Source organism: Desmodus rotundus, chromosome 2, assembly GCF_022682495.2.
Source record: "Desmodus rotundus isolate HL8 chromosome 2, HLdesRot8A.1, whole genome shotgun sequence".
Lineage (NCBI taxonomy): Eukaryota > Metazoa > Chordata > Mammalia > Chiroptera > Phyllostomidae > Desmodus > Desmodus rotundus.
Window position 1 is genome coordinate 168,045,223 of NC_071388.1, and position 144,179 is coordinate 168,189,401.

The 144,179-nt window shown below is 37.8% G+C and overlaps 2 protein-coding genes across 3 annotated transcripts; both read left to right on the top strand.

The window, feature by feature from the left end:
* Positions 1-1,080: 1,080 nt before the first annotated feature.
* DUSP19 (dual specificity phosphatase 19) lies at positions 1,081-21,732 on the top strand. The gene is made up of 4 exons (XM_024561536.4): positions 1,081-1,491; positions 7,441-7,487; positions 14,710-14,862; positions 18,274-21,732. Exons 1-4 carry the CDS (start codon positions 1,266-1,268, stop codon positions 18,511-18,513), a joined length of 666 nt encoding a protein of 221 aa, XP_024417304.1. The 5' UTR covers positions 1,081-1,265; the 3' UTR covers positions 18,514-21,732.
* A 6,735-nt stretch (positions 21,733-28,467) lies between these two features.
* On the top strand, positions 28,468-71,191 carry NUP35 (nucleoporin 35). Of its 2 annotated transcripts, XR_006655572.2 has the most exons (10): positions 28,468-28,598; positions 31,551-31,721; positions 34,290-34,417; positions 38,064-38,124; positions 54,818-54,959; positions 59,717-59,786; positions 60,589-60,717; positions 61,701-61,865; positions 62,813-62,973; positions 66,985-71,191. XR_006655572.2 is itself a non-coding variant. In XM_024561502.3 (9 exons), the coding sequence occupies exons 1-9, from the start codon at positions 28,559-28,561 to the stop codon at positions 62,888-62,890; spliced, it is 984 nt and encodes a 327-aa protein (XP_024417270.2). In that variant the 5' UTR covers positions 28,468-28,558; the 3' UTR covers positions 62,891-64,429. The 2 variants fall into 2 exon arrangements, 1 of the variants encoding a protein (XP_024417270.2); XM_024561502.3 differs by lacking the exon at positions 66,985-71,191 and having other exon boundaries at positions 62,813-64,429.
* The last annotated feature ends 72,988 nt before the right edge of the window (positions 71,192-144,179 follow it).

The following is a 144,179-nucleotide window of genomic DNA, read 5'->3' on the forward strand; positions in this document are numbered from 1 at the left end:
CTGACAACTGAAAAATTCTTATAAGCACAGTACCTAGCATTTAAGTGCTCAATAATTGGTAGTTGTTTTTTTTCATTTATGATAAATATATGGAATGATTTGTGGTTAAAGTTGTTTTTGATGAACGTGTGATTGTTTAAATGATGCAAATAAATATTTTAATTAATTATTTTAGAGTGCCCTGTAGATAGCCTGGGTTGATATATCACTCTTTTCAATAGGGAGAAATCTGGTTTAATTTTAATTTTATACCAGTTTCAACCCAACAAAAAATTTAATATGTGGTGTTGGAGAATGTTTTCATTAAACGCTACGTGGGGAAAGAAAAATTCGAAAAGAATCTTGTGATTTCTTTTGCAGGAAAAAAAATCACCCTTTTGTAATCAGAATCATCATTCTACAATTAGTGTTTTGTAAATTTGGGTGTATGCATGCTTGATTTTCAGAACCCCTGTGGAAGGACTTGCTGCAACGCTTCTTATAGCGTTGTATTTACTGTAGAGCAGGCTTCTTCAGCAGTTTTACTGATAGTGAAAATGTAGGAAGTCAGGAAAATATGTTTTAGCTCTTGTCAATCTGCATACAGAAACAATTAAAAAACTTAAAAATATCTTTGCAGATTTTATGTAAATTGTTATTTCACAAATGTACAAAACATTCCTGTGGGCAATAACAGCAGAAAGGGAAGGTGTGAAGGGCAGAAAGTGAGAAATAACTTTGTCTGCTGTAGACCCCCGTGGATTAGCCTAAAAGCAGGCAGGCAGGACGGCTCCGGGAAGTAGGAAGGTTTGCACTGTGACTCAGTCGTCTTGCTAAATAAAACAGGCTCAATACCCAGGTCTGCCCATATCACCTCGTTCACTACCACAAGTCAAACATAGAAAATCGCTGCTTTTAAAAAGCTCGGAAATACCAGCCCTCTCTCCAGTTAAGTCTCATAAATCTAGATTTAAACAGCATCAGTAAGAAAACAATCCGATCGATTCCTTGAATCGACAGGTGAAAAAGGCAGGTTTCCCTTTGACCAAAGGGCATCCAATCGGCGCCTGTTTCTCAAGGGCCAATCAGAATTTGTCTTACATTGCGACGCTGGGAAAAAGCGAGCCGGAAGCCTGTCTCTCGGGTGTTGCTGTTTGCTATTGTTACTGGACGGCGGTGCATCCCTGAGCCTGCATTTGTTACCTGAGCATTAAAGGACTGGCAGTTCACCCCTTTTCTGTGCTGGCTGGATTTGCTTGTGTTTGTTCCTAGTCATTGCTCATGTAATGCACTCCCTTAACCAGGAAATTAAAGCATTCTCCCGGAATAATCTCAGGAAGCAATGCACCAGGGTGACAACGCTAACTGGAAAGAAAATAATAGAAACATGGAAAGATGCCAGAATTCATGTTGTGGAAGAAGTAGAGCCGAGCAGTGGGGGTGCTTGTGGTTATGTGCAGGATCTTAGCTTGGACCTGCAAGTTGGCATTATTAAGCCATGGTTGCTCCTGGGTGAGTATATGGATTTGTCATTGAGGCCTTTGATCCTATTACTTTATCATTATTCCCCTTAATATGTAATAGTTTGTACTATCAGCTGTGCTGCTGAAAAGTTCAAATGTTTCCTTTTTTGGACATGGGATTTCCATTAGCTAGCTAGAGAGGTCTCTGCCCCCACAATACATCCACAGGAAGCGTAAATTCCAGTAGCACATAGCACCTGGTATTTGAATTTTTATAAAAGCTTTGTTCTTGTTTTTCTAACTTCTCTGGAGCATAAGACATTAATGTAGTGTTTTCTTTAATTATAAAAGGATATAATTTAAAAAATCAAATTTAAAAGAATGCTCTTATTAAGCAAAACTTCAAGTTTCAACTTAAAGTTACTGAAAAGTTAGTAGCTGAAATAGTCAAGTGCTTGTTTGCTTGTTCTGCTGTTACAAACCATAGGGAATGCATGCCTCCTGAGACCACATCTGCCCATGGTGGCTGTTTACAGACTGTTAAGGAAAAGGTGGACTTTTATAGCTATGAGCCTGGTGGTTTTATGGTTTTTTCTATTATGGAAATTACTGATTTTCTATACACAGATTAATCCACAAATAGCAAATGAAACACAGTTATAAATGTATAAACTTGTTAGCTTGGCAATTCTATGGCACAGTATTCTTTAAAAAAGTAGTCAACAACGTTTTCAAGTTGTTTTGAATAGTTTTTCTTTTATGAATAGAGAAATTAAGGCTTGGAAAGAATTTGTCAATATTTATGAAGCCAAGCCTGTACTAGGAGTCAGAAATAGCCAGGGTGAAGTGCACACAGCATCTGACTTCTTTTAAAAGAAGTGAAGTAGGGATTAAACAACTCCATTTTACAGATGGGAACTGGGTTTAAGATTTGTGAAGTAACTTGCTCAAGGTTAACACACCTCTAGTAAAGAACAGCTAGACATCAAGCTCAAATCTGATCGACTCCTGTTCTCCATGGAAACATGGACTATCTCAGGGAGTCCAGGTTTTCAGCCCTGCTAGATGAGCTAGTGCAAGTCTTTTATCCTTTCTGGGCCGCCTAAAAAGCCATCTGTAAAGCCAAAGTAACAGTATCTGCTTATCTTATAGGGTTGTCCTGAGGTTGTTGTAAAAGTTTTATTTTATTTTGTGAAAGGTTTTTGAAACAAATCAATTGCAGTATACATATGAGTTGTTATTGTGTTGTGTATTATATGAATTGTTTACATGAGCTATCTTTAAATTCACCAAATAAATATCTCCAACTAGTTTCTGCAGCCCAGTGAAAAATTAAGTGGGCCATCTAGCTAGTCTGCAAGGTTCACCCAGGACTTGCACATAATTTCTAGGAAGGAAATATATCCAGGCACATTTTTCAGTTATTTGGCTGTCATTGTAGCAATAATGGTTTAGAATTATTGTAGAATTTAAAAATTTGCTTATTAGTATTTTTTTTACCTAGACCAGTGATCTTCAACTGGTATGTCACAGCAGACACACTGGTGGCCACAAGAATTTTTAAAACATGCAGTACCTGACTAGTCAGGGGCACTGACCTCTTTTCCCTTAGATTGTCAAATAAAAAAATGACAGCTAATACAATAGTCATCCGGGGTGAATGAATAAAAATTATACCTATTTTTTTGTCAAATTGGCACAAAATATATTTTTTGGTGTGCTGCAGAATTTTAATAATTTATGTGTGCCATGAGATGAAAAAGGTTGAAAATCGCTGATCCAGGCTTATCCAAAGTGAGTGGATCAAGTCAGTATTCTCAGATTGGCATTGGAAGCCTTCCCAGGATCCTGGGAGAGTACTGGGAGGGGCCTGTGAAACTAGTCCATATTTGGTTCCCTCTCTACACCCGGAAATGGGATATTTTCATCAGGCACGACCTCCTTTCTTCTGAGAAGTGGATGGACCTTTTTCTGCCCAGTTACAAGTGCCTTATTCTTTAGGGACCCCTGGATGATTACATCTAAAGTTCTTCCACATGAATGATGCAGGGGTTGTTTCTGAGCAGACTAGGTTTCTTTCTGGAGATGGGGGTTGTTTCTAGGATGCTTCCAAGAGCTTCCTTCACCTCTTCAAAGAAGCACAACTCCAACTCAGCACTACATGCCAATTAACTTACATTTTTGGTGGATGATAAAATAGAGCTAAATGTAATAAATGTACTTATATAAATTATGATCTAACTTTTAAAAATATAATTTCAATGTATTCTGTTTTAAAAATATGATCTGTCCTTTTTAAGGTAGTTCATAAATTCAAACAAGCTTCTGCCTTTCAAGAATCTTACGTAGGCCCTTAAACAATCGATCAGGTTGCTAAAAGATCTTAGTGAGCATTTTTGTCCTAGGTTTTGCAAATTACATTTTTACAACAAAAGTCACTATGACTTTTCTTCAGTCAAACTTGATTTGTAAAAGTAGAAAATTCTGTTTTTCTTGGGTAGTTAAATGCTGTACTTATTATTTGTTATATTCACTCTGTTAAGAAGTTCCAGCTGGTGACATTTTGAGATCTCTTAAATTCTAGGTGAAAAGCTTGGGATCTTTTATGAGATTATAGAGGATGTCTAAGATCTAGGAAGCCCAATATTTTGGGGGCACAGATAATACATTAAATTTGTAAAGCTCTTTATTTTGTAAAATTCTTTCACAAATATTGTTACCTTATCGTATTAATTTATACTCCTATTTCCATCCATTTATGAATGTTCATTCCCACCAATTTTGTTAAATAAAATATTTCTCATTGGAATATCACTTAGTTTTCTTTTTAGTGATGTAATAAAGTGTTTTTGGTTTGTTTTTATAATGGTAGAAAGTGATTTGTAAATTAAGATGTATCAGAATTTATACAGTATTTGCTATTTTTATTAAAAAATCTCAAGAAATAGAAGCAGGATTCTGGAGATCTTATGTAGCTTGTTTTTTATAATACATATATTATGATTGCAAACCATGGACCTTGTTTGAGGTTTCAACTCCAATAGCATGTAATATATGCACGGATGGGCAAAAGGAGGTTTACAGTTGTGAATACACAAAACAAAGTTTATTTTGTATTACTATTTATTATTTATTTGTATTATAACTGCAAACCTACTGTTGTCCACCCCTGTATTATTTCTAAATCATTTATCGAATCTGTAATAGTTTCATGATAAGACTGGGCCAAGATAATGAATATTAGTAATTTTTGTCAATGTACAATATAACTATAAATTATTATTATTATTAGACCTCTTTGTTTAGTTCTAACCCTATTCAACTTCTTTTTTATTATTTAAAAAATTGTCATACAGTTAAATTGACTTAGTATTCAGTTCTATGAATTTTAACACAAGTACAGATTCATGTCACCACCATTAAAATAATCAAATTCTTAAAATTGATTTTATTCTTTTTAATTTTTATTTATTGATTTGAGAGAAAGAGACATAAATTTGTTGTTTCACTTATTTATGCATTTATTGGTTTATACTTATATGTGTCCTGACTGGGCATCGAACCTACAGCCTTGGTATATCAGGACGATGCTCCAACTCACTGAGATACCTGACAAGGGCAAATTTGATATTTGTTTTTAAATCTTGAGTGAGATAGTTTATAAAAGGATAGTATACTACTTTAATAAAACAAAGGTTTTAATAACATGTCATTACATATAATTTAGTATTTATTTCTTGTAATAATAACTGTTTTACCAATAAAAGTTCAATATAATACTGCAACACAAAGTGGCCATTTAAAATAGGAATAAAATTGATGTTTATATCTAGAATTTAGAGAGAATGAACTTGAACTGAATACTACTAAGTATTAGATGAAACACACAAACTGATTACCTGAAGTCCATTTGTGTTGACTAAAAATTTTGTTCCTCTGTACTATTAACACTCTATAATTTTCTTATTGTTTAAAAAGACAGAGCATACCAGTTGCATTTTTTGGTCTCAAGAATATTAAATTTTTATCAACATACTCATACTCTGGAAGTCACTTTCAAAATATGGCAGCTAACTCTGAAATATAACAGACCTGTTCCTTTGGCATGTGTGTATGTATGTGCCTAATGGAAATGATCAGAACATAGTAACGGCTACAGGGCTGTCCAAACTGTTGGCGTCTCTGGGCCACACTGGAAGAAGAAGAGTTGTCTTGGGCTACACATTAAATACATAGCAACACGTAAACACAAGAAAAATCTCATAATGTTTTACATAAATATACTTCTTTGTGTTGGGCCGCATTCATAGCCATCCTGGGACGCGTGTGGCCTGTGGGCTGCAGGTTGGACACCCCTGGTAGGGTAAAGGAAAGGATTTCATTAATAGAGTTTTCTTTTTATTTTAAGGACTAGTAAGAGTAGAATTATTATTTAAAAGATGAGTGCATATTACATCACCAAATGTCAATTAAGTCTTTTGATCCACTTCCCCGCCTGCCCCAGGTGTTTAGGACCTTTGATAGAAAGTTGAGAAATTTCTTAAAATTGTGGAGTATTGCCCAGACTGGTGTGGCTCAGTTGGTTGGGCATAGCCCCCCACAAAGTGAAAGGTCGCTGGTTCAATTCTTAGGGCACATGCCTGGGTTGTGGGTTTGATCCCCTATCGGGGTGCATAGGAGAGGCGACCAATCAATGTTTCTCTCTCACGTTGATGTTTCTCTCCATCTCTTTCTCCTTCTCTTCCCTTTCTCTAAAAATAAACATTTAAAATAAAATAAAATTATGGAGTATTTCAAATGCATACAAAATTCCAGACAATACTATAACAGACAATATGTGTCCACCATTCAACTTTAACAAACGGTAACATTTTGATAGGCTAACTTTTGGGCAGAATAAAGTTGAATGTAAGCTCAGTGAGGAGTCTGTGAGCTTTGTATTACCAAGAGAATGTTGACCAACCAGCACACTTACTGGCTTTTCAGCTACCTAAAATCATGTCATAGAAGTTGGCAGATTTTCCAGAGAGGTACAGCAAGAACATTATTTGTGGAAATAGAACCTAATTCAGGAAAGGAAAATACTTGAACAACAAATATCCTATTTTTCCAATTGGGTAATTCACTTTATTTTAACTAGTTATTCACTTGTAAGAACTTGCTTATTTTTAGAGTCATCTTCCAAGTGGGAGAAATCTGGAAAGCCAACTTTGACAGGAGCTGTAAAGGGACACAGCCCGAGTGGTGCACAGAATGTGGGTGGATTCTATAGACCAACAGTGTTTGCTTAAATCTACGGGGTGTTCCCAAACCAGCTGGCACTAAGTGCGTTCCCAAACCAGCTGGTACTGTCTTTTAAAAAATACCCTTTTTTAAGTTTCAAAACAAATATTTATTGTAAAAATTACAAATGAGTGCGAAGAAAAAAAATCACCTGTAATCACGCTAACATTTTGTTCTATGTATTTCCTGTCCATTTTAAGCATACACATTTTTTTGTTATTACAAAAATGGATGATGGTATTTTGTAACCTGCTTTTATCACCTAATAGATTTCCATACCCTAAATATTCTTCTACATTGATCACTTCTAATATCTACATATTTCACTATACAATTGGACCATCATTTATTTAACCCAACGCATATTATTGGGCTTTGTTTTTAAATAAGATTCAAAACAGCCTATTATTAGGTGGTTGTTTTATTTTTCTGGTATTACAAACAATACTGTAATAAACACCCTGATAGCTGATCTTTATAACATCCAGAACTTTTAAGACAAATTCCTAAAAGTGGGATATCACAGTCTAGGAGTATATACAGTATGAATATTTTTATAATTATTACCACATTGTCTTTCAGAAAGTTAGAATGAGGTCCTCCCAAGTTGTATTTCCTAAAACAAATGAAAAACTAACAGGATTGTTGCAAAAATTGGATAAAAAGTCAGGATGATTATTTTTATGTTCAAGGTGATATGATTTATGTCTTATAGGCTCACAAGATGCTGCTCATGATCTGGATACACTGAAAAAGCACAAGGTAAAAAAAATGTTTCAGGTCTAGCACCATGTAGAGAAAGTTACATTTATTAAATGTTACATTTATTTAGGAAAAACTGTTTTGGTCCATTTAAGAGTTTAATTGGTAACATTTTTGCCTGTCATTTTCATAAAGTTGCAAAAATTATCACTCCTAATTCAAATAATTCAAATATGTGGATTTGTAGTCCATCTTTCCAGTTTTATATTCTCTCAATCTTCCTTCACATATCCTCTGAACCTGGCTTTGGAAGCACATCTTCTTGCCTCTGCTTTTGTAGTTCCTCAGTGTGGTATAGATTTTTCCCCTCTTCTTAACTAAGACCTACCCAGACCTTGAGTCCTAACTCGTACTCATATACCACTTCTTCCCCAATGCCATTTCCTCCCACCCTCCCCCATACAACTGATGCAATTTATTATTATTATTTTTAAGAAATATTTTATTTATTTATTTTAAAGGTTTTATCTATTGATTTATTTTTAGAGACAAGGGAGGGAGAAAGAGGGAAACATCAAAGTGTGGTTGCCTCTCATGCGTCTCCCACTGAGGACCTGTTCCACAACCCAGGGATGTGCCCTGACTAGGAATCAAACTGGTGACCCCTTGGTTCGAAGACCAGCACTCAATCCACTGAGCCACACCAGCCAGGGCTATTTATTTATTTTTAGAAGGAGGGGAAGGGAGGGAGAAAGAGGGGGAGAGAAACAGCAATGTGTGGTTGCCTCTGGAGTGCCTCCTACTGGGGGACCTGGCCTGCAACTCGGGAGTGTGCCCTGAATGGTAATCAAACTGGTGACCCTTTGGTTCACAGGCTGGCACTCAGTCAGTCCACTGAGCCACACCAGCCAGGGCTGATGTGATTTGTTACTTATTTCAGTACTTAAAATTTTTTTCTAGCTGTCTACTATTTTGATAAATGCTATTTCAGAATTATGGAATTGCTATGGTTTGAGGAATGGAAGAGGTTCTTGTTCACATGACACTGATGATTTGAGGGGCAGGGCAGGGAGAAAGACAAACAGTGCACTGTGCGCTTTGATGAGGAAGTGCAGATTGCCACTGGAGTGCATAGGAGATAATGCCCTTAACCAATATTTGCTTTGGGTTGGGTCAGGTTGGGCTGGGGATAGGAAGGACGGAATTCTTCCCGGAGGAAGTGACATTGAAGTTTTGCTCTGAAAGGGGATGGAGAGGAAGCAGACAGAAAAGTGGGTGGGGAGGGAGCATAGGAGTCTAGAGGAAATGGTTTGTGTAAGGACCCATAGGCAAGAGAAAGGTTGAAGTTTTCAGGGATAGAAAAGAATTTCAGTAACCTTGATATAGACAATGTGAGAAAGAAGGGCACCAAGAGACAAGGCCAGAGGTAAGCATGAGCCAGATCACAAAAGACTATGTAAGCCAGAGTAAAGTGTTTGGATTTGGTCCAAAAGACAGTGGAAAGCCACTGAAAGGTTTTACCCAGGGGTCAGTTTTGCATTTTAGAAATACTGTTCACTAGAGGCAGTATGCAGAATAGATTGGAGGGTCCTTCAAGCTAGAGATGGGAGACTAGTTAAGAGATTGTTGCAGTACTCTAAAACACAAAAACAAAACCAGGTGATAGTGGCTTAGATTAGGATTCAGCAGGGGTAGAGAGAAATCGATGAGGTTTTGTTTAAGAGGGTGGAATCCTCACAATTTAACCATTACCTACAGATCAGGGTGAGGGGAGAGCGAGTTTGAGGGAGGAATCGTCAAAGCTGATAGCCAGCTTTCTTGGGTAACTAAATAAGGTTGGTACCATTCCATGAGATAGAGAGGGGCAGGTTTTGGATGAAAAAGAATGAGCTCAGTTTTGAACATTTTTAGTTTCAGATGCTATGGATAATCTAGATTAGGTTATTCAGTAGACAGTGTTGATGTATGGGGTCTGAAGTTCAGGTGAGGTAAAAATATAAATTTAGGAACCTTCAGCATATAAGCAGTGATTAAAATCTTTAGAATAGATAAGATCACCTGGGGAAAGGTGTAAAGTAAACAGAGAAGAATGCCTACAACAGAACCCTGGGTAATACCAAACTATAAGGAGTGGTCAGAGGAAGGAGACTTTGCAGCCAGAAAGGTGTAGTTAAGAGGTCATAGGAAAGTCAAAAAAGTGTGGTTGGTGTCATGGGAGCCAAAGAAGGCCAGTTTTTGTTGTTGTTGTTGTTGTTGTTTTTAAAAAATTTTTATTGTTATTCAATTACAGTTGTATGCCTTTTCTCCCCATCCCTCCATCCCACCCCAGCTGAAAGAAGGCCAGTGTTTTAAGGATGAGAAAGTCAGTAGAGTCAGATGCTGCCAGAAGTATAAGTACAATTAGCACTAAATTACATCCATTTGATTTTGCAACAAAGAAGTTATTAGTGATTTGGGTGGGAAGTTTCATTTGAATTGGACACTAAAACCAGCAATCAGATGATTGAGAAATGGAAGAAATGATGGCAGGGGGAAAAAAAAATGGAAAGGAGAATGGGAACAGCCAAGGGAGAGAGATAGGATATTTTAGTTTTGAGCCTGCTTTAGGACTGGTGGTAGAGGAAGGAATTAAAAACAGAGCAAGAATTATGGCCAGAGGGATGTGCCACAAAAGTAGTAGTCTGGTTGACTCCAAACACAGGTGCCAGAATGAGCCTTATAAAGGATGTGACTACATCATCCACTGTAGTAAGACGATAGGAGGAAAATGTGGGTGCAGGTAATAGTTAAGGTTGTTAAATTTGATGGTAAATGTGAAGGTTCCTATGTGATGGCTTCTGTTTATACTAAAGTAGTAAGTGAGGTGATCTGCTGGAATAAGGAAGAGATAGTAGTGTTGAATGTAATTAGGAGAGTGGGGAAGTTTTAGAAAAGCCGATAGTGAGAATAAAGGAGAGAGCCTACTAGGGAAATACAGTTGCTAAGCATTTATGAGATTGGCTGTCATAAATTTATGATGTGCAATATTGTGCAACTTTTCTCCAGCAATGCTTAGCAGTCTGGGTATACAGTCAACTTTTACCAGACAGGTGCAGGGGAGGTGGGCCATGGACTGTTAGCTAAATAAAAAAGGAAGTAAAGGCAAGAGGGCGCCAATGGATAAAAAGAAATAGAAGGATCACGGAGTTGCTGTTTCTTGTGAGGTTTGATGGGAGTAACTGAATAAAAGAGATGGAAAAATAAGAGTGGGATGTTTGACTTTATTATATCAGACCTGGAACACTTTTGGGCGTTGGCCTTGAAGGAGTGTGATTGAAGTGGAGTGATGAGGAAAATCACTGGAAACTGTTAAACCCAAGTGGAATTGCTATCGCCCAGGGTAGTGGTAGGACTTAAGATGGGATTCAGCCAACTGACAGTCAGGTGCCCCCCCAAATACAGGCAGTTTGGATCAACTTCAAAAAGCAAGCATTGTTACTGAGGGTGGAACAGCAGTGATTTGGAAGAGGTGGAAGTGATTTGGAAGTGATTTGCAGGGAGGCAGGGAGTAGCCAAAAGAATGCCACCCTGCCTCTCATCCATGAGGTTAATGAGTGCGAGACATCTTTCTAGGTTCAGGAGATACAGGAATGAAGAAGGAGTAAGGTCCTTGCTCTTAGAATATGATCTTTGAGATGAGAATACATTCTCTGAAAGAATTCAAACGAGGCAGTTGGAGGAGTTGGAGGCGGCGACACGAGTCAGGGGAGGCCTTTCTGAGGGTATTCCATTTCGGCTGAGACCTGATGACAGAGTCAGCCGCGCTTGCTTAGGTCAGGGCAAGCGGACTTCAGACTGAGAGACCCGCAAATGTGAAGGTTTACACCAGGGAGCGAGTCAAGTAGTCTGTTCCTCCCTTCTGCCCATAACACTTTGTTCTCCTACAGCTTTTCACACCTCTCTGCTTTGTATTACAGTATTATCCTCAGTAAACATGTTTTTCCCTCCTCTATTATTCAGCAAAACGTCTAGAAGATAGAGACCTTGCCCTACTTATTTTTGTTGCCCCCAGCTCTGAGGAAAAAAAAATTAATTGAACTAAGGCTAAAAATATTGTGATAAACACTTGCAATTAATTTCCCCGAGGAAATAACTACTAACCAATTCATTAAGTAATTCGATATGTTTAGTTGTCAACTTAACTTGTGCTTAAACTGGACTCATCATGTTATAATAATTCCTTCATCAGAATAAGCAATAAATTTCTCAGGGTAAAAATGAAAAATAGAAAAACTGGTAAGTTTGTTCATTGGCAAGTATTGTTATTATTTATTCCCTCTTATGATACACTAGTTCAAATTTGATTTCACTCTGGTGATATGAATCAAGTAGCTATTTAGAAGATCTTTGTGTCTGTGCACTTGACCTGTTAATGGCTGGAAGAAGTGGAGGTAAACTGAGCAACTGAATGGAGGGTTTCTACAAAAATTTAAGGATGCTGCAAAACAAACTTATTGATTTAAATACATAGCACATTTCAAAGGGATATCCTAACATTTAGGTAAAATGCTATAACCAGGAGGAATTCTCTGGTGGAGGATCACTTCAGAAATTTCTATAGGAATTTTATTTTAATGTTTAGATTTGGTAATAACGGTTGCTTTATTAATAAGGTACTTCTTGAGTTGCCTCATATTTGCTGGATAAAAGCCCTATGGAGGATAGAAAACTGGTACATAAAATGTTCCAAGCTACATATTGCAGAATTATTTATAATGGCACATTATTGAAAGCAAACCATGTGTCCATCAATAGGGAATTGGTTACATGAACAATAGTGCACCCGCATCATAGAATACCAAATATCTACAAAAGGAATACAAACAAGGGATGTCTAAAGACTGATATGAAAAGATCCCTAGGACGTATCTAAATGGGACAAGGTGTTGCCTTTGTGTAAGAAGGGAGTGAGTATTTACAAAAAGATACTTCAAAGAATGTACAAGAAACCAACAGAGGAAGTTGTGGTTGTCACTAGTGTGGGAGGTAATGGAGTGGGTAGAGGCAGGGTGAGAGCAGGAATTCTTAATGCTTCTTTTTATAAAGTTTTATTTTTGAACCAGTTCAAAAATTAAATTTTATTGACAACGGAAATAATAAATATGAGGATTAAGTGAGATAAATTGTATGCCTAGCATATCATAAGTACTCAGTAAAGGGGCTATTCTCCTTATTCGTATTATAAAGGGCATCCCAAAGGCAACCACTGTTAGGACCTCTGTAAGAACATTGTGGAAGTGTGCTTGATGACTAGAAGGGTTTTAGGCTGGGTCCCTTTCAGCACCACCCCCTGTGACTCAGTACCATTCTCTTCAGTCAAGCCCATTCAATCAATATACATAAAATTCGCATCTCCAAACAGCTAAACTACCTAGGCATTGGTTTAATAATCCACAATATTTGTAATGCACTTTTACCTTTCAACAGGTTTTCCCAAGATTCTCATTTGTTCTCCTCCATAATCCTGTGATGTATAGGCAAGATATATAGGTAATGATATATATAATATAAATGTAATATACAATATATGTACATATATATTTTGTATACATATATTTTTTGGAGGTGGTCAGACCTCATTCCTGGTCTATTGGGAATATAGAATATAGTTGTAAAGAGAAAGCAAACACATCAATAATATAAGACATTGAAGATATTATGTAATTAAGGGCAGAATCATGAAATCCTGTTCAGAAGGACACTGGGAGTGAGAGAGTGAAGCAGAAGGACATTTCAGACTTTATCTTCTAAAAATGTCCTTCCTCCTTTCTAATTTCTCTCATCACCTCTCTATTTGAGAGTTTCTCTGGATTAAATGTTTGAGGTCTTCCATGAGGCAGTTGGATTAGTAAATGGCCTATGGTTCTCTATATGAAGCCTCGCTCCCCGAGTGTCTTAATATTCTTTTGGTTGTGAACCACAGACACCTAAGAAAGGAAGAGAATGTATGTGATGATTTAGGGGGATCTCTGGAATGCAAGGGCAGAGCATGGCCGCGCCAGAAAATAGAAGGCCATTCTAGATGGCTCCTCTCTCCACTGGCGTCATGGCCCCCTCTGTGTATCTACTCTGCTCCTCTCTTTTAGAAGCAGGAATTTTCAGCTTTCCTGAGCACTTAAGAGAAAATGGCTATCTTATATCTCTCAAATTTGTGGATCTTTCTAACAATCTGATCAGCCTAACTTAAGTCTTGTGTCCAGCACAATCCAGCCAGCTGTGCTGGAGGGGAGGCATGGGGTGCTTCCAGAGCCATACCTGCGAGGGTAGTCAGGGCAAAAGAGGCAGGGCTGGACAAATCCTCTATAATATGTGGGGAATGAATGAAAATACCAAGATCATGCAAAAACCTAAGATGGAAAAAACCCCACCAAAAAACAACAAAGGTGCATTCTAAGAAAGAATAAATACAGTGAGAAGCATGTTATGACAAGAAACAGTGATTCATTTTTCTTGTCTATTTAGCTTTTGGATTCTCTCAGTGGACTTTCCATGGCTCCTTCCATACGCTTGGTGGGCTCCGGGAAAGGGGCTCAAATGCATACATGGAGTAGGAGGTTGCTTATGTGTACCATTTAAAAGCAAGTCTTTCATGACCATCTCATCTTTCATGCACACTAATTCATTATAACCTCTGGTTTGAGGCTCAGTGGCGCTGATATTTTTTAAAAGCTCACCAGGTGATTCAAATGTGTAGCCACTCTGGAGAACCATGTGCTTATGAAAAAGAAATAAGTATTGAAAGGGAAGTTTGTGCTGCTGATGCACTTCCCTTAGTTAAGTTTTTTATATGGGCATTCATTGATTTATTAAACAAATATTTTAAGTACTTTCTGTGCCAACATCACTGCTCATTCACAATGCTTATAATAGTGAGTAAGCTAAACACAGTCCCTACCCTCATGGAGTTTCTGATATAGTGAAGGACACAATCTCTACAACGTAAGGTGATGTGTTGACCCTGCTGAGTACAACTTCGCAGTGAACTGACAGTGACATAGCTGGGTGCACCTTCTCTATCACCCAAAATACCTCTACGTGGTAAGGGCTGTAATAGGACAAGTATGTGGGAATATATAGCACTTCAGTGAGAGATGACGCAGTCAGATATGGCTTTCTTGAGGAGGTGTTATCGAGTACATCATGTTTAAATTGTTTATTCTTGTTACAGATCTCAACATCCCAGCCTCTTTTTAATTAACCTAATTCAAGAGAATTTTAAAAAAATCATCTTTTTCTCTTTAAGGTGACTCATATTCTCAATGTTGCATATGGAGTTGAAAATGCCTTCCTCAGTGACTTCATATATAAAAACATTTCTATCCTGGATCTGCCTGAAACCAATATCCTGTCTTATTTTCCAGAATGTTTTGAATTTATTGAACAGGCAAAAATGAAGGTAAGTTTTGTTTTGATCCATAGTTCTTCAAAAGCAGCAATTTAAAGATGAGTCTGTTACCCAATCGTTATTCTTTTTGCAATGAATATGTAGAGCACTATTAATCAATTTCCCCTCCAACAATATTTTATTAATTCCTACAACTATTTAGTTCTTTAATTGCTCTTTTCTCAATGAGGTATTTATTTTTAAAATTAATTTTTCCTTTTCCTGTGCCTATGTACTTAGATTCCCTTTGATAGTTTATAACCACTTGTCCACTGACCAGTTTGTGAGATAATCAAGTCAACTATAAGGTAGAGGTTGCTGTAGTCCTATTAATGTGTTCATGAAGATTAATATGCATTTATTTTTATGGATGAGGAGGTAGGTATTGTGAATCTGTGCATTTTAAAAATTATTTTATTTATTTATTTTTAGACAGGGGGGAAGGGAGGGAGAAAGAGAGTGAGAGAAACACCAGTGTGTGGTTGACTTTTGCTTGCCCCCCCACTGGGGACCTGACCCGCAACGCAGGCATGTGCCCTGACTGGGAGTTGAACCGGCGACCCTTTGGTTCGCAGGCTGGCACTCAATTCACTGAGCCACACCAGCCAGGGCTGAATCTGTGCATTTTTAACAAGAGAATTTTAGGGTGCTCTAAGGACTAAATGGGTATTGCTTTACTGAGATTGTATGAAAATGCTGATGAGAAACTGCACTGGGTTTTCTGACTTCAGAAAACCAATGGACAGTGTAACACTTGGATCTTGGCACTGGATTCACGTCAACACACTGACACTCTGGGCTTCTAGTTTGGCTGTTACCCGTGATTATACCTTGAAATGACATCATTTTAAGTCAGCATGTATTTCCTCCCAAACTTATGGGAGGAATAGATGAGAATGTAGAAGCACTTAAAGAGAAAAGTCAACTCTCCAGGAACACCTAACAATTATTGACAGTTAACGCTAGAATCCAGTGTAATTGAATTCTGTCATTGATCTCCCTTCTGCATTTTCTCCTCCCCCTTCTTCCTTCCTCTCTCTTCCTTCTATTTAGTGATATTTATTGAGTGCTGTATGTGCCCAGTGCTGCTCGAGGTGCCTTTTCTTGATTACACTGAATATAAAACTATTTAACCTTACCATTCAACTTTATTCAATAGCAGATATTTGGAGGAGAGAAAAGGTTTTCTAATTCAAAATCTAGTATTTGCCAGTTTTTTCTTCTGTGAAAAATGTAATAGGCTCTAGGTTGTAACATTCCAGGGTGCCAGTAATTAATGTTAAAAATAAAAATGGTAATGTCCCTGTATTAGCTGTTTCTCTACAGAGAGGTAGAATATGGCTTAAGATGGTAAAGTATAGACAGCGTTCATTCATATTTAACATTAGAAGATATGTACATGTTGTAGGTCAAAAGTGGAAAGAGTAATAGTTAATTAAAATGGTCCTTTGCTGGGATTTCCTGAAAAACAACCTGAGACAAAGATTAAGAGCTGAATCTTCTTTGAGAAGTGCAATTGCTAGGCAGTGAGAGTGAGAAGGGAAGGAAGTGGTTCAGGGAAGGATGAGAAGCAACGTAAGGTGATGTGTTGACCCTGCTGAGTACAACTTCGCAGTGAACTGACAGTGACATAGCTGGGTGCACCTTCTCTATCACCCAAAATACCTCTGGGCAGGGGGTACAAGGAAACCTCAATACAGAATTTGGGAGGGAGGGAAGAGAGAATTTATCTGCCTGGCTGTGTGTCAGCTCCTGTTCCCCATTGGTCATAGTTTACTCATGGGGAAATAACTGTTTCCTACAACACTTTGTGGAATTGTGAATTCCACAAGAATTGTGGAATTGAGTCCCACAATTCCAGGGTACAACACTTGACTGCTTCAGAAGCCACCTTGAAGCCAAACCCAATGCCCTGTGGTGTGACTTTCCATCCAAGTTCAGAAGCAGCAAGAGAATCCAGAACTCAGGGTATACCTGTCTATGCAGAGACCTCCACTGGGAAAGAGCCAGGACTTTGTAGGGAAGCAAAACTCAATAGGCCTAAAAGGAGCAGTTGGCCAGAGGTGATGGCTGAGGTGGAGCCAGTTTAGGGTGCATGAGATGATGGTAGCAATAGAAACGGAGGAGACACATAAAACATTTCTGCTGCAAGTTGTATTAGAATTCCACAGTATGTCCTAATTTGTCAAGACTTACGTTTTATATTGGGATCCTAATCTCTATCTATCTATCTATCTATCTATCTATCTATCTATCTAGCATCTCTCTCTCTCTCTATATATATATATATGAAAACAATTGAAATTATCTTTTTGATAAGAGGATAATTTTATTGTGGGTCATTTGTCATTTTTGAAATGAGATGTACTTGAAAATTTGTTACAACAGATCTGGGAAAGGAATTTTGCAACAGATTTATGAACCTGAGAAAACTGCCTTGCGAAAGTAAAATAATCCAATGAACTATAAACATAGCGTTGCCAGTAAGTTCTTTGGGTAGAGAGTCTTTAGTTCTAAGTTTCGTTGTTTTCCCCTTCCCCTGTTTCCGTCTTTCTTTTGTGTTGTACCAAAAGAAGAATCAGGAAATGAAGTAACTGAAATGTCTAGTTCTGTAGTGTGTGCTCACAGTTCACTCCATTTCATTCAGATCATTAACTTTTTAAAAGCCCGAAATAAGCCAACCTGTATCGATGGTGTCCCATCAGATCTATCACATTCATTATTAATGCAATATTACCCATCAGCATTGCTCTTACAGTGTGTCCCTTTTCACTTGTGAAGTATCATTTTCAAGTTACCTGAAACATTATTCATTTATTGACCTCATGCTAGTGTCTAGTTACCTTTTCCACTTCACATTTTTGTAAGCTCTTTGTATCATCATTTATTACCTGATAAGTTTAAGTATTTTTTTAAGTTCCTTCCCTCCAGAATATATCTAAGGGAAAGGAATTTTGTCATTCCTGATCATTTGACACCCAGATTCCCATGCTAATAACACTAGCTTTTGTAGGAACACTGTGTGTACATAGAATGTCTCAGACTTTCTGTTTAATTTATGATTGTGGTTTTCTTCATGTTTCCACATATATTTCCTGTAATTTCTCTCTTATTTATAGACATGTGGTTAAGTTATTATGCCATTATGTGTACTTTACTGGATTACTTCATTTAACAAAAAATACTGTTTCAGAATTACAAATACACCATCAAAGCACTTCAATCTTGGCAGGTGGAAAGAGGAGGTATTGGTTCCTTGATTGATTGGTTTTTCCATTTTTCCTTACAGTGAGCTGTATTTGAGAAGTGAATAAATTGATTGAATATTTTTATTTTATAATTTTTATGAGTATAAGAATGTACAATCGAGTTAATAACCTTTCTTAAAAGAGTAATGAAGAGTTTTGTTTGATTTTATTGCAGGATGGAGTGGTTCTTGTTCATTGTAATGCAGGGGTTTCCAGGGCAGCTGCAATTGTAATAGGCTTCCTGATGAGTTCTGAAGAAATCTCATTTACCAGTGCTTTTTCTTTGGTGAAAAGTGCAAGGCCTTCCATATGTCCAAATGCTGGCTTCATGGAGCAGCTTCGTGCATATCAAGAGGGCAAAGAAAGCAATAAGTGTGACAAAATACAGGAATTAGAAGGGGACAACAGTTCATGAGTTACACGAACTCACCACCCATGAGTGGGTGGTGGACAGATAATGTCTGAGTTGGCATCTATAACCACCTTTCCCATTTCGTATACAGGATAGTAACAAAACTTCCTTTTTTCTTTGTTTTTTTTCAAGTGAAAATGGGGTCAGTTGATTATCCTGAGCTACTCTATAAATGATTTTTAAAATTATATTATTTTCTTTGTTATTATAATGTGCGATTAAATGCTGCTTTGATTTGCTAAGGGAGAAAAAACAATGTATTACCAAAAGTGATTTATGTAGAAGAAAACAGGTTTGTATTTAAGATCTGTGTTACAGCATGGAAAGATTAAATTAGTTGGTTAAGACTTTTGGTACTTTTCTATTCCAGCAACTGTATCCATGAAGGAAAAAACTTGAAATGATAATTGACTTACCATTTCAGAGGGAGATAAATTTCTTTGTAAATAATTCAAGATTAAAAACTAATACCTTAAACCTTCCAAAAGAGGTAACCAAAATGCGAAGGTTTATACAGTATTTATGTAGTGGTTACAATATTCACAAAATTTTTATGTCCTTTTATGAAAATGTACTCCACTTTTCATTTTGATTTTTTAAATTTAATTATACTCCCTGGATTTATATTTTAAGTTTTTGTGTAGATTTTTCTCCCTGACATTATTAGGAGCTTATGGTGCTTTAATTAGGTGAAGCTAGTCTCTATCACGGTATGCTTTTTATCTTGGGTTCCTAGCACTCTGTTTTGGGTCCTGTGGTGTAATTTTACGATCTTCTTGGATCTGTGGAAAAATATTTTATACTGAATGATTGTTTTTTAGACGAGATCGGGCGCGTTCAGGGTGGTATGGCCGTAGTGAATGATTATTTTTTAGATGTGATTTGTTTAATGACCTGTTTTCAAGTTCAACATTCTACTAGAGAACATATTTTTAAGGAAAGAAGGGTTATGGTTTTGTAATGAGTTTTAAGTATATTGTTAGAAAGCCTAAAATTATTTACAATTTTATCTCTGGCCAGAGGCCTTGAATAGTTTCTTTTTAAAATAGTAAGTCTCCAGAGGGACGGTCTGGGCAGAAGAGGGCAAAGGGGGAAAAATTGGGACAACTGTAACAGCATAAATAATAATAAAAAAATAAAATAAATTAAAAAAATGAAATATTAAGTCTCCATATTGGCAAGGCTGAATTCTATAAATTTCCTTAAAGGTATTTTCTTACTTCTTCAAAATAAGGTGCACTTAAAAATTAATGTAATAATTATGATAGGATTTATTTAATAGCTTTCAAGTAATCTTTTATGACTTAGAAAATATTGTTGCCATTTGGATATTATTAAGAAGGTCAGCTCTTCTTAAATGCATAAATCTAGTATATTCCCACAGGTAAGTTAGGAAGTGCACCTTGAGTGCATCTGTGAGTTTGAGGAAGCAGGCTTTCTTTTGCTGTCAGGGGCAAGAAAGTAGAGTGATCAGTGCAAATTATGTCTCGAGATCACTTATAGCTTGACAAGATGCCATCACATGCAAAACTATGAACTTTGCTTCTGTTGAGCAGTATAAATGTAATGAACCTACAGTGACTTTTCTGAATCCGACAAAGGCAAACAGAATCATCTTAAATATGAGGTTGATGTATAATGTCTCCATAGTCAGTATTGCTGAGCGTTTTCAGGGTGAACCTTTTCCATTCATGTGAAAACATTTATTTAAATACATTTTCTTTTGCTAGGTGCTGTTTAGTTATCAGCCATTAAATCTGAAGCCTTGAATAGAACTTATTCATAATGGATAGTACGTTACTTATGTCTGTATGTTTGTACGCTTAGGTGTTGCCTGTAGTTATCTGGTTATGGTGCAAGCTCATATACTCTGTATCATCTACAGAAATGCTTTGAGCATCCATTTCATTTTGTCTGAAATGATAGTAGTTTGCTATATCTAAAATAGATCAGCAAATGTAATTCAGTCTTTTAAATTAGGGATACTGTATAAGGCAATGATGGGTCATACCTATGAATATATAGTATATTTATTGTGTTTCCCATGGATATAAGTCACTCTGTCATACCTGGTTATTTATAAAAAGGAATTTTATCATTGTGATTCTTTATCTCACGTTATAAATAAAAATGTGTACCAAATATAGGTCTGTTTTGAGGGAGAGGGAGAATATTTCAAGGAGTTTTTACCTCTATTTTAAAATAGATTTTTCTACAATTTTTCAAAAGAAGGAGGAAATGAAAATATCTTTTGTTTTCAAACATTAAAAAGAAATAAAATATAAAGCCTTCCTAGCAACCTGAGAAAGATAATCAGAAAAAAGACTGGAAAATATGATAAAATTCTATTTATTTGAAGTTAATATTTTTAAAACATTTTGCTAACTTTGTGCTTTAATAGAGGCTTGTGATGACATATAGTTTGTATTGAAAACCAAGAAATATTTACATTTTTGAAAACTGAAGAAATCTTTTTCTTAGATTCTTTTGGATAAAATTTAGACCCTTATATTAACTCAAAGATTTCAGGGAAAATGGAGTGTAGTATTTAAAATTGTCATTGCAATTTTGCTTGTGCATAACTTCTTCCCTATGGAACCTTGACTGAAATGTATGAATATACCACATTCATACAGTATGAATGTGTTCTGTGTAACCTAGAGTACATATTTCCATTCTGATTGATAATTTCACTGGTGATGGGGAAACCTTCTGAACTTGTCACCTGATTATTAGTAATATAAATGGTTCAACTGTATATAGCAAGTCCCCCTCAAAGGTAATTTCTCCAAAGATTCTTGAAAGTAACAGGTTAAAAAACGAGTATTGTCGTATAATCTTACTCAGTGAGTTAACTCAATGAATCGATACCTTTACAAGCAAAGCCACAATATATTTTAAAATAACAGAAATGTAGCACAATGAATTATTTAGTTTTGTCAGGTAACTGTAAATAGTTGATTTTTCTGCCCAAAGGATTCTGAACATATTTAGTCACCGTTTAGTTATTTAAGAATTTAAACCAGATTTAAAGTTTTATATCCTTGTAGTATATACAGTGGCATTTACAGTTAACAAATTTATGATTGTTTCCATTGATATACTTTAACAAACTTTTCAATTTCAAGTGAAGCTTGACTTGTTTTGTATCCATATTTATAATGTATCCTTTATTGTTTCTAGATATTGATATACTTTAATAAAATAATAAATTTACTATTTCCCCTGCTAATCTTTATTTCATTCAGGTTATTTGTTTAAAAAGATTTAACACTTATTTGCCGTCAAATTCTGGGTTCCACAATCTTTTGACAGGACAAAAATTATACATTTTGCAATATAAATGACTTTAAGATCTCTAAAGATTTGTTCTCTCCATCCACTTTAAGAAATGAAAAGCTATTATAATTGGCATTACTGTGGATAAATTGGCATTGAAAATTCAATAGAACATTCTAGAATTTTAAGTCAATAGAAGATGCTGAATTACTCTCAGATTAAACTACTGAATATTCTAACCATGACAGCACTGAGATTATTCGAACGTCACTCAGAACCCACTTCCCACATACACACATTGTTACTTCTCTGACCTACGAATTCGGACTGTTTCCTCCCTCCCTCTCCCTGTCTTATCCCAACTGGCGTCTTGGCTATGCATTCTTTGAAAATGTATAATAAAGGCTCTACTTCATTACCTGCTGTTCCCTTTACCTGGGACACTTTCCCCCCAGAAATATCAGAACTTTGATAAAATGTTACTTTCTTAATAAAACCTTCCCTGACCACTTTATTTATAATTGTTCCCATCTGGAATACTTTTCACCTTTCTTGTTTTATATATGGCATGGCCCTAATTATCACCAAAAGTCTATATGTTTTACTTATTTTGTTGTATTCCTCATCAAAACTGGAGCTCCCATGAGAGCAGAGATTTTTACTGTGTAGTTTTTCTATACCAGGTATATCCCATAGCAGACCTTCAAAAATTTCTTATTAGAAGGAAGGAAGGGAGAATCGAAGGGAAAAATTGATGTATACCTTTGCAAGTGATGTAAGTTTTGATGTTGCTTTTTCACTTCCAAGGAATGATAAGAATCATTTAATTGATTAAAAGATAACAGGTGAATCAGCTAAACTGATGCTTCCTTTGATGTCTGGCTCCCTTTCTGCCAGTTGTTTACTGTAATGAAATGATTAGGAAAACAACTCACAAGCTTTTAAATGTAATATTTATTTTAATTTACGAAGAGATAGCTTTGGTCATTATTTACAGAGGTCAGATAATGCAAATAACAACTAATTGATGTGTATTTTTGGGCACTATCCCCACAATCCTCCTACCCTTCTGCCTCAGTCCATTTGGGCTATTTTAACAGGATAACAAAGACTGGGTGACTTATAAACAACAGAAATTTATTTTTCAGAGTTCTGGGAAGACTCTGGGAGACTGGGAAGTCCAAGATCAAGGTGCCAACACATTTAGTGTCTGGTGAGAGCCTGCTTCCTGGTTCATAGGTGCCAGTCTTGTTGCTGTGGTCTCACATGGCCAAGACAGGGATGTTGGGTGCGGATAACACTCTGGGATCCCCTATAAGGGCAATTATCTCATTCATGAGGGTTTCACCCTTGTGACTTAACCCCAAATTCCCAACTCCAAATACCATTACACTGGGGGTTAGGATTTCAACATGAATTTTGGAGGACTCCAATATTCAGTCTGTATCAACCTTCCACCCTGAGAGATTTGGATTTTTCCTTTCCCTTGCTGCTAAATGAAATGTATGTAGTGTATTCATAAGTCATATAAATGTCGAGTCAGTATGTTGTACAACTGAAACTAATATAACATTGTATGTCAAGTATAAATGAAAAGAAATATTAAAGAAAAATGTATGTGGTGTAATGAGGGGTGTTATTGGTTGGAATGTGCTGCACATGTAAATCTTGGGGAAGTGAAAAAAGGAGGCTGCTATAGGGAACAGGAAGCCTGAGATAGTTTTTGGACAGCTGGGTAATGTGTACCAAGAAGGGAGTATTGGTGTTTGAGATTTGGTAAGAGAGACTGACTGAACAAAGGGAGATGCTAAGAGTCGACTGCAATTGTCTGGGCATTAAAAGAATAGAGACAGAATAGGACTTGGTATCTGAATGTTTGATGGTAGAGAAAGTGGAAGCCAGAAAAAGCAAAGTGGACCAGACACTCTACAAAGCATAACCACCTTTCAAAGTGGGCTTTGTTTCTATTTTACACAAAATAAAATTTACAGAGATTTAATACAAATCCAAGTAATACAGGGTTTAAGTGGGAAAGTTGGGCTCTAAATTCAAGTCTATTTGACCTTAAATTCTGCTCTAACATACCATAACGAAATTATGTTAAAATCTAACATAATAAAATTTAAATTTTGGGTGTCTAAGAGACTAATGGGAAAGGGACAACTGGAATTGGACAGATTTTAAGGGTAAGATTAGTTTGTTTTTGAGGTTTGATACACTGGTAGGTTGTTCAGCAACCATTTGGAAAAGTATCATTTGGCTTTAGAGAGAGAAGGGGTATACAATAACAGAAATTATTTGCATGATATAACAATGGATGAGGACTCCAAGGGAGAACATAAAAATTTTTTTTTTGATTTTTCAGAGCCTTTTATTTATTTTATTAAATACTCCTGATTTGTATTGTTGTTCAAGTACAGTTTTCTGCCTTTTCCCTCCACCTCTCCCTACCAGCCCAGCCATCTTCACCTCCCTCCCTTGTTTCCACCCCCCTTGTTTTTGTCCATGTGTCCTTTATAGTTGTTGAGAACATAAAAAATTCAGGAGGAAAGAGAGTGTAAAGGCTTCATTAACAATTCTATGTCCACATGGCTGAAGAAAACATCAGCTAAATGAAAAGGGAATCAACCATATGGGAAAATATATTTGCAAATGATACCTCGGACAAGGGTTTGATCCCAAAAATATATAATGAACTTACATGACTCCACTCCAGGAAGACAGACCAACCAATTAAAAAATGGGCAAAGGACCTGAACAGACACTTCTCTCAGGAGGACACACAGAGGGCCCAGGGACATATGAAAGGATGCTCAGCATCACTAGCCATCAGAGAGATGCAAATTAAAACCACAGTGAGATACCACTTCACACCAGTCAGAATGGCCATCATTGACAAATCAACAAACAATAAGTGCTGGTGAGGCTGTGGAGAAAAGGGAACCCTAGTACACTGTTGGTGGGAATGCAGACTGGTGCGGCCACTGTGGAAAACAGTATGGAATTTCCTCAGAAAACTAATAATGGACCTGCCTTTTGATCCAGCAATTCCACTGTTGGGATTATACCCTAAGAATTCTGAAACACCAGTTCAAAAGAACCTATGCACCGCAATGTTCATAGCAGCACAATTTACAATACCCAAGTGCTGGAAGCAACCTAAGTGCCCATCAATAAGTGACTGGATTAATACACTGTGGTACATTTACACAGTGGAATACTACGCAGCAGAAAGAAAAAAGGAGCTCCTACCCTTCACAACAGCATGAATGGAACTGGAGAACATTGTGCTAAGTGAAATAAGTCAGGCAGTGAAAGACAAATACCATATGATCTCACATGTAAGTGGAACCTAATCAACAAAACAAACCAGCAAGCAAAACATAACCAGAGACATGGAAATAAAGAACAAACTGACAGTGACTGGGGGGGGAGGAGGGAGGGACATAACGGGAAAGAAGGGAAAGGGTCACCAAGGAACATGTATAAAGGTCCCACGGACAAAGCCAAAGGGGGAAGGATGGAGAGTGGGAAGTGAAGGTAGATGGGGTGGGGGAAAGTGGTGGTGGGAAAATGGAGACAACTGTATTTGAACAATTTAAATAATGATAAAAAATATGAGCATGGTACACACACACAACTCTATATCCAGGTTAGAATGAAATGGGATCAGGTATGGAAGAGCCAGGGAGAGAGCAGAAAGTTAAGAGATTAGGAAGTGTAGCATCACCAAAAACAAGGAAAACTATTGCATATAGGAAACAATTGTCAAAGTTATTGAATACCACAGATGTCAAGGATACAGACCTAATATGGCTGTTAGGAAAAAAATAGTTGGGGTCAATAGTTTCAAAAGAGAATTTACACAAGAGTCAGTGTATAATGTATTAAAAAACAAGATGGTAAAGTTAGGGAAATAGATCATGTACTAAAGTCTGAGGACTCTTATTTTGAAATCTTGAAAAAAAATGTGAAAAAAATAGTTCATGGCAGCTAGAAAAAAGATAAAGTTCCAGGGACTTTTTTTGATAGGACAAACTAGGCATCTTTATACCCTGATAAGGAAAGAGTTGAAATGGTATAAGTGTGAAATGCAAATGAAGAAAGGAAAATGACTTTCTTAAAAATTTTTTACAAATATCAAACTATACTACGAGGCCATAGTAATCAAAATAGCATAGTACTGGCATAAAAACAGACATAGATCAATAGAACAAAATAGCCCAGAGATAAAACCACATCTTTATAGTCAATTAATATTTGACAAAGGAGACGAAAACATAAAAGGGGCCAAGATAGTTGATTCAATAAATGGTGTTGGGAAAATTGGACAGGTATGTGCAAATAAAATGAAGCTAGACCACCTTCTTAAGCCACACATGAGAATAAACTCAAAGTGGATTAAAGATTTAAATGTTAGACTTGAAACCATAAAAATCCTAGAAGAAAACATATGCAGTAAAATCTCAGACATTTCTTGTAGCAACATGTTTTTCTGATATATCTCCTCAGGCAAGGGAAACAAAATAAAAAAATAAACAAATGGTGCTACAACAAACTAACAAGTTTTTGCACAGCAAAGGAAATCATCAACAAATGAAAAGGCAACTCACTGAAGGGGAGAAGATAGTCACTGATACATCTATCCAAAATTTACTATCCAAAGGTTACTACCCAAAATTTATGAAGAACTTATAAAATTCAACACCAAAAAACCCCAAACAATCCAATTAAAAAATGGGCAAAGGACCTGAATAGACACTTCTCCAAAGAGGACACAGAGATGGCCAATAGCCATATGAAAAGATGCTCAATGTCACTAATCATCAGAGAGATGCAAATTAAAACCACAGTGAGATACCATCTCACACCTGTCAGAATGGCCATCATCAATAAATCAACAAACAAAAAGAGCTGGTGAGGATGTGGAGAAAAGGGAACCCTTGTGCACTGTTGGTGGGAAAGTGGACTGGTGCAGCCACTGTGGAAAACATGGAGTTACCTCAAAAAAGTAAAAATGGAACTGCCTTATAACCCCGTGATTGTACTTCTGGCAATTTATCTGAAGAAACCCAAGACACCAACTCGAAAGACTACATGCACCTCTATGTTCACTGCAACTTTATTTACAATCTCCAAGATTTGAAAGCAGTGCAGGTGTCCATCACAGATGAGTGGATAAAACAACTATGGGACATTTACACAATGGAATACGACTCAGCAGTAAAAAAATAAGAAAATTTTACCCTTTGCGACAGCACGGATGAACCTGGAGAACATTATGCTAAGTGAAGTAAGCCAGTCAAAGAAAGGCAATTACCATACGATTTCACTCATATGTGGAATGTAATGAACAAATTGAACAAAAAGGAAAACAGACAGACTCATCGAAGGCCATGTGATGACAGAAACAGAGGGAAGCAGTGTCAGAGGGGTAGACGATGTCATGCAGCTGGCTTTGAAGGGGGCAGGTGGGGCCTTTAAAAGGGGGAATATAGTTTCGTCTTCAGAAATCCGAAAAGGAAGGAAAGATTCTCTCCTGGAGTCTCCAGGAGAAAACAGTTTTCCTGACACCTTGATGTTAGCCCCATAAAACTCAGATTGCTGGCGTCCAAAATTGTGAAAGATAAATCTGTGGTGGTTTAAGCCTCCAGCTTTGAGGTAATTCAGTATGACCTCGTCTGAACTTGATCACATCTGTCAAGTGCCTATTTCCAAATAAGGTCACAATCATATGTACGGAAGGTTAGGACTTACACATATCATTTTGGGGGACACAGTTCAACCCGCACACCTGTAAAAAAGAGTCAATTTATCTAAGTGATTTTAAATTTCTATCTCAGGGGACATTCCATTTAATTATGTCATTGTAATGCCTCACTCAAATTACAAAATTCTTGCTGGATTTGGGATTTCAGGAAATCCCAGAGGAAATAGGAAGGATGGGTGTGTATTTGGGGGATAATTAGTTTGGTATGGACCAGAGGACATCCTAGAATATATAAATGTGGCACATCACTTTTATAAAGTTAGTGAGCGTAACTAAACAACTTACTTTTGCACACACATAGAGGCTGTATTTGAATGCACTCTAAAGAAAAGCAGAAAGTGGGGGGAGGGCAGTCCAGATGGTACAAGGAGGGTGCTGCGATGTGGTGGGTTCACAGGTGTTTGTTTACTCTTAGCTTCCATTATTCACTATCTTTTCTATGCATTGACATGTAAAAAACAGCGAGAATTATGCTTTAATGTAAAATTGTTCCTATATAACACAACATTTAAAAAAAATGGCATAGAGATGACAGAAAACATGCAGCAAAAACGGAGCTTCACGTGCTAAGCCCATAAATCAACCCTGGAAAGCAGCACCAACAGTTCCTCCAAGCCAACTTTCTGCAGGTGGTACTTGGGAAAGCTGTCAGATGACAGAGCACTGGCTACATCACGGTGGCAAATGAAACTTTGAATAAAACAAATAGTGCTTCTGTGAAATTCAAATACCAAAAAAATCAGGACGCTCGCACCGTGAGCAGAGGATCTAGAGAAAAACAGTTTCATCACAACCACACGGAACGCTTTCCGGAAGAGGCTGAGTCTGCGCAAAGGCTTTTGCCCACTCCAAAATGGCGGCTCCAGCGCCCACAGTTCAGTGCGGCGCATATCCGGAAGTTACGCCAGCCCTCCAGGTAGCGCGCTCCGACCCGTGGGGAGTGTTTCCGCCATTTTTGAAAATCGGGAGGGTCCGCGGCGAAATACTGTTGTCGCCGCGATGGCAGCCTTTGCTGTGGAGCCCCAGGTGCCCTCGTTGGGTGAGTGAAAAACTGCTTTTCCTCGCTGGCACTGCGATCGGTGCCGTAGGCGTATAGGCGGGCAAACCCGACAGGCTGTGATTCTGACCCTCTCGTTTGCTAATTTCATTGGCGCAGGGGGGTCCTTGGATCGCCCCCAAGTTCCCAGTCAGCCCCCTGCTCTAGTCATCAGGCTGCCAGGGCGGCTCTGGGAAGCTGCGGCCCCTGGAGGGACCGGTGGGGAGAGGGCTGTCGATTGTGGGCTGCGCCGTTTTGAGCCCCCATACGCGAGCCCGCCAAACATGCGGAGACCTGAGACCTCCAGAGCTCTGAACGGGATCCGGGTGTCGAGATCCGGGGATTGTAGGTGGGTCGGGACCTGACGGCTCACACGTGGGTGGGCGGTGCCCCGAGAGTGGTTACGGACCACCGCTGTCGGGTCACCTGGGCTTCTAGTTCCCGTTTGATTCTTTCCCTCTTTTGACCTTTGGCAGAAGAATCAGTTATTAATGGAAGCTTGAATCGTGCGACATTTAATTAGCCAGATGATGAAAGCCATCTAGATATTGGCCTTAATAGGAAGCCAGGAGTTCGCACGATATTCCTTGCCCTAATCTTGGGAAGGTGACCAAGTATTGTAGGTATTTCCTCAAGTCAGTCACATAATGAATATTTAAAAGTTCACTCCCATTGCTGAATTGTGACGTTGAAAAAAATTCAAAAAGTTAACAGGATGTCGATTTCCTTTTTGTCTGCTGAGTTTTGGGATTTCTGAGAACTGTCAAAATTTTAAAATAAACCGTCTACAATAAGAGACTTAGTTGGAAATTAGGTCACAAAATTCTGAGTTTGGAAAAGAGAGCGAGTGTGATATTTATCTGTAGGATGAGGCTTGTTCCTTTTTTTTTTTTTTAAAGATTGGAAGAGTAACACTTTACATGTTTCGTGCAAAGTAAGTTTCTTTTGACAATAGAGCAATGCGAACTGTTTTAGTATTAGTCAAAACTAAATGCATAATGTCAATGCAGATACTCTGCTACATTTAAATTTACGTACAAGTATTGGTCTAGGTATTATTTTAGAGATCAGTTTTTTACTAAAAAAATTGGAGTGCATATTTCTCGGGGTTACAAATGTGAATAAACCTCTGTTTATTGGCTGACGTTAGCTGATAATAAATTTTCAAGTACACATATTGCAGATATTGTAGGTGAGGAACAAACATTTTCCCAGCACCTAATGGTACATTGAAAGTAGGCGTTACTTCAACCACCAGTGCTAGGTAAGAAGACACAGCGCTTTGAGAACACGGACTGTGATAGGGAATTGGAGACTTGCAGGGTCCATTGGTACAGCGAGACCGCTCTCTCTCTAAGCGAAAGTTAGCCTGATGGGTGGTTAGTGACAATCTGGTAGAGTTTTTTGTGCCCTCCTTCTGGTGCTTTCTATTGTATCACAGTATATATCCAGATGTAGAAGAACTTTTTTTGACTTAATTTTTACAATTGCCATATATTTTTCTTTTGGAGGATGGGAGAGTGAAGGCGGTTGGTGGTTCCTAAAACTTTTTATTTATTACTGTGGGTTTTTAACATCTGTTCAGAAAACGCTTTTGGTTTGATTTTAGTGTTTGTTCTTTGGAAATATATGATAGTAGCATAGTAACATGGTAACTAGCACTTTAATTACAATGTAATTATAGTTCTTCCTTATTTCAGTATTTGCTTTATCTTTTCCTTGAATTCCTTTGCCTTTTTATTTTTTTATACACTTGCATTGTTAACATCTAGGTCTAATTACGTAAGAGGAAGCATAAATGACAGCATTTGGAGAGTAGGAAACAGATTTTTGAGACTGTTTAGAAATTAAGTGATAGTTAATAAAGACCATATAAATAACATACGAAACGTTGATGTTTGTGAGTTTCGTGAATCACATTTAGACCACTCACATTGTTAAAAATCAAATTTTCATAAGCAGAAATTGCAGATTCTTCATTTACACATTTGTCACTCAGTTTTGGCTATTATAAGATACTGTTACAGTAATAACTAATGTTTGCTGAACATTTACTACAGTTTAGGCCCTGGGTCAAGTGCTTTACTTGCTATAATTCTAATCAAAGCTCTGGGAGTGGGTGATACGATTATGCCCATTTTGCTGAGAGACTTGAACCTAGGTCTCTCACTCCAGAGCCCATGTTTTTCTTACAGTGCTATTTATGCTCTGAAATTAGAGTCTAAGTTATAGCTTCCTTATCTCCATGATAGGAATAAACCTCCCCAGTAAATTGTGAAGGTTAATTTTGAATTGATGATTGTGAAGTATCTGTTCTTTTTTTAGATTGGTTTTATATCAGGGAGACTTTTATTGATTACTCCTAATTTTAAAATGAGTAATTTTTAAAAAAAGATCCAAAAAGTAAACTTTTCCAAACATTTTAAATGTTGTTTGGTTGGGGTGCTGGTCATTACTATCATTTCATATGTGCTCTAATGTGTGCATGATTACACTTTTATGACAAACATGATTTATAGTATTTTGTGTGTCGGGGAAAAAAAATGGGACATACAGCAAGCTAAATTCATTGTGTTTGATTTGTTAACACTTTGTGTAAGTAACTTGTGCACCCTGTTCTTGTTTTTGGTTGTTGCAGAGCTGACCAGAAAGGGAAAGTTTTCCTGTATGTATTAGGAATTATTTTAACATTATAGACTAAAATTCTTAAATTTAAAAATGTGTTATTATTCTTAAACCTGTGAATGTTAACAGAATAGTTGTCAAGGATTAATATTGTTAATACAAAATGCTCATTTCTCTAGAAATAATTTTTACTGGTTTTTAAAATATAAATTTAACTATGGTTCTATAGTATTTAATGGTATTGATTAAAGTTCCAAAATTATTCTAGATTCTTATATTATGTTAGCTATTATAAAATTAAAGTCCCTATTTTATTTCTGATTCATTTAGGATCTGAACCAATGATGCTAGGTTCTCCCACATCTCCAAAACCAGGGGTTAATGCCCAGTTCTTACCTGGATTTTTAATGGGGGATTTGCCAGCTCCAGTGACTCCACAACCTCGATCAATTAGTGGCCCTTCAGTAGGAATAATGGAAATGAGATCGCCTTTACTTGCAGGTAGGTAAATTGCCTAAAATAGTTTCATAGTAATGTCAGTATGTATACTAGAATTTTAAAAAGAGTAATGGTTCAGCATTCACTCTTCCCAACCCATTCATTACTGTATGTTGCCATGTATAATGCGCACTTTTTTGCCTAAACTTTTGAGGGAAAAATAAGGTTGTGCACTATACATGCGTAGTACCAGTTCTGTAGCTATATAAATGTTTATAATTATTTATGCTTATGTGTGAAAGGTATATCTCTAGAAAGCAATAATGATATCCCTATACAAAATAATACCCTGGAATACAATAATCCGTTTTGTTTCTAAATATAAATAACTAAAAACTTGAATTAAAAAATTAAAACAAAAGGTTTTTTTCCTGAAAGTTTGGGCCAAAAACATGGGTGTGTATTATACATGGCAAAATACGGTAATTAAAAAAATTAAGTAATGGCTCTATTTTTTTTAACATAAGACTCTTAGAATAGAGGTGTAAGCAGTATAAGCTACAGCAGTCCCCACTTTTATCCTCAGAGGAAAAGTTCCAAGACCCCAGTGGATGCCTGAAACCACTGACAATATCAAACTTTACACATACACTATGTTTTTTCCTATGCACACATACCAGTAATAAAGTTTACAAATTAGGTACAGTAAAAGATTGACATTAACATAATAAAATAGAATGATTATAATAATATACTATGATGCAGTTATGTGGATGTGGTCTCTTTCTTCTTAAAATACCCCACTGTACTGTATGCACCACGTGGATACACCAAGTGGTGCATCCACATTCCCGGCTGGATGGTGTGAGAGTTTGTCACACTTCTCAGGCCGTAATTTAAAATTTATGAATTCCTTAGTTTTAGAATTTTCCATTTAATATTTTCAGACTGTACGTAACTGAAATTGCAGGTATCAAAGTCTCAGATAAGGGGCGTACTACTGTATTATCATTCTAAGAACCACTTATTGAAAAGTATGCGTACTACATTTCGTCCAATCTAGAATGGCAGCGTGTATGGGGGAATGATATGGTCATTTAATTTCAACTGAGTTTAATTCATCTTAGATGTCATAATGGCACACAGTGAAAAGTATAATTTGAAAATTTGTAAATATAGATTCTCCCTCTAGGCAGAGTTAATTAAGGTTCTCATTTGTAGTATGTTTAGTGAAAGGACTTTACAAACTCTGGGGAGGTTTTTTACATACGCTATGCAATCCTTGGCACAGAATGTTGTTACTAAATACAACATACATCTTTTATAGGATGCCTTTAGCAAAGAAACATGTTAAAAGATAACTTTGAAGTTTTGACTGTGAATAGTGAGAGTTAGCTGCAGAAATGGTTGAATTCCAAATTTGAGCTAGTATCCTTTCAGTAGATGTTGAAAGGTAAACTCTTCTTACTTTGTTTTTAACATATGATTTGATTTAAAGTGGTTTTATATATATAAAAATGGGTCAGGAGGAATTATAAATTATACTTGAAGTAATTCACTTAAAGATATTATTCTGGACAGATTTTTGTTTTGTCTATATTTCAAATATGTTATTATTGTAGCTACCACATATTGAGTACTTATGAGCCAGGACACATGCTAAGCATTTTATTATTTTTATTCTTTTATCAATCTTGAGTGGTATATAGTAGTTATCCCAGGTTTTCAAAAGAGGAAACAGAGGCCGAATGCAATAAAGAAATTGCTGAAACTCACAGGTGACAGGGAAGGAGGTCAAAGCCCAGGTCCGTCCTGTTTTGCAGCTGTGCTCTGTGCTTGTGCTGTGCTGCCTCGGCTCAGACATTAGTCTGACGGAGGGCAGGGGCTGCTTCACTTTTGGCATTGCTAAGTCTCTGATTTACAGCATCTTTATGTCCCTAAAAATTGTTTTTTCATATCTTTATTATGTACTTAAATCTATTTTTACTGTGAGAAACATGATAGGGTCTGTTTAATTTTGACAAATGCCACATTATGGGATTATATTTATTTAAGTGTACACAGACTGGACCTGTTTAATACCTACTTTCAAATAAGAAAGAGAATCAAGTTTTGTGTTGAAATGCCAAGCATTTTGTAGAGAAAGCAAAAGTTACATGTGTTTACCATAAACCAAACTTTCTATTTACTTCCTGTGGAAGCTTTTATTCAAAGTGCAGTCTGTGGATCACCAGCATTGGCATCACTGGGAGCTTTTTTGAAGTTCATAATCCCAGGTTCCATGCTGCACTTGGTGAATCAGAATCTGAATTTGAACAAGATCCTTTGGTGACTTTCGTGTGTACTGAAGTTTTAGAAGCACCAGGAGACGAGTTTAAGTCCATATTTTAAGAATATAAATTAAAAAAAAATCATATTTTCTAGCAAGATGCTCCTGAGCAATCTGTGAAGCAATTCCCTGTATCTCAGTTTCCTCATTTGTTAAGTGGAAATCATTCTCAAGTCACAGCATTGTGGTCAGGAGAATTAAGTTAAATAATAACACCAATATGATTATTTAAGAAAAATCCTATTAAAAAGAAGGAAGATTTCTTTGTTTTCTCACCTGGTTGTATGTTTTGTACGTTGTAGGTGGGTCACCACCACAACCAGTCCTACCAGCTCACAAAGATAAAAGTGGAGCCCCACCCGTTAGAAGTATATATGACGACATTTCCAGCCCAGGACTTGGATCAACACCTTTAACTTCAAGAAGACAGGTAATACACATACCCTCACTCATGATCTACAATGAATAATTTTAAGGTTATTATGTGGCTATACAGTGAGAGTCAGTAATTTGAAATGTTTCCCCGAGGTCTGTTGTAGGTTAACTTTGTTGCACACAATAAGCATTAAGGACATTTATCATAGAATATACTTAAATTGTGCTTATCACGAAATATACTTTAAAATGTAATAAGACTACTGCCCTGACTGGTGTGGCTCAGTGGGTTGGGCATTATCCTGTAAACTGAAAGGTAGCTGATTCAATTTCTGATCAGGGCACATGCCTAGGCTGCTGGCCAGGCCCACCCAACCCCCCTGCCCCTCCACCCTGGTTGGGGACATGGGAGAGGTACCGATCAATGTTTCTCTCACACATGGAGGTTTCTCTCCCACTCTTTCTCTCTCCCTTCCTCTCTCTCTCAAAATAAATAAATAAAATCTTTAAAAAAGGCATTTCAAAAAAAAAATAATAGAACTCCAGATTATTTTCTCATGTATGTACTTCTGTGGTTTTAATAGATAATGTCATAGTCTCCTATCTATGCCCTCAATGTACTTCAGATACATGTAGAAATGCTTATGGTTAAGTCATTCCAATTCTTCAAAAAGTGCAGTATTTATTTATATATAATTTGGTGAAAGAACAAATGAAGATTCGGGGTATTATCCAGATTTAGGGTACTTTGTAATGATTTGAGCTCTTTGTTTTAGGAATTATTTTATTAGTATGCACCCATTATCCTTTTAGAGCTATGTTCATTATTTGCTTATTTCACTAAAAACACTGCCTCCCACGTAGTTCTGAGCCGATGCGTCAGCACAGCAAGTTTTAACCGTTGTGTCACGGCACACTGGCGCGCTGCAAGAATTTTCAGACGTGCAATACTGCCTATGTAGTCAGGGCACTGATCTCTGTTCCCTTAGATTGTCACATAAAAAAAAGGCAGCAGCCAACACAACAATAGCCATTTGGTATGAATGCCCTTTCAATGCCCTTTCTTAAACCATAAATATAGAGGTCATATAATAGAATTGTGTATTTTTGGTCATGTTGCATATTAAGGTTCTGTCTGATTGGTTAATTCTTGATACCCGAAAATCCTTATATACAAGTATAGACACCTCTGATTTTTTAAAACAAGTCACTTTGGAGCAAAAAGGTAGGTAATTACTATTGTTATTATGATTTTTTTGTAAATCAATCAAAATTATACCCATTTTTGGTCAGGTTGGCAAAAATAAATCTTTTGGTGTGGTGCAGAATTTTAGTAACTGGTTTATGTGTGCCATGGGATAAAGAAGGTTGACAGTCACGGGTTTAGTATGTTCCTTGTGTAGCCTTCTGATGGTGATGTTAAGCCTTGGTTGGTGTAGGTATAGGTGTTCTCAGGGTGTTATATTCAGTCATAGATTATGCAACATAGAGGTCTCTGTTTTGATGGGACTGATTGTTTCAGGAAAGTGTCTGATACTTAGGAAGTACCTGTGGTGCACAGGCCCTGATCTTACAGCTTTAGTGATTTGTCAGGGGTAAGGCAGCTAGTCTAGCAGAGCCAGGCTTTCAACCCAGGCAGCCTTAAATCGAGAGCCACTGTTTATAATAGCATGCTGTGCTAATACCACTGTGGTAACTCTTGATTGTCCCTTCAAAGGTAGTATGGATTTTTCTTTTAAGTGGGAAGTTTAGTAGCTTTTAGTAGCTTTTATAGTCATGTGTTCTTTTCTGTCATTGTTGTGCTTAGTAGGACATATAAACAAAGTGTGTCAATTTAACTGATACATTCTTTGTATTAAAGACATTTCTGCTATTTAGTTTGGAGAAATGTTTTATGACTTCCCCTAAATCAAATATAGCATAGTTGTTGGAAAGTTTAATAAAATGTATCTTTCAGTGAATTTTGACGAGGTTTTATATTCCTGGCATATTAGGCCTACTTGTCAAGCAAAACAAAATTAATTCATTGTTTTAAACAGATTACCTTCTCTCTCTAGCACTTCTAGACCTGCCCTCCTGTCCATCACAGTAGCCACTAGCCAAGTGTGGCTCTTGACACTTAAAATGCGGCTAGTCCTATACTTGAGATATACTTGTCTACTATAAAATTTAAAATTGCTTGCACGGTTTGTGTTAATATTTGGACAGTGGTGTTCTAGACCTAAGAAGTCCAGAATATTCTGTTTTGGGATATTTTTCTAAAGGTTGGTAAGTAAATCTGATATTTAGTTTGGTATGAGAACCACTGGCTTATAAATTTATGTTTTCATTACTCCTCTGATAATACATGAGAAGAAAGGTAGTTACCGTAATTGCTATGTTCAAAATGTTTAGAAGTCTTAAGTGTCATAATTTGTAGAGAATGTTTTTGACTGAAGGTTGGTAAGAATATTATTATTAGATCAAAATCTAAATTGGTTTTGCTCCCTGAGACTTTGCTCAACCTCTCTCTAATTACAAAAGAAGCTGGTATTAATAATTGAACAGTACATTTTATATCTCCCCTAATATTCTTTCTGTATTTGGTTCTGGTTGCTAGGTAATAGCCAAATTTTAGATTTCCTTAGTTTAATCATATTTTGTTTTAAAAAATTTATATATATCTGCTTCTAGAGACTCTTGTCATTCTTGATTTGATATTTTTGTCTTTGTTTATAGAAGGACTTTTTAAAAAAATATTTTATTTATTTACTTTTAGAGGGGAAGGGAGGGAGGAAGAGAGGGAGAGAAACATCAATATCTCGTTGCCTCTCGCATGCCCCACACCAGGGAACCTGACCTACAACCCAGGCATGTGCCCCTACTGGGAATTGAACCAGCGACCCTTTAGTTCACAGGTCAGTGCTCAATCCATTGAACCACACCAGCCGGGGCAGAAGGACTTTTTTTTTTAAAGATTTTATTTATTTATTTTTAGAGAGGGGAAGGGAGGGAGAAAGAGGGAGAGAAACAGCAATGTATGGTTGCCTCTTGTGCGCCCCCAACTAGGGACCTGGTCTGCAACCCAGGCATACTCCCTAGACTGAGAATCAGACCTGCAACCCTTTGGTTCACAGGCTGGCACTCAACCCACTGAGCCACACCAGCCAGGGGTATAGAAGGACTTTTAGCTACTTTAATCTTTAATTTTCTCACATTTAAAGGAACTGGTATTGATAATTTCCTTGTTTGTAACTTTCTACCAGTAGAGGCAGATGTATCCTGTCTTTTATTGTATAGGCTGATTTGAAACTATAGTATTTCATAGTTGTAAGAGTTTATTTAAAAATAAAATTCTGCCATCTTTTTGTTTTTCTTTGTGAGCTTGGTGATTTGAAATATCACCATTATGTGCGTTATTTTTGTACCTAAGGAACTAAAACCAAATAGCAGTGTTACTTTGTACTAAAAATAATGCTTTTTTACCTAATGTGATTTTATGTATTTTAAACAAATACTGCAGTAAGGGTCTGGAGTATTTTAGATTAATACTGCTCAACTTAAAAAATAAAAGTTAGGAGTACTCTTTGATTGTGAGCTAATTATAGGCATCGGTAGATACTCAGTTGTCTTTTGAATGAAGCCTTTCAACACTTATTGTGTATATGTTATGGCTAGAACTTTACATTTGCACCTTAACACTTACTTCTTTTTTTATGTAGCCAAACATGTCAGTAATGCAGAGTCCTCTAGTAGGAGTTATGACAACGACTCCTGGGACAGGTAAGCAGTGCCCTTTAACACCAGAGACTGCTCTCTGCTTTTTGAATGAAGGTAATATAAGACCTTTGTTAATAATTGCCAAATTGTTTTCTTTTATATTTCACACTTGGAGACTTTTTCAAATGTAAGTAATTTCAGAAAGGAAACACTTTGTATATTTATTCTTTTCTGAATTTAAATATAAGATGGGAATTCTATTCAAAAGATTGATAATTTAAAAATATGTACCTAATAGTATCTTCTGAGTTATTAAAAACTGTAATAAAAAAGCTGTTGCAATTGGGAAGAAGAGGAATACAGAGTGAATAATAAAAGGTGTTTTGAGAGACATTAATGCATAGCTATAAATCTGTCATTGGCTGTAAACAGCTGCTGATTATACCCAGTTTTTTTTTTTTTAAGATTAATGGTATTTTTATCACATCAGCATCATCATTAGCAGTACGCTTCTTACATATTCATATATTTATAATCTGTCAGGTGTTCAGTCAGCCAGTAATTGAGCACATGATCATGCACCAGACTCTGAGAAACTGAACAAAATAGATAACCCTTGCCTCTATGGAGCTTACATTTACTTACAGAATTTCCATTTATAAATAAAGTAAGTAAATTGTAAAATTTGTTAGAAGGTAATCTATTTTGTGGAGGAAAATTAATCAGTAAAGGAGTATTGGGGGTGAGGGCTTTCAGTTTTTAATAGGGTGGTGAATTAATTTTGTATTATTGCCATAAAAATTACCACAAACTTAAAAGTGGTTTAAATAAGACATGTATTGTTTTACACTCCTGGAGGTGAGAAGTCTGAAATGGGTCTGAACGGCTAAAGTTAAGGCATTCATAAAGCTGTGTTAATTTATGGAGGCTCTAGGCGAGAGTCTGCTTTCTTGACTTTTCCATCTTGTAGAGGCTGTCCCTGTCTCTCCCTTCAGAGAGAAGGGAGGGAGGAAGAGAGGGAAGGAAACATCGTTGTGCGAGGGAAACACCAGTTGGTTGCCTCTCGCATGCCCCCAACCAGGGACCTGGCCTGCAACCCAGGCAGGTGTCCTGACTGGGGATTGAACTGGAGGCCTTTTGGTTCACTGGCTGGTGCTCAGTCCACTGAGCCACCCCAGCCAGGGCGTGCTCCTCTAATTTCTTTCAGCCCCCACTTACTGCTCGATTCCAAAGCCACTTCTGCATTTTTAGTGATTTGTTACAGCAGCACCCCACTTGCACCAAAATTTATACTACTTTTAAATTGCTGCCATAGGAAATTACCACAATCTTTAGTGGCTTAAAACAACACACATTTATTGTGTTTCTTTAGGTCCGATGTCTGGGCACAGCTTGGTTCTTTCTTTAGAGCTCGGGTGTCAGCAGGGCTGGTGTTCCTTTCTGGAAGCTTTGGGGATGAACTGCTTCCAGACTCATTCAGGATGTTGGCTGAATTCAGTTCCTTGTGGTTGTAGGGCCCTGTTTGTTTGCTGGCTATTGCCTAGAGGTTGTTCTCAGCTTTTAGAGCCTGCCCTCATTCCTTAGCTTGTGGCTCCCCCTCCATCTTTAAAGGCAGTAAAAGGCAGATATGTCCTTTTGTATGCTTTGAATCTCTCTGACCTCTCTTGTTGAGTCACTGGCTTGACTTTTCTGCCAGCCGCTGCTAAGGGCTCATTTGATTACATTGGGCCAGGTGGATTAACCACCCCCCACCCCCAAAGAAGAGTATTTCTATGAAACCTTTGGGATGTGGAGGTGGCCTAAAGCAAAGAAGCGATTGTGTATCTCAAGCCACTTCTTGCTAATGGATGCACAGAGTAAGTCTAGATAAAGCACAGATGCTCACAGACACAGTCCAAAGCTATGGCAGCTTGATGCTGGATGCTGAGTGTTGTTCCCAGGGCAGGAGCTTGATGGTGCGACTCTCGCTGCTCCTCATGGAGCATGCTGCAAAAGTGCTGAACTCTGTTTTTGTAGGTCTTTTTATAAAAACAAAGTGGCATAAAGCAGACTTGTGAACGTGGAAGAGACCTGTAACCCAAGGTGCTTTGCTATGTGACTCTTTGTTACAACAGTGACTATTTACTTGTTTAATAAACAGTGAGCCATCCTAGGGACATTGAAAAATTCAAAAGCATATTGTATTTTATACTTTAAAGGATTTCTCAGTTGTCTGAAAAGCATGCATTATAATATTCTTATTGGTGTCAAGGATTAACGTTAATTAAATATCATTTTGTTAATTTATTTTTGTGTAATACTGTAACATCCATGAGGTTCTTACACTTTTTGAAATCAAATGTGAAAATAACAGATCTGCGATAGGAAAATACACCAATCATGAATTGGCCACTGGGAGCCACTGCTGCTTCTCCTTTGAGTTTCAGGAATTTATGTGTAGGAATTAATGGGCATAAGTGAAAAAAAGTATTTTTGAGAAGATGTGATGGTCGTGAACACCTACCATGCTTGGCCAGTATAAGAAATGGGAAAAAGAGTCGACTTGGGAAAATTAAGGGAAAATGTAGACTTTTCCATTGCAGCTATTTTTTTTTAGCACCTATATTTAGTGTTAAATGAAAATTTCTTGTGTAATTTGTAAATTTTAACTTTCTGAGATTGGCAGATTTATAGAGCTGTCATGGACTGTCATGGGATTTAATGGCATGCAGTATTTTATGCTTAGGTCTTTGTGTCCAGTAAGGAGGTTTTTAAATTTTATAACTGATGGTAACATCTCGTTTAGAGTCTTACTTCTGGTGCAGGAAAACCTTGGTCATAGGACAAAGTGGGAAGTCTGGATTAAAGATTTCAGAAACTCTTTTCAACCATGGTACGTTATTGCCCAGATAGAGAATGTTGAACATGTTTACCCTGTCTTTCCTCGTCCTCCCCCATCAGTTTTCTGCTGCTACGATTTAAATATTCCTCTGCTTTTAATTTCCTTTTCAATGTTATTTCTTGAGATGCTCTTTCAGTTATTACTGATCAGCTATTTTATCAAAAGGCATACCACTTTCAGCTACTGAATTAGAATCCTTATTTGTGCTAGCATGTTGTTAATAGATCAAGTGTGATAAATAGACTGTAGCACTTCTCACTGGCTTTTGTTGATTCTAGTAGCTCAGAGTTCTGACTGTGTTGCTGGAAGGGGAAGGACCAGTTTATCTGAGGGACCTTTCCCTGGCACTTCTTTTTTGGTCCTTGTTTGTGTCCCTAAAAAGCTCTCACTGCTCACCTCTTACCCTTGTCTATTACCTGCTTATGAAGTCCTTCAGGACAGATTCCTTCTTTATCTTCATTATTTACCCATCACAGAGCTGGATGTGAAGGGACCTCAGTAAATGTTTGATGACTAAATACATCGATATGTCTAAGTTGTTAGTTAGTGGACTGGTTGTCCCCAAATCACACATCTAATTCCTAATACCCAGAATCTGTGAATATTACTATGTAGCAAGAACATAAGGCCAAATTAATGATCTTGAGAGGAGAAGCTCTCTAAGGAGAGTTTAGACAGTTGAGGAGATAGAGAGAGGGAAGTTAATCCTGGTGATTACCTTAGTTGTCCATAAATCCAATTACAAATGTCCTTACAAGAGAGAAGCAGAGAGAAAAGTGACACAGAATAGAGACATGCAGAGGAGAAGGTACGTGCAGACAGAGGCAAAGATTGGAGTGCTGTCGCCAGAAGCTGTCTGAGCACCAAAACGCACCCGCGGTCCCCAGAAGCTAGGAGAGGCAAGCAGCGGATTCTCCCTTAGTTCCTTCAGCGGGGGTTTGGGCCTGCCGAAAACTTGTTTGGACTTCTGAGCCCCGGAACTGGGAGAGAATACATTTCTGTTGTTTTAAACCACTCGGTCTGTGGTAATTTATTACAGCAGACATAGGAAGCTAATATATGTGTATAGTGTTTTGAGGCAATAATATCCTACTGCCAAAAAAGAGAATAGGGATGAATATTTGTGTCCAACTTGGCATGGCTCGTTCTTCTGCTCTTCCTTCCTCCCTCCTCTCCTCTCTCTCTCTTTCTTCTTTCAAGATTTTATTTTACTTATTTTTAGAGAGAGGGGAAAGGAAGAAGAAAAAGAGGGAGGAGAGAAACATTCGTGTGACAGAGAAACATCTATAGGTTGCCTCTCCTATGTGCCCTGACTGGGGGACCAAACCTGCAACCCAGAAAAATGCCCTGCTGGGAAGCTTTTCAGAAGGCGCCCAACCAGCTGAGCCACACTGGTCAGGGTGGCATAGTTCTTCTTTAATAATAATTGGAATAAACACAGTCTTATCCGATATTACAGTAGTTTCTTATTGCTGCTGAAACAAATGATCACAGACTAGTCTTCGTACAATTCAGATTTATTATCTTAAAATTCTGGATGTCTGAAGTCTGAAATGGGTCTTAATAGACTAAAATCAAGGCATTGGTAGGGCTGTGTTCTTTTCTGGAGGCTCTAGGGGAGATCTTACCTTTTTTTAAAGCTGCTAGAAGCTGCCTGGATTCCTGGGCTCGTGTCTCCCTGCCATCTTTAAAGCTTGCTGTGGCCAGTTGAGTCTTTTTGATATCACTCTTTTCCCTCTCCATTTAAGGGCCCCTGTGATTATGTCAGACATACTGGGTTAGTCCAGAAAAATCTTAAAGTGAGATTAGCAATCAATTCCATCTACATCCTTAGTTCCTGTTTACCATGGAATGTAATTTGTTCACAGCTTCTGGTTATTGGGACATGGATATCTTTGGGGGATGATTTTTCGCCTATCACATATTTAATAGAATTAAAAAAAATTGGTCACCAAAATTTTTTAGTGTCATGCCATATTAGTCATAGTACTGTTGAGTGGTCTTCAGTTTCAGTGGGGGTATTACTTTTTAGTCAAAATAATGAAGATAGTTTTAAAAATCAAATAGTACTTACATATAATGAAATGTAGCAGTCTTTAGTTTTATTCCTCCAGAACGAACTAAGTGAGATTTTAGAACTATTTCCTTTTGGAATTTATTTCTGTTTACCTAAATGAGATGCTGTCTTAGTTTCCTGTTGCCACTGTGACAATATATCCCAAATTTAAGCCAATTTTAGTGGCTTAAAATCACTCAGATTTATTCTCTTTGAGTTCTAGAAGTCGTAATCCGAAATCAATTCACTGGGCTAAGGTCAAGGCATTGGTGGGACGGGTTCCTTCTGGAGGCTCTAGGAAGAATTCTTCAGCTTCTAGCGCTACCTGTGAGTGTATCAGTCCGATCTGTTTCCATCATCACATCATCTCTCTGTAGCAAAATCTCCCTTCCTCTCTCTCTGGTGAGGGTCCTGCTGGATATATCCTGAGGAATTGTGGGGGTCCACCTGAATAGTCCTGGATAATCTTCTCTCTCAAGATCTTTAATTACTTCTGCAAAGTCCCTTATGCCATATAAGGTGAGGTTCCAGGGATTAGGATGTAGTCATCTTGCAGGGCCATTACTCAGTTAGCCATGTGCAATTATATTGCTAATTCTTGATTTTCAGTTTTCAGTATTGCTATATTTAAGGTGATTGACGATCTTATGTCTTATCTCCTCCACATCATCTCAGTATAATTATATTAAAACTTTATTCCTTTTTTAGTGTTTATATTATTATGACCATCTCAAACACTGTCAGTGCTGAACCCAACTATCATAATTTATCCTTCATGTAAAATTTTAATTTTTCTTTAATTAATAATTGCCTTTTCCCCCATTTGTCTAATTTTCTATGTGCCATTTGCTCTCTTTATCTTAAGCAAATGTTCTGTTGCTATGATACATATCTCTTTTTTAAATGTTCAAACATACTGTCAAACACATTTTTTTTGTTTGTTTTAAGCAGAACATGTCTCTCTTAGCTCTGTCCTGTTTCAGCATGGTGTGCAGTTATCATTCTAGGACTTGCCTTGGCAAGTTTCTAGAGTTGAGCTATTTATCTTAGATAACATGTTTTCTTCTTAGTTTATTTCTTCATTTTGGTGAAGAACATATTTGAGTAGTTTTCTAGGAAAGCTTGCATGGGAAGTGAAAATAAAGACCTCATTTCTGAAATTCCTTTTTTTCTGTCTTTCCACTGGTTTGCTGGTTTGGCCAGGTGTAGTGTTTTACATCAGAATTTTGGAGGCAGTATTCCATTGTCTCCATAGAATGCTTCTAGTGTTCTATGGAAGCTGTTTGTGGTATTGATTCCTGAGTCTTTGTGTGTGGCTTGGTTTTGAAAATTTAAGATCTCTCTATGGTTAGTATCTCAATTTAAGAAATATACCTTGGTATGGGACTTTTTCATTTGTTTTGCTGGGGAATTAATGGATGGATCCTTTAAAGACACTTACCTTTAGTCTGGGAAACTTCCCTGTATTTGTTTGGTAATTGCTCTCCCTCTGTTTTCATTGTTCCTTCTTCTGGAATTCCTTCTAATTATTAACACTGTAGATTTTTCTAATTTTCTACCTTTCTTCCCTTACATTGTCTTTTATGTATGTAGTCTGCTTTCTGAGAGTTATCCTCAGTCTCAGTTTCCAATTTTTATAATAATTTTTTGCCATTTTAATAGCCAAGAATTTTTTGTTGTTGTTGATTTTTGAATATACTTAAAACTGTAGCATCCTATTGCTTCATAAATATGAATCTTACCAGGGAGATTAATGTTGACTTTTATTCCTGTTCATATTGTCTGTTTTCTTCTAGTTATTACTATTTTTTTCCTTTTTCCACCTCTTCTGTCTTTCTTGGGGAAGGCATGTTTATTGAATGGTCACTAAAGAGCTACCTGGAATAGTGCTTGCCTGCGCATCAACATTCGCAGGAAGGGGAAATTTGTAAAGAGAGGCTGTTTATCTCTTACTTGGCTTCACTGTAAGGGGATTAGACAGTTAACTAGATTTTTGTTGGGAAGAATCTCTGATTTCTGCATATGTAGGTCTTATTTTTTTTTGTTTTCCTAAAGAAGAATTTAGTCTCCTTGCAGTTGTTCTACACTGTGGCTGGACTCATGCAGTCCTGAGCTATTTAGATTGTCCTTTTCCTCAGAGACTAAGTCCTTAGTCCCTTGGGAGTGGAGTGGATTAGTGACAGTCATCTGGCTGCCTAAGATGAGGAGGAGCCTGCCATCTCACTTTTTATTATACCCACTAATCTTCCTTGATTTTAGCCGGCATCCTCTTTTACACTTTTCGCAGTTCCTGTGGTCTCCAAAACTGGGGCCTTTCTAAAATGATTGGCATCGGGTGTTTGAAGGGATTAGAGATGAATACAAGTTCACCATGTTTGATTGGATGTTGTTGTGTCCATTGTTCACTGTGCTCTTGGATACAAAGAGTTTGTCAGACTGGGAAGTCCCCACAAGATTGCTCTTACTTGAGATTCCAACTGCAAGTTTGAGGGTACCCAGGGCTACCTTTACTTTCAGACCTGGCTACAAAATCACAGGTTCCCAAACCCACTCTAAGGTTTGATAATTTACTAGAATGACTCAGAAACCACTGAAACTGCTATATACATGTTTACAGTTTTATTATAACAAAGGATACAAATTAGAACCAAAGAAAGTGAGGCATGAGGCAAAGGCTGGGAGGGTTCCAAACACAAAGCTTCCATGCTAAGTTATGCTTCCAGCACGGTATACAGGATATTGCCAACTAGGGAAGCTCACTGGAACCTCTATGTCCAGAGTTGTTATTGGAGTTTCCTTATGTAAATATGATTGATTGAATCATTGATCAAGTGGCTAAACTCATCTCTAGTCCCCGTCTGTGCCCAGAGGTGGGATGATATGTGGCTCAAAGCTCGATTCTTTTTTGTCATATGGTCTTTCTGGTGAGACTTGCCCCAACCACGAGTCACGTTGTTAGCATAAACTAGTGCACTTGGTTGAGCAGTCCTCTTCATGAGTAGCAAAAACACTTCTCTTGCTGGGAAAATCTTAGGGTTTAGATGTTACCTCCCAGGAACCTGACAGAGGTCTGACCTTTCTTTGGGCTGAGGCCAAATTCTTTATTATATATTGTGCTACTTTGTTTCATGGTAAGAAGGAACCTTTTTCCCAAGTTTCATATATGCCATGTAACTGTTTAAAATTTAGCACTCTTTTAATTTCTTTTATTTTCATTTAGACTAGTGGTCTATTTTGAAGTAATTGAATGTGTTCTTTAATTGAAGACATTTTCATAATGGATAATAAGGTCTTTTGCCCTTCACTTTAGTCTGGTATTAGAAGAGTGTTTGAGTTGTGATTTACCAAGGGACAGGCATTTGATGTGGTTTCTTAGGTATACTTTGTTTTCATCTTATAAAGCATAGCATGTGGATACCAGAAGTCTGATTGAAAGGAAGTAAAATCAGTGGAGCAATTAAACATTAACAAGGTGGGGGGCAATTATGCTAAACTTATGTAAATACTTTTAGATTATGTATAAGTAATTATGTTTTTCAGAGTAGTTGACAGGGCAAAAATTAGATTTCTTATTTGTTTGAGACTTAATTTTGATGTTTTTTTTTTTAAAGGTCATAATGGTTATTTCATTTGCACCTTCATTTAATTTCTTGCTTGAAGGTTGTTACATGATGCAGCATAAATAAATTGTACCATCTTAATGGTAATACAAAACATTAAAAAATTATATTGGCTTCAGATTTTATACCGAAATGCTTTTTTCATCTTTTGTGTGTTAAAGGTATGTCTGTGTTGTAAAAACGAAATTTATTTAAGAGTATTTTTTGTCATCCCCCCCCCATAAACTACCCTCATCGAAATAGGCAACAGGATGGTGATTACCAGAGGGGAGGGAGAGTGGGGGAGATAGAAGAGGGTAAAGGGGGAGTAAATGGCGATGGAGAGACTTGACTTGGGGTAGCGAACACACAGTACGGTATATAGATGATGTATTATAGAATTGCAGTCCTTAAACCTTTGTAGTTTTACTAACCAATGTCATCCTGATAACTGAAATTTAAAAAGGGGGTATTTCATTTTAAATTAGCCTCATTTTAGAAGCGGTTGTACCTATTAAATGCATCTGTGATGAGAAAAAAAATAATTGTTAAGTGTATTATAATCTGGATGCAGTTGGATGTTCATTTCAGTGATTTACTTTGTATTCTCTTTTAAAAAATCAAACACAAGCTCAGTTGTAAAAGTCAGAAATCTGTAGGACGGAGCTATGTAATATACTGGGATTCTATTTCCTTCTGTGTACCTTTGTTTTCTTTAGAGCTAATTGTTGCATATAGACTTGTGCTTGATTGCTTTAAAAATACTTGAATATGTGTTTCTCAAGCTTTCTAGCAGCTTAGTTGTTTTATAGCTTGTTAATTCGATGACTGGACATAAGAATTCAGTTGTGAGCATCTTTCCTTGTTTTCTGGTAGGGTCAAGGATAGTACCTTGAATTAAATAGAATCTTTAATAAGCCTAATAGATCTGAGGTGATTTGAAATATTTTTTTCCTGACTGAAAGGCTACATATATTAGATTAATGGTGGTTTTTAAATTTGAGCCCAAATGAATTAAAGGATTCAAGTTGTAGGGAATAATTAAAGAGAAGAATTTTGAAGTTCTTAGATGACCATAATGTTTTTCTACTTAGTGATAATTACATTGTTGCATTGTATTTTTAGTTGATTGATGCTTTGAACTTTTGATCCTCTTGAGGGTGTAATTTTGGTTTGGTATACCATTCCTAGAAGTCCTTTTGACTTGACTCTGAATATATTTGCACTGTTAATGCAAAAGAATAATTGTACCAAGTGCATCATTTATGTTGAAGGTATATATTGTTAAAAACAGGTAACTTTTTTGGGTTCTTGTCTACTGTTCCATTTGATTCTTGGAGTTACAAGTAGGTCCTGGGTTGCAGGTTCATTTACGGATATAACTAAGGAAAACTGACATTCATTTATTTCAGTTTTATTGAGATATAATTGGCAAAAAACATTGTGTAAGTTTAAGGTATACAGTGTGTTGATTTGATGCACTTATATATTGCACAAAGACTATAGTGTTAGCTAACACCTAAGTACCATTTCTTTTTTTTGGCGAGGGCATCTAAGATCTGCTGTATTCACAGCTTTCAACTATCTAATACAGTGTTATTAACCATCACACAATGTGTAACATAGATCCCCAGAACTTACTCATCTGATGACTGGAAATTTGTACCTTTTTACCAATAACTTCCTATATCCCTCAGCCCCCGATAAGTACCACTGTACTCTCTTGTGTCTGTGAGTTTGGCTTTTTTATATTCCACATGTTAAGTGAGATCATGTAAGTGAGTAGTTGTCTTTCTCTGACTGCATTCACTTATCATCATGAACATCATGCCCTCAAGGTCCATATTGTTGAAACGGCATGATTTCCTACACATTCATCTATTGATGGACACTTAGATTGTTTGCATTAGCAGTGCATAAGGATTCCATTTACTCGTAATCCTTGCCAGCACCTCTGTCTTGTCTTCTGATGATGGCTATTCTAAAAGATAGGAAGTGATGTCTCATTGCGCTTTTGACTTATATTTCCTTGATGTTAGTAATGTTGGACACCTTTTTTTTGTACCTGTTGGACATTTGTATATCTTTGAAAAAACATTCAGTTATTGTAACCATTTTTAAAAATTGGATTGTTTTCTTTGCTATTGAGTTGTAGTAGTTTATTAAATATTTTGGATATTAACCCCTATCAAATGTATGGTTTGCAAATATTTTCTGCCATTCCAGAGGTGTTTTTTTCATTTTGTTGATGGTTTTGTAGGATGGCTTTAAAAGGTATGGACATAGTAATATTCTTTTGACTGATGAACACGATAATTTTCCATTTGTTTGTGTCTTTAGTTTCTTTCATCCAAATCTGGTGGTTTTTAGTGTAGAAATCGTTCACGTCCTTGGTTAAATTTATTTTAATTGTTCTTGATGGTATTATAAGTGGGATTTTTAATAAATTTCTTTTTCAGATACCTTATTGTTAGTATATTAGGATTTTCTATGTACAAGATTATATAAGATTATATCATGTGTCAATAAAGACAGTTATACTTCTTCCCAATTTGGATGCCTTTTATTTCTTTTTTTTTTTTTTTTTGGCTTGATTGCTCTGGCTAGGACTTCTAGTATTATGTTGTGTAGGAGTGATGAGTGGGTACCCTTTTCTTCTTCGTGATCTTAAAAACTTTCAATCCTTTCTCCATTATGTATGACGCTAGATGTGGGCTTGTTGTGTATAGCCTTTATTATGTTGAGGTATGCTCCATCTGTACCCAATTTGTTGAGAATTTTTATCATGAAACGATGTTGTATTTTGTCAAATTTTATTTTCTGCATTTATTAAGGTGATTGTGTGGTTTTCTTTCATTCTGTTAATGTGGTATATAACATTTATTGATTTGAGTGTGTTGACCTGTTCTTGCATTCCAAGGATAAATCCTGCTTGATTATGATACGTGATTATTTTAATATGCTATTGAATTTGGTTTGCCAATATTTGTTGAGAATTTTTGCAACCATGTTAACCAGGAATGTTACTCTGTAGTTTTCATGTAGCATCCTTATTTGGCTTTTGAATCAGGGTAATGTGGGCTTTGTAAAATGAAAAGTAACATTTATTGAACCTCTTCAACATGTTCTCTCAGCTAATCATCAACTGTGTTGGATAGGATATTTTGTATATATACATTTTGTGTTCCTGATACGTAAAATGGATATAGTGTTTGTTTCTTGTACAATTGCTTTTAGGATTAAATATGAATATATAGTAGTTCCCCTCATTTGCTGGTTTTCTTTCTACAGTTTCACTTACCCACAGTCAATCCAAAAATATGGAAAATTCCAGAAATAATTCACACGTTTTTAAATTGAGTGTTGTTTTAAGTAGCATGGTGAAGTTTCCCCAGTCCCACTCTGTCACGCTCAGGACGTGAATCATCCCTTTGTCCAGTGCATCCACACTGTGTATGCTATCCACTTGTGTTCAGGTACCCGTAATTACTTACTGATGGCTCCAAAGCGTAAGGGTGGTCATGCTGGCAATTCATATAGCCAAAGAGAAGCCACACAAAACTTTCTTTAAGCGCAAGGAAGAATATATAAAATGATGTTTTGAGAGAGGCCACATTCACATAATTTATTACAGTATATTGCTATAGTTGTCCTATTATTTGTTGATAATCTCTTATTGTGCCTAACTTACAAATTCAGCTTTATCATGGGTATGTATGCATAAGAACAAATACACAGTCGTGTGTTGCTTAACATTGGGGATATGTTCTGAGGAATGTGTCATTAAGTGATTTTGTTGTGTGAACATCATAGAGTACAAATCTAGATGGTATACCCTACAACTACACACCTGGGCTATATGGTATAGCTTACTTCTCGTAGGCTACAAATCTGTATAGCATGGTACTGCTATTGAATACTGTAAGCAGCTGTAACAGCAGTGTAAGCATTTGTGTATCTGCACATGTCTAAACATAGGAAAGGTACAATAAAACATGACATAAAAAATAAATAATGGTACACTTGCGTAGCCCACTTACTATGAATGGAGCTTGTAGGACTGGGAGGTGCTCTGAGTGAGTCAGTGAGTCAGTGGTGAGTAAATGTGAAGGCCTAGGACATTACTGTACACTACTGTAGGCTTTATAAACAGTGGACACCAGCATCGCCACAAACACTTAAGTGCTAATGTGTTACGCTCTGATGTTACATTGGCAATGTCACTAGGCAATAGGAATTTTTCAGCTTCATTATAATCTTTGAAAAAATATTTTAAAGATTTTATTTGTTTATTTTTAGAGAGAGGGGAAGGGAGGGACAAAGAGAGGGAGAGAAACATTGATGCCTGAGAGATGCATCGATCAGTTGCCTCTTGCATGCCCCTAGCTCAGCAGCCTGATCTGCAACCCAGGCACGTGCCCTGACTGGGAATCGAACTGGTGACCTTTCAATTTACTGGATAACGCTCCAACCAATTGAGCCACACTGGCCAGGGCAGCGCCCTTATAATCTCAAGCGACAACTGTCTTGTATGCAGTTTGTCATTGACCCAAGTGCTTATTGTGTGGCATGGCTGTAGTATATATCTCAGGCTTGGTGCTTATCCATGGTTTTAGGCATCCTCTGTGAGGGTTTTGGAACGTATTCCTGGAGGATAAGGGAGAGACTACTCAATACATGCAGTCATCATCAATAGTGCTGTTACTGTTTTTATTTATATTTTTGTTGTAATATTGGGAAGTGAGGCTTTATAACTTGCTTCAGTTGTGACAGTAGTAGAACTGTAGTGTGAACTGACTACAAAGCATATTACTTAACTCTTCGCACTACATGATGTTCTCTGTCAAGGTCAATGATTGGCCCAGGCCTAGTGTTGTTCTCGCCTCTCCAACCCAGTCTAGTTCTGGATTCCAATTACATGTTGTCTTCCAAAATACAAGATGTTGTGCTGCCTTTCTCCCGTATATATTAAAAATAGTTTTATTTTTGTAATGCAGTAGCAGTTGGAACATGAGGCTCTGTAATAAAATAATAATAATCTCCCAAAATAAATAATTGGGGGCAGTTTAATGTTTTTTAATTTTCTTAGACTTTTTTTTTTTTAAAGCATTATCACTTTTTAAAGATTTTATTTATTTCTTTTTAGAGAGAGGAGAAGGAGAGGGAGAGAAACATCAATGTGTGGTTGCCTCTCATGTGCCCCCTACTTGGGACCTGGCCTGCAACCCAGGCATGTGCCTGACTGGGAATTGAAACCACCACCCTTTGGTTCGCAGGCCCACGCTCAGTCCACTGAGCTATGCCAGCTAGGGCTTCTTTGACCTTTTAAGTGTATCTTTTTTTAAAAAAGATTTCGTGTATTTACTTATTTCTAGAGAGGGGGAAGGGAGGGAGAAAGAGAGGGAGAGAAACATCAATTTGCAGGAGAAACATCCACTGGTTACTTCTGGCACTCCCCTAACCGGGGACCTAATCCGTAACCCATGCATGTGCCCCGACAAGGAATTGAATTTGGGACTTTTTGGTTTGCTGGTTTGCAGGATGATGCCCAAGCCACTGAGCCACAGCAGTCAGGGCTATAATTGTATCTTGAGAGTAACTTGATTCTCCAGTCCTCCTTTGTTGTAGGTTAGTAGTGTGTCATTGTGAGTCACAGTGATACATTATTAGCTTCAGAGAACTTTTTGTATGGTTCTGAGTTAATCATTTTGTTTTCATTAATAGAAAATTAAAACTCATTTGTAACCCTTTTTTCATGTCAGCTTTGGATTTGAATAGTAGTAACTTTACTATTCATTTCCTGATAGGTTTGGTCCCTATAAATTCTTACGTTAGTCCTGCATTTATAAGGCATATAGGAGGTACTTGACATATGGGATTATTATTTGACACAAGATTAGCATTTACCAAAAATAATGTGTTTTATTGAGGATAAAATATAGTCAAGTAGAGTATAGGAAATTTTGGGTCAGATGTAGTTACAAATATTTTTTTTATTGAAAAACACTCGAGAGCTTTTTATGTGTAAATTTCCATCAAAACATTATAGCATATGGCCTTTCATAAATTTCCTATCAGCACAATATAGTATATGGCCTTTTATAAAGTTTTACCACAGTACCACCCCCCAAAAGTCTCTTTTTATTAAAATATACTTTAACAAATCCATTTGACTATAAACTCTTTGGAAGGACTTAGGGTAATTTTCAACTCAATTCGGAATTCAGAGAAAATGACGAGGCAGCAGGTTGAGCAGAGAACCTTCAGAAAGTTACGTGGAGTTGGAATCATGTGCAAGGTCCTGTAGAACAGTCGTTCTCAGAAATTGAAGACCAAATGGTTTTTAGATTATAGCTGTTGGTACTTGGCATTGAAGTTAAAACTGAGAACTATCTTAAAGTATTTATTAATTAAAATAGTCTGTTTCATATAAACACAAATAAGTTTTTTTAAAGTAAAAACTTTTCTATAAGAAAATATTTTCATGAGCAGAGTGACATTGTTTTGTTTTTCAAATCTGAATGTCTCACTTGAAATACAACTGAAATCTCTTACCTGCTTCTGTATTCAATGTGAATTGATTGAACTACCTTAAGTAGTATCCGGACAAGTCCAATGTACTGTCATGAGTGAGTGAGAGTGAAAAAGGCAAAAGAAACTGTAAATTATTACGAAAAAGGTTTTGACTTATCTGATCCCATGGGAGGGTCTTGGGGACCCGAGGATCTACGGACCACGCTGGTACAACTGTTGCTATAGTAATTAGAGTATGCACTGCATTACTGGCTGAGAGCTCATGCTTTGCATTTGATTGCCTAGATTGGCATTCCAGCTTTCTTTCTGGAAGTTATTTCACATCACCCTGTTAAGTGGAGCTACTAATGAGATCTACCATAAGATTTGTAGAATTAAATTATGTATGTAGAGAATGGATTAAAACTACTCAGTGAAAAGCTACCATTCATATCATTTCAAATATTTCGTCCTGTTATGTCATCCTTGCTCACAAGTTATCTCTGCCTTCCCAACTCATTTCAGGTAAAAGCCTAAGTTTTTACAGTGGTTCACAACATTTTTCTTCATGATCTGATATCTTGTTACCTCCCTGTGCTCACCTGCTTGTTCTGACCTCATTGTGCAGACTCACCCTTCACTGTGCAAAACTTGCTTTATTGCTCTTCATCAAACACCAGTCATATCCCTGACCAGGGACTTTGTACTCAGTTTTTTCCCCACCTAATATTCACATCTGGCAGGTTTTGGCACTTCAGTGAAATTTTTTTTTTTCTATTAAACCCTTCCACATATGTATGTACATACTTATCTCACTTCTCTGCTTTTTTTTTTTAATTGCAGGATTGTCTGTTTTATGACATATTAGGTATTTACTTATTTGCCTCTCTTTCACTAGGATTTAAGACCCATTCGAATAGAATTTCTTGTGTGATTTTCTAGTCTAACTTGTTCACTACTGTAAATTAGATGCCTGGAATTATGCTTGGTGCATATTTAAGTGCTGAAAAATATATTTCTTTATGAGTGACTCATTATTTCCACTCCAAACACTAAAGAAAAGTGGTCTCTGCTGCTCAGAAATGTGTGGTCCCAATAGGACAGTGCCTCTGAGACAAAATGAACATGTAAAGCATTTAGCTTGGCATGTTAGACATGTGGAAATATTCATTAGTTGGTAGCTGTTATTGAAGGATAAGAAAATAAAGAGCAGAACCAGACATTTCAGATAGAAATGACCTGAATAAAAGAAAACTGTATTCACATCTTAGGGGTCAGGGTCGGGACCATTTAGTGGCAAACTAGAAAAATAAGGGTAGCACTTTACTGTGGAGGCCAGGCCATTTGGATTTTGTTCTGTGGGTAATGAGTTACTAAATATTCTGAAGGCAGAGGTGCCATGATGAAAGTGGTAGGTTTGGAAGATGATTTCAGCAGAAGTCTTTGAGGTTGACTGATGATCCTTCTGTTGTAGGCTTAACGGGCAGTTAATAAAACATTTGGAAAATCTTAAGTTACTCTCACTTATTTATGACTTCTCAAACTGTGTGATAGTATAAAATTATCATTTGAGGACAGTGGTGTATTTTAAACTATTCATGCAATTTTCAACTTTTAATATACTTTTTCATTTAAAAATAAAAGCTTTGATTTGAGTAAATGAAAATGTTTATATTTGTAACTAACTCACTAAATATGCTAATATAGGGCAAAGTATGTTTAGTCCAGCAAACATTGGTCAACCACGAAAGACAACATTATCTCCTGCCCAGTTGGATCCTTTTTATACTCAAGGAGATTCTCTGACTTCTGAAGATCACCTTGATGACACATGGGTAACTGTGTTCGGGTAAGGTTTCTGGATCATTTACCATTAAAAAAAAAAAATAACCCCCTCCTCAATGTTTCATAATGAATTTCATCAAACATACAAAAAGAAAAAAAAAAAAGGATTGCAAAGCAAACACCTATATACCCACCACCTAGATTCTACACTTAACAGTTTGATACATTTATTTTATATTTTATTAATTCATCCTTTTTTGTTGTTGTTGGCATATTTCAGAGTAAGTTGCAGACATTAGTACAGATCACCCTGGCACTTCAGCGTGCATTTTATTAACTAGTGTTCAGTATACATTTGTAGTCTCATTATCTGTCTGTTTGTCTCTTCTTAGATTATTTTCTCTTCAGCATATTTGCTAGATATTGCAACAGAGTTGCCCCATTAAGCTTAGGAAACTCCTTTCTCTCTTTCTAGTTAGTGTCTGTTTCTCTGCTTATAGTGGGCTGTACCACTTTGGAACTAACAAATTGAATTTCATTTATGGGAGACTTCTGGCTAAGATGGAGGTGTAGGTAGATATGCTTTGTTTCCTCATACAACCAAAAGAAGGAAACAACCAGTGTAAAAACAAAAACCAACCAAAACTTCCAGAAAATTGAACTGTATGGAAGTCTGACAACCAAGGAGTTTAAGAAGAAACATTCATCCAGATGGGTAAGAGGGATGGAGATGGGCAGCCAGGGGCAGAGAAGTTGCGTGGCTGGGCGGCAGCTGGTGGACAAGGAGGTCCCACACTGGTGTGCGGATAAGCTGGGAGGAACAACTGGGAGCGAGATAGATGGTACAACCCAGGGTTCCAGCACAGGGAAGTAAAGCCTCAAGACCTCTGGCTGTAAAAATCTGTGGGGTTGCAGTGGCGGGAAAAACTCCCATTCTCACTCAGAAGGAGAGTCCATTGGAAGGACCCAGGGGTCCTGGAATGTACACAAACCCACCCACCCAGGAATCAGCACCAGAAGGGCCCAATTTGCTTGTGGGTATCAGGGGAAGTGACAGAAAGTGGATGAGAGCTGAGCAAGTTAACAAGTGACATTGTTCCCGCTCTGACCCCTCCCCCACATACAGTGCCACAATGCAGGGTTACCCTGCACTGGTGAATACCTTAGGCTCCATCCCTTACAACGTAACAGGTGTTCCGAGACAAAGAAAAATGGCCCAAATGAAAAAATAGATCAAAACTCCAGAAAAGGAACTAAGCGAAAAGGAGCCAACCTATCAGATGCACAGTTCAAAACACTGGTAATGAGGGTGCTCACAGAAGTCATTGAGTATGGACAGAAAATAATGGAAGAAGTAAAGACTATGCAAAGTGAAATAAAAGAAAACTATACAGGGAACCAACTGTGAAGGGAAGTAAATCAGGACTAAAATCAATGATTTGGAACAGAAGGAAGAAATAAACATTCAACTGGAACAGAATGAAGAAACAAGACTTCAAAAAAATGTGGAGAGGCTTAGGAACCTCTGGGACAACTTGAAACATTCCAACATCCAAATCATAGGGGTGCCAGAAGGGGAAGAGCAAGAAATTGAAAACTTATTTGAAAAAATAATGAAAGAAAACTTCCCCATCTGACAAAGGAAATAGACTTCCAGGAAGTCTAGGAAGCTCAGAGAGTCCCAAAGAAGTTGGATTCAAGGAGGAACATACCAAAACACATCATAATTACATTACCCAAGATTAAAGATAAAGAGAGAATCTTAAAAGCAGGAAAAGAAAAGGAGACAGTTACCTACAAAGGAGTTCCTATAAGATTCAGCTGATTTCTCAAATGAAGCCTTCAGGCAAGAAGGGGCTGGAAAGAAGTATTCCAAGTCATGAGAGGCAGGGACCTACATCCAAGATTATTCTATCCAGCAAAGCTATCATTTAGAATGGGAGGGCAGATAAAGTGCTTCCCAGATAAGGTCAAGGTAAAGGAGTTCATCCTCACCAAGCCCTTATTATATGAAATGTTAAAGGGACTTATCTAAGAAAAAGAGGATGATCAAAACTATGAAGAGTAAAATGACAAACACACAACTATTGTCAACTGAACCTAAAAAACAAAAACAAACTAAGCAAACAACTAGAACAGGAACAGAATCAGAGAAATGGAGTTCACATGGATGGTTATCAGCAGGGATGGGGAAGGAAGAGAATTGGGGAAAAGGTACAGGGAATAAGAAGCATAAATGGTAAGTACAAAAAAGACCAGGGGGAGGTTAAGAATAGTATAGGAAATGTAGAAGCCAAAGAACTTATATGTATGACCTATGGACATGAACTAAGGTGGGGGGGGGGTGGAATGCTGGAGGGTGGGGGAGTGCAGGGCTGAGGGGGATAAAGAGGAGAAAGAAACGGGACAACTGTAATAGCATAATCAATAAAATATACTTAGAAAAAAGAATTTCCTTTGTGAATAAATACTATGTCGCAAGTATATACATGTATATACTTTCTAGTCACAGAATATTGACTTAATAAAAATTGTTTCCAACACATCTAGATGCATTTTGGATAGATTTTTAGATCAGAAAAATACTTTACAGCATCTTAGAGATATTGCATCATTTACAGATGAGGAAACTGAGGTACAGATGAGTTGATTTATTCAGAGGTTTACATCTAGTTACTAGTAAAGCTTCAGCAAAATCCGGATCTTCTGGTTTTTAAACTGTTATTTGCTTACACTGTGTGCATTATATAAGGCTTGTTTCTGAAAGTGTTATGTGTCATACTGATAACTGAACCTAATTATATTTAGTTTTGGGTTAAAAAATATAAAAATACATGAGCTCCTTGAAGGAAGAACAATGCACAGTAAATGTTAGTGGACTTTATATATTCAGTTTGTTTGAAAGTTAAAAATTCAAAAGAATATATAAGAATATACAGTGAAAAGTTTCCCTCCCCACTTTGGTTCCCAGCTACACTTTTTTTACCCTTTAAAGCAGTAATTGACAGCTGTATTTTGTGTAGTCTAATAGAGAGATTCTCTGTGTTACTGATTCTGTTTAGTTAAAAAGTGGGACCACTGCCTTTTCCTGTTTTGCAGAAGTTTGCACTCAGCCCTTTATTCATAGTAATTGGGCTGGATACTTGATTTTTGTGTTTGTTTAAATTTTTATATTCTCTCATGAAATGGCTGTTTTTGAATTTGTATGTTCAATTCCAAGTTTGTTTTTTAGTCTCAGTAGTAATGGTGACAATTATAAGATTCCTTAGGAGTTGGGTAAATTACTTCAAGTACTTCTGCTAGCCCTTTTCTTCATTTTTAAGACATACACTTTCTCAGCTATTTATTTTCTATTAGTTTTATTTTTTAGTAACCCTCTATATGAGTCTAGTTGAAGGAACTGAAACATTTTCTTCTAAGGAATAAAATATGTCGATCATTTATAGAGAAATACATCTAAAATACATAATATGTGTTCTTTGATAATTTAACTTTTCCTCAGGTTGACTCAGGGTCTGCATAGGGTACCACTCATTGTTTTAGCGTGATTCTTATACAGGGTATTGGAATATTTTGACTCAGAGTGGCCCTGGAGTCTTAAAATTCCATTGTATTTCTCAGGTTATCTCCCTCACTTGCAACCATTATCTCTCCCCTTCATTTATATTTGCTGTGGCTCTGCTTTGTTAGGTACCCTGCCTCATTTGCTGTTTTTCTTTGGAGTTAGAAATCATATTCAAGCTTATGTAATATAAAATAAAATTCCAGTCCTGAAATGTAGTATTTTACTTACATAGATTTTACTCACATAGATTTTAATCTGTGGAGTTTCTCATTTATTTTGTGGACTCAGATTTCCCCCCCAAACCAAGCTCCAGATAACTGTAGTTATTGGCAAAGGAAACTCTAGATTTTCACATTGAAATAGCTCTGTGGTTTGGACTATATATGTGTTAATGTCTTATAAAATATTTGAACCATAGAGAACTTTATAAAGAAGAAAGTAAAAGTCACTTAGAATTTTCCCACAGAGTATATGGCTATTAAAATTTTGGTAACCATCCTTTTTAAATGTTTCCATACCATTGATAATGGTACTGACTTCTATTTTTGTTTTAGGACTAAATTTATGAATTTTCAAGTGGTACTCAGTGTATAATGATAATGACTATATAATTTAAAATTCTTTCCCTTTTAATAACTGTAGTACATCTAAATATTTCTTTCTTTCTCTCTTACCCACACACACCACCCTTGTAAAATAAATATGTACAGAACTGCAGCTCTATAACTCTTTAGTTAGGGCTGTGATATGGCAGAGTGGAATTTTAGAGATTTCAGGGGAGGAACCTGGGAATGCAGTAGAATGGCTGAGTCAAACCTGATTTGAACATACATGCTTTTGGGTGATTGGCAGTGATAGTGATAGATTTAGCTAATAGGGGCAAATGGGATGATCAAGGATTTCCCGTGGTTCTAGGTCTGTGATTTTCAACTGGTGTGCCTCAGCAGGCACACTGGTGTGCCACAATAACTTTTAAAACATACAATTACCTATATTTAATGAGAGGCACTAACCGCTTTTCCCTTAGATTGTCAAATTTTAAAAAATGACAAATTTATGCCTATGTTTTTGTCAGATTGGTAAAAAAATATATTTTTTGGTGTGCCGCAAAATTAGTTTATGTGTGCCATGGGATGAAAAAGGTTAAAAAGCTCTATTCTGAATGGTTGGGAGGAATTTATTTTGAAACCCTTGTAAGTAGGGTAATTTGCATTTGTTTTTATTGGGAAAGATGACTGGACAACTCTTTTTTTCAGGTTTCCTCAAGCATCTGCTTCCTATATATTATTACAATTTGCACAATATGGGAATATCTTAAAACATGTGGTAAGGCTTAATTCTTTTCAATTCAAGATTTAGGCTGAGGACAGATAAGCTAGGAATGGAAGGAAACTTTGCTGCTTATTTTATATCTGCTCTTCCTTTTTTCAAAAGTTTTCATAGAGTATGTTAGAGTCTGGAAGGCTAGAAGTCGCATACTATTTGTCAAAAACAGACAAACAGAAAATAAGCAAGAGAACTAAAATTTCAGGCTTCCTCCCACCTCTTTGCTTAATTAGTTTACAGTCTCTTAAAGAGGGAAATTATGCCAGACATCATATCATTTTTCAGTTTGAGCTTGTTTTATTGGGGATAAAGGGAAAGGGAGTTCTCAGGGCTTTTTAGCTTATAGAGAGCTTTTTTAAAAAAATTATGCTAACTTTGCATAAATTATAAATAAGATTTTTTTCTATTACTAGAGATTAATGTGTTCAACTCCTACACAAAATCAGGTGATGAATAGTTTTTTAAAATATAGCAAGTATTGATAAGACCTTTTTACTAGAAACAGTTATCTTTTTAAAATAACCAATTCATAATTTTAAAAATTATATTAGAAACAGTTACCCTTGAGAGTTGCTTTGCTTTCAGAGACTATTTACCACATATTCTTTATATTAGAGAATTGAGAGCCAGATAGGAATCACTGAAGTTGTTTAATGGGATTTATGTTGAATCCCACTACATAGCTTTTTACAGGGCATCAAATAGAAAGTGGAAGCAGATTTATCTTCATATATTCCTATTTTCTAGTGTAATACATTAAGTTTAGATTTTACATTTAAAGAAACAGCTTCATTTTTTGCAGATGTCTAACACAGGAAACTGGATGCATATTCGTTACCAATCTAAACTGCAGGCCCGGAAAGCCTTAAGCAAAGATGGGAGGATTTTTGGAGAGTCCATCATGATTGGTGTAAAACCATGTATAGATAAAGTAAGTCATTGTTTGTGTAAGGGAAATGTCTTAATCCATTTGAAGAGCACAAGGCTAAATATTGACATTAGTGGTTATGTCACTTTGCTTCACTATGCCTGTTTTTCCTACTTTGTAAACTCTGACGATGTTACAGGGCTCTTTTCTTGGTAAGCAACTTATCCAGGGTAGTGAAAGATGAGGCCTAGATTCTATTCTAGGTCTCTTAACTACTAACTCATTCTTTCTTATGCAAAGCAGCATCAAATTTCTTTAAGTACTTCAAAGGAATGGTGTTATTTCAGAATGAAATATTTCACATAAGCATTACCTTAAATAGTGGAAGCTTTTTATTAGGTATTTCTATATTAAGATACAGTATTCAAAAATTATCATGTATTTATATACTTAAAAAACAATACTGAGCACAACTTAAACTTTTCTTTGTGACTTTAAAGTCATCACGATCATTCTTGAAGTAAATATGTGTGAAATATACTACCTATCAGGGACTGTGCTTAGAAATTGTCTACACTGGTGTACAAAGCACCCTGGCTCCTGGTGCTCATAGTATATATAGGATCGCTGTCATTATTACATTGTGTTGGACCAGAAGTTTGCAGAGGCTAGATGAGAATTCGGGGTTACTGGGTACTAAATAGCATTGGACTTCCCCCTCCTCTCAGATTAATTTCCCCCTCCGCTCAGATTTCTCCAAGGATTCTCTTTTTCTTTCTTGCTGGTTTTCCATACTGTTTGTTAGGAGATTCTTACTCTTGTGAGTTTGTAGTTGTCTTGAGGATGATTGAGGTCACCGAAGTTAGATTTCTGGCTGAACATTAGATCTCAAATGCAAGCCAAGAAGCATATATTGTTTTATCAAGCCCAACATTATTTAATGTTAATAATTAACATTATTAATTGGATCAGATAAAGCATGCATCTTTTAATAAAGTTTTCTTTATAAATAGGATGTAGTAAGTTCTTTATCTTTTTTTCTCTAGAGTGTTATGGAAAACAGTGACAGGTGTGCTTTGTCATCTTCATCTCTAGCCTTTACACCACCAATCAAAACCTTAGGTACACCCACCCAACCTGGAAGTACTCCTAGGATTTCTACCATGAGACCTCTTGCTACAGCATACAAGGCTTCTACTAGTGACTATCAGGTATTTTAGGGATTGGATACATGGATGTACTTTGAAGGCTGCAGTGCACAGCATGTTTAACAGTTTCATTGCATTGATCTGTATGCCATTAAATATTAATATTTCCTACTGAAGTGATTGCCTTGATGAAACCTATGAACTTTATATTAAATTTCCTATTTAAAAAATTAGAATTTTGGCCAATTGGAAGTGTCTCTTGAATTTTTAAAAAAATTTCTTTGCCATTTTAAAAACATTTTCAGAGTTTAGTTTTTTAAGTAATCTTTGCATATTTAAAACGTTTTTTTTTGGTGAACATCTCTGGCATGAAGGAATATTAAAAGCCCTATTAAATTGATAAATTGATGGTATCACAAATGAAGAGCCCTAGGTTCTGTTGGAGGAGCCTTTCTTTTGAGATTATCAAAAGAAAGCATTGACCAGCTCCCACTTCAAATTTTCTCATTTCAAAAAAGTTTAAAGGACAAATTTATTACATTCCTTGAAGAAGGGTAGGAGTATTATGACTCTCATTCAGTTTGTTATTATCCCCTAATTATTGGGCAGGAGTTCTGAACTTGCCTAGCAACAGACATGAGTTCTAAAAAGGCAAATAAAAAATTTGTCACTTTATATTTTGATTTCCTCATGAAATTTGGAGATCATTCTTGAACTGTGGGATTTTTTCCCTTTAGTTTCTTTTTATTTTAAAGCTCTTATCTCTCGTAGCTTTTGTGATTGTTCAGTTTTCTAATTTAAGGAGTAGATGTAATTACCAAAGGAATACAATTTTACTATCCTTAAAAATATAAGGGCATTCTAACCAAAGCCATATTTTAATTTTTAAATATACAGTTCAATTCTACAAATGCACTTTAGTGTTTGCCCTGTTAAATTAGTCATTATCTCTAGAATTGACTATGAAGCTAAAGAAACCATAACCTAACAATTGTGTGTTTTTTTAATAGGTCATTTCTGACAGACAGACGCCAAAAAAAGATGAAAGTCTTGTGTCCAAAGCGATGGAGTACATGTTTGGCTGGTAGCAAAGTTAGAGCTAAGAACTCAGTCAACTACAAAGGAGGAGGCTGCTGCACTGAAACAGCAGAGAACTGCTGGGAGCCCTTCGGTTAGTTATATAACCACTCGAGGCCCTATTGGATAGCTGTCTCATACTTTTGGAAGACTCTTCTGTAATGATACAGTATATTTGTAGCTCGCACTTTAAAAGATGCTTGAGATGTTTTAAAGAAACAAAAAATCCCTTCAGGATTTTGTGCTTTCTATGGTAATGCACACTTAAGCACAGAAAACTCAGCATTGATAACTGAAAATTACATAATTGAGTTTGCATTGAGGCCTTGCAGCCTTCATGAGTTGATGGGGTGAATTTCGTGAAGAGTAATCGTCCGGCTACTTCTAACAAGACACAAAGATTATAGTTAGCAATTTGAATTATGGCCTTTTAATTGAGATAGTATTTAATATTTTAATTATCCTTGTTTGGGTATGTCATCGTGGATTGTCATCTTTCAGTATACTTAAAACCAAAACAGTCTTTTAAAAACCTAGTAAAGTTCTTGATAATAAACTTTGCCAATTATATGTATCGGATGTTTTTTGAAAGAATGATTTATAAGTTCTAAGTGCCTGCTGAAATGGAGAAAATATGTCATGAACCTCCATGTACCCATAAACCAGCTTTAGTGACCTTCAATATGTTGTCATGCTTTTATTTCAAATGTGATGTCATTCTTATCTGAATATTTGAGGGCATATCAAAAAAGAACATTTCTATATGTAATTATAATATCAGTATCACACCTAATAGAATTAATGATTTCTTAATATCTAATATCCAGTCTGTTTAAAAATTTTTCAGAAATGTATTTATGGTTGAGTGTACACATGTATTTAGCTGTTATGTCTTTGGAGTGTCTTGAGCTTCCCCACTTTCACCCCTGCCTAACACACTGGGACTTGCTGAAGGAGCCATGTGAGTCTCCTGTAGTGTCCCGTGGACGGAATTTGTTGTTTTCTTTTGTTGTTGTTGTTTAACTTGTTCATCATCTATCCGATATCCTGGAAGTTAGATCTAAAGAGGATTAATTAGATTCCGATTTCATCATTTTTAACAAGAATATTTCATACTAATATGGTATACTTTATATCATACGAAATCAAGAGGCACTTAATTCTGATTGACCCCCTTTTAATGATGCCCAGATTGGTCATTGGCCACATGGGCAGCAGAAGCCTTACACCTTCGTTGGAAAGTGTCCTGTAGCCTTTTTACAAATTTTTTTTAAAACATGAATTAATGACATTTGCCTGAATCAGTTGTTAAGGTTTGCAGAATGGTGATGTTCCAAATTTATCGTTCCTATTGTACTTACTAGCTGCAGTTCTTGTGTGTAGAAGAGCCTTGATCCGTGGATGAGTGCTGTTTGGAATATACACATGCCACACTGGCAGCGTTCAGATTTAATCCTTTCCCTTTATTGGTTTCAGAGTAATTTTTGGTGTCGTGGCAACCTCCAATGGTGTCCTATGAATTAAAAAAATTGTTTTCCCCTTTACTGTCACTATGAAATTATGACTTTTTTTTCTTAATTTAGTGTTTCAGTTACTTGTCGTCATTATTCTTTTGTTCAGATTATCCCCTTTGGCTGGTGAGAACTTTTATCAAGGTGGCTCTTCTGTGCAAAGGAGGTTTTTAATTGAAATATATCTCACCATAGTACAGGTATCTAGGTATGCTGTACCTTTCCTTACCTGTAATACATCTTTATAAAAAAAACAACACACTGTGTACAAGCTTTTAATACGCTTTTTAAACCACAGCAAACTACCATTGAAGACGGGTTTCGTTCTCTGAGATGAAGTGATACTAAGGAATATACAGGCATGAATGCAATGATACAGGCATTGATTTATCGTTACATTTATAGAGTATTTTTCATCTGAAACTTTTATGTTGAAGTCTTTTCAATTTAAAATAGAATTACATTTTATATTCTATTTCATTATATGCAGAACTCAATTAATTGAGGTAGAACTGGCTTTGGCTACTAAATCCCATTAAACTATTGCATTTGTACTTGAGTTACACACATTTTTGTAAAAACACTGTGGTTTTTTTTTTTTCTTTTAGAAGGGCATTTTATTTCTATAGAACTCTAAAACTGTGTAGCATGAAGTTTCCTTTCTGACTAAAAATATTTGTTAGCCATGTTTGGATTAATGTTTTTTAACCTGATATTTTACGTATCTTTGTATCCATCACAGCATTTATTTAAAAAGAGCCAGGAAATATATGAATGTAATAAACCAGCATGTTGAATGCCTCAAACTTACACAATGTTACAGTTCAATTATGCCTCATTAAAAATACAGTAATTAAAAAAACAACAGCAAAAACAGAAAAAAAAAGCCAGGAAAATCTCAGCAAGTAAGCTGCCATATTTTCCAATACTGTACAAAAACAACAGATGTGGGAACTCTGGAGCTATAGAAATTACCCTGAAACAAGGCTCTTTCTAAAAGTTCAGAAAAGTTCATTTCACACAAAAATAAGTAATGTAAAACTATAGTCCTGCATGGTTTTTATATCCTACATGCATTGAAAGCATATCAGAAAGACATGCCCATAAAATCAAAACTATAACCTATTATTTTAAAATGGGTAATAAAAATTTTTAAAGTGATACAAAATGTGAACAAGTACAAAAAGTCAATTTGAAAAACTTGGGAAAATACTAGAAATAAAGGGGCAAATAATTCAGAAATGAAGACTAAACTATAATAAACACAAAGGCGGAGAGACAACGGATAATTAAAGGAAGTAAAATTTAAAAAGGAGAACAGCTTTAGAAATCAGAAAAAACATAGAAAGGATTAGTGGGAAAATATCAATTTTAGAGATTTAAAACTATCAGAACACATATACTGAGCAAAATTATATTAAAAATACTTTGCTGAAAACAATGATAAAGAACTATACATTGAAAAACCCTGCCTACTTGAGAATATTATCCCAGATATAAACTTTGGTGTTGGCTATCTAAACAAAAACAAGTGACTTATAAAGAGCAAGACTAAATTTAACATTATGACAGGAAAATGACACATTTAAGATATTTGTGGTGGGAAAAAAATGAGTAAAAGATTTTATATCTAACAAAACTTTTTAAAGTATAAAAATCATTGCTCAGACATTCTCAACACGTAAGAATTCAGGAAACATATTTCCCTTGAGCGTTTCCTGAGTAGTAACTGACTAGAGAATATGCTCAGACAAGGTAAATAACTAGAACCATGTTGACATAAAGTCTGTGGTGAGCATGAAATTTGACATCCCATCACTAGAACAAAGTGCTGACCAGGTTTATTGCTGGAAGCTTACTTAGCCCATGGGATGGATTTCCCCTCATCACTGTCTTGCAGCAGTCCAGTTTTGGCTTCTAGCAACAAGTCAATCTGATCCATTTGTGAACCAAGCCTGATTTTTTTTTTTTCTCCTTTGAACTCCAATGAAGTCGTAGGTTGTAAGTTGAGAGAGGGAGAGATGTTAGTTTCTTGGAGGTAAGCGATGTGGGATTCTGGGCTACCTTTTCATGAAATTTGGAGCCTCTAGACCTGCTTGGGCCCCATCCTAAATGTACAATTGTTTCTTAATATTCTGGCTGATTCTTGTGTCTTGGTGGATCTGACGATGCCCAGCTTAGGATGGGCAGCTCTGGTCACACGGTTATGCCGTGATGTAAGTGATGGTTAGGTGCGAAGTCATTTGTTCCAGTGCACCCTCTCACCTTCTTCTGTTACCGTCTCACTTTGGGACCCCCTAAAATCTTCTAAATCATGTGAGAAATGCTTTGAAGCATTTTTCCTGTGTATATTTTGTGTTGTCTCCAAAATCCAGAATACTAACTACTAAGTGCTGTATCTTTGTTAGTGGTAGGAGGAGCAAGGCGAATAATTCATCCTTCAGGAAGGAATGTCTCAGCATGCCCGTGACCACCTGACCCCTCATAACTTCACCAGTATGATAAGCCTCTGAACTTCTGTGGTGTGTCAACTATCTTCTGGCATATGTGTGCCTTACCAGGAAGTCCAGGACATTTTCCACTTATTTCTGCAGGTTAAATGAACATGATGCCATCACCTTAGACCACCACACTGTCCAGGTGATCAAGAGTTCTGGCTGTACTGCAACATACCTACTGTGAGACAGACGGGAGCCAAGATTCCATTCATCACCTGGCTTCCTTATGTCCCTGTTCCAACAGGAACCGTGAGGAACATTTTGGTTCATCAGTGTCAACTAAGACTCTGTACCTACAGCCCTTAAAATGCCTGGGTATTCCTCTTCAGTATATAGTTAGAAAAATGAAGATAACCTGGGAGAATTGCTGCTGTGTAACCAACTTTGGCCTTTAAAATTTCATCCTCAATTGGAACTGGCCTCCCATTTAGTCTGTCTAAGAATTGACCCATGTGGAACCGTCTCTGTGGTCACTGATGTCAGTCTTCTGCATACCTGCTCTTGATATATTAAAATTACATGTAGACAAATACCTTTGGTGGCTTCCTTCCCCTTCCCCTTTAAGAACGCATTTTATTTACCAAATAAATATACAAAGTTAAAATACAACTTAATAATTGGGTAACTATCAGTCAAGAAATAGACTTTTAATAGCGTGTCTCCATATGCTCCATTTTAGTCTCTATCCCACAAACATAAGCACTTTTACAGTTATTTAAATAGTTTTATTATCCAAATGTGCATACCTAGATACTATAAGTTGCCCTTTAAAAAACTGATGTCTTTAATGAAGGAGAACTTCCCAAATATGGCAAAGGAAATAGACTTCAGGAAGTTCAGGAAGCTCAGAGAGTCCCAAAGAAGTTGGACCCAAGGAAGCACACACCACATCATCATTAAGTTACCCAAGATTAAAGATAAAGAGAGAATCTTAAAAGCAGCAGAAGAAAAGGAGACAGTACCTACAAAGGAGTTCCCATCATATTATCAGCTGATTTCTGAAAAGAAACCTTGCAGGCAAGAAGGGGCTGGAAAGAAGTATTCAAAGTCATGAGAGGCAGGGACCTACATCCAAGATTACTGTATCCAGCAAAGCTATTATCTAGAATGGAAGGGCAGATAAAATGCTTCCCAGATAAGGTCAAGTTAAAGGAGTGCAGCATCACCAAGCCCTTATATGAAATGTTGAGGGACTTATGTAAGAAAAAGAAAAAATACCAGTAAAGTGATGACAAACTCACAAATATCAACAACTGAACCTAAAACAAAAACTAAGCAAACAACTAGAACAGGAACAGAATCACAGAAATGGAGATCACATGGAGAATTATCAGAGGGAGGGGGTGGGGTGGGGAGAATGGGGGAAAAGGTACAGGGAATAAGAAGCATAAACGGTAGGTACAAAATAGACAGGGAGGTTAAGAATATTATAGGAAATGGAAAAGCCAAAGAACTTACATGTACAGCCCATGGACATGGACTAGGTTGGGGGAATGCTGGTGGGAGGGAGGGTATAGGGCGGAGGGAAATAGGAGAAAATGGGACTACTGTAATAGCATCATCAATAAAACAAAAAAAAGAAAAAGTGACCTTTTAAGTCTATTTATCCACAGGTCCTCCCTGCATCCTTTTCTTTCTTTACAATTTATTGTTGAAGAATCAGTATCATTTGATGTACAGGATGTACCACACTCAGGATCTGCTGACTGTGTACTCCCAAAGTAGTTCTGCATGTTCTTCCGTGTTGTGTGGTTTTCAAATTGACAGATGGATCCAAAGACTTGATCAGATTCAGGTTTGATCTCTTGTCAAAACTGTAGCTAATGCTGTTTTCTTTTTATCAAGGCTGCGTTAATTTATTTGGGGGTTAAAAGGGGTGATATTCTAATTTTATATTTAGTAGCATTTTTATGAAAGCACTTAACCTTCATTTGTATTTTGTTACCAATAGTGTAGATAATATAGAAAAAACAGAATATATCCTTAAAATTTTTCAAGTTAATGAATTGGTTCCTGAATCTCTGGAGATGACTAATAAATTTATCAGGTTCTTGAATTACATTGTTTTCCTTATAACATTAATGAGATACCTTAGGAATTTAACTCATTTATATCAATTGGCCTGTGCTAAAATTGGTTTCACTTTATGCTTTGCTTAATATTGCAGAACCTACCAATGATGTTAACTGAGGACTTACAATATTTAGTTATTAACTGCAATTAAGGATATTTGATGGTTTTAGTCCATTATTACAAATACATTGAAGCACAAGTCATCCCATCTTTAGGAGCTTCTTTGTTAGCTCAAGTTGGCTTGAGTCCTTTTCTTTAATTGTATTTTTTCTATTACCATTACCCTGCAGTCACCACGCTGTTGTCTGTGTCCGTGACTTCCTCTTTGCGTAATCTCTCTACCCCGTAACTCCCCCCAACCCCGAGCTGTCATCCTGCTCTCTCTGCGTCTGTCTTTATTTTGCTTGTTAGTTGTTTGTTCATTAGATTTCAATATGAGTGAAATCATATGGTATTTGTCTTTGCCTGACTTATTTCACTTAGCATAATGTTCTCCTGGACCATCCATGCTGTCGCAAAGAGTAAAAATTTCCTTTTTTATAGCTGAGTAGTATTCCGTTGTGTAAATGTCCCATAGTTGTTTTATCTACTCTGATGGACACCTGGACTGCTTCTGTATCTTGGCTATTGTAAATAACATTGCAGTGAACATAGGAGTGGATATAGTCTCTCGAGTTGGTGTTTTGGGTTTCTTTGGATAAATTGCCAGAAGTACAATTGCTAGGTTATAAGGCAGTTCCATTTTTAGTTTTTCGAGGTAACTCCATACTGCTTTCCACAGTGGCTGTACCAGTCTGCATTCCCACCAACAGTGCATGAGGGTTCCTTTTCTCCACATCCTTGCCAGCACTTGTTGTTTGTTGATTTATTGAGGAGAGCCATTCTGACAGGTGTGAGATGGTATCTCATTGTGGTTTTAATTTGCATTTCTCTGATGATTAGCGACAGTGAGCATCTTTTCATATGCCTATTGAAACTTCTAGTAGTCTTTGATAATTTCTTTATTTGCTGTGAAAAGATGTTCCATGATCACCTTGTTACATTTTCTGCTGCATCCCTAAAATTAGCCATTTCTCCAATAAACCTTAGTTCCTTTTCGAGAAAATAACTTAAAAAAAAAGAGTTTATTTATTTTTAAAGAGAGAGGGAGGGAGAGAAACATCGATCATTTCCTAGCTGGGGACCTGGCCTGTAACCCAGGCATGTGCCCTGACTGGGAATCGAACTGGTGGCCTTTCGGTTTGTGGGACAACGCCCAACCCACTGAGCCACACCGGTGAGGGCAAGGGGAAATAACTTTACACCATAATCTGGGTACTTGAAATTGCTTGTTTCTACTAAGTTACTTAACAAAGTACCTCATGAGCTCATACTGATAGAACTTAAACTCAACACTATAGGTTATTATCATTACTATAACTTGTAAACATTTTCTGTTTTACTTATATCTCCTAGAATTGTGGTTTTAAAACATGTAGGTAATGCTGACTGCCAAGAACACACAATGGGAGAAGGGTAGTTTCTTTAATGAATGGTGCTGGGAAGCTGGATATTCCTATGCAGAAGAGTGAAATTGAACCCTTACATCTCACTGTGCAGGGGTGGGCGGACGTACGTTTACGGTTCATGTGGAAAGAGACATCCGGATTATTACAATAGCTTTATTAACTCTTCTGTGTACTCAAAACCGTAAACCTATTTTACCCACCCCATATACAAAAATTAATGTGAATTAAAGTCTTAAATGTATGACGTGGAACTGTAAGACTCCTAGGTGAGAACATTTTGGTATTTCCTGATGTTATTTAGGTTGGTTGTCAGGAAGGAGATAAAGCAAAACTTTTTCTGTTGTCTTGAACCAGTCTCAGTTTGTAAAATCACACCCACCTTCACTTCCATCTCTGTTCACAAGGTCTTAGGACTGTGACCTGAATTCAGGAGGGGTAGAATGTTAACACAAACCAAATGGCAACATCACATTTTACTCAGAATTGCTTGTGATAATAGGCCAAATTTATCTACCTGACAGTCTTCCCTCAGTATAACTTCTCAGGAGACTGTCACTGAAATTTGAATATTGGGTAAGCATCTAGGAACATTGAAATGAATAGCATTTGAAACCATTATGGGTTCTTGAGGGGAGGGAGTGTACTGAAATTGATTTAAAACCCCCTGCTCACTCTCCTCTGCTCCCATGGGAAAGAGGACAGAAGTGTGTGTGTGTGTGTGTGTGTGTGTGTGTGTGTGCGTGCGTGCGCGCGCGCGCGCGTGTGTGTAGAGCTGGATGTTTTTCAGATGGAGAACTATGGTGTTTTATTCCCAGCTATATATTTTTTACCAATCAAAGAAAGGTAGTAATGTATTTAGGAGCCGTAATTCACAAAGAACTTCATTGCTGAGTAAAAATGGAGTAGTTTGTAGCTAGAAAGTTTTCAGTTAAATTCCTCATTCCTTTCTGAAATGTTTTTGCCTTTTCTCCAAAATGTATTATCAGGTCCTCATAAAGTGTTATATGCTTAAATCTGAACAGTCCTTTCCCTTCCATCCTTCCTCTTGCTACTTGATCTCGACAGGAAGTTCTTGATCATTCATTTATCAGATGTTTATTGGGTACTTATTATGTCTTACGTTTTATGCTAGGTACTGGAGGTTGAGCAGAAGTAAGACATGGGACTTTGATCTTTTTTCTGAGACTCAAAATGATTAATTTAGTGTTTCCTCTTCACCTCCCCCTCCCCCCTTTTACCCATATGTACCCAGAGTTCATCATGTTCACCCTTTAGTCCCACTACGCTTCTAGGTTACCCAACCCCCATCTTTCCAATACTATGAAGAAAGAATAATAGCAAAAAAGAAAAAAAACCAAAAAGCTTCTTTTGCATTGCTTTTTAAAACAAAGTTTAATTTTGAAACATAGCCTTATTCATCTACTAATTGACAATTAAAAGAAAGTTTATGGCCATTAACAAATCTTGAGCTAGGTGACATTTTATTTATTTTGATTGGGTGTGTGTGTGGGGTGGGGCTGGGTGTTTGGCCTTATGTTTTGTAACTTTAAAAAATTTCTTTCTTGTTCAATTACAGTTGTCCCCATTTTCCCCCATTACTCTCCCCTGCCCTGCCTACCCCCCTCTCCTACATTCAAGCCTCCCTGCTCCTGTTATCCCTGTGGGAGAGGTGGAAAGAGGCTGAGGCTACATGCGGCGGGAAAGGGACTCCCCTGAACCCAGCCTTCCTGTTGACCAAGGCACCAAACATGTCACAGACCTGTTAAGCCCGGCTCAGCTGCCAGCTCAGTGTCACCAGGAGCCTGTTCACGTCATGTGGAGCTGGAGAATTACCCAGCGAAGCCTTGCCTTACTTTCTTCTTCACAAGATTTTGAACTAGAATAAAATGGTGTTATTTTAAGCTATTATGCTTTAAAACAGGTGATAGGTTACAAAGCAACTGGAACAGAGGATAATAACACAGAATACATCAATGGCTTGCTTAAGGTCACTTAGATATATATCGCAGCAATGGGGCAGAAACCAAGATTCCTTATTTTAGAATCAGTGTTGTGTAATTATGGCATATTTTATTTAATAATTAGGCTATTTGATTTTTAAATCAGTTAAATTTAAGGTGCGCTGGAGTATGGAATTACTTGAAATGATTCTCTTGGATTCCAATAGTAAAAAAATGTGTTTTAAAAACCATAATGAACAACTTATAACCAAATAAATGAATTATTTTAGCTATAATAAAATTTACTTAAAAATTCATAGTATACAAAGGATATCAACATAAATCACTGCAAACATTTGTTAATCATGAATATTTAAATATTATTAAAGTTTGCTGAATTCTTCATATATTTTGTGCTAACACTTATTATCCAGGCTTAGGCATAGGGAGATTCTTGAGACAAAAGGCATCTTTGGTTCAGAGGACACGTGCATCCGTTAGCTCCAAGTGTCTGCCAGCTGGGAGAAACATCAGGGTGTGTGCGGGAGTAGGGCCAGTGACACTGGAGGGACTCAGCTTTTTTCCAAGAGATGGGTCAGTAAAACAAGTTTCTTTGGAGCCTTTGGGTCACATCTTAAATTACCAGGTTATTTCTTGTTTACTCAGTGGAAGATATTTTATAAACTTAAACTATCTCTTCTGGTTGTTTCTTAGGAAGTAGCTGTTAAAAGTCTTGCAGAAGCAGTTTTTGAAGGGAAGTTTCAAATGGAATTGAAATAGATTTTCTATTATTGAAAACTGTTCATGTTCTTAATACATCAGAAACATGTAACTCAAACTACAGATGTACCTCCATCTGGTGGTGACTTTCAGAAGTGTCCAACATGAAAAACTTCAGAGTAAGCTGGAAAATCAGAGAAAAAGCAATTGCTGTCTGTATGCTTTTGGACATATTGACAACTACCTTTTTATATCTTTGTTCCTTTCTGCCTTTTTTTTTTTTTGAGGCTTGATTTTAGTCTTATTGTACGTATTTATTTTTATCATAAAGGATCAAAAGTATTTTTTGGAGGAAGTGGACAGGTATAAATAAGTCATTTTTCTTTTTCAACGTTTTCTTTTGAGCCAGAATGAAAGGGTTATTGATCTTGAATTGAAATATGGGAACAGTGAGTTAGGTCATTGATTTAAAAAGAAGATATTAGTAAAGATCAAGGATATATAATTCAGTTTTTCAAGCAGCTCTACTGTTTATATGACCTACAGGAAGAACATAGGTTGTATACACCTGTAATCCCCCAAATCACTCAATATTTGGAAAACTGTTCTACAACCAATTCAAATAATATTTATTGAGCTCCCAATATGCGCTAGGGCCTTGGATGCATCGGAGGAGTAAAAGACAGGCCCCCACTCCTGTGGAGGTAACATGTTTGCAGAAAGAAACATCAGGACATAATCATGGTAAGTAAGTTACAGAGTAGGTTGGTAATAGGTGTTATGGGGAAAAATGATCAGAAATCTTGGACTATTCAATGGCACTCATGATAAGCCTCATTGAGAAGGCGAGAGATGAGCGAACACTTAAATGGGATGACGTTGTTCGCAGAGTGGAATCTGGGGAAGAACATTCCAGGCAGAGGGCACAGCAAGGACCAAGGCAGGAGTTTACCTAGTGTGTTCGAGGAATGGCATGGAGGAGGCTAGAGGTGAGAGCAAGGGGAAGAGGCATAGGAAAAGAGATGAGAGGGAGTGGGGGCTCGGATCACATAGGATCTTCGAAACCTTTATAAAGATTTTGACTTTTACCTTTGTGGTAGGCAGAAGAATGGCCCCCAACGATGTCAATGTCCCCATCCCAGAACCTGTGAATATATTACATTATGTGGAAAGGGAACTACAGATATGATCAACAATTTGAACCTTGAGATGGAGAGAGTATCATTGATTATTCAGGTGGGTCCAATGTAGTCACATTAACCCTCAAACTTGGAGGAATTCCCCACTCCCCCTAAGGCAGAGACAGAGCCTCAGGAATGTGGGAACAGCCTTCGCCTGGCAGCCAGCAAGGAAACAGAGGCAACTGTCCTGCAATGGCGAGAAACTGAATCCAACAACCAGACCGATCAGTGAAACTGATTCTCTACTAGAGCCTCCTTGATTTTGGCCTTGTGTGACTGTAAGCAGACTCATCTGAGCTCGCTGGACTTCGGACCTGTGGGGTCTGTAAAATAGTTTCTGTTAATTTGATTTGACAGTAATAGAAAGTGAATACACTTTGAAATGGGGTGATTGGATACTTTTGAGAAGCAGTGTACATGATATGAATTATGTCCTTTTTATTATTTATGTAAATTTCTGTAATCTGTTGACAACACAAGTGGTTTGTACAATCTGTTAGGGTAATCACCTTTCTGCTTTGGTAGTTAAAAGCTGAGTAATATATGTCCTTGATATCAGACACCTGTGATAGAATACTGGCTCCCAAAGATGCTGGCACCCTACATTTTGACAGTTAGAAAAGCCTTTTACACTTTCTGAATATATATATTCTCCAGGAAGTCCAGATTAATTTGATTTAGAACAATTCAACAAATACAAAGTTACTTAATTCATTTAGGGAAAACTTAATCCGTTAGCAAAGCCAAACCTGAATTACCTCTTAAGCCAATCCTAACCCCTCTACTTTATTTCTCCTCTTTTTTTGAATCTTTCCTTCCCTCAGACTAAGTCCTCATTAAAACCAGTTATTTAAGATTAAGTGAGGGATAAAACAATATTATGATTGTCTTTAAGTTCTTGTGTCAATGTTTCTTAAAATTTGGGTCTATTTTCTGCAGCATTCCATTTTGGCTGCTCAAGCAGAAGCAGCATATGAGTTTTGTGAATCAATCATCAATTAATGACTGTCTTCTAAGTTTGCATTGGAATAGCAGTTGAATAAAACCCAGCTCCATTTGAGAGAACACATGTCAGCCTGGGACCACAGACCTCCAGTCAACTATGGATTAAGAAGTTACAGCTGTGGGGAAAGACCAAGGAAAACCTCTGGGCCAATATGCAGAAAGACTGAAAATAGGCCTTAACAGTTTCTAATAGATTCTTTTTCTAAAAAAATGTTGTAGAAGCTTTATTTGCAACAGCCAAAACCTAAAACAACCCAGATGCCCTTCGACAGGGTAAACAGAAGTACATACTAGTCAGTAATAAAAAGGAGCACACTGCTGGTGCAACAACCTGGGTGAGTTTCCAGAGAAATATCCTGAGTGAAGAAGGCCAGTCACAAAAGGTAGTAAAATTGTATGATTTCATTTATGTGGAATACTAGGAATGACAAAATTAGAGAAATGGAAAGCAGATTGGTTGCCGGCCATTGAAAAGAGTGGGGGAGGGGGTGCAAGAGGGAAGAGGGTGCAGCTCTAAAAGGACAGCATGAGGTATGGTTTGGTGATGGAAATGGTCTGCATCTTGACTATTAATGTGGGAGTGGTATTGCACTAAAGTTTTGCAAGATGCTACAATTGGAGAAACTGGGTACAAGGTACATGGAATCTCTCTAGTATTTCTCATAATTACATGTGAATCTATCATTATCTCAAAATAAAAAGTTTAAATTTTTAAAAATGGCCCTTTGATCTCTTCCAACGTCAGGCATCAATGTCCTGAGGTTGGCTACTGTGCACTTGCCTCTATGTGAAGAACTCATTGCGCTCACGTGATCAGGTTTCTGAGGGTCGCATTTCATTCATGACAAATTCAGTAAGGCATCTAGTCTGTCAAGACTTTGGGGAACTTTGGAAATACCCAACCTTGACATTTGCCATATTATTTTCCACTTGGAAACGTCTGAATTCTAATATTTCAAAGATGAATTCGAGTCCTACTTTTCCAGTGAAGTCCTATGCCGCTACCCTCGGGATCCCTGATTTCCTCTTTCCGAAGTCCTCCAGCACCCTTCCTACCCGTGGTGTCTGGTGCAGGCCTCTAGCCTCACAAGGCTGTGGAGTACAGAAGTGCACTAGTGCCAGTGCAGAGCTGCTGTGATAATCTGAGCGCCAGCCCTAGGGCGGCAGCTCAGAAGGCACCAGGGACACACAGAGAGGAATTGTACTGCCTGAGGGCGAGACCAGGAGAAGCAGCTTTCTCCAGGCAGGAGTGCAGGTAGTATGTAAACATTTTTAGTGGGGAACTCCCATTCTTCTGGACAGGACACAATTTAATCCTCTTTGTGGTAAAATGCTGGGCACAATATAAAATATGCCGCGCCTGTATTCCTCTGTAAACTAAAAAATATGATGTTCCTTTACCTAAGACAAAGTTCACTTCTGCACTGAACGTTACACCAAACGGTAAGGCAATTGGTTCTCTAAGGGTCAGTAAAGTCTGTTCACATTGAACTTCTAACATAATGCATCTTCTCATAGCAGCAAGTTCCCATTGCCACTGAAAACCCAACCCAAATGTGACATTGTCAGATTTCAGTTAAACCTTTTGAAATATTAATGATTAATATTATGGCTAATTAGGAAGGAAGAATTAATACTATGAAGTACTGAAAATAAAGGAGACTGTCCTGGCTGAGCATGCAGTTGGTTAGAGCATCGTCCAGATACGCCAAGGTTGCAGGTTCGATCTCTGATCAGGGCTCATACAAAAGTCAACCAATGAACGCATAGATAAGCGGAACAAATTGATGCTTCTCTATTTTTTCTTGCTCTCTCAAAATCAATCAATAAAAAAAGCACGAAGAAAATAAAGGAGACTGAGGGCTTGTAAAATTTAGGGTAAACTTAAAAAATGAATCCAGAGGCTTCACTCAGGGAATTATTTGGGGGACCCAGCCTCTATTGTCGTTATTCAAGTCAGACATAGCATTAACTAAGGGAGGTCTGTAGAATATAAAGTTTGTAAACGTTCTACAAATTTTGAAATGCTGTACATTAGTACCCCCTTAGTTGTGATTTTGCCTTTCATGGTTTCAGTTACCTGTGGTCAACCGTGGTTGGAAAATATTAAATGGAAAATTCCAGAAAGAAACCATTCAAGTGTTTTAAATTGTAGGGTGTTTTGAGTAGCGTGCTGAAATCTCGTGTGTTGTCTTGCTCTCTCTGTCCAGCCCCTCCCAGAATGTAAATCATCCTTTCGTCAGTGTTTCCACACTATACATGCTCCTGGCCCATAAGTCACTGCGTAGGCTTCTCTGTCATCAGATGGACTGTCTTCGTATCACAGTGCTTCTGTTCAAGTCACTTATTTTAGGTAACAATGGCCCCAAAGCGGAAGAGCAGGGGTTCTGGCAATTCGGATACGCCAAAAGAAGCAGGAAAGTGGTCCCTTTCAGTGAAAAGGTGAGTTTAGTAAAAGAAGATTTTTTTTAATTAAAAAAAATGTGTTTATTGATTTTAGAGAGAGAAACATTAATGTGAGAAACATTGGTTGCCTCCGATGGGGGATCAAGCCTGCAACCTACGTCTGTGCCCTGACCAGGAATCGGATCCCCAACCTTTTGGTGTAGGGACTGTGCGCCCACAGAGCCACACTGGCAAGGGCCAAAATAAGATATTTTGAGAGAGACCACCTTGATATAACTTTTATTACAGTGTCTTGTTAGAATTTTATTATTAGTTATTGTTGTTAATCTCTTACTTTGTCTAATTTCTAAATTAAACTATATGATAGGTATGTATGCGTAGGAGAAAACTGTGTATAGGTAGGGGTCAGTACTACCCACAGTTTCAGGCATCCAGTGGGGGTGTTGGAACATGTCCCTCATCTATAAGAGGGAGACTATTGTATTTTAATGTTCATTGAGTTAAAAATAATTTAAAATTCACCTTAGACTTTCTCTTTGACCTATGGGTTATTCAGAAATGTGTTGTTTATTTTCCATGAATGAGGATTTTCCAGATACCTTTCTTTTACTGATTTCTGGTTCTGTGATCTAAGAATGCACTTTTATGATTTCCATTTTTTTAAGTGGATAAGATTTGTTTTATGGTATTGAATGTAGTCTCTCGTTGCATGTTTCATATATACTTGGAAATTATTGGGAATTGACCACATATTAGAACATTTCAAAATAGTACAAATAGTGTGTGAAAGGACAGATAAATCACAAAAAACGCCCAGTTATTCACCTTGTGACCATTTCCCCTTGCAATGTGACTTTGCAGCTTCTTGCATCACAAAGAGGGGTTTAGTTCCCTTCCTCTGGAATCTTGGACGACCTAGTGAGTTGTTTTGGTCAATGGAATTAATGGAAATAATAGTGTAAAAGTCCCAAGTCTAAGCTTCAAGAAGCCTTGTGCTCTTTTCTCTCTCTCACAACACTGCCATCAGGGTAAGAGCTAGGCTGGATAAGCCTAGTGGAGACTGAGAGAATAGGTAGGAAAAAGCTCAGTGATCCCAGGTGTTTCGAATGAACCCAAACCGGGTGGGATCAGCAGAGTTGCCTACCTGGCCCACCGGTGACTGTCTGAGAGAGGAAAAGCTGAGACTAGGACTGCCTAGCTGACTGACAGACTTAGGTGAAACCATAAATGGTTGCTATTTTAACACTCTACATTTGGGGATAGTTTATTATGCAGCATTACTGTGACCATCGATAATTGATACATAGCTCACACCTAAATATAGTTCCCCAAAGTATGCTTACATGGAAGTATATGTAGACACTAAAAAAAGTTACAAGTACTTTCAGGTAATTTAGATTCAAGGTATCAAAAATTATGTGGTGACAAAAGATCATGTTTCCTCCAAAAGGCACATCTCTTCCTCATCCCTCCTTTCATCACCTACATCCATAAAAACACACCCTAATGCTTCTGAAAATAATACGTATTTCCCAAACAGAGGCAAATAAAAGTTTGGACTAGTGAAGAGTGTGGGCTCCGGACGCAGATTCTTGTACCCGTTAGCTGTCTGATCCAATCGTGGGAGATGACATTTGTGTCTATCACGTAGGACTATTGAAAGAGTTCATTAAATAAATAGATATAAAGGGCTTAGAGTAGCACATGTAATACAGTAAACATATAAGTACATGTTAAGTAAGCTCTTCTTAGTGTTGTTAAAGGCAGGCTTTCTCTTAGCTTATGTACTTAAAAAAGTACTTCATAAAGAGGTCAGCCGTCGGATAATTTTGCTAGTGAGTTCGGCAAGTCTTAATGTGTTTAAAGCCTTTTATTCCATTTCCAACCTCTGCACTCAACGTGCTACTTAGACCTCCTTGCTGGTAGGGAGTGGAAGCAGGCCGTGGAGAAGTACTGGCACTTACAGCTCAGTTCGAGTAGCAAGTGTAGTTTCCACTAAGTGCTCGAAGGCAGCCTTCCCTGAGTGTTTTTAGAGCACAAGAAGTTTGAGGTTATTAATTCTGTGACAGTACAAAAAAATGTGAACCCTTCAAGTTTTAAAAAATCCTTAAAATTTTAGTTTTGGTTCTTTGCTGGCATTGATGCTACTATATTACCATTTAGCAATAAGGGCCTTTGCATCCTGCTAAAGACAGTGATATTTAGTTATTTATGTTTTTATTAAGCTTGATAAACGCTGCTTTCATCTTAAACACACGCACACGCACACAGAGTCTGTGTGAAACAGAGTTTTTTTCCAAAGTGGGGTAAAATATTTTTACAGGGACTAGAATGTGCAGGGTCAGAAGGAAATGTAATGTAGCTGTGTTATGATAGTGTGTATGTCTATATACTGTGGCCCTTTCCAAAAGCATTTGAAGTAGCTTTTAAAAATACAATATAGCAGGATGAAAATTATTGAAACGGAACACCATTTGAATAACACAATAGGAAATTGTTTATTCCTTTTCCTCTGTCCCTTCCTTTTAATGGAATCTTTCAAGTTATGTTTTACTGAGCACCTACTGTATGTCAGGCACTTCATAAAAAAACTGCCCCTATTCATAAAGCAACTGTGGTATAATTTTACAGGCAAGGTCTTGAGATAGTCCCTCTAGGCCATAAAAGTGGTAGGGAGTGGAATTTGGGTCAAATCCAGATCTGTCTGACGCTACAGTTTGTACTCCTCCTGGTGGTAGTTTTCAAGTTAGATCAGCAGCACCCTCTGAGGCGGCTGCTTAACCAGGGCACTATCTGTTTGTATGTGTTTACACAGTAGGACTTCCACACGGGGTCACTTCTGAATACAGCTTATATGGTTCTGAAACTTTCACGTGGAAATACATTCGATTATTACCTAACTGTTAAACATGTATTGGATTCTTGGATGTGCTAGGTCTTAAAATTCTTGAGAACTGAAAGCAAATTGAAATAAAAAACCTCATGCGGATCCCAGATGATTCGGATCCTGACCTGCTGGATTCATGTGTTGTGGCTGAGATGAGATAATTTCACAGGGACTACTGAGTCCTGTGGAGGAAAAGGGGCTGCATGGCCACTCTCTCAAGAGGAGAGCGCCTCGACCCTTGCCTTGACAGGCTTTTATTGCTTTTCTGGGCCCATTACACTGAGGATGGTCCTCATTTACTATGCACAGGTTCGCTTTAGGTGGTTACAGAAAACAAAGGAGAGGGTGTTGCTAATTACATAAAAGAGGAAGGATATTTGCAACTGTAAAGGGAAAAGTGGTTGAACTGGTCACACCTGTCCTTGGAAGGTTTAGCATAGATTTTAGGAAGTTACTTTAAAGATATGCAGTAAACATTTGCTGCCTCAATTCAGGGTGGGGGAGTTTTAGCAAAAGCAAGCCTCATAGCGACCTAGGTACAATGCAGGCCTGATTCCCCACGGGAGAACCTATTGGTGGGCATGGGTCCTGTGTGGTGGACCTCACTCCCTACTGGCCTTTCTGAGTGGGAGCTGGGCCCCGCCACGCAGAATGGTCTCCTATAAAAACCAATTTTGTTCATTATGTACTTTAGTAAGTGTTCACTAAATACCTACTCTAACTAAATAGAATCCAGGACAGTGAGAGACATGCTTTTGTGGAGTAGGTGCCGTTGGCCCCAGAAAACCAGAAATTGGGATAATCTGAGGGCCAGGACCATCAGTTATTAATGTTCTTAGGACCTTTAGAAAAGATGAGAACTTAATAAGTGCAAAACAGTTTTAATTTTCATTACATGTTTATCATCGATTGGCTAGGTTTGAAAACATTTTCCAAAATCTTTCTGTGTTCATTGTGAAATAAAATAAAGCACAAATTATTAATAGAAAAAGTCCACTAATAAGATACAACATAAAAATTACAATGAAATATGAAATTTTTGGATGTTACAGTTACAATATCATTACATTTCTCCTGCTATACAATTTAAAATTTATCCATTATAAAACATTAATATTACTACCTTACCATTCTACCTAACCTCCAATATATTTGTAGCTTAGTCCCAAAAAGTTCATGTTCTCAAATCACAAAAACACATTTAGCTCAAATGAATTGACTTTCTCCTTCATAAAACAACTCTATGTGATTAATGAATAAGTCTATTAAACCTTGAATTGAAGGGGAACAATCAATGAAGCAGACATTTTTTGATCCATTAGGTACAAATTTAACGTAAGCCTCTTTGGTGGAGCTATTTTTTTCATATAATGTTTTCAGCGTGTTATTTGACAAGAAGAAAAGTTCTCAGTAAGGTTGTGGTACTTAAGAATTAATAAGTGTTGAAGCCCTACCAGCGCTGGCTGTCAAACCTGTGTGTATTAATGTGAACAAATGAGGTTTTCTTCTCCAAAGAGGAAAACAGGTCGTTAGAGGTTAAACAGGGATGAGCAAAACACAGGCAATGTCAGTTTGATAGAAAGCCTTCAATTTGCAGGAGTGACCTTTAAAAGGGAATGCATAAATAATCGCAACATAATCACTTGGTATAATATTTTGGATTTATAGTTTAGGTAGCAGTAAGGCATATTTATTGATTGATTTGATTTTTAAAAGTTGTGTCCTTTGGGAAATCATCTTAGTACATAATTAAAGCAAAAAAGACAGTGATAACAACTAAAACAATCATGGAATGAAATACTGATTTGAAAAAAACCACCCTTTTAATGCCATATTACAATGGAAAGTCAGGTTTTTCTTTTTCTTTCTTTTTTTAAACTCAGCTCCAAATTACACAGAGCAAGTTGAAAGAGGTAGTTGGTGTGGAAGGGATAATACCTTAGGGCAATTAAACCAATATATTTTCATCTTTAGTAATACCTAGTTCCAAGTTGATCGAAGTCTTTAGTTACTTAGAATTGTGCCAAGGGGGCTCAGATCACCTATTTTCTTCTATAACAGCAAAGAGAACCTTTCCACTATTCAGGCTGAGCGGTTAGGTCTAGTACCCAAAGGAAAAGAAGGAGGGCACCATGCTCTGGAAGACTGCCAGAGGGAAGTGGAAAGCCTCTTTCTTTTGGTGCCGGAGTATGTGGGAAAAGGTAATTAGACGTGGGTGTCTGACTTCCCTTCTCCAGACTGATACATTTGTAGGAAACATATGTAAAACATAGAGTAGCTTTTGTTCCATTCTCCTTTGAGAATGTTGGCATGAGGCTGCCACTTAGGGTGTCTGTGTCAACATGGAAGGCAATGGCTGATGAAAGTGGATAGAAAAGTGAGTCTGCGACGGCATTTCTGGCTCCCACAGAACAGCTGTATCTGAGGGGGATCTTTCTGGGAACTTGCTCAAAGTGGTTTGCTGCAGTGGTGGGCCAGCCAGCTCCCATGGGAGTTGCCTCCAAACTCCATGAGGACGTCTTCACAGCAGGCAAAGTCTGATTGGGGGTTGAGTCACTGAAGGTTGTGTGGGGGAGGGTGAAGGAGTCTCTCTAGACCACGACTAAGCAAAAATAATGGCCCTTGTATTCTTCAGTCATACAGTTTGGCACCCCCCCCGAGGATCACACCAGGTACCCCACAGTGGAGACCAGCAAAAGGATGACAGGCACCTCCTCATCTTTCCAACGTCTCTGTGTTGGGGGTCTAAGATTTCAGTCCTTGAATGTCTTCTCTTTTTTATCTAAACTTATTTTGTTTGTTTTAATATCATTCCTATGCTGCTACCTCCCAATTTAAAAATCCAGAATAACAGTGTCTTCTGAATGCCTCACTCTTGCAGTAAATTGCCTATTCATCAACTCCACTGGGATATCTAATACACATGTGAAACCTAACACGTCCAGATGAAACCTTCTTGTCAGTTGATGATAACTCCAACCTATGGTTGTCAGGCCACAGAGTCTTAGAATTATCCTCGACTCTTCCTTTGCTCCCGTGATCTATAAAACCCACCTGCTTCTCCTAGAACCCAGTTCTTTCTCACTATGACCCTCACCACAGCCACCACCACCATTTTTTTTTATTTTACTATTTTCACCTTTGTTTCTCTATAATATATTCTTACATAAGCAGAGTGATGCTTTTGAGTGTGAAGTCACGTTACTCCTCTGCTCAAAACCCAAAAGTGGCTCTGTTTCCCTCAGAGTAAAAGCTAAAATTCTTGCCCTGGCTCATAAGCTCCCACATATTCTTCCCGCCCCCTTTCTCCCTTGCTTGCTCTGCTCAGCCAAGCACCATGGGTCTCCTATTTGTGTGTCTTTCTCCCTTCCTTCTTCCCTCTCTTCCCCTTCCCTTCCCTTCCTGATTTTATTTATTTATTTTTAGAGAGAGGGGGGAAAGGAGGGAGAAAGAGAGGGAGAGAAACATTGATGGGAGAGGAACATCAATTGGTTGCCTCTCACATGCACCCAACTGGGGACTGAACCCTCAACCCAGGCATGTGCCCTGACTGGGAATCCAACTGACAACCTTTCACTTGGTGGGACATCACCCAACCAACTGAGCCGCACCAGTCAGGACACTCCTGTTTTTCAAACACAGCAGGCACATTTGGATCGCAGGGCTTTTGCATCTGCTGTTTCTTCTGCCTGGAAAGCTCTAACCTTTATATCTGCACGACTCAAACTCTCACCCTATCCTCAAATGTCACATTCTCAGTGGAGCCTTCCCGGCTACCATATTTAAAATTGCAATCTCCACCCCCTCATCTGGCATTCCCTATCCCTTTTTCTGGTTTTGTTTTATGTTTTGGTTTGCATCCCAGGCAGGTGAAGCTTCATCCGGATCCCAGACATTTATGTCAGTTTCTCAGCTGAAGCCTGCAGTTTCTCAAATTCCTCAGCTTAAAATAAAGAAATATGCCAATGTGCCATAGTTTGGGATAGAATGTCTTGAGCCCTGGCAGAGACATTTCAAGTCTGGAAGCTTCCTATCCTGTCTAACCAGCTAGGAGAGCACACTTCTTATCTGAACTAACTAGCTGATTGACCTTAACAAGTCACTCAGTCTCTCTGGGCCTGTTCATCCATGAAATCACAGCCGTGGATCACATAATCCATACAAGACTTCTACCTTAAAAACAAATAGATGGAATAGAAATATTCATCTTTAAAATTAATTTCTAGCCCAGAGATATGTTTAATAAAATGAGACTACTGGATATTAAAATTCCAATTGTATTTTTAAGGAGAATCTGTATGTTTTATTGAAGTCATCTTTTTTTATTCTTTTGCTCCAGCTTGTTAGCTTGTTGATTTTGAATTTTCCATTACGCTTTTGAACACTACTCAGTTCTACATGTATACCCTTTGTATTCCAATAAAATTAAACTCGACGTATGTCACTTCTCATGTAGGAATGCACGAGCAAATAAACAGTATAGAGCCACATATTTTGGTAGAATTAACTGAGCTGACATTATCCTTCACGCTGGCACTGTAATGGGCTATTGATCTCAGATTGCATTTTTCTGTTTCTTTATAATTGAATTTTGTTCCCAAATGAAAGATCATGTTCATTTTCGGGTTGCGGGTAGTGAAGTAAAAGCTGCACTGGGGTCAATTTTATCATGTTCTCAGTGGAGGACTAAGCCTTTCATAGAATTAAGTGTGACTGTGAAAAAAAGTATACCAACTTCTTGGAAGAGATTTTCTTTTTCAAAAAAGCTAAACTTTAGATGTTAATTGTTTAAAAACATCCGCATTATTATATCCACAGAGCAGAATATACATAAAACAACACAGTTTTCCTCTGTAAAAACTAATGGAAGATATGCTGCAGTCACATAAATTAAGCCATCTCTAGGAGCGAAAAGAGATTAAGACTGAGGAAAATAAAACAGAGGGATTGCTAATAAAATAACAGATCTTTAAGTAGAAAATAGTTATCTGCCAAAACGAGAGGTGATTTTCCATCTTAGGCTAGCCCTTCCTTTGATTTTTTTTTTTTAACAACAATGAAATGGAATTTTAGGAAGTTAAGCAAAGACCTTTTTATTCTCTATCAAATGCCATGGTCCCAATAATATTCAGACACTGATCATAGTGCTTTCAGCCCTCTACCTGAAGGCGAGAGTCTTTAACTGCCCCCAAAGTCCTGGTCTCAAAGCTCTTAATTGGTTGTTGTATGCAGATACCAGAGGTTACTGTTGAAACAAAGTGCAGGTGTTTCTGTCCCTTCTTATTGCTCCCCGTTGGTGGGGGAGGGGAGAGATAAAGTGGTGAAATCCAATTACAAACAACACTCAGGGCTCCGTGCAGGCCACAGGGAAAACTCCCCTACTTCTCTGCCCAAACTCCTTGAAACAAAATGCTGCAAAGGTTGTGTGTTGTGTTGTCCACATTGGAAAGGAACAGCTTTCGGGCATGGGGAGAATGTGGGCAGAGGAGACTTAAGTGAGAAGGACAAGTTAACATCCCAAATCCTTCCTGTCAGCATGAGTGCAGCAGATGCCCCAGTGCCTCCTGTCATTTTTTTTTTTTTACAATTTATTTATTTTATTGTTGTTCAAGTGGAGTTTTCTGCCTTTTCCTCCCTCCCCTCCCCACCACCCCAGCCCTCCCCACATCCCTCCCATGTTTCCACCCCCCTCTTGTTATTGTCCATGTGTCCTTTATAGTTGCTCCTGTAAACCCTTCATCCTTTTCCCCCATTTTTCCCTCCCCTCTCCCGTCTGGTCACTGTCCACCTGTTCTCAATTTCAATGTCTTTGGTTATTTTTGTTTTACTTTGTGTTCTAACGTGTGCTTTTGGAGGTCTTCGTGCACTGGTGAAATACTCCCCACGGTTCCTGGGGAATATTCGGCAGTGGTGAACATTCATTTTATTCCTAAATTTGTATATATTTGTTTAGATATAATATGCATTAAGTAGGGTATCACATTGGCAACTAGATGCGTTAATGGTTAGAATTGGGAATGGTTTTATTTTTCTAAAATATTTAATAATATTAATTGTTTTAAAATTAAAACTATTGACTTTAAATAATACTGATTTAAAATAGATTCCATTAATAATTGTGCCTTTTAATTTTAAGAAATGGTTTTGAATATTTCTTTTGACCTTTTTTTAAAGATTATTTATTTACTTATTTTTAGAGAGAGGGGAAGGGAAAGAGAAAGAGAGGGAGAGAAACATCAATGCGTAGTTGCCTGTGGCACACCCCCAGCTGGGAACCTGGCCTGCAACCCAGTCATGTGCCCTGACTGGGAATCGAACCAGTGATCCTTTGGTTCGCAGGCTGGCACTCAATACACTGAGCCACACCAGTTGGGGCTAGTTTGAATATTTTAAGAGAAAAGTAAACTATTTGAAAATAGATGAGGAATAATTTTTCAATTTTTTAAACATTAACTTACATTTTTGATAGAAATATATCCACATTTGAACACTTTAAAAAACAATTACATTTACTTATTAATTCTTTTTAAAAAAATTTTATTGTTATTTAATTACAGTTGTATGCCTTTTCTCCCCATCCCTCCACCCCACCCCAGTTGAACCCACCTCCCTCCCCCACCTCCACCCTCCCCCTTGATTTTGTCCATGTTACTTATTAATTCTCTAAATCACTGAGGATTCATATGTCAAAACTGTGATAAAAATAGAATAAAAATAGAAGAAAGTAGAGTCTTTTTAAGTACTTCCTGCAAAAGTGAAGCTGAGGAAAGAAGAAAATTGGGGAAAAAACAGAATAGAAAATTTACAAAGGCATTCTGCTTAAATTTTTAAAAGCTACAAACAAAGCAAAAGTTTCTCTTGAGCATGACCCACATAAAAATCATAACTAGGACATTATAAACTTTTATTCAGTGGTGATTTAATTACTGATCAAAACAAAATAAGCAATAAAATTATTCTCAGCAAACCCACAGCTTGAATAGATCACAGGAAATTCCTGAAACTTCATTTTCTTTACTAAATAAAGATTTAACTACTAGTTAAAATTAGGAGAATGTACGTAGCCTCCATTTGGGCTTGTGCCATGGTTCCTCCTGTGTTAAGGACAGGTCTTCCTCTTCCACTCTCTCTGAGCTCACCCTTTTCGGGCTTCAGTCTCCAGAACCCACGGAAACTACACGGACCAGGCTCCTAAAGCACCTTCCCAATTCCATGGCCTATCTCAGTCTTCATTTTACTCTACTTAGCAGCAGTTGAGGATACAGTTTGATCAATTATCTTCTCCCCCTTGGTACACATTCTTACTTTCTCCGAGGACAGCATACTTTTCATTTTATCTTGTTGTTACTCTTTCTCAGTCTTTTTTACTGGTTCATTTTTTCTCTGTGTTTTCTCCGTCTTGGAGCGCCCCAGGGCTCCATCCAAAACTTTCTCCTCTTGTGTCTACTCATTCCTTGGGTGGTTTAATCTATTTTCATGCTTTTAAACAAGTTTATATTTCCTCCCCACCTTTTCTCCTGAACTTCATATTCAAATATTCAACTTCTTAATTGACATCTCTCCTTTGGCGCCCAATAGACATGTCATACTTAAAATGTCCCAAATTGACCTGCTGGTACTACCTGCAAAAGTTGCCCCCTTTGCAGTTCTATCTTAGTTAATGATAACTGGACCCTTATGTTGGCTCAGGCCAAACAGCTTGTAGTTAATTCTTGACTTCTCCCATTATCTTATAACCCTCATTTTGTTCATCCCTCAGTAAATCCTGCTACTTCTAGTTTCATCATATATCAAGAATCCATCCTGTTCTTAATATCTCAATGGCGACCAACCTGTTCCACTCTACTATCATCTTTCATTTCACTGGCCTCCTAACTAGTCTTGTTTCTACTCTTGCCCTCTGTGGTGGTTTAAAATCTCTTCCCAAGCTCTGACTCTTGAAGAGTTGGAGCCTAATTCCCTTCTCCCTGAATGTGGGCTGGACTTAGCAACTTGCTTGTAATGATACAATTAGGCAAAAGTGACAGAGTGTATCTTTTGAGGACTGGGTCATAGAAGAGCAGCTCTGGGCTCTTTCTCTTGGACCACTTGTTCTCGGGGAAACCAGCTGCCATGCTTTGGGACACTCAAGCAACCCTACGGAGAGACCCCAGAGCAAGGAACTGAAGCCTCTTGCCACCAGGGAACTGAGACCTCCTGCCAGCAGCTCTGTGGGTCAGCATCTTGGAACTGAATTCTCTGGCTCCGGTAGAGCCTTGTGATGACTACAGCCCCAGCCAACATCTCAGCTGTAACTTCAGGAAGGGGAGACCTTCCTTCCTGTGTTTTAGTAAGGAATTTGATTGCAGGCAGCTTACTTTTTATGTTTTTTTTTCTTTTGGCTTATGGTTACAATACTTGAGCACAAGTATAATGAAGCCTTGTTCAATTTGAGACCTCCCTATAGTAATGTAATAATATTACAAAGATTTATCAGACATTTCCTCATTTAATCCTCAAACAACTTTTTGAAGGATATTTTATTGTCCCTGTCTGTACTGATGAAGTAAGCGAAACTCAGAAGATACATTGTCACATTCACATTGCCATAGGTTCTTAGTTTGTGTTTGCTCAAATCCAGCCGTTCTGAGTGCAGGTTTAGAACTGTGCCCCAGCTAAGTACAAGCACACAAAAGAATAACAGTATAGATATAGTGACACTTCACAGTAAATTAATTTGTTTATTTTTTACTGTTTTAAATTGTATTTTATTGATTATGCTGTTACAACTGTCCTGATTTTTCCCCCTTTGCCCCCCTCCACCTAGCAATCCCTCCCTCAGGCAGTCCCCCCACCATTGTTTATGTCCATGGGTCATGCATGTAAGTTCTTTGGCGTCTCCATTTCCTATACTGTACTTTACATCCCCATGGCTATTCTGTAACTACCTATTTGTACTTCGTAATCCCCTCACCTCTTCACCCATTCTCCCCGCTGCCCCCCACAGATCTGGCAATCTTCTGGTAACTAACTTCTTTTCTCTTGCTTTTAAGAGTCTCTGCTTATCTTTCACCTTTGGCCTTTCAAAATGATGTCTCCTGGAGTGGGCCTCTTTGTATCCATCATAATTGGGACTCTGTGTGCTTCCTGGACTTTCGTGTCTATTTCCTTCACCAAATTAGGGAACTTTTCTTTCACTATTTTTTTCAGATGGATTTCCTATTTCTTGCTCTTTCTCTTCTCCTTCTGGCACCCCTATGAGGCCAGTGTTGGACCTCTTAAGGTCGCTTCAGGGGCTGTTTATGCTATTCTAATTTCTTTGGATTCTTTTTTCTTGTTAATGTTCTGCGTGGTTGTTTTTTGCTTCCTTATGTTCCAAATCATGGATTTGATTCTTGGCTTCATCCATTCTATGGCTGTTTCCCTATAAATTGTTCTTTATTTCGATTATGTATCCTTCATTTCTAACTGGGTCATTTCTATGCTGCTGAGGTCGTCACTAAGTTCCTTGAGATCTTTATAAACAATGTTTTAAACTCTGCATCTGATAGATTGGTTATCTTCATTTTGTTTGTCTCTTTTTCTGGAGTTTTGGTCTGTTCTTTCATTTGGGCCATGTTTGTTCATTTCCTTGTTTTGGCAGCCTCCCCGTGTTTGTTTCTATGTATTAGGTAGAGCGGGTTTGACTCTGTGTCTTTGTAGAGTGGCCTAATGTAGTAGGTGTCCAGTAGGGTCCTACTTTCACAGCCTCCCCTATTACCCAGGCTGGATACCCGAGGAATGCCCTTTGTGTGGGCTGTGTACACCTTCCTCTTGTAGTTGACCTTGTTTGCTGTAGGCACATTGTGAAAGGTATTTACCCAGGCCAGTCAGCTGCAAGGACTGGCTGTGACCATTGACCACCAACATCCACCGTCTGTGGAGGATCAGCTGTGCAGGGGCAGGATGGTGGTGCTCCAGCATGGTCTGTAGCTATCTACTGGATGTATTGCCCTGGGGTCTTCCGGGTAGTGCAGGCCAAGGTCAGCCCCAACTGTGTTTTGCCCAGGACACCCTGCCCGAGCTATAAAGCAGTCTGTGATGGCTGCTACTTGTGCTGGGCTTGGAGATTCCCAGGTGAGGCCAAGCTGTGACTCTAATCTGGCTTCTAGGGCTCACTGAAGTCAGCTACTGCTTGTTTGATAGGATTTAGGAGCCAAGACCAGACATAGTATAGAAAAGCAGCTTGGGTGGGCCAGTAATTTGTGTGGGGCAGAAGCTCTGGGGATCTCCAAGGTGGGTCACACAGTGTTAGCCATGTTGATGGAGTGTCAGATATGGCACTAGACCACAAGCTCTGTTGGGGGAGGGCTCAGCAAAGGGACAATGGCCTCTGCTCGCCCAGATGCCAGACACCTCAGTCTCTCCCTGTATATTACTGTATACTGGTGCCCTTCAAGCTGCCACCTGGGTGCTGGAGCTCAGAGGGAGTGAGTCTGAGTAGGTGAGTCCATGTGTTGGTTCCTGCTTAGAGCTTCAGCAGCCTCTTCCACCAACTCAATCCCCTTTTGTTTTTGAAGCCAGAAGGTAAGTGGACTTATCTTCCCTGCACTGGAACCCTGGGCTGGGAGTCCTGGTGTGGGGCTAGGACTCCTTGCTCTCAAGATATCCCTCCTGAATTGTCTTCCACGTGGGTGTGGGGCCAGCCCGTTCCTTCTCCATGCCCCTCCTACCAGTCTGCATGGATGTGGTTTCTTCAATTTGGTAGTTATAAGACTTCCATTCAGCTTGATTTCTTACCTTCCTGAGTGATGGTTGTTCTGTATTTTAGTTGTAATTTTGACGTGGCTGTGCAAGGAGGTGAGCCATGTCTGCCTATGTCACTATCTTGACTGGAACCCTAAATTTATTTTCTTAAACTGATGTTTTTGTTTAAACATTACAGGACCATACATTTCCTATCATTTTAAGCTATTTGGATGCCTTATCAAAAAGTTGTATATCAAGTGGGTATAGAGATTAATTGAGTTTAGTTTGGTAATAAGGAGCCTTCCTATACTTTACTAGACATACTTTCACACAACTCTGCTCTGGACAGAAATGGTTATGTTGTCTTTAACATAGAGATGGGCGTTTAATACTGTTTGGCCATGAGAAGAGGTTAAGAAGTTTGGGTAGAGATGGTAAGAAAAGTAATTGGGTATAATTGTTATCTTAAATATTGCCTCCAGACTGTTGATTTTTAAGTTTCAGTGTGTCCTAAAATATTAATAACAAAATTTCATGGGCATCCCCGGCTCATTAATTAGTGACTATAAATGCACAATATACTAATCTGTAAGGTGATATGTATATGACAAACTAAAATCTAGGCTCTCTAGACACCTTTTAAAATTAAGGTAATAAATATGTAAACACTTAGGTTAAGAAATCTAGCTTTGCTTTTCCCAGTTCAAATTTACATTAATAAAACTTATTCTCAAAGGCAGCCTCCTTGAGAATATGCACATCTATTGGAAATACTCAAGACAATAAGATTATGAAGATTAATGAGCTGAGTCAGCAAGAAAAGGAATTTGGGGATTTTGATTCTATGAGGGAATCTGAACAAGCAAATACTATGAGCAACTACTTATTGGAATAAATAGAATATTTTACTTTTAGACATATTTAAACTGGGGGAAGTGTAATTTTTTTGTCTGTTCGTTTTTTTGTTTTTTGGTTTCAGAGCATGATCAAAAGCCGAGAGCTAAAGGGTAGCACAGGTAGACAACGAGCCTTCTGGAGCAGGTGGACAACTGTAATAGGGCCAGGTTGTAGAGGCTGTGTTGTGTGTTGTGTGTTGTGTAGAGGTTGTGTGGTGTGGGAACACACGCTGAATGTAGCCAAGAGCTACTGAAGTTTCTTTTTTATCTCCCGTTCTATTTAGATGTAATTGACATACAGCATTGTAAAAGTTAAAGGTGTACAACACGACATTATGATGTCTTTGATGTATTGTCATATGATACATGTATTGATACACTGATATATGTATACATTATAAAGTGATTACCAAAATAAGCTTAGTCAACGTCCATCACCTTATATAGTTACAAATTTTTTTCTTGTTATGAGAACTTTTGAGATCTATTTTCTTAGTAGCTTTCAAATAACCAACATAGAGTTGTTAACTATAGTTACCATGCCGTACATTACATCTGTTTGGCCTGATCCTGGGTTTTGGAATTTGAAAGGAAGTGACCAGATTTAGAGAGATCAGCTATTACTGTTTTCTGGAATTTTGGATTTCATAGACCAGTAAAGTTTCTTAAAAAAATTTTAAAACTAACATATAGTGGTCAAATTATTTATTTTGCTAAGGAAGGAAGTTACAAAAGACATGACAAAAAAAAGTAAATTACTACATAGCATTTCCCCTATTTCATAAAGTAGTTGAATTTTAACATCAAATTAGTAGGAAGGGCATATTCCCAGAGTACAGAACGGAACATTAAAATGCACAAATATGGTGTTATTAAAGACTTACTGCATTGTCCTTATTTTCTCTCATACCAGTAACATTTTGTCACATACTTCCATGTCTTCTCACATCGATGTCTTAGATCACTGAGTTAAGGTGTCTTAGGTCCACTTAGATCCACTGAATATTACAATTATCCAGGCATAAGATGATGAGAACCTGGGAATAAAGGAGAAAGAGCAAGTGAAGGAAGGAAGATGATGATGAAAGAATAGCAGCACTTGGTGACAAATTTAAGACAGACGATGAAGGGAGAGAGTGAAAGATACCAACAAAAATTATACTATAACCTGATACAATTTCGCCTGACAGCATTGCACATAATATTGTCTTAGTTTTATCTTTTAACAGATCCTTTGGGACATCATATCAACTGATTGATGTCTTCTGTCTTTTATCAGAACCAGAAACTAGAAATGCAATTTTCTAAGTGTATGAAGATCATACTTTTATTAGTTATTGATTAGTCAAAATATGTGGGTGGGCAAAAGTTGGTTGATAATAATAATAATGCAATAATTATTTAATAGATAATAATACAAGAATAAACTCTGTTTTTTGTACTTAAAACTGTAAACCTAATTTTGCCCCACCCTGTAATTCTCCATTTGAAGCAAAACTGATTTTGAGTAAGATTTTTAAAAAGGCAAGAAAGTTGATTTTAGAGGAGGTTAGAAAGTCTACTTTAATAAACTACTATCGTATAGTCATATTATACTTTCATAGATTTAAAAAAAATTTACCAGGATTCTTAGAGTTTTTTAGAATGTTTTCTTCCTCTTGGCTCTTGAGAATTGCCATTGAGCAACAGCCAGATTTTACTGTTGTAGTTGAAAAGTTTCTGATTTGTTTTTCTTTTCCAACGCATGATATCATGATATAAATAGAGGTATGAGAGTGTTGTTGCATTTGCAGAAAAAGAGCAAAATGACTTGTAACTTTGGAAATTATTTTTCAGAGTTCCTCATAAGAGTGTAACCAAACCCAGGTCTGGCTGCCTGCCACAAGGATAGCCAAACTCATGAGACAGGTGCTGGTGAAAAAAGGAAAGAGGTTTTATTCAAATTGCTGGCAATTCAAGAAGGTAGGGGACTCAAGTCCTCAGAAAAACTCATCCTCCTATCTCTGGTCGAGCCAATGATTCTCATAGGGAGTTGGTGGAAATTGAGGAGGAGGGCAACTTCCCAGGGGGAGTGTGGACAGATGTGCTGTTTCTCTTGGGAGTAAGAGGAGGGGGAACTGAAAGCGGAGTCCTGCAGCTTCTTCACAAGCTCACTCCCTTTGTTCTGGTGTTATCTCTCTACTTACACGAGCATTCCTCCCTTCCCTAGACACCTGTGGTTTATGGCAGGGTGCCAGCATATCTCCTCTCTTGCTGCAGCTGCAAGGAGAACTGAGATACAGAGTTGACATAACTTTGATTACTAGCTGGGATATACAGAATTATGGATACAGAGGTTTTTACAAGGAAGGAGGAAAGGGAAAGAAAAACAAAGCGCTTAGGGGCAGGACTTGTGGATATGCAGGCAGTGTTCTTGCTGGTCCTGATAGGGATTTTTATGGTCAGTGTCCTTGAGTAAGTGGGACTCCGAGATCATACTGTTTCTTAGGTGTATACAAGAACTGAACCTGTTGATTCAGGAAAGTATACTTAGGAGAGAAGGTTTTAACCTGTAGACTCTAGCTTTAAGAGAAAAATCAGGTTAGAATATAAGATGGATTTAAAATGTACTAAGATTAAAATTGGTAGCTTTATATTATAAAATAGTGTATTCATTCTCCATTAAAAGAGGATACCTTCTTTGGGAAAGAAGGTGTATTATTTTCTTTTAAGCAGAGGCTTATTAAAAAAAATAGTAGTAAATGTGTTCTTTACTGAATGTTAGTCTGTAGCATTAATATAAGATGTTTTTGGAACTTCCGGTTAAGATGGTGGCATAGGTAAATAAACATGACTCATCTCTTCACATACCACATGAAAATTACAACTAAACTATACAAAACCATCACTCAGAACCATTAGAAATCAAGATGAATGGAAGTCTGACAACTGCTGGTCAAAGGAACCACATCCATCTAGACCGGTAGGAGGGGCAGCTAGGTAGAACAGGCTGGTGCCACATCCATGTGAGGAGGATAAAAATTTGGGAGGGATATCTCAGGAGTGAGGAGTCCCAGCCCTGTACCAGCATCCCCAGCACAGGTTCCAGTGCCAGGAGGATAAGTCCCCATAACTTCTGGCTGCAAAACCAGTGGGGATTGAGTTGGTAGAAGAAACTTCTGGAGTCCCAAGCAGTTCCCCCAAAAGAATTCACACACAGATTTACTTGACTCACAACCTCTGAGCTCCAACACTAGGGCAGCAGTTTGAAAGGCACCAGTGGCATACAGGTAGGAACTAAAGTGTTTGGTGTCAAGGCGGGAGCGGGAGGACAGCTTTCTCCCTTACAGAAAGGCAGGAAAAGGCCATTGGCCCTTTGCTGAGCCCTCCCTACAAAGAGCCACAGTGCTGGCAGGCTGGTGACATACCTGAGACTCCATCAACCTGGTTAACACTGTTTGCCCCACCCTGGAGATCTCCTGAGGCTTGGTCACACCCAACTTATGCGCCCAACCAAGCTGTTAACCATGACTTTACCATATGAATTGCTGGTGTCAGCTCATGCTTTACAACTTCCTACATCCTCTCAAATAAGCAACAGCAGCCTCAGTAACCCCCAACCCCCATACCTCTTGCAAGTGGCCTCAGGCCTGACACTAGCAGTAGTCAGTCTAGATTCATAACTTGATTTCGCCTGGGAAGCTCCCAGCCCAGCACAGGTGGTAACCATCTCAGATTGCTTTATAGCTCAGACAGGGTGGCCCCAGGCAAAACATAGGTGGAAGCTTACCTTGGCCTGAACCACCTAGGAAACCCCAGAGCCTGTGCACCTAGCAGGCAACTACAGACAATGTTGGAGCATCACCACCTGCACTCCTGATCCTCCATGGAAGGCAGAGATTGGTGGTTAGTGGTTACAGCCAGTCCTTGCAGCTGACTGACCTGTGTAAATCCCTCCTGTTGATCTGCCAACAGCAACCAAGGGTCAACAACAAGAGGAGAGTGTACTCAGTTCACACAAAGGGCACACCTTGAGTACGCTGCTTGGATGATAATGGAAGATGTGCCACTGGACCCTACATGGCACCCACTACCGTAGGCCATGCTACCAAGAAAGGGAGTCATAGCAGCTCTATCTAATACATATAAATAAACACAGGGAGGCTGCCAAAACAAGGAGATACAGAAACATGTCCCAAATGAAAGAACAAATCAAAACTCCAGAAAAAGAGCGAAACGAAATGGAGATGAGATGATCAGCGGTCTATCAGATGCAGAGTTCAAAACACTGGTTATAAGGATGCTCAAGGAACTTAGTGAGAACCTCAGCAGCATAAAAAAGATCCAGTCAGAAATGAAGGATAGATTAATTTTTTAAAAAAGAACAATTTACAGGGAAACCACAGTGGAGTGGATGAAGCCAAGAATCAAATCAATGATATGGAACATAAGGAAGTAAAAACAACCAATCAGAACAACAAGAAGAAAAAAGAATCCAAAAAACGAGGATCGCATAGGCAGCTTTGGGGAAAACTTCAAGCGTTCCAACAACGTATCATAGGGTACCCAAAGGAGAAGACAAAGATCAAGAAATTGGAAATCTATTTGAAAAAATAATGAAAGAAAACGTTCCTAATTTGGTGAAGGAAATAGACATGTAAGTCCAGGAGGCACAGAGTCCCAGACAAGATGGATGCAAAAAGGCCCACTGCAAGACACATCATAATTAAAGTGCCAAAGTTTAAATATAAAGAGAGAGTCTTAAAAGCAGTAAGAAAAAAAGCAGTTAGTTAACTACAGGGGAATACCCATAAGGCTGTCAGTTGATTTCTCCAAAGAAACTTTGCAGGCTAGAAGGGATTGGCAAGAAATAACAAAGTCATGAAAAGCTGGGACCTACAGCCAAGATTGCTTTATCCAGCAAAGCTATCATTTAGAATCGAAGGGCAGATAAAGAGCTTCCCAGACAAGAAAAAACTAAAGTTCATCATCACCAAATCATTATATGAAATGTTAAAGGGACTTATTTAAGAAAAAAAAGAAGATCAAAACTATGAACAATAAATACATATCCATCAACAATTGAATCTACAACAACAACAAAAACCCCCTAAGCAAACAAGAAGAACAGAGTGAGAATCATGGATATGGAGAGTGTTTTGATGGTTGCCAGATGGTAGAGGTTGTGGGGGAATGGGTGAAGAGGTGAGAGGATTAAGAAGTACAAATTGGTAGTTACAGAATAGCCATGGGACTATAAAGTACAGTATAGGAAAGGGAGTAGCCCAAGAACTTATTACACATGACCCATGAACATGAACAATGGTGAGGTAATTGCCTGGGTTAGTAGGACTTTCTGGATAAAAGGAGGTAAAGGGGGAAAAATTGGAACAAGTTTAATAGCATAATCAATAAAATATAATTTTTCTGGAGTTCCTTTAAATGTAAAATTCTAGAAAGGCTAAACTCACTTCACTGCTTGGTATAGCTAGTATTGTCTTTGCTGTAGGGCATTTAAATGAAATTTTGAAGTATATTGAAAATAGTTACCCATTCACTTACTAGCTTGGAATGTGAATATATGAACAAAGAAAAAATCAATAAATAGCTGTGGAGTTATTTGCTGGAATTCACAACATGTAAAGGTTGTTGGTTTTATCATAAATGAGTCATTTAATTTTATCATTAGTGCTGGTACACTGTTTTATTACACAGTAAGAAGTCAGCATGCATTTAAATAATTTAAGCAATTATTAGAAGAAAGTTGAGAGGTATTATTGGCATTTATGTAAAAAAAGAGAGTGAGTTCAAACGGATACGGCTTTACAATTTCCATAAGAGCAAACTTGAGTTCAGAACAGGATTTAGGATTTAGTAAAAATTAAAGGGATTTCAATCTTTAATCCCTTTGTGCTTTTTTCTTTTTTTTAAACATTTTTTTATTGTTGTTCAATTACAGTTGTCTGCATTTTCTCCCCACCCCTCCACTCCACCCCCCCAAACTTACCTCCCCCCTTTCTTCCCCCCTCCCCCTTGATTTTGTCCATGTGTCCTTTATAGTAGTTCCTGTAATCCCGTCTCCCCATTATCCTCTCCCCACTCCCCTCTGGCTATTGTTAGACTTTAACTTCAATATCTCTGGTTATATTTTGTTTGCTTTTTTCTTTTGTTGATTATGTTCCAGTTAAAAGTGAGATCATATGATATTTGTCCCTCACCCCCTGGCTTGTTTCACTTAGCATAATGCTCTCCAGTTCCATCCATGCTGTTGCAAAGGATATAAGCTTCTTCTTTCTCTCTGCTGCGAGGAATTCCATTGTGTAAATGTACCATATTTTTTGGATCCATTCATTTGCTGATGGGCAGTGAGGTTGCTTCCAGTACTTGGCTATTGTAAATTGTGCTGCTATGAACATTGGGGTGCATAGGTTCTTTTGGATTGGTGTTTCACGGTTCTTAGGGTATAATCCCAGCAGTGGAATCATTGGGTCAAAAGGTAGTTCTATTTTTAATCTTTTGAGAAAATTTCATACTATTTTCCAGAACGGCTAACCAGTCTGCATCCCCACCAACAGTGCACTAAGGTTCCCTTTTCTCCGCATCCTCGTCAGCACTTGTCTGTTGATTTATTGATGATAGCCATTTTGGCAGATATGGAGTGATATCGCAGAACTGCTATTTTAAATTATAAATTGGAACATGTTACTTCCTTTTCAAAATCCTTCCAAGCTTTCTACTGTACTTAGAATAAAATCCCAAGTGCTACTCAGGACTATAGGACTCTGAATAAACTTACTCCTGCCTTCCTCTTTGGTCTCCCATCGTGTACCTCTGTCCTCTTGTTCCCTTAAGTGGACCTTTGCACAGTCATTCATCTTCCTGTCTCATGCTTCACTCCTTAGCTCCTTTGCATACTTTGGGTCTCACCTCTCCAGAGAGACTTTGCTTGACTCCCGAGGCTACAGCACTTCCCATGGCTATTCTATCATGTGCCACTCAGTTCTTTTTCTTCAGTTTTCTCATTTCATTTCCCAATTTTGTATTTATTCATTTGTTTACTTTTATTTATTATTTTTAATTTTTCTAATTTGTTTACTTTTAAAATGCATTTTTCATGTGCCAAACTGTAAGCTCACTGAAGGCAGAGACTGTTGACTTCGTTCACCAGTGTACTATCAACATCTAGCAGAGTATCAAGTATGTAGTAGATTCTGAATAAATATTTGTGAAGCATGAATAGAGTATTATGTATTTCAATCTGTTTTAATGATGGCACAGAAATATCTGCCTCATACAAAGATTTGTAGGGTCTGAATTTAGAGTCCAGAGTTAGAGATGGTGAATGCAACATCTCAAAATTGATGGAGATGGGACAATGACTTTCATTATATGAGAGGACAAAACTTTATATCTTTGCCCCTTATATTTCTGTACAAATTCTTTTAAACAAGGAAGACACTCAAAAGAAAATAATCATAGGGAACAATGACTTCTGCCTATGCAAAACCCAGGAGTGCCAGTGAATAATGGCATGAGGGATCAGAATACTCTATCCCTGAGGAAGCCAATTTGGCATAGGGATTGTTTTGAGCAGAAGGCAATTAAGTAGTAGCAAATAAGGAGAGGTTTCTGCCCACCCCCTTTCTTCTTAAAGCAAGATATAAATTTTCATCTGTGAAGACCTCCCCCCTCCCCTCTCCTGTACTAGGAGGAGGAAAATAACCATTATCACTGGAGACTGAAAGCGCTAAGATGGATCTGTGCAAATAACCCTTACTAAACAACCTTTATCTTCCATCAGATTCCCCCAAATATTTCCCTTTGCACAGTTTACCGTGCTAGAAGCCAAAATCTATTTTCCTTTTTTCCATCAATTCTCTATAAATTTATTGCCTGTTGTTGAAATGGTACGTAAGCTCCCAGGTCTAATTGCCTTGATGGGTCTTCATTTTTCTATGAAGATCCCCATACAAATAAAAAATTAAAATACTAAAATCAAATCAAATTTGTATGCTTTTCGTCTTGCTAATCTGTCTTTTGTCACTTTATTATTATTATTATTTTTTCATTAGCCTAATCACTCTTTTATTTTATTTTCCACACTAATATAGATCTTTATGTGAATATCAAAGAAACATGGTTAATGAATGAACACTCAAAATCATAGCACAGAGAAGAGCCTAGATGGCATCATTTGGCCTTAGCTCAACATTATTTGTTGCTAGGAAACTAAACATAATAAAAGGAGATCTAAAGCAAACCAGCAAAAAAAAAAAAAAGCCCAGCCAATCTTTAATGTCAGTCCTGCTGCCGCCGTTAAATTTGTAGGAGGCCCCAAACCAAAATACAGCAAATACAGCATCAAACTTGGGGAAGTAAAGTTGCCTTTACTCTGTAATCTAATGCCAACCTTTCTACACAAATAAAAGGTTTGGCTGACAAGAAATTCACTAAAAAAATAAAATAGCTCAGTTTGGGTTTAGTCATTGCTCCTCTAAATTTGAGGGTGATTTCTAATGTTTCAAGACAGCCATTCAAGTATTCATTCAGTAAATATCTGGAAGCTTGAAATACATTCTGGAAGTGTCTTGAGGGGTAGTTTTGGTTGATAGTATTTTTGTTTTGTTTTATCTTGCTTGTTGTTTTTTGTTGTTGTTTTTGCTGCTATTCTTGTTGGTATAATTTATGGTCTCTCTAAGAATTTAAAATCTCTTTAGGAAAAGAATAACTACATGGGCAAAGCAACAAACAACAATAGTGGGTTATGACTCCTGTTAAAAGCAATGGGTACAAACAAAATTTAGATCTCTGTTCAGAAAAAATTTTTAATCCTCACTTGAGGATATGTTTTTATTGATTTTAGAGAGAGAGGAAGAGAGAGAGAGAGAGAGAGAGAGAGGGGAAAGAGATACATTGATGTGAGAGAGAAACATCAAAGGTTGACTCCCATACACACCCCAACTGGGGATTGAACCGCAACCTAGGTATGTGCCCTAGGTATGTACAAATAGGAATTGAACCCACCGTCTTTTTTGCAGGCTGTTGCTTCAACCAACTGAGCCCTCTGGCCAGGGCCAGAAATTTTTGGTTTGCATTGGTGGAACAATGTGTGTTTTGTCACTTTAATTCACAGGCCACAGCTACTGAACCTAAAAGGGTAGAGGAAAAGTTTCTTCCCTCCTCTACAATAGTCAGTCTTAGCTGTATGAACAATCTGAATTATAGCTCTTGCTTTCTTGAGGATGAGGGCTTGCCAGCACTGACCCTGTGTCTGACATCCCTTACTCTGAGGCATCTGCTCTATTACATTACAATTCTTTGCTCTATTACATAGGCTCCTTTGCCAGGACCTCCTGGTTGTTCACATTTTGCTTCTCTCCTTTGCCTAATGGGTACATGTAGCCATTTAATTTAAATTAATAGAAATTTTCTAGTGGCTTTCCTATTGGACCATGCAGATATTGAACACATCTGTTACTGCAGAAAGTTCTACTGGATAGCACTGTCTTCAGCTGTTCTTAAAAGACTTGAATTGTAGGTAGATATAGCATAGCTCCTCAGCTTTGAGTTCAGGTGGCTATATTGCTTTTTTGATATGTAAATAAAATTTATAGTCATATAGGCTCAGCAAATGGAGCAATATTTCATTTTAATTGTTGTATACTTTAGAAAGATAAGGAAAATGGTAAATTATTAACTACTTATGTAAAACACAAAGGAGCAGGAATTGTTCAACACAGACATAAAGAGGCTGAAACTGATATTAATGTAGTGTTCAGAGGAAAGAGAAATCAGCTGTGGATCTGTCATGCCAGGGTTGAGTTGGTTGATCCTGGTTGGCCAGGCAGGTGTCCATTACCTCCTATATCATTCCTAACCTCCCCAGTGAAAAAGACCTCTAGATGAATAGGACAATTGTTTTGGCAAATATCTAGAAGTATTAATAGTTTTTCAGTATATGATATTGATCTAGGGGTTGCATGATTGACACTGCTAGTTACTATCGTGCTGTTGCAAGAAATGAGAGCTAGTCCTGACCAGTCTGGCTCAGCTGGGCATTGTCCTGCAAAGCAAAAGTTTGCCTGTTCTGATTCCCAGTCAGGGCACATGCCTGGGTTGTGTCCCAGGAGGATGTGAAGGGAAACTGATCAATATTTCACTCCCTCTCTTTCTCCCTCCCTTACCCTCTCTCTAAAAATAAATAAATAAAATTTATTGTCAGCTGATTTCTCCAAAGAAACTTTGCAGGCTAGAACAAATTGACAAGAAATATTCAAAGTCATGAAAAGCGGGGGCCTACAACCAACATTGCTCTACCCGGCAAAGCTATCATTTAGAACTGAAGAGCAGATAGGTCCAGACAGGAAAAAACTAAAGGAGTTCATCATAACCAAATCATTATTATATGAAATGTTAAAGGTACTTATTTAAGAAAAAGAAAAAAAATCAAAACTATGATCAATAAAATGGCAATAAATACATAATTTATCAACAATTGAATCTAAAAATCAAATTAAGCAAACAAGAGGGACAGAGACAGAATCATGGATACAGAGTGTTTTGATGGTTGCCAGATGGAGAGGGGTTGGGGGAAATGGGTTAAGAGTTGAGGGTATTAAGAGATACAATAGGTAGTTACAGAGTAGCCATGGGGATGTAAAGTCCAGCACAGGAAATGGAGTAGACAAAGAACATATATGCGTGACCCCTAGACGTGAACAATGGGGATTGCCTGAGGGAGTGGCGGTTGCTGGGTGGAGAGGAGAAAAGTGGGAAAAATTAGGACAACTGAAATAGCATAATCAATAAAATATAATTTAAACAAAAGAAAGGAAATGAGATCTAAATGGTAGCAAAATGGTATACTTTTTTTTGGAACTTCCTATAAGAAAGCCATAGTAGAATTTAAAGAGGTTAAGCCTATGGCATTTCCTCCAGCAAAATCTCAAAGAAAGATTAGGCAGTTAAAAAATCCTAAGGCTTGGATTACATGAGCAGTCCAACTTGCTTTAAGTAAAAATTTAAAAATTCTTATTAAATGAATAACCTGTTTTCCATCTGTAACTCTATTCTGAATTAACGCCATAATAAATATTCAGTGAACAACTTATTTACCATGACTCTTGAAAAGTGATCACTGTTTCTTCCTCTTTTTATTTTTCCTTAAAGCAACTTGTTTACCAAAAGGTACACTAAATAAACACATTGTAAACAGTGACATTTTAATATTATGATCTCAGGCAAAGATACAGTCAACAATTTACTGACATAATTTTTAGTCAGAGGCTATCATGTAGAACACATTTAAATTGCCTGCCATGTATGGATGAATCCAAATATTGTGCTTTGTGTGTGCAGGGAGGAAAAAAAATCATTTCCTTCTATCCTCCTAGGTTCTCTGGCTGGGGCCCTATGAATTAGATTGACAAAAGACAAATTAATAAGAGCAAAGCATAGCAGGCCTTTTATTTAATATGAGGCCTATTTGACATGGGGACTTTCATAAGGAAATGATCAAAATAAAAGGTTAAATCTGTTTTATACTAGGTTTGATAAAAGTAGGAAATGATGTAAAAATGTGATAGGACAAAAAGAATGAACTAAGGCTGGTAAACCAGGGGAGACTGAGCAAGGCCTGTTCCTTCAGATTCAGCCCTTCCTTCTGTCTTTGGAGATCAGGACGATCCTTTCCTTCTTTCCTGTGTGCATAGCGAGGGCACCTCTCCCGTGACGGTTCCATGACCTGCTTCGGGGAGAAAGGAAGGTCAGAGAGTCTTTCTTGCACCTACTGTTTCTCAAGTTCCTTCAGTTTAAAATATTCAACATGCCAAGGCACCGTATTATAGGGTAGCATATTCTGAATTCCATCATGTGCATACTCTAAAGAGAGAGATGAAGATGTATCTCATCTCCTATGAAGCTTTGGTCTGTTATGCCCTCCCCATATTTGGCCTATACTTTGCCAAAAAGGTGTTTTTCTGCGATATTTTTAAGTGCAGTTGGAGTGCAAAATAATCATGAGCCCCAAATTCTGAAAGATAGATGGTGAAATTGTTCCAAAAATAAGAAAAAAGAGTAAGAACAGTAACGTTGTATGTTGTGTATAAGCTGTATTTATTTACTTTCAAATTGCTGCTTATTACTAATATGAACACATTTTCATTGAACTGATTTATTTTTCTAGCTGTGATAATTGTAGTATCTTGTCTTGAGATAAAACATCACAATTTTCCTAATAAATTCAATGGAAATACTTTTTGTAATATTTGAAAGTCCTTTACTTAACAGCATGGTTTTCAAGTACTAATCAAAATCATTAAGTAAGGGATAGGTGTACTTGAAAAGTAACACCTCCTTGGGACACACAATGACTACTAAGCCCTGAAGAAGGTCCTGCAGTTTGAGAAATCGTCACTGTAAATGAGAAGTTCTTGATAAATTTTGTTATTGCTTCAGCCTAACACTTATTTAGGTTGACTTCTTTTGCCATAAAACTGTCAAATTTTCCATTCTCCTTTTCTATCTGCCACTTCTTACAGGCTTGAACAAAAGGAACAAGTTAGCAACATTACCCACCTTTGTTAACATTATTTTCACTCCAGTTTACTAACATTCGTGAAATACTTCAGATGGTTGAGATTTTTCTATTATTTCCCCTATTGAAAATGATTAGGGGTACATATATCATGTACTTATTTATTTATTTTTATCCTTGCCTGAGGACACTTTTTTTTTCATTGTTTTTAGATGGAGAGAGGAAGGGAGAGAGAAGTATCAATGAGAGAGAAGCATCAATTGGTTGCCTTCCCATAAGTGCCTCACTGGGGATTGAACCACAGCCTAGTTATGTGCCCTGACTGGGATCCAAACCCACAACCTTTTGGTCATGGGATGGTGCTCTAACCAACTAAGCCACACCAGCCACAGCCATATATCTTTTAGAATTAGTGTTTTCATATATGCACAATGGAATGCTACTCCCTCATAAAAGATGAAATACTGCCACTTGGGATAAAATGGATAGACCTTGAGGGTATTATGCTAAGTGAAATAAGTCAGACAAAAAAATCATATGATTTCTCTTGTATGTGGAATATAAAACAAAAAGAAACAAAGGAAGAAACAATGAACAAACAAAATAATAAAAACAAACTCATAGATACCGATAATGGATAGGTTGGTGGTCAGTGGAAGGGTGAAGTGTAAGAAGTGGGGGCAAAATGGGTAAAGGGAGCCAAATATATGTTGACTGTTGAAGCTAAACTTTTGATAGTGAGTATCCTATAGTGTATACAGATATCAAATTATAATGTTGTATACATGAAACTTACATAATGTTATAAGCCAATGTTGCCTCATTAAAAATCTTATTCACCACAAAAACTTGTTTTATATTGGTGAATATGTATATGGTAATGAGTTTTGCTTTGAAGCTTCTTCTCAAGAAATTTTTAATAAAGGACCTAATATTTCTGAATAATCTTTTGGTATTTCTCAACTCACATTTTTTAACATGTTATTACTCAAAAATAAAAAAGGGACAATTTAGATACTATAAAACCAGATATAACTATATGTGTATATAACTACATTTGGGTGCTTGAGGTGTGCCCTTGCTGTGGGCTGAGTACTCTCTCTTCTTGTAGTCAAGCCTTGATTCCTGTTGGCAGGTCAATGGGAGAGATTTACCCAGGCTAGTCAGCTGCAAGGACTGGCTGTGACCAATGACCACCCACCTCTGCCCTCCGTGGAGGATCAGCTGTGCAGGGTAGTGATGCTCCAATGTGGTCTGCAGCTTCCCACTGGGTGTTTGGGCCCTGCGATTTCTTGGGTGGTGAAGCCCCTTGGGTGGTGGTCAGCCCCAACCTGTGTTTTGCCTGAGGCACCCTGCCTGAGCTATAAAGCAATCTTACATGGCTGCTGCATGTCCTGGGCTTGGACTGTGAATCTGTGAAGCCAAACTGTGAATCTAGGCTGGCTACTCCTTGTTACAGGCCTGAGGCCATGTAACAAGAGCTACAGGGGCTGGGGACTCACTGAGGCTGGCTGTTGCTTGTTTGAGAGGATTTAGGAAGTTGTGAAGCATGAGACAAGACCAACCATTCATATGGAAAAGCAGTCTGGGTGGGCCTGTAAATTGGGTGGGATAGAGTCTCTGGGATCTCCAGGGTGAGGCAAATATTGTTAGCTGGGTTGATGGAGTCTCAGATATGGCACCAGCCTGCCAACTCTGTGGCTCTTTTTGGGGAGGGCTCAGAAAGGGGACAATGGCCTCTGCTTACCTTTCTGTCTGGGAGAAAGCTGTCGCCCAGCCCCACCCCCTGGATGCCAGACACTTCAGTTTCTCCCTGATGCCACTGGTGCCTTTCAAATTGCTACCTAGGTCCTGGAGCTCAGAGAGAGTGAGTCTGAGTAAGTCCATGTATGGGTAAAGAAGGCTGGCCTCCTTACACAACAACATCAAAATTACAGCTAAAACATATAAAAACCATCACTCAGAATCATCAGAAATGTGATAGTTCATCAATGAGGATTGTAATAGAGTACGACTGGATTGAAGAGGTATAAAAGGCTTGATAGGAGCTTAAAGAGATTATTTTAAAATTCTGTTGCATTTGGTCTTATAGTCTCATTGATCAAAAAATCTGAAGTAATAATAAGGGAACTAAATCTTCAACTCTTTCTCATTTAGGTAAAATCAATGAGGATACCTTTTACAAAAACTGAGAAAGTTAAAAGGAGATAGATGGCTAACAAAGGACAATCTAAAAGTAATTCCACTTTGACAATGTAACATTTAATGGCTTCCTATCTTTCAGGATTGTGAACAAAATCATTACTAGGACCTCAAAGTCTATTGTCTGGCTTTGTACTTCCTAACCATTTTCTCATTTCTTAACTCTCCATGTCTGAAAGCAATGTGAAATTCTTAACTTTATTATTCATTTCAGTCAATTTAAATATTTTTTGAATACCTGCTCTATGCAAGGCAATGGGAGAGACTTGGGGCACAACAACACAGTTCTTGTCTCAGGTTAATTAAAATCTTGTAGATAAAAAATGCATAAACATCTTAAAAACTAATTAAAGAGACAAAAGAATTTAGGGAAACAATAGAAGGAATGTCACAGGCACTTTGTGATTAGATGTCCAATGAGTAGTACTAGTAAGCGTATCACTAAATTTGGTAGTCTCAAGTTTCTTGAACTCTGTCAATAAAGTATAATCTCATAGCAGCCTACTTCACAATAATGCATGTTTGGACAAAATACTACTGGTGGCTGGGCCTTGTTCTTGTCTTCTGCAGGGGAGAGGAGTGTGAGGCTAGGTAGGGACTATGACTGGGAAGTTGAGGGGGATGTCCCAGTTTTCTCCCCAGATTGGGCATGGTCTAAGAGGTTCCTGGAATCCCTGTCACTGTCCTGGAAATCCCAGATAGACAGAATTATCCTTATTAATATTTAAGCTTAAGTTTATAGCTACCTACAAGGTTCTCTCAAAGCACTCTGAGACGAGAAGATTTTAGCTGGCACAATTAAGGTCGTGGACTCTTGGATGACAGCTCTACAGGTTTCTACATTTCATTAACCTCACCACAATGTGACCCATATTTTATATGATTGAGTTTTTTGATGACAGTTACTACATTATGGTAGGATTTTACAGTGTAGTTTCTTCATTTTTAGCTAACTGTGGTATTAGACTCATATACTTGTTGAGAGATCAAAGGAAATAATTAGTGTAAATCACTGCGATATAGCCTGACACATACATAAAACTCAATAATTGTTAGGTGTTACTATTAGTAGTGTTTGGATAGCTGGCTCAATGATGCTACATTTATCAGTGATGCCTGTCAAAATATTTAACAACTGCTGTGGCAGGGACACTGACCAATCAGAGCATGTGCCCAAAGCGTTAACCCATCAGTCTCCTTTCATGGGGAGGTTCATAGGGGCCCTGTGGGAGGAGCTGCGTGGTTGGGGAGGTTAAGGGAGACACCTGGTAGCCAGGCACCAATGATTCAACTGGTATAGAAGTATTTCAGTATTTTAAAAATTGTTGTATTTACATTTTTTAGTTTTAATTATTTTAAAAAATTATTTATTTACTTCCTATCCCATTTATCCCCTATACCCTCTCTCATCTCCACCCGCTCCCTACCCCTCCACAATTATGACACTGTTGTCCTGTCCATGAGTTCTTTTTTTTCTTTTTTTACTCCATCCCTCTACCCCCAGCCCTCCCCAGAGCTGTTAGCCTGCTCTCTATATATGAGTCTGTTTCTATTGCATTCTACATTTTGATTTATATGAAAACATTCCTTTTCTCACCTTAGTTTTGGTATTGCACATTCTTATTCCTACCATGGCCAGTTGTCCCTGCTTGGTCATGTTTCTCAACATTGAAGAATGTCCACATTCTTTTTATTAATTAAAAATTTTATTTTAAAATAATTTAAATAATTTTGTACTTTACAAAAGTTGCAAAAATAGCATGCAGAATTCCTGTATCTTTTCAGTCTCCAAAATTAGCGTTTTATCCTACAGTACAATTATAAAAGTAAAGATGTTAACATTAATATTAATATGTAATCTCAGAACCTTATTAAAATGTTATTGATTAGATAACAGTAGTGACCATCATGATCTTGACACCTTTGAAGTACTGTCTAGTTATTTCATAGATTGTCACTGAATTGGAATCGCTCTGATACTTCCTCGTGGTTAAATTCAGTAACGTATTCATAACATGTGAGTGTTATGGAAATGTTCTTGTGTTCTCAGTACAGGGCAGCAGGAGGCACACCACGATGATTTGTCCCATTATGCCTGAGCTCCAGGTTAGTGAAGACACAGACTGGCCTGGAACATCTGGTAGTTCCATAAAGTGCGGAACTACACACACACAATGAGAACATGTCAAAGCATAGAAACTAACTCCTATTGGACAATGGACAAACTTGAATAACAACATAAATAAAGATTGTCATGTATTATAATCTATAGTATAAAATAAAAATCAGACTGGCATAAATTAATGAATGGACAAGTAGAGTACAAGAAAAAGCTCTTCTTTAAAGTAGGATTCCAGTTAATACGGATACAAAGATGATAAAAATGGAAAATCACCATTTGTAAAATACCACAGTAAATTTTTTTTAGTCAAGAATCAACTGATACTGCCCTGGCTGGTGTGGCTCAGTGGATTCAGTGCCGGCCTGTGAACAGAAGGGTCTCTGGTTTGATTCCCCTTCAGGGCACAAGCCTGGGTTGCAGACCAGGTCTACGGTTGGGGGCATGAGAGAGGCAACCACACATTGATGTTTCTCTCCCTGTCTTTCTCCCTCCCTTCCCCTTTCTCTAAAAGTAAATAAATAATTATTTTTAAAAAGCATCAATAGGTACTAAAATTTTGGGGCAAAAGTGTGATGAGGAAAAATATTACATAATCTCAAAATAGTTCTCAAAAAATGGTTACAAAATTGTATGTATGTGTAGCTCCTTACTTTCTGGAACTACAAGATGTTGCAGGCCAGTCTCGTGCCTTCACCAACCCAGACCTGGGACCAGTCATTTCTCCAAGGAGCCCAGGTTCTTTTTGCTGAGAAATAGTATTGGGAAATCAAAATCTGGGCAAGTCCAATCCAACATCATTTGATTCATTTTAGCTTTCTCTTCTTTCCTTATTTGTAGCTTTGTTCTTTGACAGTAAGGAATATGGCCTTCAGGATTCATAATATATTTATGGATTTGCTTAATCCTGGAATACTTAGAAATATCGATAGTTTCTGCATTGCTTATCTATACCCTGTATAAACAAACTTGCTAATTAGAGAATGATATTTGTATCTTGTTTTTAAAGTCTATAGTCAAAATACTGTTTTCCAAAGTTACTTAAATTAGTTTTCGCCTATTTATTTGCTTCCAAGTGGTTATGTTATTTATTGTTAATATAGTCAAGTTCATCTGTTTTTGTCTATATTAAATATTGGGTACCCCGCATACTTGATTTAAATTATTTATAAATTAGGATATGTAAAACATTGAAAATGTCAAAAAATGTCTAAAAGTCAAACTTTGTCATTCTCCCCATGTATTCTACTCCACTTCTGTTTTTCCACCCATTTCAACCATTTCTATGTATCCCCTGTGGGTAACCAATCTCATTAGATTCTGACTTATATCTCCTGTGTTTTATTTTACACAGATGAGCAGGTACATGTATATGTTCTTATTTCCCCTTCTTTCGTATAAGAAAGTGGCATATTATAGTCCTTTGCACCTTTTCATTTTTCACTTAGCAACATATCCTAGAAATCATCTATATCAGCATATGGGGACCTTTTCCCATCCTTTTTTTAGCTGCATAATGCACCATCATGTGGATGTCCCATTGTTTATTACATTATCCTTCTATGTATGGGCATCAGGGTGTTTCCAATAGATTGCAGCTGCAAACAAAGCTGGAAAGAATAACTTTTTGTACTTGCACTTCTGTTTCTCAATCTTAAAAACATCTAGCCTCTCAAATTTACTTATATTTTTATGATGTTACAGAAATATTTATAAACATAATGGTAGACATACTTTTTTCATTCTTATAACTCTAACACAATTATAAAATCATAACAAATTTATACATTAAACATCAATGAAACCATAAAAGCAAATAAAATTTGAATTAGTGGTATTAACTTAATATGATAGAGGGTAGTATTTTTCTGAACACAACCTATCTCTAATAATAAGAAGTTTGGTTGGTGGCTATGGTGTCATATCTAGTTGATGACTCACTTCTACCACTTTTTTTCTTTGTACTGAAAAAACTTATTCATATAGTAACTCTGTGATTCTATTTGGCGTCACTTGGCACCACTTTGGAGTTAAGTCCACTTGTGTCCCTTTCTTTTTGACCTGTAACGACTAAAGCTATACATCTTTGGCTTTAGTATATTTTGTTCACATCATGAAAATCATCTCATTTAATAAAATACCTTAGGAACTAAGCTCTTATTCTGTGACATTCCCTCATGTGTGAATTATCATCACAAAATGAAAATTTGACTGTATAAGCAGTAAAATAATTCATATGCACACAGAGTTAAACACAGCACGGGTGATTGTTTGCATTTTCACACGAAGCCATGCCCACTGTATGGCCGCCGGACATGCTTACCAACTCATAAAGGTTAAGTATTGCCATTTCTGCTTCCAGAGAGTTGGTGGAAATTTTCCCATGACGAATACCAAGAAATGCTTGAGAAAAGATAGCAAAGTATTGTAAAAAATATGTATGGATGAACTTAGAAGAGTATAAGGGAAATGGTCAGGTGCCAGAAGAAACGGAATAAGAGCATTAGACAGACAAGCACAGACATGTGCTCTGTAGTAGCCTGGAAGAGCTAGGGAACCAGGTGGCCACCAGAGGCTTGGGTTTGAACACCCACACAAGGAGTTCAGAGAAGCTACTGAGGTGGAGAGACGGAGGTGAGACCCAGCAAAAGTCTTGGAATTACTGAAAAGGTATTCTCCGAGAGAGGCCTGAAAACGTCCGCCCCTTATGGTGGAGGCTGAAGGAGATAAAAAGAAGGATTTTCTCCTCTTTATTTGGGTGGGAGAAAAAGTTCTTATGAGACATTTAAACCTAGGCCTATTCCTTGAATTGGTTGGGCATTTGAGTTACATTAACCTGATAGTTCAGAAAATTCTAAATGGAGAACTTAACGTAAAAGTGTATCTCAAGCAGGTGACATGTTGGGGCACCTGACCGAAGAAAAATAAAACTCCTAAGAAGAAATACTGCAATGACCAAGGGTGCACTGGTTTGGGATGGAGAGGGACAGGCTTGCTTGCTTCCAAATACGATTAAAAAAAAAAAAAAAAAGCTACATAGAGCAGGGATTAATGATCAGGCTCAGGAATGGGATTACTAATCTTAATATCTTATCATTGTCATGGACTGCATGTTTGTGTCCTCCTGAGTTCCATATGTTGAAATGTAACCCCTGATGGGATAGTATTAAATGTGGGGTCTTTGGGAAGTTATTAGGTCATGAGGCTGGAGCCTTCATGATGGAATTAGTGCCCTTATAAAAGGAGAACCTGAGAGCTTGTTTCATTGTCTGTTCTCTCTGTCATGTGAGGATGTACAGTCATGCACTGCTTAACAATGGATACAGTCTGAGAAATGCATTGTTAGGTGATTTTGTTGTGTGAACACCACAGAGTGCACTTAAACAAACCTCGACGGCATAGCCTGCTACACACCTAAGCTGTATGGTATAGCCTACTGCTCTTAGGCTGCAAACTTGTACAGGATGTTACTGTGCTGATACTGCAAGCAGTTGTAACACAGTGGAATTTGTGTATCTAAACGTTATCATCTCATCTAGAGGCATGACATGTGGTTGCTCCACTTGTAACACTGAGATTGATCAGTGGTTTCTGGTGGTTGACTGCCTGTTGCTTCCCATTGAAAAGCTCACCACCAACCTGTTACTAATGGTTTCATCCATGGATGAACATTGCTAAATGAATTAGTGTCTTCATTTCAGTTGCAAAACGGTGATATTCCAATGCTATCATTCCTTTGAAATTTATTAGCTAGAATTCTTCTATAAAGAAAACTATTCTTTATAGCTAGGTTATGGTTGAATAGAACTTTCATAAATATTTCAACCCTTGTAGAGGAAAACATAATCTGGTATTTTTATTTCTATGGGTGTGTCTGTGTTTATCTTCTTATTCAATATTTAGACTCATGATGGAATCTTGGAGACTTTCCTTACTATGAATTCAGCTATACATTAATATTAGAAGCTCAAAAATGTATTAAAAGAGAATCCAGTCTTGCAACTTGGTGTAGTGTTTTCCTCTGAACACAGTTGAGAACCGTCCTAACTTTTTGCAGGTCCATCACTTTTCATCTCTTGAGACGCAAGGTGAAAAGCAATCTTCCTTAGCTTGTTGCCATAAGTCTTATACAAAGGGATATGGAAACCAGATTAATTGGTTAAATTAGCATCTATCATTTTTCTGTTTTGCCTACCAGCTGTCTCCTCAGAGGGAAATATCCAGCATCTTTGCACTGCGGCTCCTAATGCGGCTCTGCTAACAGATGGCGGCTTGAAGGAACCCCATAGTTCATCATTAAAGGTGGATGTCAAAACTTCTGAACACGTTGTGAGGAAATGTTTAATTTTTTTTCCCCATTCTTAGGTTCTAAGTCAGTTTTTTAAAAAAGTGCTTAGGTTAACATTGAGAGCATCTTAGGGAAAGAAGTGTGCAAAGCATGCCAGATATCTGTCCAAGGACCTGACTTTATGGTCCCAGAAAGTGCTGTTATTCATCCTTTGCATGTCTGAAGTCAAACTGTGAAGAAACTCCACTGCTCTTTGGTATCACCAATGTCCTTAAAAACAGGCGAACGTGTGTTTGAGATTGTTCCAAAGTTGTCATGAATAAATGATGTTACAGGTAGAATAATGTTCTACACAAACTTTTTAGTGCAGGGCAGCAAGTTGCCAAAAGTCAAGTGGTTTTTTTAAAGAAGTTAAATGCTTCCAGATAAATGAAAGGCTTTTAAATGAAAGTTAATGGGTACTCAATTGCTAATTTTTGTGGCAATTTTCTGCTCTTCCTTTCACTGGGCTTCTGTTATACTGGTCATTGTAGATCCTCACACATGGCAGGTGTTTTCGTGTTTTATGGCCTTCGTACATTTTGCTTCCTCAGCATGCAATGATTTTTCTTCAAAGCATGGTTTTGTTCCACATTTTATTTAGGTCAAATGTCACTTCCTTAGAGAAACTTTCCCTGGGCATATCTTGTCACATTCTATCCCCTTACCCTGCTTTGTTGTTCTCATGACCCTTGCAATATTTTAGTTGTTTGCTGTTAAATGTCTTTTCCATGAGAATGTGAGTTCCATGAAAATGTTTGCTGTGTTCACAGGACCCAGGAAAGCTCCTGGAACCTAGCTGGCCCTTAAATGAGTTAAAATTGTTTTCTGGTTCTGAATTATAGAAAATGCAGCCAAGAAAACCTTTAACTAGAAGAATATTTATTAAGTCTCAACAAGAATCCTAAGGGTCAGCTGTCACAGGGTTAGAGTGGGATCCCAGGACTTCCCCTCCATATCTGCACTGCTGTCTTTGGTGTGTGCTGCTTTTGTCCTTATGGTTTTTGTCTCTCAGACCTAAGATGGCTACCTCACTTCTAGGCATTATGTTTATAATCTAGGCAGAGAGAGGAGGAAAAGGGAGTATTAGCAAAATGTGTTACTTTTATCAGGCAGCAGAGATGGTTCCACAAACTCCCCAGGTGACTTTAGTTTATGTCTCATTGAAGAGAACTGTTTCATGCAGCCACTTCTAGCCAAAAGGGAATCTGGAAGGGGAATATTGAAATATCCAAATGCTAAAGCAGAGGCAAGCAGAGGTAAAGGGGACGGGTCTTGGAGTGGCCGCCAGGGTCACTAGTTAATAGTGTCTACCACAGTAGTCAGTGAAAGTCCACTGAGTGAATGAATGTTAATCAAAACAAGAGTTGCTTTAGTTTGGGAGCACAATAAATGATTCAAATTCCTGCTCATCAACATTAACTTCTCTAAGGAACAGGGATATTTGGACATTTGAGTAAACATAAGGAGAATATAAGTACCTAGAATGGAAGGCAATGAGAAATGATAACAAATGCAATAAAATGATAAAAATGGTAAATACATGCGGTCATTGTTCGTGAAGACAAAACTTCCTAGGGAGGTCATACACCCTACTGGTCATATGAGTCAGCAACTCTAAGTTTGGAGTTTAGCTCATCTCTGTGAGTTATTCAATTTTGTTAAGCCTCAATTTCTCATCTTTAAAATAAAGATAATGAAGGGTCTATTTCATTAATGACTATAAGGCTTCAATTGGAAAACACATGCAAAATAGTACAGTCTAACATCTAGCACTTTACTAAAAAGGTCCAAATTTTACTTATACAACTAAATAAAAAACAAATATAATTATTCAGATTTACTTTCATGATCTTAACCATTCTTTAGAAAATAATATTCTGTTTGGTGTGGTAGCTTTTTTAACCTTACAACTGAAATCTGGTTATATTTCCTTGTTTCTTATATATTTATTTTCAAAATGGCAAAAAATACTTGACTAGATTATCTGAAAGTCTTAAGGTAATTCTGTGTAAAAGAACAAATGGGTTGAATGGTTTAAATTATGAAATTTTATGAGACTACAAGAAAACCATAGTCTGTCATTAGTTTTTTTATGGTTCATTAGTTACAGTGTTAGAAGTTAAATGCCACCTGGGTAAGGACACATTAGATTATTTTCTGCAGGCACGTCTGTCTTGATACAGTGCTGACTCTGTTATTCTTGCATCTAATGTATTCGAGCTGGCATAGAAGTGAAAGACATAATTCTCATTACATGTGCTAAGCCAGGCAGCAAGGGAAACAAGCCTGACTAAATGCTTGGATTTCACCCAATGGTGCAGCAAACTAATGTTGTTTCGGAAAATGAAAACCATGTCTGTATTTGTCAGCTGGAAATGGCCAGGGCTTTAGAGAAAGTATTCAATAAATGGAGGACACTGTTCACTAAGTTAACCTCCTTTAATTCAAAGGCACTGAGATGAAGTTCTCTATGAATAATAAAGAAGGTACTTGTTATTAATAACATAGAACACTTTGGTGATTTTATGCTGAAGGACAAGTTGTATGACATTTTAACTTGATGCATTCCTTGGCAGCGACAGCTAATAAAATTAGATTTTTTAAAAAGTTTCAGAAACTGTTCAAATGACTCTCATTAGTCAGTTGTATTGTCTGTAGTTTAAAATTGGCACTTTCAAGAGTTTTAGTCATCTTCCCTTGTTTATTAGGAACTTGGACTTGCTCGATTTTTCTGGGATTAAAAAAATTATCCTACTCTATTTGTGGTTAGAGTTACTCTTATTGTAACTACTGACCTGGTTTTGAAATAATCACTTCGTAATTACACATTTCTATTTCCTTCTCTGCTTAAAAGCTTTCCCATCTTGTTTCTCGCTATCTTGCCCCACATTCACTAAGCTTGTAAAGCGCAGGATTACTTATTAGAATATGTGATGGTTCAGAAGCCTCTTATTAACAAGAACCTATTAGGAAAGTAGTGGGTTTTATTTATGATCTCACAATGAAAACTGATTTCCATAGAATATACTTTATATTTCCTTAAAACATGGAAAAATGTTGTAAATGAATAGTGTATAAAAATAATTAATTGTGCTTAAGTTGTCAACACTGGCAGTAGGATTAGGGCTTTACCTTTTTCTTTAAGCTATTTTCACTTCATATTAATTTAAGTAATCCTTTGTTAATGTACCTGAAATTCTCTTTTCTAAATAAATTATTCGGGGATTTTATGCATAATTACTGATATAATAAACATATCTAGAAATTGGGAAAGATGCAAATGTTCTTTGATATCTTTAAAAAGAGTCCCAAGTTTTACCTTTTGTGGAGTATCATAAAGCATTCATGAAATTCCAGGACTAGTTGCCCATTCATTCTGGGAGCTTCAGAGTAACGATATGGAGTAAATGGTTAAAGTAGCCCATTACAGGGCTTGGGAGGTTGCTGAAAGTGGGTCTTTGCTCTGAAGGCTTGATTGTAGGGGTTAATATCACAGGTTTTGTAGTAGTGTCTGTAACACACTTAACATTCAGCAGTCTTTTGCCAACACTTCTGAAGTCTACATTTTATGGTGAGTTTGGAGTGGCTGTGTAGACTCAGTTTAGGCACATATTTCTTCATGTTTATTCAAACGACAAGCACTTTTGAAGCACCCACGCTCACTTCGGAACTCTGTTGGACCTGGCATTTTTTATTATTTTTCCCATCCATGCTTTCTCATAATGGATTCATGAAATGTTTGCTTGGGAATTTAAGGCCCATTGTGCCTGAGTTGGACATTTTCATCGCCCCTCCCCCCACTTCTGGCCGCTATGAAGGTCACAAAAAGAACTGGTAAAAGTTATTATATATAATTATGAACATGAGTTTTGAGATCAAATACTTTTGCAGGTTTGAAGATTTAGGAACTGCATATCCAATTCTCATTTAAGATTTTGAGAAATATGCACGAGGCATAGAACCTACAGCATCTTAAGTACTTAAGAAGAAAATGAAGCTTAACAAAGCCAGAACAGCAGTCCCCTTCACAACACTGCTCTTGTCATGGGTCTGGCTCTGTCCCGCCACATCTCACCTCCTGTGTCACACTGCCCTTGGGAACCTCTCTAGGCTCTGCCTCAGGGCCCCAGTCAGCTGCTCTGCCTGTCCTTTGCAGACACCTCGGATGCCCTTCTTTCCCTTTCTGCAACCTAGAATTGTTCTTCATTTCCTGAGCTCACTTTCATGTGGACTCAGATTTCTATTTTTCTGGTAACCCTGGCCTGCAACAAAGACCTGGGCCGCCTCCCTGTCGTCATGGGCCCCTAGCAGCCCAAAAATAAGCCTACGCGAATGGACATAAATTTGAAAATGTATTATTATGTACTTTCCATGGCTAAGAAAACTTGATTTGGTTAAGTATTACCTCAATACTTGACATTAATGCTCTGGTGAGGTATTTTGGCTTCATCAGATTTTTCTGTGTTCATTATTTTTTAGTTTTGAAGAACATAAAAGAGAAAATTAAAAATTAATTTAAAAAGGAGTATCTTATCTGAGATTTTAATATATCTACATCCATTTTGAAAAAAAGAATCTTTTGGAAAATGTCTGAGCTGCAGTTTGCCTATGCGTGCCAAAGTTCATTAAGATGATATCAGGAGTCGGTGTGTAGAGCCAGGTGTCCAAGGTCTGGTTACTGTGCAGTGTGAGCCCAAACATAGCCTTTCAAAATGAAACAGATTTATTTAATGATAGGATGAACAGAACAATAGGAGTCACAGCGAGAGACAAGTGGAGAACAGGTGGCACTGATCTGTATAATCCGTGTGCCAAATGAAGGTCAATGATGGTACTAAATCACGAATATCAATCACTTCGGGAGCCGTTATAACATCTCACTCCCGGACAGGAGGAAGTCCTGTTAGGACACTTCTTTGTAGGGGTGGTGCTTACCTGCTGCACACCCTCTGGCCACAAAATATTCACTGCCACTGTCAGGGGGGAATGCTGGCTACGAGTATTTTTTTGTTTGTTTTATAGCAGCTTTATTCAGATATAATTTACATACCATAAATTTTACCCATTTAAAATATACAATTCAATGGCTTTTAGTTTATTTACTGAGTTGTACATACCTACCCATTGTAGAACATAGACATTACCCCATAACAAAATCTTGTACCCATTAAGCAGTCACCCCCATTTCCTCCCAGTTCCTCAGTCCTAAACACCCACCAGTCTACTTCTTCTTGCTATTGATCTGCCTATTCTGGAAGTTCTATATAATGGAATAAGAAAAAGTGGTCTTCTGGGACTGGCTTCTTTAACTTGTATTTTCAAAGATCATTCATGTTATAGCATGACTTAGCAGTTCATTCCTTTTTATTGCCAAGTAATATTCTTTTATATGAATATATCACATTTTATTTATCTATTCACTAATTGAAGAATTTGGACATAAGTGCTGGGCAACAATGTATTCTTTCTGTAATAAAATGTTGTAGCTGGTATAAAAAGTGAAATGGCCAAGCGAAAGAATGAAAATATAAATGAATTAGAATCTGAGTGAAAAGTCAATATTTTTTTATCACAGAACAAATGTCTACTATTTAATTTTAAATTTTCAACGGTGATGACATGCTGTGCCCCTCACGGTTGCCACCGAATGTCTATGGAAAGTCAGTCACTGATAGCTGACTCATGTGAGCTGTGTGGAGATCAGGTGGAAGAGATCAAAGAGGTGGGCAGTGTCACTTGCTCGGGTTGACACCTGCGAAGATACTTAACAGGAACCACAGAAGGAGAGAAGAGAACAAGAATTCAGAAGCAGGAAATGATTCAGAGGTACTTGTAAGAAAAATAAGCCTCTCAGATTTCACAGAACTCTCAGGCAGGGCCTTGGAAATCCTACAGGCCAGGAACAGGAGTTCAGTGATACTCATCCATGTTTTTAGGGACAGGAAACGCTCCTTGGCATGCAAGTGTTACTGTATAGCCGTGGAGTTCTGGTGCCCACAGCCCATAAATCCCGGAGGCAGAGGTTTGGTGAAAAAGGAAAGTAGTCTTTTATTTAAAAGCTACACAATTTTGGAAGAATAATGGGCTTCTGCCCCAAAGCCCATTCCCTTTAAAATACCCCAAAGAAAATAACCCCTCCACCCTTTGCCAGATCCATTCAAGGATGCACCTGGAGTTCTCCCATTTAAAATTACTGTCCTTTGGGATATGCAGGTGGCCGTTCCATGATTATCCAGGCAGCTTAGCTGGTTCCTGGCCTAGGCCTGCTCCCGGTGTCTCTTGGAGTCTGTGCGCTAGCCAGAGAGCTGCTTGCTGCTTTCCTCCAGCCACCAGTGCTGCCGGCGCTTCTCACGTTGGAGTGGTGCGGGGCCTTTTGTCTGGCCACACAGTGTCCAGGTCCTCTGGGCCAGCAATGCTGCACCCCAGCCTCCAAATGGCCTAGTGAGGGGAGGAATGAGAGCGAGTTTTTGTGCGCACTCCATTTAAATATTCCGCCACCAAATCCTGTGTGCCTGGGAGCATCCAGCTTGCCAGCCAGTCTAGGCTAACATCCATCACGGTGTCAGCCTGCACCAGCATCCCTGCCTCTCCTCCTGCCATGGCAATTTGGAAGTGGATAGTAGGGTCTTTTCCTCTGTCCAAACATTTCACTAGCCTGGTGCATACTCTGTGCAAACCTACTTCTATTGTGTCGCACCCCTGCTCGGTTGCCAGCACAATGCATGCTGGCCCGTCTATGCTAGCTTGTTTCTGATTGCTTTGCGCAGCTTCCTCCTACAGCCTGGCCCCTCCCTCACTTAGAGGAGTGGAGCCTTTTGTCCACCTGGAGGATCCCTCCGCTCTGCCCAGAGACCTGGCCAGACCACTCCACCAACCATTACACAAGGAGAACAATGAACGAATCTCTCCTCTGAAATACGAGTGACGTTAAAAAGAAATATTTATAAATAAAAGAGCTCATTAAGAATTTTATTTTCTCTTTTGAGTAGATGGTCTTGGTTGACCTTGAGCCTGGGTCCATAGGCCTGGGTTTGGTTTGGGAAGAATAGGCATCGAAGCAAGGAGAACAAAGATAATGCTTAAGTATTTATATTCAAAAATAAGATTTTTTCAGATTTAAAAACCAGGTTGTTATTTTCAGAAAGGATTTTATAAGTTATTTTATCTTTTCTTTTATCTTATTAAAGTCCAGGCTTGGTGGGCTGCTCTGGACGATGTTATATACAAGAAGTCTAGGAAGGAAAAGGAAGTGGGGAGATCCTGCCCTTTCAGACCCTGGAAGGAAAGCAGAGAAGAGGATGTTGATGGCCAGAGATGGATATTTTAGAGGGCAGGGACCTCAGCTCTATGGGGTAGCATCCAAGGCAGACGGAGCTCTTAGAACTGTACCTCCTTTCCCTTTCTTTCTTAGGACTCTATAAAAGGGTTGTCTTTGGGGTTCCCCCCACGTAAAACTTGGGGCACATCCACATGAAAGTAAACTTGATAACAAAATGGAAGGATAGAGTGGGGATTTGAAATTCGGATTTCCCAACTGGTGTGGACTCTGGAATTCTAGCCCGTCTGCCAAAGGCCATCCATAGTAAGGTGGACCCCTGAGCTAGGAGCCTGACAGAAGATGATGCAGAGGATCTGGGTCCTGTAGCCTACCAGAGCTGAAGGAGCACAAAGCCAATAATAAGGAATCTGGACCTGAGATTACCAGGCACAAACCACTGTTTCATAGCAGTTTGATGCAGTCGTATGAACTGGCTGGCAAGGGTTTGTTTTACTGCACTGAATGAGACTATACCAAAATTGGAAATTTAGCAAATATGTCTCTATCACCTATCTATCAATCATCTGTCTATCATCTATCTACCATCCACGTGCATATTTTTTTTTGCTTACCAAGGATTAGGAACTTAGGCCATATTCATTATAGGTGAAATAAAGAAATTGCACTTTCTCTGCACATCAGACTTATAGTGAGGTTTAGAGTTTGTGACTCATCTCCATACATACAGTGATGATCTGTTATTAGAATATACAATATTCGGACTATTCAAATCTTCCTCACCAGGTATTTTGAAGTGTTGTGAGGTATAGGCAAGGAAAACCTGTCTACCCTGTTCTTTTTGTCATTATATTTTCCTCTATCATTTACCGATTTTGTCCAGAGCCTAAAGAAACAGGTGGTTGGCAGTTCTGGTGTACTGGGCATGGCAAGGTCGTTCTAAGTGAGACAGCTCTCCATTCTGAGACCCGCTCTTCATTTCCATAATAACTTGAAACACTTTGATGATACTAATTAGAATAGTTTTTTTTTTTAAAGATTACTTTTTCTGCCATGTATTATATTTAATTCATCCAGGGTAAGCCTTTTCAGTTCACTGTTAGTTTTCATTAGAAATCTGTTGAATTTTGGGTAAGCAATTATATTTTTAAAATGGGAAATATGTTGATTCATAAAAATGCCTGGTATTAAATCTCCTTTGCCAAAGTTCTATTGAATAAAATGATTGAGCACGTAATTTAGGCTCCATTGGTGGCCACTGGTAGGCTAACTTAGAACCCTCACAATTTTCAAAATAGGGAGTTCCTGCCAAGATAGAGGCGTAAGTAGAAACCCTTCACTTCCTCGCACAACCAAAAGGAGGTTAACAACTAATCAAAAATCAATAAACAACCAAAAGTGCCAGAAAAATCAAACTGCATGGAACACTGACAACCAAGGAATTAAAGAAAAAATCAACCAGAACAACCAGACGGGTAAGGCGCTGACTGCATGGGCTGACTCAGAAAAACCTCTGCAACGTGGCAGCCTTGGGGGCAGGGCTGGCTGCGGAGCTCCCTGAGCTGCGTGGGCCAGAGGGGCTGACTTTAGGGGACTCAGAGGTGGCTGTGGGCCACACCTGGGATTGCCGCAGGTGTGGCCCACTGGGAGTGGGAGATACTCCCAGTCTCATACAACAATCTGACAGAAAGTGCACTAGAGATGAGCAGGGATGCCCCACTGTTCCCTCTCTGGCTCCCCCCACCCCAACAGGCAGTGCTGAAGCACAGCAAAAAGAGTTGCCCTGCCCTGGTGAACCCCTAAGGCCCTGCCCCCTTACAACCTATCTGGCATGCCAAGACCAAGAAATATGGCCCAAATGAAAGAACAGAGTATAACCTCGGAACTAAGCGATGAGGAGATTGCCAACCTATCTGAGGAGAATTTAATGCCCTGGTAATCAAAATGCTCACAGATCTGATTGAGCTTGGTCAAAAAATGAAAAAAAAAAATTGAAGGATACCCAAAGTGAAATAAAGCAGAATGTTCAGGGAACCAATAGTGACAGAAAGGAAATGAGGACTCAAAGCAATGATTTGGAACAAAAGGAAAAAATAAACATCCATCCAGAAGAAAACGAAGAAACAAGAATTCGAAAAAGTGAAGGGACACTTACAAGCCTCTGGGACAACCTGAAGTGTTCCAATATCTGAATCATAGGGGTGCCAGAAGGAGAAGAACAACAGCAAGAAATTGAAAACTTATTTGAACAAATAATGAAGGTAAACTTCCCCAATCTGGTGAAAGAAATGGACTTCCAGGAAGTCCAGGAAGCCCAGAGGGTACCAAAGAAGATGGACCCGAAGAGGAACACAGCAAGGCACATCATCATTAAGCTACCCAAGAGTAAAGTTAAGGAGAGAATCCTAAAAGAAGCCAGAGAAAAGGAGACAGTTACCTACAAAGATGTTCCCATTAGACTGTCAGCAGATTTCTCAAAAGAAACCTTGCAGGCAAGAAGGGGCTGGAAAGAAGTATTTGAAGTCATGAAAGCCAAGGACCTATATCCAAGATTAATCTATCCAGCAAAGCTTTCATTTAGAATGGAAGGGCAGATAAAGTGCTTCCCAGATAAGGTCAAGTTAAAGGAGTTCATCATCACCAAGCCCTTATTATATGAAATGTTAAAGGGACTTATCTAAGAAAAAGAACATTAAAAATATGAACAGTAAAATGACAACAAAATCAACAAATGAACCTAAAAGAAGAGAAAAACAACAAAAACAAAAACTAAGCAAACAACCAGAACAGGAACAGAATCAGAGAAATGGACATCACACAGAGGGATTTCAGTGGGGAGGGGGAAGGGAGGAATCGGGAGGGAAAGGTACAGGGAAGAGGAAGCATAATTGGTAGGCCTAAAATAGATGGGGAGAGATAAAAAATGGTATAGGAAACAGAGAACTTAAAGAACTTATGTAGAACCTATGACATGAACTAAGGGGGAGGGGGAAGCTGGAGGGTTGGGGGGCAGGGTGGAGGGAGAATAAAGGAGGGAAAATTGAAAAAACTGTAATAGCATAATCAATAAAAAATAAATAAAAAAGAACCCTCACTCACAATTTTCAAAATAAGGGAGATTTTACTGGGGGTGATATGGTAGTGATAATATTCATTTGCTAGCTACCATAGCAAAGAATCACAGACCGGGTGACTTAAACAACAGAAATCTTATTTTCTCACAGTTTGGAGGCTAAAAGTCTGAGATCAAGGTGTTGACAGAATTGATTTCTTCTGAGACCTCTCTTTTTGGCTTGTAGATGACACTTTTTCCCCTTTGTCTTTACTGGCTTCCCCTCTAAGCATGTGTCCTAATTTCATTTTATAAGGACACCAGTCATATTGGGATTAAGTCCCACCCTAAAGACCTCATTTTAACTTAATTACATCTTTAAAGAGCCTATCTCCACATATAGTCATATTCTGAGGTAGTGGAGTTAGGATTTTAACACATGAACTTGAGGAGGACACAATGCCAGAACAGCTTTACTCCTTGGACTGTCATTTCTGTCTTCCTCTCCAGGTTCACTGAGGTATTTTTTGGGGGGAAGGGTGCAGTTCTTGCAGGCTTGCTCTGCCTTTGTCCCCAGCCCAACAGTCATACTAATAATCCTTACCAAACAAATTTTACACTGTTTTTAGTGTGAAGTTCTCGGGGCTCCAGCTGTACATGAATGTGCATCTGTTCCAACAGGAGAACAACGTCCCCTTTTACAACTGCATGGATGTGACTTGGACTGTTCTGGCTTTTGCAAGGCTGAGTTTATAAATATAGTTCCTTTCCCTTTCCATCTCCCAGAAATTTGTGAGTGTATCAGAACATCATATCTAGAGAAAGGGATTCTATCTTGGCTTCGCAGTGTCAGGGATTTCTTCTTCTACTTCTTTTTTTTTTTCTTTATTCTTTTTGGTCTACCTTGATTGTTATGTCAAAGGGAATTTGGGAGGAAGGAGAGGAATATGTGTGTTTTGTATGGCATAGTGAGCCAGAAGTTAACTACACAATTTTAAATTATTATGTTTGCATTTCTATTTGTGGTTTATATAATAACTTTTGTATGTTGTTTTTAATCTTTGAGATAATCTTGAGAGTTAGCTATGACCTAGCCTGAACTTCCTGAGTTCTGGGTCCTTCATTAATACATTAAAGATGATGATGATGATACTTATATCACAGAGCTCTAAAGAGATCAGGTATGTAATATGGATAGAGCGCTTGACACATAGCTATCTCTCTGAAAATATTAGTTTATTTGTCCTCTGCTAAGTCTTGCAGCTTTTTTAGGGCCAGGAAACTGCCCACAGCATAGTTATGCCATTAGAGCAGACTGCAATGCCCATTCATTCTCCTTCTTGACGTGCTTTTGTGTATAGCTCTCTAGGCTACTGGCTTATTTTCAGGTTGCTAGTTTGTAAAATTCCTCTCCTAAGGATTCACTTATATTAAAAAAGTTAACAGAAGTTCCTGCGAGACACTGTGAAATAGAACATGTTCAAAAGTTTTTTTCCTTGTACAGATATATCCCCTCCAGTTCATTGAACATACTGTGTGTGGTCTTTGAGCAGAAGGAAAAAATGCTCTAACTTAGTATTGTTCTTAAGCTAATCATATTTAATTCATAATGTTTTAATGTGCAGAGATCTTGCCAGACTGAAAATTGTTGACTTACAATTAGTGCAGTAAAATCCTCACCATGCTCTTGGGCCATTTTTGTTTCATTTGCCTCTTTTCCTCCTTTCTCTGTCTCCCTTTACTCTATGATGTGTCTCTTGGGATTGGATTACGAATCTGAATATACAGTGTGCATTTGGTGCCTCTGGTCATTTTAGGTGCCCAAGTTACTGATCTGCTGTGCTATGCGACTGGTGTTTCCAGACCTATTGAGAATCCTATGGGAAGGAGAGATCTTCTATGTTCAGGGTCATTGAATTTCAGAAGAATGGAGAAATAGATGAAAGCTCAAAGCATATTAGCTGTTAGATTTTAAAACCCTGAGAATTTCAAGGGAAACACAATCCATATGTATCTCCTCTGTTTACAACTTTCCTTATCAAAATGTTATGCTGTTAAGCTCATAGGTGCCTAGGATGTCAATTAAGCCTTTTATTTTTATTTATTTATTTTTTTTCAAGAAGAGACCAAGTTTCTTGGATAGATATTATTACTATTCCTATTTTTATTTATTTTATTTTATTGTTGTTCAGTTACAGTTGTCTGTATTTTCTCCCCACCCTTCCACTCCACCCCAGCCAAACCCACCTCCCTCCCCCGATTCCACCGCCCCACTTGGTTTTGTCCACATGTCCTTTATAGTAGTTCCTGATGGATGGAACTGGAGAGCATTATGCTAAGAGAAATAAGCCAGGCAGTGAGTGACAAATACCATATGATCTCACCTTTAACTGGAACATAATCAACAAAAGAAAAAAGCAAACAAAATATAACCAGAGACATTGAAGTTAAGAACAATCTAACAATAGCCAGAGGGGAGTGGAGAGGGGATAGTGGGGAGAGGGGTTTTCAATTAAGCCTTTAAAGACTCCTCACCTAATTATGTAACAGGAAGTCATATTCGGTCAAGTAAAAGAGACTGTCTCTCTCCTAAGTCCTGTATTCCTCAATATTTAGTTATTTTTATCACCCCCCCAAAAGGGATTTAAGACACAGATTCACGTTCATATTATTAGTTAAAGTACTCTAAGGCTTTCATAGGCATATAACAAGAAAAGAGAGAGAAACTCTCTCTCACCACTGTTTTGACTATGAAATCTTAGGAGGAAAGGAACAACTGTAGAAAAACAATTTTATTTCTAAAATTAAGAACTTAATTCTTTAATTTGTAAGGATGCAGCTCTTACTGATGTTGGAAGATTTTATTTAATAAGTGGAAACAGTGCTAGGAGGCCCTTAAAAATTCATAAACAAGAATGTGCATATTTTGTAATTTAAAACTGATTTGGAGTAAATTGAATGCACACCCACCACCCCTTTCTGTTCTCTGATGTTAAATAAGAGATGAATTGAGATGAATAATATCTTGCAGTCATTGGGATTGATTCCAAAAGGATTCTCTCATATTTGTTGCATCTTAGTGCCATTATAAGTAAAGAAAATCAGAAGTAGAATTCAAGAAAATGGCTGGTCAGCTTTCCTAGAATTCCGGGAAACCAGTGGTTAGCCTACAAATTTCTAGTGTAAGTTTAGTCCACTCTTGTTACTTTTCTTATATATAAACAAATTTTTAAAATCTTTCAAATGGTATGAAAACATATGTGAATGAGTTAAGTGGAATAAACATTTTTTATATAGAGTGAATTATAGTAAAAAACCCAACATTTTCAAACATGAAGATAAATTTTTCTTTTTAAAATTAAATTTATTGTTGTGACATTGCTAAATAAAATTATACAAGTTTCAGGTGTAGAATTCTGTAATACACCATCTGTACACTGTATTGTGTGTTCACCACCCCTAGTCAAGTCTCAAGTCTCCTTCCATCACCATTTGTCCCCTCTATTCCCTCTTCTACCTCCCTCCAACCCCCAATAAAATTCTTAATAGTGTTGACAACTATTATGAAATGACTCTTATAAAACCTTGGAATTTTGCTCTCTTATTCTCTGGAAGAGTTCCTGTGAATGATTGTATTCACAATTCACAAAAATTGGTGTTACAGGTAACATTTTTACTGTTTTCTATAAAATATATGCTCAAAAACTGCACCAGAGGCAATGGTGTGATTTCAACTGAGATATTTTTTTTTTAAGTCTCTTGTTCTTGGTAAAATCTTAAAGATTTCAGATAGTACAGAGTCTATAGAATCCATTCATCTGACTTTCTTCTTGTATCCAGGCCTTCCAGTTATACATGAGTTTTCATTTTGGCTCTGTTATGTGCCTTTGGGCATTAAGCTACCTAGCTGAGCCTATTTCCTAATGTATAAAAAAGAAGGATAAGAACTACATACCTCACAGAGATTAAATACAATTTCCAGTACAGACTGCCTGGGTCATGGAGAGGTCTTAACAAATGGTAACTACTGTTATTTTCATTGTTAGTATTACTGATATTGATGACAAATTTCCCTCTTCAGAATGATTCCAATGACCACGTTTGTTCTATTGGTAAATGTACATTGTTACCTGAAACTCACGCTATTTCTTTGAGATCAAAGTAGTATTTTTGCTTTCCTTTCTAGAAATTTTTAAAAAGTAATGTTGATTGTTCTGATGTTGTAACTGACTGAAAAACATAGCTCCTATGGTAGACTCAAACTGAAGTTTGTCATTATGATGAATAGATTCAAATGTAAATTGAGAAACAATACTATTTTTAAGTGAATCATTTCTATTTCTCTGGGTTGTAACAAAAAGAAATGAGCACCAGTGCCCCTTGTCAACATGGCATGAATTCCAAGAAGTTAAGGCCCTTTCCTCCTCTTACAACCAAAGGACAATTCGAAAGGAAGTGTTAAAGTGAAAAATTTTCTTTTTATAAAAGTAAAGGAAACAAAAAAATCATGTAAAAAATTGCTGCCGAGGGAGGAAGAGAATTGGAGAGCAGTGACAAATCCCTCTGGGGTGCAGATCGTTGGCACGATGACGGAGAGGTTAAAGTGAAGGGAACAATGGGAAATCAGTCATGAGCCTGAAGCTAATCATTTGGCTTCTGAACCAAAAGAGGGGAGAATAAATATTTTAGAAAGGGAAGAAAGCCCAGGGAGCTGATGTAGAAGTAGGTTCCTTTATCCAAGAACAAAAAGTCAAAGAGAATTAATAGATGATTTACTGGAACCTGCGTGGTGGCTGAGAAAGACTTAACATGTTAGAAAGAGGTTTCCTTTCCCAGGTAGTAGAAACAGCGTTACTAAATATTGTTTCAAGAAAGGATTTGATAATTTTTTTAGCCTTTTGAAGATATTCTTTAATTTCTTCTTTTCCTTCACAGTTAGAATCCCAGGAATCTCTCTAGGTTCAATGAGTATCTGATGGAAGATAAAGATGTGTTTTTGCAGTACGCTTAGGTATTGCTACCCCCGAATTCCATTAATAATAGCAGAGTTGTATATGTGTTTATATTTTTCCCTTTTTTTATACTGTGTGAGAGGAAATATAAGAAAATCTTCAAAAAAATGGCACAGTTATAAAGAAACAAAAGGGTTGTTTGAAAAGCTGCACTGCCGTTAGCTACCTTGAAATGTCCACTTGAATATCTGTTAAAAACCTGGCTTCTTTGTATGGAAGGTATTTCAGAGAGGGCAGAGAATAATGCAAACTGTAGTTGAATAAACATTGAAGAATCCCTGTAAGTGTGTTACTGAACAAAAAAAGGGGATTCGGCTGCCTGTCACCACAAAAGCCAAACTCCTGAGGCAGATGCTGGAGACAAAAGAAAGAGGTTTTATTCAGGTGAAATGGGAGAATGGCGAACTCTTGTCTCAAAGCCATATCTTCAACAAGAACAAGACAAAAAGCTGTGTCCAGAGTTCCTGCTCCAATGTAAAATATGGTCCTTTGGAGCCTGCAGACAGCTGCTTAGTGGGCATCCAGGTAGCTTAACTTTTCCTGGCTGCGGTCCTTTTCCAGCTCCCTCCCTGAGTTTGCCTGTGGAACCCACACGGCCATAAGCCCTGAGGCTGCTAGGTCTGGAAGGTCACAGGAACCACCTGGGAATGCAAGAGGGTGAGACAGGCTCCTTTTCGAGGCCATGGGCCACATGGTGAGAGAACAGGACAGTCCATCATGAGAGTCCAGATCAGGAGCAAATGAGAGAGGGGGAGGGGAATGGGGAGGCGGGGAGAGGTTCATTGCTTTCCAGGGACTCTATTAGTTTGGGTGTTGGATGGACCAGGTGCTTTTGCATGCTTAGGGTGGGTCCACCTCCCAATCAATCCCTTCTTTTCCCAGGCTAGACTGACAGGCACCTTAGGTCTAGCACCTGCTGCCATTTTGACTTTTATGGCGCATGTGCCTGCTTTCTCCTGGTTCCACTCCCAGTCTGCTGCTAGAAAGGGGAGCAGGGCTTTTGCCTCCCTGCAGTTATCTCAATAGCCTTGTGAAAGCTCCGTGTAAGAACTGCCCCTCCACCCCACCGCCATTTGTACAATGGGGGAGATTACCTTGGTGCTCAGTCAACTCCACACCCCCCATGCCTAGTCCCTGCATGCAGCCAGTGGCCCATTCTCGGGCCTACTGACAGAGAGCAACTAAACCAAAGGCTAGGCAAGGAACCCTGGAAACCCTGCATGGGGGTGTCAGGCAGCACCGAGGGTGGCCTTGGTGGGAGGGGCAGGGCACCTGCAGCCAGGGGAAGGGTGTCTGCGCTGGGGTGTCTGCAATGTACGGCTTGGTTACCTGGGCAGCTTGGTATATGTCCTTTGGAGGTGCAACCTGGTGTTGTGGCGAGAAACCCAATGTCCTCACCACACTCTGGGTGGGGCGTGAAAGCATTCTTTGGCTGTGTGCCCTCAGTGCTTCTGAACCTCTGACCTCTGTACCCAAGGAGTGAGGAGCGTGGCTTGGTGCACAACCGGCTAGCCAGGTCCCATTCCCATGGCCTCGTTACCCTCTTTGTGGCCCCTCCTCTGACCCACCCTGGCCCATTCCCAGTGTTGCCACAAGCAGGAGCCTCCTGGGTGGTCTGGACAGACTGTCTAGGGTGACGAGTGGATCCTGGATGTATTGTACAACTCCTTTCAGTGAATTTAAATTGTTTGCTAGATTTGGAAATCAGCATTGTTTAATTGCCAACAAAGTGAGTTATTTCCATTATACTAATATTTAAATGAATAATTTGGAAAGGATGGGTAGGGAGGTGATTTAAGTATTTTCCTAGGAAACTCTAGGAAAAGTCAATATTGAAAATATCAGATTCAAAAATGGTCTTTTTTCTTCCTCAAGATGGAATGCTCGTCTGCTTGGTACACAGTATATATTACTAGATTTATGGACTTTTTTTTTTCTCTTTTCATTCACCTGAACAAAGGTCACACTAGAGCAAGAAAAAAGAAAAAGAGAAACCCAGTCAATTCATGGCTAACTCATGCTATGCCAGACATAATCATTGGAGATTTGGTTAATTCTTGGGGGAAAAGTAACTGAAGACTTTTCATTGACAAAGTTTGCCTTTCAACTTAGCAAAAATGCAGGGTGTGGAAAAAGTATATTTACAGATGTTTGTATATAAAATAATAATTAATAAATAATAACAGAAGGATAAACTCTGTGTTTTGTGTACTCACAACTGTAAACCTACTTTTGCCCCATCCTGAATTTTATCACTAATGCCAAATAGGCACAACTCAGTGCAAACAGAAGGAACAGGGGCCTAGGGTTGTGCATGGAGCCTGACATCAGGTTTTGGCATCAGATGCTACGTGTAGCTCACTGTGCAAATTGGAGTATATCACAGAATTTATTTTTATTTATCTATTTTTTATTTTTCTTGTTGACACTATAACAGATGTTCCCCGGCCCTCCCCCACCTTTTTGCCCACCCCTATCCAGCCCCCGTCCCCCTGTCCCTCTGGCTGTCCCCACGCTGTTGTCTGTGTTTGTGGGTTATGCAGGTATGTTCTTTATCCACAGACACATGTAATTATCACATAATTTAATCCAGCCTAGGTTTCCCTCTTTGCAAAGTAGGTAGAATGAGGTATTATGATTATTTTGAGCTCTAAAATTATATAGTTCTGTTTTTCATGTTCAAAATGTTATAAAGTGATTGTCATAAATAAGTTACAAATAAGGTGCTCTAGAATTAAAAAGAAATTGCTTTGAACTTTGAGCTTCGTGGAAGATTTCATAGATATTAATTTCACTCCTGGAGATGAAGGAAATGACTTTGGGTCAGAGGGAATTGCAAAGATATGAAGCAGAAAATGGTAAGGCCATTGCAGAGAACAAGTGGTTAAACTTTTAATTTTTTATTTATTTTTATTTTTTATTGTTGTTCAAGTACAGTTGTCTCCATTTTAACTCCATCACACCCCTGCTGCCCCACCCATCCCTACCTCCCACCCTCAAACCTACCCCCTTTGGCTTTGTCCATGTGTCCTTTATATATTTTCCTTTAAAAGCTTTGTTCTTTTTCTTTTCAAGGGAGGCAGCCTTTAAAAAACAAACAAACAAAACACCAATACCTAGCTAATAAAAAGCCTTAATGCAAAGGGAATAAAAGATTAAAGTAAAAAGATTTTATATCTGAGATCTAAAAAAAATAATTGAAAAAATTTATACAACACAAAAATGATACAAAAATAAAGCTCATGCAAAATTCCAACATGCAGAGGTAATTACTGTTAATATTTTGATATTTTGGTATACTTTTTTCTAATCTTAATTTTATACATAAATATACATATAGTTGTATAATTGTGCTCACATTGTAGACATTATTTCATCACATGTTTTAGAACTTAATATATCACATGGGATTGCTTCTTCCTGGCTCCTTTCTGAGAAATTTAATTCTGTGATCCTCACTCTGCTTTGGTAGGGGTCAGTTTTGTCCTTAATTGTTTACTAATATGTCTCAGGAGGAAGTGGATGCTAAGGTTTGTGAAGGCCATAATAGGAATATTTATTAAAAGACAATGGGTATCATTTTTTTTTTCAGATAATCTATGCATTTGGCATTATTTTCTAGGTTCCTGGAGGGCAAGGCCGAGTCTCTGGTGCCGTCAGGGCACATTACTGGGCCTGACATGATATACACGCTCATGTTGTTTGAGCTGTATTTTTAGCATAATTTGTTTTTGGCCAAATGTAGAACATCTTTCCTGCTGGGGGCTGGAGAAAATTTTTGTGTGTTTGGCCATTCCCTATTAAGGCACCATTTTCCTATTTGCTGGTGTTTATATATAGATGTACATGTATCATAAAGGCATATGTGGAAATTTAAGCTGGGCCATGAACAAAATAAGACAAATTAATAGAAATGTATTTATTTTAATGTGTATTAGTAAAAAATAAGTAACACATCCACATCAAACTTGTAATTCCAAGTATATTACTGCATAGGAAAAAGCTAAATTCAACTTAAACAAAGATATCAAGTAAATAACAGGATACAAGAGTTATGAGGCTATAGCAAAAATTGTGAAGGTTGAATATGAATGAAAATGTTGGGAAACACAACCGCCACTTTTCCTAGACTAGGCAAGGCTGTAGTACTTTTCGTACTCCCTTTCATGTGGGAGGAGATACTTAGTGTCTGTATGTGGATTATTCCAGACTGAAAGTGTTCTTTGATTGCAGGTTACTTTCTTATTATCATTCAGCAGATCTGAAAGGCTCCTTTCCAGTCTCCTCTGAGGCCCGAAGCAGTTATTGTCAACCGTCTTTTCAAGCACCAGTTGCTGTTCCCTCGTCTTTTATTTGTTAATTATGATACTGTAATTGCATTTGCCTTTCCATCAAGAATTGCCAAGTGTTCTATGGGAAAGCTATGCTGTTCTAGTAGTTTCAAATATTAAGCAATGTATTACAGAGCTTAAGTTCTAATTTGGGCTCTGTGTTTAACTAGCTATTAGCCTGGAGATAGGCAGTTCTGCTATTGATAAAATGAAATAGTCTCTCTAGGGCTGCTTATAGCTCTAAAAAAATCCTTTCTTCCTGGATTTCTGATCTCTGTGTTCAACTATATAGAATGTTAAAGTTGTTGTCCTTTATGCTCAGTGGTCAGTTATACCAAGCTACTCAGAGTTCCCAGAAGTGAGTATGATCTGTGTGATTTCAGTTTGCTCCATTTCCCCGTCTGTGAATATCAGATTGAAACTGCATCAGGATGGAGCATTGGTTTTAGATGTGAAACAGTAAACAAGCACGCAGCAGCATCCTGCCTAGTCTATGATACAGAAGGTTCATTCTTAAACTCTGATACAAATACACTAAATTAAATTAACCCTAAAGATTCTAATTCCCTCAAGGGAGTCTCCCGATGTGCGCACTTTAGAGCTCCCGCATCCAATATGCTGATATGAAACTTTTGGTGTTTTTCAGTGTGGTTTTTGTGTGCAGAGAAGATTATTCAGAAGTTTAGTCTTGGCTTAAAAAATTCATAATACCTAGTTCTTTGTTAGGCTTTTAAGTTTAGCTTATGTGTCCTATCATTTGGTTTATAAATTTAGAAAATGTCAATGACATTTAAAGAGACTTTGATTAATATTTGTTCTAATTTAAACATGTTAAAATATTATAAAGGGCCATTATATATTTAATATATAGTACTTTATTTTCTTTATACATGTTCATGAGACCTAATAAAGCATCCCAAATGCTAATCTAATAAATTAAACTTAGAAATATGGTGAATCTAGATGCTCAATGCTCTGTATAAACTGAGTACTATATTAACTTAAAACCATTAGTCTAAATTAATCATTCCATTATACATTTAAATTGGATTCACAAGGCTGTCACTCAGGTTTGATTCTGATAAATATTACAAGTATAGAAAATACCAAATATAAACAGATATCTTTCTAACACAAAATATTAATATCATGCTTTTGATTTTCTTAAACATTTGCATACTTAATTGTAAGTCTTTGAGTTGAAAACTGTGAGCTCCCTGCGTCGGAGGGTCACCTTCCCAGTTAACTGAGGTTACCTATGTGTCTGCTTCACTGTTTAGATTCCTGTTGGGGACTTCGATGGGATACACTGAGCCTCATTTGTAGCAGCTAAATCAGTGACTCAGTGACTTGAGCAGCATGATATATACAGCTTATAACCTTGGATTTGAGTTTTACAGATTGCTTAATTCTTTGGCATGTTCAGGGAAGTCTACAAGCTCTAATCAGGGTAATAACTTGGTTGGTTTTATATTTCTTTTTCTTCTAAGATACATATCTTTCCCTTCTAACTTACTTTTGAACTTAATGAGATTCTGAGGTGTAAAATGTCTTTTCCTCATAAATGGAAAGATATTTAAATCTCATGAAAGCTTAGAATCTTTATTCTTCCTATTTTTAGCTCCTTACGAATACTGAAGTAGTGTCTGACTGACATTGGGTATTTCTCCTGCTTCTGTTCGACTTGCAGTCCAGCTGAAGAGAGCTGTGATTGCAAAGGAAAGTCTGTCCTGAGGTGTGTGGGCCCTCCCCGGCTTATTTAAATGGCCTTTAGTATGAACCTACTCAAGGTCCGACGTAGTTAATACTGGACACTGAGCTCATTTTCACCTAGGAATCCAGAGACCCTTCATTCTTCTCGGGGTGTAGTACAGAGTTGTGACCAGGCCCAGAATGAATCCTGGGAGTAAGAGAAAAAGTTGATTGGTTGGGAGAGACTCCAGGCTGATAGTGACCTCTCCTCCCACTTTAAATTGAGGCTTTGGAGAACCACAGTGCGCAGCTGAGCTACTGGTTCTACACCAGGGCATGTAGGCACACACTCCCCCATTGTTTCTTTGGAATACACTAATTAGAACAAAATATAAGATGTCAAAATCACAGTCAATTTTGTATATTTCTCTTCTTGATGCTTCATAAATGAGGAATAAGAGGATAAAGCTTTATTTTGCTCTAAGAATAATTAGCTTTTATTTACACTCTAAGATGTTGCTCTTGGGCACAGATGAAGCTTAATTTAATTATTTTTGATGAAGTTTTACTGCCTCTTAGCATCCTGCATGTGTTTGAAAGATGGTCGGTGTGGGTTGGGATTTGGTCTGAGGGTATGGCGGGCATTGACCGATCTGAGTGAGTGACAGCCAGCCTTGGTCATGTCACCTCAGGGCCGACCCAGCCAGATGCTGCAACACGATGGCTTAGTTGGCTTAGTCCAGTGGAACACAACGTTTTGTTCTAGATTGATTTGTCTTCTTCCTTATAGTTATGTATTTTTTATTTTATGCCCTTATATTCCTTGATTTATTTTAGGTTGATAAGAAGTTATTTTCAGACATCAACCTGAACAATTTGTCTTTTCTCACTGGGGGCTAGTTCTCACCCAACTCCATTCTTCGCCTTCTCTTAAAAGAAAACATTTTCTGTGTTTTACTTACTCAGTTTTGATATCTTAGAATTAACATTTCACTAGCACAGGAAAAATAGGATGTCCAAGTACAGCCTCAGCTGTAGCATACAAACTTATAACTTTTCTCTTAATGTGGATAACATACTGTTCTAATAAAAGGTAAGGCTTCATTTCAAGGGCACTCTCTGGGTGATGCAGATTCTTGGATGCTTCTGTGTTTTGTTGAAATTCATTATGTGCCCGAATCACTAAAGGGAGAATGAATGTATTTATATTGCTCAATGGATGTCAGTTGTAATCAAGTTCAAGTAGCAAACAAAGCTCAAAGTGAATGAACACAAGGATGTCATCTATCAGTGGCATCTTCATTTTTGAGCTATTGTGCCATTCATAATAGAGGCAACAGACAGACTGTGTTTAGGCGAATAATAAGTCTCTCAGTTTAGTTCATTCGGATTATTGCGGATATGTCATTAACATAGGAGTGACCTGGAAGGGAGCCAGTTTCTTTGTTCTGTATCTAAAAATGGATCACTGTACTGCTGGGAATACTGCGAAACCAATGTAGAAAGCCATTTATTATGGAAGGATACAGTCTAAAAGGCTGAAATTTCTCAATCTAGACATTAGACAGAAAATGATTGAGGAGTTGTTTGTAAAACCTCCTTCACTACAGGACTAGCTTTCTTTCTCTGGTGTTTTTAAACAAATGATAATCTGCTTATTTTTTGGTGGATACATTATTATCACTGATGTTAATAAGAATCAAATGTTACCATAAACTTCATTCCAATTTTTTTCTGACAGAGACTCATAAGAATTAACTTGTTCAGGAAGCTCAAGTGAAGAGGGAGGTGGTGCTCACTGAGAAATACGAAGATCTCATGGAATCTGGGAAGAGTGAGTAAGTAGGTAGAGCTGAGCTTCTGAACTTGAGGTCAAGAACTGAGTTTCCTTGCTCTGTCTTTCTCTGTGGGTGTTTTGTCTATTCCTCTCTCTCTGAGTCTGCTTTCTGAGCTTACTCATTTTGCATGGGGACCTATCCGGCCAACTTAACATTGACTTCTCATGCTCTCTTGCTCAAATGCCTATATCTGATGGGCTCAGACTTTGTGCCTCAATTCCAAAACCCTTACAGAGAAGTCTGATTGATTATTAGTAATACACTGGTGGGACTTAGGGTCCCACTCCTGACTAATTAGACATGTTCAAGAGTTGTGGAGCCTCTGCTGGGTCTATACCCTAAGAATCCTGAAACACCAATCCAAAAGAACCTATGCACCCCAATGTTCATAGCAGCTCTATTTACAATAGCCAAGTGCTGGAAGCAACCTATCAGTGCCCATCAGAAAATGAGTGGATCAAAAAACTGTGGTACATTTACACAATGGAATTCTACGCAGCAGAAAGAAAGAAGAAGCTCCTACCCTTTGCAACAGCATGAATGGAACTAGAGAGCATTATGCTAAGTGAAGTACCATATGATCTCACCTATAAGTGGAACCTAATCAACAAAACAAATAAGCAAGCAAAATGTAACCAGAGACATTGAAATAAAGAACAAACTGACAGTAACCAGAGGGGAGGGGGAAGGGAGATAAAGGGGGAAAGAAGGGGAAGGGTCATCAAGGAACTTTTATAAAGGACACATGGACAAAGCCAAAGGGGGGAAGGATTGGAGGTGGAAGGTGGGGGTGGGTGGGGAGGGGGAAAGGGGTGGTGGGGAAAATGGAGACACCTGTACTTGAACAACAATAAAAAAAAGGAAAAAAAATTGTAGAGTCAGGTCATGTAGACTTGGGCATGTGAGGTTCTATCAAAGAAGCTGAGGATGGAGCAGGCAATGATAAAAAATATCTACTATATTCTCCAAAGTGTGTCTAAATCAATGACCTTAAAACTTTTTCCACCATGACTCACAGGAAGAAATACATTTTCAAAAAAATCCATTCCAGCATTCATCTATGTGTTAATTCTTGAAGCAATACTTCCTCTTATTATATGATACACTCCGATGTTTCCTTTTCAGTTTCTTTCTATCCCAGTTCATTCCATTAAATAAAAGCATGCTGTTCTTGTCTCTCTAAATTGATTTCATGCTCCACTAATGAGTTGCAACTTTAGTTTCAAAAGCACTGGTCTGTACTTTTCTTTATATTATTTTCTTGGTAGCACCTGTAATTATAATAAGCTCCCCTGTTATATTTTATAGTTTGTATTTTGCAGGATACATCAAATTTAAATTGCCTTCCTTGTTAAACTTTAATTCACATTAAAGCAAAGACTGTGTCTATCTTGTTTATTTCTGCCTTCCTAGCACCTAACAGAGTTCCTGGCACATAGTAGATGCTCAATTGAGTAAATACTGATGAATGAGTAAATGAAGTCCCAAACAGATGGCATCCTTAATGGGCTCACCTGTTTCTTTGCAAGGAGGAGATTCAGATACATGTAAAACTGGCTAATCTGGTATAGCTCTGCGGACAGAAAAAGCAGATGGAAAAGCGCAGCAGGAGACTCAGTGGAGCAAGGAGCGCAGGCCAAAGAGAGAGGTTTCCATATAGTCCCAACAGCTGTCTGAAATTTTCCCACCAGGAAAAATTACTGTGATATGGGAAGAATCAATGTCAGGCCTGATGTCAGATCTCTCAGTTCATCTCACATTTATTCCACCAAACTACAATGCCTTTTTGGTGGAATTTTCAAAATCTTATTTCTGGTACTTTCATGATCTTTATAGCTGATAGTAAAGAAAGGTAGAGATGGAACCACATAAGACGCCATGATACCTGCTTTCCAATGAGACGGACATCTGGTCGGGAGGGTAATAGCACACAGAGCTGTGTTCCCTCGCGTCTTGCTCTCCTTCTTCCCGCAAATCACGGACTCCCATCACATCAGGATTCACTTAACTCCCTTCTGCAACTTACGGCTCCTCTTTGTCTCTAGCAGTTGTTTTAAAAACGACTTCCTATAAGTAGTTGTTTTTAATGATGTCACATACTGTATTTTCTCATTGCCAAGATTTGGAATCCATAGGACAATTTAACAAACAATTACAATGGTTTCATCTATAGACCTGCTGGATGATCTAGGGCTACAAAACTGTATTTATACAAAAAGCGATTTGTGGATTGATATAGTTTCTATCCACAATGCAGGGCTGAGAGGACTATTATTTTAACACGCAGCCTGTTTTAATGCTGCAAGTATTAATTTACAAGATGAGAATACTACACTTTTCAAAATAGTTAACTTAGTATTGAGTTAAAATTGCCAAAGTATATGAATTTGTTATAAATATGATCTGACGTATAAATTTATCATCCATGCACAGTTACAGCTCTTCTGGGAGGAAGAATTTATATCTTAGGCCAGTGTTTCTCAACCCTTTTGAGTGTGGCATCCAAGCTGGAGGGTGCGGAGAGAGAGGAGGGGTTTCCTTCTGCGGAGACAGCCATTCTAAGGTTAATCAAACACGCGTCAGCACACGCAGCGGGTATAACCTTGGTCTATAGTACTCGAGTGAACTCAACACTTTTGGGGACCAGTACTTTGCTCTTCAGTTCAATCCCATTGGTTCCTTCAGGAGAGCAGCTCTACACAATTTGTGCCAAGCTTAGAGTGAATTTTTTCTGGGGTTGGGACTCTTAGCCTCTAGTGTCCAGAGGCATCAGGAGGCAACTTTTATCTGAGATCCTCCCAGTTCCCCTGGCACTCCACGGGAGCATTCTGGTTTCTGCACTGTGAGTAATGCATACAACTCTGCCAATCTGTCCTAAGGCCCACTGGGAAAAAAAATACATGTTACTCTGTTGTTCAGGATACATTGTAAGTAAAGAGGTAACGAGTACATACACACACATATCACTATATTATGCTCTTTCTCTCCGTATGTATATACCCCCTCTCTCTCTCTCATATATGATGAATATATACACTCTCCAAATATTTTGTCATTGAAGGTATGTTTAGCTAATGAGTTCCTTTTAATTCATGAAAAAAGAAAAGTTATGTTTCTGGATGTTATTTATTGATTATATAAAGCATTAACTATATAAGTCATGTAAAAGTTAATCTACAATACTTTAAAAATATCTTTTGATAATCATATGGTTTATTTATAAAATAGCTTTTTTGGAGATATATACTAAAACGTTTGCAGAGGAAAGGACCTGATGTATATGGGATTTGCTTCACGAATAACCTGGAATAGGAGGGTACTGAGTGGGGTTACAGGTGAAACAAGCTTGGCCGTGTGGCTAATAATCCCCCTTTTCCCTATATATACTTGAAATTTTCCTAATAAAAAGCAAAAAGCATATGTTTTTGAAGTACAGACACTTCTTCCCTTCATCCCCCCGCATTCATGGAGAAAGTGGATGGGAATGAAATGCAAGTTTCATGATCACGGAACGCTGCCAATACACAGGGTGGGGCAAACCTGGGTTCACAGTTGCTTGTATGCAAAATAATACAGTAATTAATAAATGACTATCAATTAATATTATTACTAATTAACAATACAAGAATAAACTCTGTGTTTCTCACACTCACAGCTGGAAAGCTCCTTTTGCCCCATGCTTTGTGTCATGCAGTGTAAAGGTGGGGCCCTGGTGCCCTGAGCTGTCACCCTTCCAATCACTCAGTGGCAGTGAAGTGCATGCATTTATTTCCAGGAGTGTTTAGCCCATGTTTCTAATTCATTTCTTTGTCATTAAATCTCAACTGCAGTAGCGCAGAGTGCCACAAGGTGAAATTCCCTATGAAGATGAATGCAGAAATTCCCAATTGTGTCTATCCTAATAAAAGCAAAGGGAACACCTAATTACCTATTTTCTTTTAGAAACTAAAGGCATCAGCAGGGTAATAGCCCTGCTGTCCAACTGTCCAACCTGACTGCTGATTACTTTGGGTAAAAAGAAAGCTAGTTTTTTTCCCCCCAACTAACTCCACGAGAATTTGCCTATACTGCTCTTTTTGTTTTTAATGCTGTTTTCATTACACTGAAGTTTACTGTATGCTACCTAATTATTCTTTCATGGACCTTATAGACTGACCATGTATAAAAAACTGCAAACATTTGTAAGATGCAGTTGAATATATATACACATATATATTTTTTGTCATAAAGATTTTGTATTTGAAGACATGCTTACTGAAAGGTATTTCACTTAGGAAGGTTTAAACTTTATTTAGTTTATCAGGATGATTGTTTTATATTTAACATTATTAGAAAGCCAGTTTTGCATGTAGAACCTTTCATCAAAATGTCAGAGGAACTGGGAATCCTAAAGAGGAAACTTCTCTTACTCATTCCCCTCTGGAGTTTCTCTTTGTCTGAAACCCAACCTCTCTTCTCCTTTGCCAGGGGGTGAATTTCTGTCCCCCTTTCCAGAGTCCGCTTAGCTCGGGTCACCTGTGTTTGACGTCTCTCCTGGGCAGCAGCGGCTGTGATGATGGCAGATGCACTCAGGATGTTGCCGCTCTTTGTCTTACCTCACTGTGTTGTTGTAAGAGCTGTTTTTGCATTTTTCTTCTGTTAGGTTACAAGTTTCTGGAAGGCGGGTGTTTAGTAACACTTACTAAGTTGTTGGGTTGCATTGTGTGTTCAAATAGCTGTTGAAATAACGGGAGACTTCAAATAATACACAGAAAAAAGTAAGAAAATATCAGTGTTGAGGGAAATGTTAAGTGAAAAAATGACCTTCCTCCCAAAGTAATCACTAAATATAACTTGCTTTTTGGGAGAGAGTAAGTCACCTTGGAAAGAATCATTGATCATTTGCTCTCTATTGTCACATCCAGTTGGAAAACTGCATATAATCGTTTACATTCAATACAAACTTGAACTCCTTCAAAAGGTAAGTTGATTTTCTTTTTTGCAACAAGATATAAGTTACTTTAGTACTTCATAATAGAATAGAAAAATGATTCCGTTTCACAACATGAAAAATATACTAGGAAAGAAAAAGATTTTACAGATAAACCATAATTCTACACTAAGCCAAAGCCTCACAAGACGCTGGGTGAAGAATAATGTGCTTCTCATACTGACTACAGGACCGTTGATGAGTTCCAGTGGCCTCATAAACAACAAAGCCCAAGTTTACATCACTCACATGAACTTGTAATTGAAATTTTGAAAATGTGATTTAAAGTAGTAAAGGGAACAAGGATAAAATGTTTCAGATAGAACAGCTATTGAACAAGGTAAAGAATTAGTAGAGAGTGAATATTAATACTGGATAGTTTTCAAACGTCTTGAGGTAGCAAAACTTCCCACTAGCCTAATCTGACAGTGAGAGAGGAAAGTAGAATACTAGCCTCAGAGAGAGGACTAGTCAGCAAGGAGAATATGGGACGGCTTTTACATTATTAATGATAAAGTGAGTCATAGTGATGAAAGCTGTTAAGTATGGATCTATTTTGCTTCCCCCCTTCCTTCCTTCCTTCCTTCCTTCCTTCCTTCCTTCCTTCCTTCCTTCCTTCCTTCCTTCCTTCCTTCCTTCCTTCCCTCCCTCCCAACCTCCCCTGTCTTGTGCTAGATTAAAACTTTGTGAAAAATAATGATGAAGCACTACAGGTAGAGAACTAACTAAGTCTCCAATTCCAAATGTAGAGATCTTCCTGTTATTAAAGTGTTTCAAGTTTATTACATGTTATTCAAAATCAGGTAGTCGGAAGGATTTATACATTCACTGACTTGCAAACTTCTTTTACTATAGTATAAGCCAAGAATGCCGTGAGTCCAGCAGGTCTGTGTAAAAGACTTCCAACGTCGAAGTTCAGTATTTGTTGTGGGGCCCGCAGTGGACACTAATAGGAGTTTTGCTGTTTTCTCTCTCTTTTTTTCACTGTTTAAGGAATTTTTATTAAAGCAAGAATTTTATAATCCAAATTATGTTCCCTTGCTCAGTAATCAATTCTGTTATTTAAAACAGAAGTGACATTCTGAGTTATTCCACAGTACAGAATTACAAAATTAAAAAAGGGAGTGCTTTCAATTTTTGTACTTTGCTGAAAATTCTTTTTCCCAGGATCTATAAAACATTTATTTGTTTTTACATTTTACTTTTTTTTGTTTTTGTTTTTAGATCAATAAGTAATCTAGGACTGGCATCATGTTTGCTGGACTGGCATTTGCTCTGGACCTAAGGTGCCTAAAATTTATTTTATATTGTGGAATGTTTCTTTCCATAATACATAAGGTTTTTGATGTTTAGATACTTTTCTTCGGTGAAGCACAAGTTTCTTTTCATGGTCCCTGATCAGTTTTAAACAGTGCTGTTTCTTCTCAATATGTCAGTAGCAGGGCAGAGAAGCACTTGGTAAGACAGTGCAATCGAACTCCATTAGTTCTGTCATATCAAGTGCTTTCTAGTGGCCTTCAACTGAATGGGGGAGTGCTGACATTTTCACTGTGTCCAGGATGTATTGTAGCTTTTTCCGAGGGAGGTAGCTCTCAGTTCTTTCTGACCCACTTTCCTGGAGCTTAGAATTAGAGTCTGTTTCCAAATACAGACAGCAGATGGAGCAATTTACTTTATGTATACTCTTCATTTCATACAAAAAGTCATTAAAGACTTTATCTGTGTGTCTGTCTATATGCAAATTTAACTACATGTTTCAAAACTTTTTATATACTTGGAAACAATACATGAAAGTTTATTTCATTTTAGAAAGCAACATTTGTTAACGTTTTAATTCAGATTTGCATTTTATCAGCCTTATAGACATTCTGAAAGGAAGACAGGACAGGAGAGCATTAACTGTGGCAAGAAGTAGGCCACTTCTTTTGCTCAGTTTCCTTCTGCAATTCATCATCACATATTCTGCACGGTGACAGCGAAGCTGGTTTTAATGGGCCATGGAATTCAGCAACACTTAGCTATAATTTTGACAGTACTGTAATAACTTTAAGAGTCTGATTTAGATAACAGACTTCAGTAGAACTTTCAAGTTGAAATTTATGGAATCATTTCGGACATTAGACTATCCATCCGATCTCTGGTCAATAGAGGATGGTTTTCTGTAGGAGATAACTAATAGCTTCACAGAATTTTGGGATGCAATAGAAGGATATTGTCCCCTGGAGGTCACACTTACCAACCAAAGGGTAATAACTTTTATTGCAAGCCTGAAATAGTCCATAAATGTTTCATCAAATCCTTAAAAGTGTGCAGTTATCAATTCTCCACCCTTTTTTTGATTTCTGGTAACTGCACCGAGACGGATGGAGTGCTCCTGGGAAGCTGGGGAAAATGTGATTGTGTTCAGCTTATCATCTGTAATATTTCCCAGTGGGATTATCTGAATACATGTGGATTTTAGTAAGATTCTTCTCAGAAAATTTCATTATTATTTTAAATGCTGGGCTCTGCCTCTCAATCCTGCCTTAATCTTTCCTTCTCCCAACACATTCCTACCGATTTACCCCACTTTAGGCAGCAGGTGAAGTGGGGACGGAGGTGTTGCATTTTCTGGCTGTCTCAGTCGCTCCCCA

What these genes read in the sequence shown, in the direction of transcription:
- DUSP19 (XM_024561536.4), top strand. Translation starts at nt 1,266, where the DNA reads ATGCACTCCCTTAACCAGGAAATTAAAGCATTCTCCCGGAATAATCTC. An exon ending in ATACACTGAAAAAGCACAAG is followed by an intron (nt 7,488 to 14,709) that starts GTAAAAAAAATG and finishes TTTCTCTTTAAG; the next exon opens with GTGACTCATATTCTCAATGT. An exon ending in TTGAACAGGCAAAAATGAAG is followed by an intron (nt 14,863 to 18,273) that starts GTAAGTTTTGTT and finishes ATTTTATTGCAG; the next exon opens with GATGGAGTGGTTCTTGTTCA.
- NUP35 (XM_024561502.3), top strand. Translation starts at nt 28,559, where the DNA reads ATGGCAGCCTTTGCTGTGGAGCCCCAGGTGCCCTCGTTGG. An exon ending in GCCCCAGGTGCCCTCGTTGG is followed by an intron (nt 28,599 to 31,550) that starts GTGAGTGAAAAA and finishes TGATTCATTTAG; the next exon opens with GATCTGAACCAATGATGCTA. An exon ending in CTTCTACTAGTGACTATCAG is followed by an intron (nt 61,866 to 62,812) that starts GTATTTTAGGGA and finishes TTTTTTTAATAG; the next exon opens with GTCATTTCTGACAGACAGAC.